This window comes from Leucoraja erinacea, chromosome 4 (genome assembly GCF_028641065.1).
Source record: "Leucoraja erinacea ecotype New England chromosome 4, Leri_hhj_1, whole genome shotgun sequence".
Lineage (NCBI taxonomy): Eukaryota > Metazoa > Chordata > Chondrichthyes > Rajiformes > Rajidae > Leucoraja > Leucoraja erinaceus.
In genome coordinates, this window is record NC_073380.1 from 79094251 (window position 1) to 79238429 (window position 144179).

Below are 144179 nucleotides of genomic sequence, written 5' to 3' on the forward strand. Positions count from 1 at the left end.
ATAATATATCTTCCTTTAAACTGTCAGAACAATTTTTCTGTTGTCTTAATGGACAAACAAGAACTTTTTGTTAGAATATGGTCTCCATTCATTGACTATTTGAAGGGGTAGATCGGATCAGCACGGGAACCCAACTGAAGCTTGAACTCAGAATTAGATGAAAAGTTATACTTTATAATCCACGAACCTATCTCCAAAGATGTATTATTAGTAAATCATTCCATTCTTTTTTTATCTTGACATTTGTGTTTTTTTTTCTCTTTCTCTCTTACTTCCTGTCTTTTAAAAAAAAACTAGACGCAGAACCAATCCACAATTGATAATATTAATAATATAAGACTGATATACATGAAATGTTTATAATATGTGTTTGCTTCTAATAAAAATATATATTTTTAAAAAGAACAATTTTCTGGATATCAGTAGCAGTAACAAAAGGGTATTGGTCTTTCTTCGTTCTTATCAAGAAAGAGTAATGAATATAGACACAAAATGCTGGAGTAACTCAGCGGGACAGGCAGCATCTCTTGTGCAGTCGTAGAAGGGTCTCGACCTGGAACCCATTCCTCTCTCCAGGGATACTGCCTGTCCCGCTGAGTTACTCCAGCATTTTGTGTCTATCTTCGGTTTAAACCAGCATCCTACACACGAGAGGCAGGAACCATGTTCCCGATGTTGGGGGAGTCCAGAACCAGGGACCACAGTTTAAGAATAAGGGGTAAGCCATTTAGAACGGAGACGAGGAAAGACTTTTTCTCACAGAGAGTTGTGTCTGTGGAATTCTCTGCCTCAGAGGGCGGTGGAAGCCGGTTCTCTGGATACTTTCAGGAGAGAGATAGGGCTCTTAAAGATAGCAGAGTCAGGAGATATGGGGAGAAGGCAGGAACGGGGTACTGATTGGGGATGATGAGCCATGATCACATTGAATGGCTGTGCTGGCTCGAAGGGCCGAATGGCCTACTCCTGCACCTATTGTCTATTGTCTATTGTCTGTCTGCAGTTCCTTCCTACAACAACAGTAACAATTAGATTGATCTGAACCATGCCTGAGGTAAAATGAACAACGCCTTGTAACTTGAAGCTGCTTTGGAGAATATAATTCAGAAACAGTTCAAATATGAACAAAGTAGATGAGATTTATTGAAATAACAGCTGCAATCAGAAGCCAAAAATCAAAAGGAAATTAGGAATCAATTTGAGGAAAGTCAAATGGAGAAATTAAAAAATGGAGAAATGAGAAAATGAGCCAAGAAGGAAATAATTTAGTTCTGCAGTTTCTACTATGTCCACAAATAACTAGAACAAGGCATATTTTGTTGTTAGATTGCCTTTTTTTATTTGTGATGGATCCAGGTGTCTTGTACGCATCAATGAAAGTCACATGCAGGTGCAGTAAGGTAGTAGGAAAACAAATAACATTTGTGGTCAGGGTGGCACAGCGGCAGAGTTGCTGCCTTGCAGCGAATGCAGCGCCGGTGAACCGGGTTCGATCCTGACCACAGGAGCTGTCTGGACAGAGTTTGTACGTTCTCCCAGTGACCTGCGTGGGTTTTCTCCAAGATCTTCGCTTTCCTCCCACACTCCAAACACGTACAGGTTTGTAGGTTAATTGGCTTGGTAAATGTAAAAATTGTCCCTAGTGGGTGTAGGATAATGTTTTTTTTTATTTGTATATTTATTTTATTAGAAGCAATTGTACAAGGAAAAAGTAACAATTATACAATTTTCGTACAGCTTCAGTTTTAACATTTTATAAACTGATAAGTGAATCGGAAAAAAGTAAAAAGGAAAGAATGAAAATGAAGAAGAAAGATACGAAAAAGAAAGAAGAAAAAACCCTGAACTAACAAAGAAGTGAAAAAAAAGCGTAGATATATCCCACTACCCTTCCCTACGCCCGCTCACCCAACCCTAGCGTTGGTTTTGAATTTGTGTTTGACCATTCTGTTGTTGAAGAAATTCAATGAAAGGTGACCATATTTTGTAAAATTGATCTGATTTGTGAGATAGTTTCTAAATGTAGTGTCTCGGTCATTTCTGTGATCCACATCTTCACTGTGGGAACTGTTATCTTTTTCCAGAATTTAAGTATACGTTTTTAAAGTATAAGTGTAGGATAATGTTAACGCGCGTGGATCGCCGGTCGGCGTGGACCCGGTATGCCAAAGGGCCTGTTTCCGCGCTAAACTAAACTAAATATGCCTTGATTATAAGAAGATTTGTTACAGCAAAGATTTCCTACTACAGTTATATATCTTAGTGAGAAAAATAGGCAGTCCCTAAACATAGAAACATAGAAACATAGAAAATAGGTGCAGGAGTAGGCCATTCGGCCCTTCAAGCCTGCACCGCCATTCAATATGATCATGACTGATCATCCAACTCAGTATCCTTTACCTGCCTTCTCTCCATACCCCCTATCCCTTTAGCCACAAGGGCCACATCTAACTCCCTCTTAAATATAGCCAATGAACTGGCCTCAACTACCTTATGTGGCAGAGATACCTACCTGATCTCCCGGTTACCAAACACTTTAACTCCCCTTCCCATTCCCACACTGACCTTTCTGTCCTGGGCCTCCTCCATTGTCAAAGTGAGGCCTACAATGTATATTGGAAGAACAGCACCTCATATTTTGCTTGGGCAGCTTGCAACCCAGTGGTATGAATATTGACCTCCAACTGCAAGTAACCCTTGCTTCTCCCCTCTACCCATCCATCCCCTTTCCTAGATCTCCGACCAGTCTGACAGTCCGCCTGATTAACTTTTATATCTGTATGATTCATTGTCACCTTCCCCAAGCTTACAATTATCTATTCTACATTTCCCTTGAACCACATCGCTTTGATGTCTAATTTTCACACCTTAGACTCCCTTATCTCTGTGCCTCTCCCCTGGCTCTCAATCTGAAGAAGCGTCTTGACCCAAAATGTCACCCATTCCTTCTCTCCAGAGATGCTGCCTATCCCACTGAGATACTCCAGCATTTTGTGCCTATCAATGATAGAGTGAGATATAGAACAAATGAATGAAAGATACGCAAAAAAGTATTGATAAGGGGGGAGGTTTGGGTGAGAAGGGATGAGTTGACCAGGGAGTTGCAAAGGGAAGGGTCTCTGCAGAATGGGGGAAAGGGTGAAGGTGGGAAAATGTGACTAGTGGTGGGATTCTGTTGGAGGTGGCAAAACTGACAGAGGATTATTTGTTGTATGCAATGGCTGATGGGGTGAAAGGTAAGAACTAGGATGTTGCAACTGGGGGAAGGGGAGCAAGAGTGGAGCTGCGGGGTACCAAGGAGACCCTAGTGTGGGCCTCATCTATGATCGAAGGGAATCCCCATTCCCTAAAGAATGAGGACATCTCGGATGTTCTATTATGGAGCACCTCATCTTGGGCACAGATGCGGCGTAGATGGAGGAATTGGGAGTAGGAGATAGAGTCCTTGCAGGAAGCAGGGTGGGATGAAGTGTAGTCGAGATAGTAGTGCGAGTCAGTAGGTTTGTAGTAAACGTCAGTCGATAGTCTATCTCCTGAAATGGAGACGGTGAGATCAAGAAAAGGGAGGGAGGTGTCGGAGATGGTCCGTGAATTTTTAGGATGGAAATTGGTAGTGAAGTTAATGAAGTTCATGACAATAGACAATAGACAATAGACAATAGACAATAGGTGCAGGGGTAGACCATTCGAGCCAGCAGCGCCATTCAACGTGCCATTGGCTGGTCATCCACAATCAGTACCCCGTTCCTGCCTTTTCCCCATATCCCCTGCGCTATCTTTAAGAGCTCTGTCTTGCTCGCTCTTGAAAGCATCCATAGAACCAGCCCCCACCACCCTCTGAGGCAGAGAATTCCACAGACTCACAACTCTCTGTCAGAAAAAGTGTTTCCTCATCTCCGTTCTAAATGGCTTACACCTTATTCTTAAACTGTGGCCCCTGGTTTTGGACTCCCCCAACATCGGGAACATGATTCCTGCCTCTAGCGTGTCCAAACCTTTAATAATCTTATATGTTTCAATAAGATCCCCACCATCCCGGGAGTTCTACATGGGTGCAGGAGTTAGCACCGATGCTGTGGTCAATGTAGTGGAGATGGAGTTCGGGGATCAGGCCGGAGTACGCCTGGAACGTGGAATGTTTAACATACCCTGCAAAGAGGCAGGTATTGCTGGGGCCCATGCGGGTGTCCATGGCTACGCCTTGGACTTAGAGGAAGTGGGAGGAGTCAAAGGGGAAATTGTTGAGAGTGAGGACCAGTGTTAGTAGAGGGAAATTGGCTGGCTCTGCGGTCGAGGAAGAAATGAACGGCTTTAAGTCTTCTTAGTGGGGGATGGAGGTGCAGAGTGGCTGAACGTGCATATTAAAGATGAGGGAGTGGGGCCTAGAAAACAGAAGTAATTGAAGGTTGACAAAAGTGCTGGAGAAACTCAGCGGGTGAGGCAGCATCTATGGAGCGAAGGAATATAGGCACCGTTTCAGGTCGAGACCCTTCTTCAGAGTCGAAGGGCGTGTGAGGTGTCTTGAGCATAGGTCAGGAGGGATTTGACTACGGGAATAGGATGGAATCGGGGTTTGTGGAAATGATTTCAGTGGGGCAGGGGCAAGCAGAAACAATGGCAGACCGCCGGAAGTGATAAAAACAGGATATATATATATATATATATATACACACATCCATACATATCTATATATTACTAAAAGTCTGATCTTGACCACTTCCTGTTGTTTTGTATATCGATTTTAGAAAAACGCTGCCACTTACGGCCGAGATATTTGGCCATCTTACTCGGAGTCCCCCTGCCCTGCGCTGGACAAGAGGATTTTTCCCATCGATGAAAAATAAAAGCGTTATTGATGTTTTAAAAATGTTGAGATTCTCTCTCCTGTCAATCACGCCATGAAGGCCACCCCCTTTCTGGTTGGAGGGGGGAGGGACTATAAAACCCAGAAGTGTGGTCGTGGGTCAGTCTCTGCAAGATGGGGGAGGGAGAGGTCACGATTCGCTGTCTTTAGTGGCCTTGCACCCTGCTTGAAATGGTAGGAAAATGCACTTGAATTTGGTGCCCCTGCACCCTGCTTGAAATGGAATTTCAAGGAATAGCCGTGAGTCAACTGCGAGCCCACCAGCCATGAATGAATGAGCTGCCAGCACAACAAGATTGAGTGACTGAGCCGCCAGCCCAATAATCCATTCGGCCCACAATGTCCATACTAGTCCTCTTGAAACCAGTCCCTTCAGCGCACAACACCCATACTAGCACTCCAGAAAGTCCGTTCCCCCCCCCCCCCTCCAACTGGCCACCAATATTGGAATTGGTGGAGAGGTGGAATATTGAGTTGGGGGACCGTGTGATGCTGGGACCCAACGGGTCCCACATATACATGTGCATATATATATAAATATATATATATGTATAAAACAATAAGAGTACCAATTGTGGCTTCTTGGGGCCACAGTCTTAGAATAAAGGGGAGGCCATTTAAGACTGAGGTGAGAAAAAACGTTTTCACCCAGAGAGTTGTGAATTTGTGGAATTCCCTGCCACAGAGGGCAATGGAGGCCAAGTCACTGGATGGATTTAAGGGAGAGTTAGATAGAGCTCTAGAGGCTAGTGGAATCAAGAGATATGGGGAGAAGGCAGGCACGGGTTATTTTTATTGGGGACGATCATCCATGATCACAATGTATGGCTGTGCTGGCTCGAAGGGCCGAATGGCCGCCTCCTGCACCTATTTTCTATGTTTCTATGTTTCTTGGTTATAAGACTGTGACAATAGAGGTCCATTAATGCCAATGGCTTGAGTTGAGACCTTTTGCTGTTTACCCTTTAACTAAACAATGCATTGTGGGATTGAAGCCCTGTTTTGCATTATTGTTCTGTGATGACCAAAATACCTATCATTAAAACCATTTGTTAGTCTATTAAATAGTTTGTGATCTTTCGAAAAAGTTAAAATGTTGACGGTCAATGACCTTTCATTAAAATCAGGAAATGTTATAGCATATTTTAAGTTGTTGAGAAATGAAAAAGTGTAAAGGAATGAAGGTCAGGTAAAGTGGCCTGGTCAGGATGGATTGATTCCTGTTGCAAACGTAAAGGTGGAAGTAAAAGCAACTTGGGAGAGTAGTTTGGGTCGAGACCATTCTTTAGATCTGTAATATCACCCGTTCCTTCAACTCCACCTGTCCCGCTGAGCTACTCCACCATTTTGTGTCTCTCTTCATTGTAAACTAGCAGCTGCAGTTCCTTCCTGTACAAATCTACCAAAACTGATGGAAGCATTTTGTGGCGCTGAAGGGTGCAGTGTGTGGTTGAAAACTAAGGTGCTGTCCTCGAGCTTATGTTCAGCTTCATCAGTCGGGGTGAGGTCGATGTGTTAGGTCAGGTGGAGAAGCCAGGAGGGATAATGGTGTCTTTAACACAGCAGTGAATTTACTGTCAGGTCAAGGCGCAGCCTTGCAACTGGTACCATGTAGTCCAGTGCAACCTGTGGGACATCTCATCCTCCATGGAAAGTCTGCTTTGGCGGACCATGCGGAAGAGATCTTTATGAACCAACGGCTGGAAAGGTGACGCAGCAATGCACTGTGGAATGCGAAGGGCTAGTCTGAGCACTAAAGACGACCTGGCCATCCACAGCAGCCAAGCGGTCTCAAGCCCTGATGATTTTTTTCTACCACTGGACTCTGACTTCTGCGGATTTGTAGCTTTTGCAACTTTTGTAAGTTGTCCCCAGTGTCAATGCAAAAGTGGGATAACATAGAACTAGTGTGAATGGGTGATCGATGGTCAGTGTGGACCCTATGGGCCACAGGCCCTGTTTCCCTGCTGATTCACAGGCAGCAGACCAGACTGTTATTTTCTGTACCACTTGCTATACAACAGCATTCATCCATCAAGTCCTTGCACAAGACAGCTGAGTGACAGCAATAACCATGAAGAAACACTCCAAAGAAAAACAAAGCCACCGTGTGATTCAGACAAATGTTACCACATCTGAAGCTCAGTTGATAGTCATAGATGGTATAAGAGTCATATCCAATGGATGCAATGTCTGAGCAATAATGGATTGCACTTTATCCCGACAACGGGGGAACAAAGAGGAAGATGACTGAACTTTATTGCATTCCACCACAGTGTGAAATGTTGATTCCACTGTGGTGGATGTTTATGTTAAGCTCTATTGTGTATTGTGTTATTTTTATTTGTATGGCTGTATTGTAACTCAAATATCACTGTACCAATTGGTGCATGTGACAATAAATGTGAACTTCAACTTGAACTAGAACGTGAATCATTGCACAGATATGCCTGATGTCTGTCTGGATAGATGCAATGAGTGAACGCAGGTCTCCACTTATTTTAGAATCAGACAAGAGAATTGGTTCAAGCCCAAGATATTGATATTGCTGTTGTTTAAGGAGGGAGGGAGAGGTGGAGTGATAGAGGAATCGATTGCAATGTGGCATTGAAGTGAGTGCTGTCTGACTAATTGGTTCGGACAAGAGCTTTGCATTAATGATTCAAGAAAGAACATTTAGAGATAAAACATAGAACATAGGACAGCACAGGAGAGGAACACAATGTTTATACCTAACATTCAGCCAAGATAAGCTAATCTCATCTGTCTGCACATGGTTCTTATCCCACCATTCTCTGCAAATCCATATGCCTATCTGAAATGTTAAATTTAATTAGATATTGAAGAATGAGGAAGGCAAAACATACTGTAACCGATTTAAAGGAGTTAAATGTCCGTTATTCTATCTTGCACTGATATCTTATATTTATGGTGTTACTTTGTAATAATTCATGCTGAATACATTGTGATCTGTCTTTCTCCTGGTTGAATTAGTATATTTCATTTCTGTGTTGGCTATTATCCTGAACATAAATGTCAACAGATTTTTTTTGCCAATCTGCCAATTGACATTGCCAATTGACATTGGCAGAAATATAGACATCCTGCATTTTCAAACTGTCCCGATGAAACAGTTAAGGACCTGTCCCACTTTCACAACCTAATTCACGACCTTTTTTACTCGTGGACATTTTTCATCAGGCTAGAAAAACGCCCCGACCTACTTGATGCCACGAGTACCCACGACTAACATCACGGCCTGCTACGACCTATCTACGACCTCGTGACGACGATGCTGCGAGTATGAGTCAAGGGGAAACTTGGCAGAGGTCGTGTACTAGGTCATGAAAGTGGGACGGGCCCTTTAACTAGTTTCTGCTAAATGGTATTATATTTATGAACATAATAATCAATTTACTGAAGAAAAGCTGTGTGTATTGTAAGATGATGTTAACCATATGCTCCATTGTTTCTAATGCTGTTGAAGGCATCTGCTATATGACTAAAACAAGACGACTGTGACCATGCAGCTTTTCACATATCTTCGCATTTCCTATGTCTATGTGTTGTTCCAACACCAATCCCCCACCTTTTGCAAAGGTAGACTGATGAAAACTATCATAGAGTTATAGAGTGATACAGTGCGGAAACAGGCCCTTCAGCAAAACCTTTCCCACACCTGCCAACATGTCCCAGCTACACTAGTCCCACCTGCCTATCTTTGGCCCGTATCCCTCCAAACCTGTCCTATCCATGTACCTGTCTAACTGTTTCTTAAATGTTAGGATAGTCCCTGCCTCAACTACCTCCTCTGGCAGCTTGCTACATTCACCCACCACCCTTTGTGTGAAAAGGTTACCCGTCAGATTCCTATTAAACCTTTTCCTCTTCACCTTAAACCTATGTTCTCTGGTCCTCGATCACCTTCTCTGGGCAAGAGACTCTGTGCATCTTCCCGATCTATTCCCTTCATGATTTAACTGAACCCAAGAAATAAAGTCCATCAAATGTGTCTGAAAATAAAAGCCATGACACAATTTGAGACGCTATCGGCTGCACTCCAAAGCTGATTAATTTGCAGAAATCAACCGTCTTTGTGAAATGGGAAAGGATGGAGAGGGAAGCTCGGAAATGTATTTCCCTTAAATACATTCAACCAAACTATTTAAATTGCAGACATCTCATGCAGTCTGGCCACAATGAACACAAAACAAATAATCCCAAATTTAAAACACAAAACAGGAACAACTGAAAGTATTGAAGTGGCAATATAATGAAGTAACATTGAGGTTCCGCATTTAGTTCATGCAGCATACGTATTTTCTACAAAGCCCTTGTGTGTCACCACTTCCATTTGGCTAATGAATAAAAGAAAAGTAAATCTTCTGATTCATGTTGACTCAGCATTAATGTTTTCCAGTCTTTGTTTGAATCTGAAGAAGGTTCTTGACCCGAAACGTCACCCATTCCTTCTCTCCAGAGATGTTGCCTGTCCCGCTGATTTACTCCAGCTCTTTGTGTCTATCTTTTGTTTACAATTAAGCAGAAATGGAAATATATAGAAAGTCAAGAGTGACATTGATAGTCAGCAGCCCAGTTTGACAGCACTGGATCTGTACTTGCAGGAATTTAGAAGGATTAAGGGACCCCTCATTAAAACTTACCGAATAGTGAAAGGCTTGCATAGAGTGGATGTGGAGAGGATGTTTCCAATAGTGGGAGAGTTTAGGACTAGAGGTCATAGTCTCAGAATTAAAGGACATTCCTTTAAGAAAGAGATGCTGAGAAATGGATTGTCATAGGGTGATGAATCTGTGGAATTATTTGCTACAGAAGACAGTAGAGGCCAAGTCAATGGATATTATTTTTAAGGCAGCGATAGATAGATTCTTGATTAGTACAGGTGCCAGTGGTTATGGGGAGGAGGCAGGAGGATAGGGTTGGGAGGGAGAGATAGATCAGCCATGATTGAATGGCAGAGTAAACTTGAAGGGCCGAATGGCCTCAATCTGCTCCTATCATTTGTCACCTTATGACTCATCAGTGCCCCCTTTATTATACAATTTTGGCAGAAGGTCGAGGATAAAAACACAGACTTTCCACCATATCCTGATACCATATTTAGCAGGAGGACGTTTGACTTACCAGATCCTGGCCATGGACAGAACATTTCCAGATGGGAATGGGATGCAGAGCTCTATGACCCCTGAAATGTACTTACACATCGGAACCCAGCACGGGATTACAAGATTACAAAAAATGATGAGATAAGAAACAATACTCCCACTCTCAGCTTCACCAGCAGCAACTGTAAATCTGAAGAAAAATAAAAAATGCTGGAAAAACTCAGCATGTCGGACAGCATCTATGGTAAGAGAAATAATTAGCGTTTGGGATTTGCGATCCTTTGAAAGATGTTCAGAGGAAAATGGAAAGTTGGCTCTTTATATGAAGGCCCAAGTAAATTTGAAGTCTGAAGAAGGGTCTCGACCCGAAACGTCACCCATTCCTTCTATCCAGAGATGCTGCCTGTCGTGCTGAGTTACACCATCATTTTGTGTCTATCTTCAAAGTTAGTGACCAGCTGGCTGAAGTGTGAAGTGGGACAAAGGTTCTACCCTGCACCATCTCCAAGTGCACCTCAGGCCTCAACAGAGGAGAGAGGAATCGCTTGTTATCATCATGGCAATGATAACAGGAACTCAGGCGAACATCAGAAATACCCAAGAGATGAGGCCTGGCCTAGAGACCACTGGATCCAGAAGAGATGGAAGGAAATCTCCACATTTATGGTTCCTTTTAATCCAAAAAATATAATGTGGGAGGAGCTAATACAAAAAAAACTTACTCTTAGATTTATAGTAACTGAATGAATCTGAGTTTGTCGATTAATAAACAGCATCATTTATTTCAATTTACATTGGAAAAAAAACAAAAGCAATTTCTGAATTTAAACTCTAATTAGTCATGTGTATTGACACCAGAGCATTGAAATTCTTAAGAGGCTGTCCCACTTGGGCGACCTAATCCGCAAGTTCTGGCAAGTTTGCCCTCGACTCATACTCGCAGCATGGTCGACACGAGGTTGTGGGAGGTCTTCGTAACTCTCCTTCATGCTCAAGAGTGGTCTCCACGTACTCGAGGCCTCAGGTAGGTGGCGGCGTTTTTTTTAATATGTTAAAAAACGCCCGCAAGCCATAAAAGGCCACGATGGAAAAAATCTATAATTTTTTTACTCGTAGGTTTAGTCGTAGTAGGTCGTAGTAGGTCGGCATGTTAGTTGTAGGTAATCGAGGGTAGTTGAGGGTAGTCGCAGATAGTCTTCAACATAGTCGAAGGGAGGTCGAAGGAGATCGAAGGAGGTCGTCTTCACTCTCCACTATTCGGTGTCCTATTTTTCCAAAGTTAGTCGTAGCTAGTCGTAGCTAGTCGTAGCTAGTCGAAGCTGGTCTTCAACATAGTCGAAGGAGGTCGAAGGAGGTCTTCTACATAGTCGAAGGAGGCCTTCAACATGTCATTTTTTCAAACTCTTCTAAACTCACCAATTAAGTCGCCCGTGGGACAGGCCCTTTACTTACAGCAGTATAAGCAGCCTATAAATGCAATAAATAAAGAGGATAAACAAAAGCATTCAATGAATTAATAACCACAATACTCGTAAAACTACAGCAAGTCTTTTGTGCAACCAAAGACAGTTCATAGACGTTCACAGTTGATGTTAGCATTGTGTAGGGTTCAGGAGCCTGATGACTTTGTATACATGAAACTGTTATTCAGCATGTGCAGACTTCCATACCTGTTCCCTGATGGCAGGATTGTAATGAGAGCAGGTAGATGTGGGTCCTTGATGATATTGGCTGCGTTTATGAAGCAGCAAAGATAGACACAAAACGGTGGAGTAAATCAACGGGACAGGCAGCATCTCTGGACAGAAGGAATGGGTGCAGCATCTCCTTTTGATCCCTTCAATGGTGGAGAGGCTTTCCTTTTAAAAAAAAAACATGAATTACTACTAGGGAAGGCATGGTGGCACAGTGGTAGAGTTTACAGCGCTAGAGACCCAGGTTCGATCCTGACTGCGGTTGCTGTCTCTATGGAGTTTTACATTCTCCCTGTGACCACGTGGGTTTTTCCCGGGTGCTCCGGTTTCCACCCACATATCCAAAGACATACTGATTTGTAGGTTAATTGCCTCGGTAAAGATTGTAAATTGTTCCTAGTGTGTAGGATAGAGCAAGTATACGGGATGATCGCTGGTCAGCGCAGACATAGTGGGCAGAAGGGCCTGTATCCATGCTGTATCACTAAACTAAACTAAACTACTTAGAACCAGACACTGAAGCTAAGTTTTGATTTCTAAGCTGCATGTTATTGCTAATTGCCCATGGTGATAAAAAATAATTGTTCAAAGTCAATCAGGCAACGTCAGCATTTAACATTTTAATCTTTATTCTTTGATTCAAAATTCCTTCTAAATTAATTTACAAACCTGGAGAAATCAATTTATCAACAAACAAGACTGTAGGAATTGAACAGCTCCCAGCTTGCAGCATATACGACTGTCCCACTTGGCCGTCATTTACGCAACAGGCTGGTAGAGACTGACGTGCGACAGTCGCGCACGTCATCATGCGTCCGCACAGCCGTCTGGAGCGCGTGACGTCATTTGAAGATAGACACAAAATGCTGGAGTAACTCAGCGGGACCAGCAGCATCTCTGGAGAGAAGGAATGGATGATGTTTCCGGTCGAGATTCTTCTTCAGTCTGAAGAAGGGTCTCGACCCGAAACGTCACCCATTGCTTCTCTCCAGAGATGCTGCCAGTCCCGCTGAGTTGCTCCTGCATTTTGTGTCTATCTCCAATCGTCTTGGCCTCGCTCTGGGAGTAGGAGTGGGGTCGGATCCGGATCCGCAACGGCCGTGAGCCCCAGGCCGAGCTCGGCGATTGCTTGCCTGCTTCTGCTGCTGTTGGAGGTGAGACGTTGCGCCGAGCCAGGGTCGCAACGTTACACTTGGCTGTCGTTTACGCCGGTGGCACGCGAAGATCTTGTGATACCGCGCGCAACTCCACACTCCTCCACGCCACTCCATGCGCCCGTCCGCGCTACCCACACGCTAGCAGGTTGCGTAAATGGCGCGCAAATGACAGCCAAGTGGGACAGGCCCTTGACTCTGAGCACAAATTGCACAGGCATGCTCTCACACCAAAGAATTCACCAGGCAGTTTAAGAACCTATAGCCCTCATGAGAATATATCTCTCCAAGGACCTCTGCTCAAGATAAACATTGGAAAAATGGCCAAGCAGTATTGCATCCAAGATAGACACAAAATGCTGGAGTAACTCAGCGGGACAGGCAGCATCTCTGGATAGATGGAATGGGTGACGTTTTCAGTTGAGACCCTTCTGGATTGCATCCTGCAGATCACCTTGAGAATGGCTGGTGAGGCGGCGAAGTTCGACAGATCCATGGGCTGCACTACGTCAGGACGGGTGAGGCATGGCCGGACGCGGTGCTCTGACCCGACAGTCCTTTCAACCGAAAGTAGTAGCAGTCAAATACGGGGCAAGGGTGGTCCCATATGAGACAAACCAATTTAGCCCAATATATGGGATGTCCCGACTAATTTGGGACAGTTGGCAACCCTACTAGGGAGGGTTTTTTTGAGTGAACCAAGGAGTTATGGAGGGAGTGGTCTCTATGGCAGGAGGAAAGGGCTGAGGATGGAAGATGTGACTGGTGATGGGATCATGCTGGACGTGGTGTAAATACCAGAGAATTATATTATTGATGCAAAGACTGGTGGGTGAAACATTAGGACCAGGTGAACTCTATCCTTGTTCCATCTGGGTGGAGGGGGAGTGAGGGCAGAACTACAGGTCACAGAGGAGACATGGGTGAGGGATCCATCTATCACACCAGGGGTGAAACCACGTTCACTAAAGAAAGAGGAGAAAGTGGGTCAGATATATCCAATGACACTGTGGGAAGCTACGAAGTGATTTATGAGTGATCGTTAAATACAGGAGAGGTGCCGGAAGACAGGAGGGAGGCAAATGTTGGGTCTCTATTCAAGAAGGGCTTCCGGGAAAAGACTGGGAACTATCTGCAGGCCAGTGAGCTGAACATCTGTGGTCAGAAAGTTAAGGGGTTGTCCAACTTGGGCGACCTAATTGGCGAGTTTAGAAGAGTTGAAAAAATGACATATTGAAAACCTCCTTCGACTATGTAGAAGACCAGTTTCGACTAGCTATGACTAGCTACGACTAACTTTGGGAAAATTGGAGACCGAATAGTGGAGAGTGAAGACGACCTCCTTCGATCTTCTTCGACCTCCGTTCGACTATGATGAAAACTTGGACTACCTTCGACTACCCTCAATTACCTACGACTAACATGCCGACCTACTACGACCTACTACGACTAAACCTACAAGTTAAAAAAGTAGCGATTTATTCCATGGCGACTTTTTTTTACTAGCGGGCATTATTTAACATATTAAAAAAAACGCCACGACCTAGCTGAGGCCTCAAGTACGTGGAGACCACTCTCGAGCATGAAGGAGAGTTACGAAGACCTCCTACAACCTTGTGTTGATCATGCTGCGAATATGAGTCGAGGGCAAACTCACCAGAACTCGCGGATTAGGTCGCCCAAGTGGGACAGGCCCTTTATTAGACAGTATTCTGAGGGATAGGTTATACAGGCATTTGGATGGGCAAGGGCTGATTAGGGATAGTCAGCATGGTTTTGTACTTGGGAGGTCATGTTTCACAAATCTGATCGAGTTTTTGAAGGTGTGACCAAAAAGGTCGATCAGGGCAGAGCTGTAGATGTTGTATACATGGATTTTGGTAAAGCATTTGACAAAGTTCTGCATGGTAGGCTGATCTGGAATGTTAGATTGCATGGGATCTGAGGAGAGATAGCTGAATGGATAGCAAATTGGCTCCATGGAAGGAAGCAGAGGGTAGTGGTTGAAGGTGGCTTCTCGGAATGGAGGCCTGTGACTAGTGGTGTGCCTCAGGGTTCGGTGCTGGTCCCATTGCTGTTTGTCTTCTATATCAATGATTTGGATGAGACCATACAAGTTTGCAGATTATACAAAGTGGGTGGTAATGTACACAGTGAAGATGGTTGTCAAAAATTGCAGCAGGATCTTGATCGGTTGGCCAGGTGGGCTGAGGAATGGTCGATGCAATTTTTATACAGGGAAATGTGAGGTGTTGCATTTTGGAAGCACTAACATGGGTAGAACCCACAGAGTGAACGGTGGGGCTCTGGGGAGTGTTGTAGAGCAGAGAGATCTAGGAGTATGGGCACATAGTTCATTGAAATTGGCATCACAAGTAGATCGGGTCGTCAAAAAGGCTTTCGGCACATTGGCCATCATCAGTCAAAATATTATGTATAGAAGTTGGGAGGTCATGTTGCAATTGTATAAGACGTTGGTGAGACCGCGTTTAGAATATTGTGTTCAGGATTCTGGGCACCATGTTACAGGAAAGATGTTGACAAACTGGAAAAGATGCAGGGAAAATGTACGAGGATGTTAACAGGACTAGAAGGTCTGAGTTATAGGGAGAATTTGAGCAGGGTAGGACTTTATTCCCTTTGAGGGCAGGAGGATGAAGGGTGATCATATAGAGGTGTACAAAATGATGAGAGGAATAGATCGGGTAGATGCAAAGAGTCTCTTGCCCAGAGTAGTGGGAATCGAGAACCAGAGGACATAGGTTTAAGGTGAGGGGGGAAAAATTTAACAGGAACCTGAGGGGTAACTTTTTCACACAAAGGGTGGTAGGTGTATGGAACGAGATGCCGGAGGAGGTAGTTGAGGCAGGTACTGTCGCAACATTTAAGAAACATTTATTTATTTATTTTAAAATATTTGTATTTGAAGCATATACGTATCATAACCAAAACACGATTTGTTTACCAGTTACATATTAACACAGCTTCTGTTTATTTGTTATAGATTTTTTTGAAAGATAGACTATAGAGAGAAGGGAGGGAGAAAAAATAAATAAATAAACAGATTACCAATAACGCAATTTTGGCGATAGGTCTGTAGATTATAAAGTGTAATTATTCATCCAGACCTGGGTTCAAGTTTCAATCAGTGCTGAACCAATTTACCCTTTCAGAAAATCATTAAATAGAGACCATATTCTAGCAAATAGTTCTGATTTGTCAATTAAGACAAGTCTAATTTTTTCCAAATGTAAGGTCTCAGACATTTCCATAATCCACATTCTAATGGGGGTTGTTTGGTTTTTCCAAAATTTTAATATTAATTTTTTCCCAATTATTATACTATAATCAAGGAAATTTATTTGGTATATTGTAAGTTTTATGCTTTGTTCTGATATCCCTAATATTATTAGTTTTGGATCAGGATCCAATTGGATATTAACAATTGGATATTAACAACTTTAGAAATAATTTTTAAAATATCCATCCAGAAATTTTTAATTTTTGTACAGTTTACAAAAGTATGTTAAATTAACTTCTAAATATTGACATTTGTCACAGATAGGGGAGATATTTGGAAAAAATCTGTTTAATTTTGTTTTAGAATAGTGCAGTCTATGGAGTATTTTAAATTGTATTAAATAGTGTCTGGCATTTAACGAGCATTGTGTATATGTTGTAAAATTTCATCCCATATATCTTTCATTATGGGTTGAGCTAATTCATTTTCCCATGTTTGTCTATGTAGTTCCGTCGACGGGACCTAAAAGAATATTATAAATGTGAGATATTAATTTATCTGTGTTAGGATGTTTATTCAAACATTCGTCAAGGAGTTCTGGCTCCCTAGTTCTATATTATTGTGTATGTGTTTTAACATAATCTCTAAGTTGTAAATATCTAAAAAAAATATTTGAGTGTAGGCCATAATCCTGTGGTTTTAAAGACATAATTTCGCTTTTATTCCAATACTGCCATTCTACCTGATCAAATGCCTTCTCTGCATCCAGTGTAACAACTGAAATATCTTCATTGTCCTCATTGTGGGAGTACATTATATTGAAAAGCCTTCTCGATTTATTAAATGATTGTCTTTTGGGTATAAATCCCGTTTGATCCGTATTTATTAAATTGTTAATATAATTATTTAGTCTTCTAGCTAGAATCTTTGCTAAAATTTTCTGATCCGTATTTAGAAGTGAAATAGCTCTATAAGAACCGGGTTCATCTAAATCTTTATCTTTTTTTGGTATTGTTATTGTTGCTTCTGCTAGGGTTTTCTGGTAGTTTATTTTTTTTTATAAGCCTGCATGTATAAATTGAATAATCTTGGTACAATTGACTCCTGAAATCTTCTATAAAATTAATTACTAAAACCATCTGGTCCTGGGGTCTTCCCATTTTTCAGTGAGTTTATTATTTGTTTTATTTCTTCACTAATAATCCGTGCTCCTAATTGCTCTTGTTCTAAACTATCCAATTTTGGGAGATTGCAATTATCTAAAAAAATTGTAATTTTACTAACATCTGTATTTATTTTAGATGTATATAAATTATGATAAAATTGGGCAAACCTCTTATTAATATCCTTTGGCAGTGTTAGAAACTCACCCTTATCCGATTTAATTTTAGTGATAGTTTTTTCCTTTTCTTGTTGTTTCAGTTGCCTCGCAAGTAATTTATGTGGCTTATCCCCAAATTCGAAGTGTGCTTGTTTTGTAATTTGGAATAATCTTATTACTCTTGCCGATAGTATTCTATGATTTTATATTTCAATAAAGTTATCTTATTATGTTTATCTATGGTTGGGTCAGTTGCATTGTCCAATTCTAGTAATTTTATTTCCTGTTCTATCCGCTGAAGTTCTCTTTTATTTTCCTTATTTTGAAAACTTTGGTAAGAGATTATGACGCCGCGAATATGTGCCTTGAAGGTTTCCCATAATAGCGGTGCAGAAATACCCGGCATGTCATTTATTTCGAAAAAAAATGTTGTTTGTTCTTTTATATACTCATAGCCCTGCGGGTTATTTAATATGTGTGCGTTGAATCTCCAAAAAGGTTTTATACCCGGCATTCCCTCAATTTTAAGTATAAAAGTCAATGGTGAATGATCAGAAATAATACTATTATGATATGATGGTTTATTCGTATATGGGATTAATTTTGTGTCCAATAAGAAATAGTCAATTCGTGAATAGGTTTTGTGAACTGATGAGTAAAATGAATATTCCCTACCACTTGGATTTTCTATTCTCCAAACATCAACTATGTTGTTATTTTTTATATAAGTATTTAAAAATTCACAGGTCTTAGTTTTAACAAGACGCTTCCCTACCTTTATTGATTTATCTAAGTATGGGTCTATAACTGTTAAAATCTCCCCCCATTATTATATTTTGATAATTATGCTCTGCGATCAAATCTATTATTTTCTTAAAAAATTGTGGGTTATCAAAATTAGGCGCGTAAATATTTATCATAGTTAATGGTGTATTGTAAATTTCTCCCGTGACTATAACGTATCTTCCCTCTTTATCAGATATGGATTTCTTTAATTTAAAAGGTATACCCTTCCGAATTATAATGGCCATGCCTCTTGCTTTAGAGGTGAATGAGGAGTAATAGATTTGACCTATCCAGTTTGCCCTTAATCTGATCTGAGTTTGTTGTTTCAAATGTGTCTCTTGTAGGAAAGCAATATCCATATTTAATGATTTTAATTGTGCCATAATTTTACCCCTCTTAATTGGCTCGTTCGCACCTCTGATGTTCCAACTACAGAAAGTGAGACCTCCGATATTTATTCGACTATTATCTTGCATTGGCTATTATTACCAGACTGTATGATTCATGTGATGCAGCCAAGTACCTCGGGATCCCGATTCCAGAGTTGTCCTTCATAATTTCTGCAGTAGTTTTACATCTCCTGACACTATTAAACATAATTAAGGGAAAGAGAAAAACATAACATAAAGTGTACATAAAAATTGTTAAGTCATACAACACATAATTGTGAATAAACAAAAAAAGTGAGTGTAAGTTATCAAAAAAGCGATATCTTACAAAAAAGCCACCAATGGTAGCTAGGATTGTTTTTAAATTGACCTCCGTCGATGAGATTATGCACTGGGCCTTACCCCCCTATTAAAGTGTGACCCAACGTTAGTCGGTTCCCTCTAGTTGTAACCAAAATTATCATATCAGGTCAATTAATAGCTGAACAGTTTAAAATAGAATAAAAGAGAAGCTAGAAGATTTGGACTAAAATAAAAGTAATTATGGGTTAAATTACCTCGTCAATAATTACACTTTTCATTAACCTGTATGTTAGTTAATTTATAATTAGTATTTAAAATATATGTCTAACCTCCCCCATCCTTCTTGCTATATAGTTAGTCGTGTTAGTATAGTACATTACGCCTTTAACGTTAGTTGAGTTTATTGCGCATAAGTAGTTAATTAGTTAGTTAGTTATATGTTATATGTGTAAATAATAGGTCATATAGTGTGGGAGCATTCTCTATATCTAATTGCCTTATTTCCATTTCTAATACATGTTGTTTAGCTCGATTATTTTTATTATGGATGGCTTGAGAGGAGGTTAACGCTCCTCCTACAAATGCTTTGAATGTTTCCCAAAGAAGAGGTGAGACAGATGTTTCAGGGCGGTCATTTGTCTTGAAAAACATATTAATCTGTGTAATAAGAAATTCGTAGCATGCTTTATCATTTAAAATTTGAGGATTAAGTATCCATTGGGCCTGCTTCTCGGTCATTCAATTTAGTTTAATCATGCATGTTAAAGGTGCATGATCCGAGATTATAATATTATGATATTTCAAACTAAAAGTAAATGGGATAAGTTTAAAGCCCACACATTTAAGAAACATTTAGACAGGTACATGGATAGGACAGGTTTAGAGGGGCATGGGACAAATGCAGGCAGGTGGGACTGGTGTACATGGGACATGTGTGGACAAGTTGGGCTGAAGGGCCTGTTTCCATGCTGTAAGACTCTATGACCCTATCTCAGGTGTTCTGGAATGCAAAGCCTCATCATACAAGTAGATGTGGCGTAGATGAAGACATTGAGAGCAGGGGATAGCATCTTTGCAAGAGGCAGGATGAGAGAGGGTGCTGCATGCTTGCCACTTTAAAATTGCTCCGTTATTTCCAATGTCAGCTAATTGTTTTTATGTCATTTCTCTACAAATATTTTCCAACTTTGCGCTCCTATCAGCAATGTTGCCATAAATTATCTCAGCCCAAAATTAACAGCTTATTAATATCAAAATGTAAACTGCCGCTTTCATAACGATAATAGTTCTTATTATAGTTGTATTCAAACCGTTCAATGCATGGGAAATGACAGCAAAGAAAGGTCATTAACACAGAGTGTAGAAGACAAATCAATGATTCTGACAGAATCGAGATAAGTTCATGGTAACATCGTGTGCTCCCAGGACAGTAGGCCAGGCTCCAGTCAGAAAACCACTTTTAATGTTCAAATTACGTCTACTTCAGTTCTTTATTTATAAATATCAGATATGATTGATGAGTGGGAAGGAACTGCAGATGCTGGTTTACACCCAAGGTAGACACAAAATGCTGGGGTAACTCAGCGGCACAGGCTGCATCCCAGGGCTGGTGTTCATCAGAAAGACAAGCTGGGTTTGAGGGAATGGCTGAGAGGCTCAGGGGAATGTGTTGGCAGTCAGTAATCAGCAGAACTACAGTGGCTCTGGGAGGTCAGAGGTTCACAAGTTCACAAGTGAGAGGAGTAGAATTAGGCCATTCGGCCCATCGAGTCAACTCCGCCATTCAATCATGGCTGATCTCTATTCCCATTTCCTGCCTTCTCCCCATAACCCTTGACACCTGTTCTAATCAACAATTTGTCCATCTCTGCCTTAAAAAGTATCCACTGACTTGGCCTCCACAGCCCTCTGTGGCAATGAGTTGGAAGAGGACTGTGGACCTCTTCAAAATAGCTTCAAATTCCTTGGCGTGCATATTTCTGAAGATCCTTCCTGGACCTAGCACACTGATGTAATGATAAAGAAATCTCATAAACGCCTCCACTTGTTGAGAAGATTGTGGAGATTTGGTATGTCAGAGAGGACTCTCTTGGATTTCTACAGGTGTGTAGAGAGCATGTTGACTGATTGCATCACAGCCTGGTTCGGCAACTTGAATGTCCAGGAGCGAAGAAGACAGCAAAAAGTGGTGAACAATGCCCAGTCCATCACAGGTTGTGCCCTCCCCACCATTGAGGAGTCACTGCCTCAAATATAGTGTGTGTAAGTGTGCGGGAATCGCTGGTCAGTGAGGACTCACTTGGCTGAATGGCCTGTTTCCGTGCTGTATCTCTAAAACTAAAACTACAAACAAATGCACAATAAGGACTGGATTTGCCCGGTCAAATTTCCAGAATTGTGTGATTTTCTTTTCAATTTGCATATAAGCATTGAACTAATTCCCTGAAACCTTACAGTCCGGCAGACCCTACTGAGTACTAAGTGCGGTTTTCTTTTGGCCCTGGGACTTATTGACCCCTGATTCAGACCTACTTTAAAGAATTGTAAAAGTGGCTAAAAGTAAGTTTGAAGTGGTGGTTTGGACATTTAACAAAAGGCTTTGAAAGATGCCCTGTGGTTGTGCACAAACCACACTCCGTTCAGTATGAATGTTGATGTTTGACTGCACATTCGCCCGATAGGAACATAACAGCAGCAGCTGACATAAGAGAGAGTGAGTTGTAGGCAAGAGAAAAAAAGCTCTCGCATTCATATAGGGGCACACAGAAATCTTTGTGTACGTATGCCAAAAGGAAGCTCCTGTGTGCACAGTCCATCAAGCCCATCTGGTTTGATGTGGCTCCAATATATGCTCTGAGGATAAGAGTTACATAGAAACATAGAAACATAGAAAATATGTGCAGGAGGAGACCATTCGGCCCCGAGCCAGCACCGCCATTCATTGTGATCATGGCTGATCGTCCCCAATCAATAACCCATGCCTACCTTCTCCCCATATCTCTTGATTCCACTAGCCCCTAGAGCTCTATCTAACTCTTTCATAAATCCATCCAGTGACTTGGCCTCCACTGCCCTCTGTGGCAGGGAATTCCACAAATTCACAATTCTATGGGTGTAAACTTTTTTTTTCACCTCAGTCTTAAATGGCCTACCCTTTATTCTAAGACTGTGGCCCCTGGTTCTGGACTCGCCCAACATTGGGAACATTTTTCCTGCATCTAGCTTGTCCAGTCCTTTTATAATTTTATATGTTGCTATAAGATTCCCCCTCATCCTTCTAAACTCCAGTGAATACAAGCCTAGCCTTTTCAATCTTTACTCATATGACAGTCCCGCCATCCCAGGGATCAATCTTATGAACCTACACTGCACTGCATCAGTCCTAAGGATGTCCATCCTCAAATTAGTTGCCGCATATGGAGCGATTTGGGGAGATATATGATGATTTCACATGGAGAGCTGCACACCAGTGAGACACACACTCCCACGCACCTCTCATAGAAACATAGAAACATAGAAATTAGGTGCAGGAGTAGGCCATTCGGCCCTTCGAGCCTGCACCGCCATTCAATATGATCATGGCTGATCATCTAACTCAGTATCCCGTACCTGCCTTCTCTTCATACCCCCTGATCCCCTTAGCCACAAGGGCCACATCTAACTCCCTCTTAAATATAGCCAATGAACTGGCCTCAACTACCCTCTGTGGCAGAGAGTTCCAGAGATTCACCACTCTCTGTGTGAAAAAAGTTCTTCTCATCTCGGTTTTAAAGGATTTCCCCCTTATCCTTAAGCTGTGACCCCTTGTACTGGACTTCCCTAACATCGGGAACAATCTTCCTGCATCTAGCCTGTCCAAACCCTTAAGAATTTTGTAAGTTTCTATAAGATCCCCTCTCAATTTCCTAAATTCTAGAGAGTATAAACCAAGTCTATCCAGTCTTTCTTCATAAGACAGTTCTGACATCCCAGGAATTAGTCTGGTGAACCGTCTCTGCACTCCCTCTATGGCAATAATGTCCTTCCTCAGATTTGGAGACCAAAACTGTACACAATACTCCAGGTGTGGTCTCACCAAGACCCTGTACAACTGCAGTAGAACTTCCCTGCTCCTATACTCAAATCCTTTTGCAATGAAAGCTAACATACCATTCGCTTTCTTTACTGCCTGCTGCACCTGCATGCCTACCTTCAATGACTGGTGTACCATGACACCCCAGGTCTCGCTGCATCTCCCCCTTTCCCAATCGGCCACCATTTAGATAATAGTCTGCTTTCCCGTTTTTGCCACCAAAATGGATAACCTCACATTTATCCACATTATACTGCATCTGCCAAACATTTGCCCACTCACCCAGCCTATCCAAGTCACCTTGCAGTCTCCTAGCATCCTCCTCACAGCTAACACTGCCCCCCAGCTTAGTGTCATCCGCAAACTTGGAGATATTGCCTTCAATTCCCTCATCCAGATCATTAATATATATTGTAAAGATTGTAAATTACTTTTCTCCTAACCCACCTGCACTCAGGTGGTGCAGCGGTAGAGTTGCTGCAGCACCGGCAACCCAGGTTCGATCCCGACTACTGGTGCTGTTTGTATGGAGTTTGTACATTCTCCCCGTGACCTCGTGGGTTGTCTCCGAGATCTTTGGTTTCCTCCCACACTCCAAAGATGTACAGGTTTGTAGGTTAATTGGCTTGGTGTATGTGTAAATTGGTGTGGGATAGTGTTAGTGTGCGGGGATCGCTGGTCGGTGCAGACTCGGCGGTCAGAGTGAGGCCCAGCGCAAATTGGAGGAATATTTCCCTTGGGCAGCTTACAATCCAGCAGTATGAACATTGACTTCTCCAACTTCAAGCAACCCTTGCTCTCTCTCCATCCTAACATTCCTGATTTAGTAGGTCACGTCAAAGGGCAATTGAGACACCCAGAGTGATGGGCCTGGAATCACATGGCGATGATGCTATATTTATTTAATTACTTAAATTTAAATTTTCCATTTCGTCATGGTGGACTTTTAGCTTCTGCCTCGGATCAGTTGTACAAGCATCTACATGGTTATTCAGTAACTCAACCACTGGGCGTAGTGGTAGAGTTGCTGCATTACAGCGCCAGAGACCTGGGTTCAAACCCGACTACGGGTGCTGTCTGTACGGAGTTTGTACGTTCTCCCCGTGACTGTGAGGGTTTTCTCCGGTTTCCTCCCACACTCCAAAGACATACAGGTTTGTAAATTACTTGGCGTGATATAAATGTAAATTGTCCCTAGCGCGTGTAGGAGAGTGTTAGTGTGCGGAGATTTGGCGCGGACTCAGTGGGCCAAAGCGCCTGTTTCTGTACTGTATCTCTAAACTAAACTAAACACTGAGCCTTCATATCCATAATCACTGACCTTGACCTTTTGTGCAAGAGTATTGAATATTTTGCAGCCATGGATAGAGATGCTATACCTTCCAACCAACCACAGATATAGTGTATCTCACCTTCTCTACCCTTCTCCCCCCACAACCTCCCACACAAATGTTCTCGAGTCTACACCCTCCCTTGCTGCAATCCTCTTTACTGTTTCCAGATCAACTTCACTTTTAACACATCTGACAGTGCATGCTGGAACCACATGCCAAGGTATGGGCGACTTTTAAGTATCGCAGATCTACAATTATGGATTGTAGCCACTCACAGTCTTTTTTAAAAATCAAAATAAACTTTGTTCAAAGTAATAAATCAACACAATACAGGACAAAATGCTTCCGACATTCTCAGAGGCTACACATTCATTCAATGCATCCTTGCACTGTTTTCACAATATTACCTACCATCCTCGACAGTCATGTGGCCCACTGGCATGGAATCCCTTTCCTTATTTGAGGGGTGACTCCACCACACCCTGCCCTCCATGTCCAGCAGTGGAAGGACCCTAGACTGTGGTCCTCCCCCACCGAGCCTTGGCGTTGGCTGCACCGACTTCAGCGCGTCCCTCAGCACGCACTCCTGCAGTCTGCAGCGGGCCAGTCGGAAACATTTCCCGACGGACATCTCGCTCAGCTGGGAGGTCAACAAAGCTGGCACCGACCAAAGAGCATCTTTCACCGAGATGATGACCTTCCAGCAGTATTCGATGCCCGTCTCCGAATGTGTCCCTGGGAAAAGTAGGTAAATTCGGGAGTCGTCTGTTGCGGAGCTGTTCGAAATGAACTGTGACAGGGACCCTTGCAAACCTCTACAGACTCTCTTTGCAAATCCACACTCTGCGTAGAGATGGCCAACCGTCTTGTCTCCATAGCAGCTGTCCCAAGGGCAGCGTGCGCTGGTAGCGAGGTTCCGATGGTGCAGGAAGCATCTGACTGGGAGGCCTCCCCTCACCGCCAGCCAAGCCAGGCCTTGAGCCATTCACAGTCCTTCATGCTGCGTACTGAGCTCTGGCAGAACAGTGCAGATATATAATGAGCATGCGGCACTAATAGACATGCTTCTGGATTACACTGAGCAGAGGTCAAGCATTCATCATATTCCCACGTTTGTTTTTTTTGCAGACTGTTGAATGACCCTCATGGAGCAACGCTTTAATTTAATTTTTAAGCACTGCATTCTTTCCCTGATAGTTTTTTTTCAAATTAATGCAATCAAACGTAATCCTTTAAATAGAAAGACTGTGCCTGCAATGTATACCATTGGCTGAATACTGAAACCTATTCTATGATAAACAAATGTCAACAAATGTCAACAGTGAGAGAATGTCAAAGGCTAACAAAACTCTCTGGGAAAGAAGGGATCTGGATGGGGCACCATTTGTAAAGTACAGATAATTTCCTCCATTTTATTCTATTGCTGCGAGAGGTAAGCTGTATATTTTTGTTAAAGAACGGGCAAATCTTCTGCTTTGTAAGAAACTTTAGGCTGTGCTTATTCTTTATCGTGCAGTTTGATATATTTGACGGGATCTCGGACTAACAGAATGCAATGAATAGAGAGTGACTCATATGTTCCATAGTTTTAATGTTCAGGGAATTTAAATGAAGAATAGATCACATAACGGACTTTGGGGCAAAACTTTAATACCTTTCTGTTTTTAAAATGATATTTATATATAAGTAGTTTCTCTTCATTAATTTCACGGAATTACTCTTTGCTTTTACTTTAGCAGTTTTATGTGGTATTTAATTTTTTGTGAATCTTGTAGAAGTAGTTGTCAAAGCAGGGGGAATGAGTTTGTCAAGCATTCTCATGCAACGTCAAAGCTGCTTCAAATGAAACAGCTGCATCTTTCACTGGGCCCCAAAGGGGATAATCCTAGTTCACCGACTAGTTAAATCACAACAATGTCCTGCTGTGTGAGATCGCAAGCACAGACAGAAAATCCGATCATGCGCTGAACCAAAATTAATGCTATATGGTGGCAAAAGACAATAGACAATAGGTGCAGGAGTAGGACATTCGGCCCCTCGAGCCAGCACTGCCATTCAATGTGATCATGGCTGATCATCCCCAATCAGTACCCCGTTCCTGCCTTCTCCCTATATCCCCTGACTCCGCTATCTTTAAGAGCCCTATCTAGCTCTCTCTTGAAGGTATCCAGAGAACTGGCCTCCACCACCCTCTGAGGCAGATAATTCCACAGACTCACCACTCTCTGTGTGAAAAAGTGTTCCCTCATCTCCATTCTAAATGGCTTACACCTTATTCTTAATCTGTGGCCCCTGGTTCTGGACTCCCCAAACATCGGGAACATGTTTCCTGCATCCAGCATGACCAAACACTTAATAATCTTATATGTTCCAAAAAGATCACATTTCATCCTTCTAAATTCCAGAGTGTACAAGCCCAGCCGTTCCATTCTCCCAGCATATGACAGTCCCGCCATCCCGGGAATTAACTTTGTAAACCTACGCTGCACTCCCTCAATAGCAAGAATGTCCTTCCTCAAATTTGTAGACCAAAACTGCACACAATAGTCCAGGTGTGGTCTCACTAGGCCCCTTTACAACTGCAGAAGGACCTCTTTGCTCCTATATTCAACACCTCTTGTTATGAGGTGTTGAATAGAGCTTTCTTCACTGCCTGCTGTACCTGCATGCTTACTTTCATTGACTGATGAACAAGGGCACCCAGATCCCGTTGTACTTCCCCTTTTCCCAACTTGACACCATTTAGATAATAAACTGCCTTCATGTTTTTGCCACCAAAGTGGATAACCCCATATTTATCCACATTAATCTGCCATGCATCTGCCCACTCACCCAACCTGTCCAAGTCACCCTGCATTCTTATAGCATTCTCCTCAGTTCACACTGCCACCCAGCTTTGTGTCATCTGCAAATTTACTAATGTTACTTGTAATCCCTTCCTCTAATTATTAATATATGTTGTAAATAGCTGTGGTCCCAGCACCGAGCCTTGCGGTACCCCACTAGTCACAGTGTGCCATTCTGAAAGGGACCTGTTAATCCCTACTCTTTGTTTCCTGTCGGCAAACCAATTTTCTATCCATGTCAGCACTCTACCCCCAAAACCCTGTGCCTTAATTTTGCCCACTAATCTCCAATGTGGGACCTTATCAAATGCTTTCTGAAAGTCCAGGTACACTATACCCACTGGCTCTCCCTTGTCCATTTTCCTAGTTATATCCCCAAAAAATTCCAGAAGGTTAGTCAAACATGATTTCCCCTTCGTAAATCCATACTGACTTGGACCGATCCTGTTACTGCTATCCAAATGTGCGGCTACCTCATCTTTTATAATTGTCTCCAGTACCTTCCCCACCACCGATGTCAGGCTAAATGGTCTATAATTCCCTGTTTTCTCTCTCCCGCCTTTCTTAAAAAGTGGGATAACATTAGCTACACTCCAATCCACAGGAACTGATCCTGAATCGATAAAACATTGGAAAATTATCACCAACGCGTCCACAATTTCTAGAGCCTCTTCCTTAAGTACCCTGGGATACAGACCATCAGGCCCTGGGGATTTATCAGCCTTCAGTCTCATCAGTCTACCCAACACCATTTCCTACTAGTTGCAGCCAAGAGTTGCTGCCTTGCAGCGCTTGCATCACCTGAGACCCAGGTTTGATCCCGACTATGGTGCTGTCTGTACGGACTTTGTACATTCTTCCAGTGGAATTACTCTGAGATCTTCGGTTTTCTCCCACACTCCAAAGACGTACAGGGTTGTAGATTAATTGGCTTGTTATATGTGTAAATTGTCCCTTGTATGTATCGGTAAGATAGTATTAATGTGCGGGGATTCGCTGGTCGGTGCGGACTCGGTGGATCGAAGGGCCTGTTTCCGCGCTATAACTGTAAACTAAACTAAACAAAACTAAAAATGTCAGAAACCCAATGTGTCATCAAAATAATGAGTCGAGACCCTTCTTCAGCATTTGACTTTCTGCGGGTTCTGTTAATAACAATTTAGCTTAGGGTATAACTTTGAGGTTAGAGGGGCAAAGAGTAAACGACATTTACCGGCCAAGTTAGTGGCATTTAAGAGGCTTTTGGACAAGCATGTGGATATACAGGGAATGGAGGGATATAGGTTATGTGCAGGTGGATAAGTGATTCTCTTGGAATCATGTTCGGCACTGACATTGTGGGCTGAAGGGCCTGTTCTTGTGCTGTACAGTTCTATGTTCTATGTTTCACTTTAATTCCCCGTCCCATTCCCACACTGACCTTTCTGTCCTGGGCCTGTTCCACTGCCAGAGTGAGGCCCAACGCACATTGGAGGAACAGCACCGCATGTTTCGCTTGAGTAGCTTACACCCCAGCGGTATAAACATTGACTTCTCTAACTTCAAGTAACCCTTGCTTTCCCTCTCTCTCCATCCCTCCCCCGTCCCAGTTCTCCCACCAGTCTGATGGTCCTCCCGATTAAATGTTACCTTTGTATGCCTCGTTATCTGCATCCCCTGGCTAACAATGATCTTTCTACATTTCCCTTGACCTTCACCCCCTTTGTTCTCTTGTTTTCACACCTTACACTTTCATATCTCTGTTTCCCCCCTCCCTCCCACCCTCCCTCCTTCCATGATCTATGACTTTTTTATACATCAGTGCCCCAAAATGCAATCACTGCTGATATCAAACATCAAAAATATACGGTGATCCCCTATTACTAACATCATGTCAAAAGGTGTAGATAAATCTTTTTTGGATGTTCAGCCAAGGTCATAATTAATCTTTATGAATAATATTTTCCATAAATAAACATTAAAAGTCCCAATATTCATTTTTACATTTGTAATCACATGGGATTGCGTGGAATTACTTTTTCTAAAGCAGTCCTTTGTGGTCCAAAATAGTAAGATTAAACGAGAATTTACCAGTTTGAAGTTTGATCTATATTTTATGAGGCGTTATGATGAGGGATTACGTGAAGAACCCGTCCAGCACGCATGCGCGACATTCTTCAAAGCAGAGGTGTAGAATCCACAGGAAACACAATAATTGAAATAAACATAGTAAAGAAAAGGAGAACTAAAAATAGCAGTTGATCTCTATAATTGAGGGTGGGAGTGGAGGGCACGTAATCCCTCATCGTAACTCCTCATCAAATAAAGATCAAACTTCAAACTGGTAAGTTCTCGTTTAATCTTACTATTTTACTTCGGAGTCACGTGAGTGACTACGTGAAGATTTTAAAGCTCTGTGATTTCAAACCGTGTAACAGTTCACACTTCACTCGCTGCTGAAGTCATTCGAGGGAGGAAGTATGTTATTGTAATCAACCATGAATCTGTTTGTAAAACAATAATGGTGTTATTAACAATAACAAGACCAAAAAGCTCCCCCAGGCTTAAATTATATATTTGCAGATTCTAATACTTTTTCTGCAAACGATACAGGTTCTGCCAGCGGCTTGTTATAAAAGTTTGGAACGTATACTCCCTAGACCACCCCGCTGTAGCCAGGATGTGGTCCATAGGCACGTCCATCCTCTTAGTCACCGATGTGGATGCTGCCCTGGTGGAGTTAGATTTATACACGTTAGTATTTACTCCAGCAACTCCCAGTACCTGCTTGAGCCACTTGGGATAGTTTGGCTCGTCACCCGACCATGAGGTTTTTTGTGGCTGACCCATAAGGCTTTTTCTCTCCCTCGGGGATTTCTTATTGTGTCGATGTAATTCAATAAGTGGGTCATGACACATAACAGTGGTTCAGGTGGGTGTTCCCGGAATTCCATGACTGGACCTGATGTTCCTGGTCTGCTCTGTTTGACCAGCCCCTGAATGGTAAATGTGACACGGTCTGGTGTTACAACCATATTGTCCAATCGTAGTAGATGGAGGAACTGGACTCTTTGTCCTCAGACAAGGCCAACAGCATGACCGTCTTCAGGGTAGGCTGTTCCAGGGTGAGGGACCTGGCTGGTGACCATCCCCTAAGGTACGTCAGAACCACACTGACATCCCAGATTTGGGTGTACCTAGGTCTGGGGATTATAGTTGAATATGCCTCTCCTGAATTTGATCACCAGTGGGTGGTACCCTATGGCCTGTCGTCCTGGTGCCTGAGTAGGCTGACAGAGCACTTCTGGCTGTATTGATGGTGCAGTAGCTGAGTCCTTCATTGTGGTGAAGACCTGCCAGGAACTCCAGTACAGGTTTTGTTGTAGTTGAATATTTAGTTCCTGTATTTGAACAGTATCTTCCCACTTCTTGATGTTCGCCAAGTATGTTCCCTTGTGGATATGCGATGAGATGCTGTCATCGTATCGATAGTGCTGTCTGACAATCCAAACCCAGCAGTTGTCTTCCCAATTCTGCAACCCAGGCCCAGCAGTGGTCTTTTCAAATCTGCAACCCAGTAGTTTAATTTATCGTGGCATGGGTGGCTTATGCCTGAAACTGGTTGAGTTGATAAGTCTGGGCTACTGGGAAAATCATTAGGGTTTTAATGACCATGTCGAAGACCACTGGGAACCATGACTGTGGGTTTAGTCGGGTACTATCAAAATATCTGTATTTTGCGTAGTACCCGACTGATGAGGCCGTAGTACCTGACTGATGAGGTAGAAAAGGGGAGAACATAGAGATTAGATTCCCTCCCCAGTTCAACGGGAATGTATCCATTGCCGCTGCCTCAGAGTCTGGTTTCATGCGACATACATTGGTACGTGGTGATTCAATTGAAACACAAGGAAATCGATATCTGGTGTTCCATATTGCTTTGTATTTTCAGCAAATATTTTGGTTTAATATGTCTGTTTACAGTATTTAGCTCACCTGGTAGGTAAGTTGCTGATGGTCAAATATGTTTGACGACATATGGTTACCAATTGTTAAATAAATTGTCACATGATACCGATTTTATTCCGCCCAAGTGGTTTGGTGTATGCCACTACTGTGATGTTGTTAATTTATAAACGAACATGCAAAATGGTGCACTACTGAACAATATGCTTTTACCCATAGAACGTACTCAATATTTCCAACTAGGTTTTATGCCCAGTGTCTATAGTGATGATGACTCCAGATTAGTCCATTTGCCACCACGTTCTGGATATGGGTTATTTTGTTTAAACACTAGCACCTTAGCTCTAATGGAAAGGTTCAAGTTAAGTAGCTGGTATTGCTGCTACTAATTCCCAATTACTCTTGCCACTTTGTTGAATGGTTGGTTGATTGTTACCATTAATTGTTACAGGTTGTGCCATACGCTGACTCTCCTTATGGCAATGTTATAGATGAGTGGATTGAGTTAATTGAATACCAGATAGTCAATAGTTGTGGATGGTGTCAACGTAGATTTATCTGGATTGTATGACAGAACCCAGGCTAAATACGTTTTAGTAGCTAATGCTGCTGATTTAGCTATTTCCATGGATTTGTCTGTCGTTAATATCATAGAGACATGCCATGACGATATGTTCCTTAATAATGTCAGGGCTGGTTTGAATATATGGAAACAGTTTTGGCTCATATTAGCCATTGTCAATAATTTATACTGCCATAGTTACCCCATCCAGATAAATTGTGGTATCTCCGAAAATCTTTTATGAATGGGTACTGAATAGTATGCGTCTTTTAAGTCGATGTCTACCATAAAAGTATCCTAGGAAATCCACGGTTAGCAGTTACAAGTTTCCATAAAGAAAATACTCAAGTGGTTAAGTCAATGATGGTGCGACATTCACCGTCTTTGGGTTTTTTGGTATCAAAGGTTCGTATTAGACTTCTTTATGACCCCTTTGTATATCTTCGCCAGTTAGCTAGTCCCTCATGTTCTTTTTTAGTGGGAGGGTAGATCCCTTTGGGGTGCATGCTGAACTGGTGGCAGGTTTCTTAATTCAATTTTTATCCTTGAATATTTTTGGTATATAACTACCAAGTGTGATAGATCTTTATGCTTCCAACCCAGGTGTGATTCCCCCCCCCCCCCCCCCCCCGTTAGTACAAACCCTTCACCTTTTATGTGATGGTAGGAACCATACTTATCTGTCTTCACTGTTGTTTAGTGGTGTGTTCATTTCTTCGGTTTCTGGTTCCTTGTCTGTAGGGATGGTGTTGTTGGGGGGTGGCGCATTTTCCATGGGGCTCGCTCTGGACCCTGGCCTGAAAAGGCTTATGGAGGCTGGCATGCGGGCCCCGAGCTTTCACCAGCACCATTAAGTAGACGCCTACTGGTGGACGCGTGGAGGTACTGCTGTCTGGTTTTGTGTGGTTTGCTCATTCCAGGCCCTGCCCCCTTGATGATGAATATCTTGGACACTTCGTCCAATTTTTAGGCTTGGTTTGGTAACTTTGCCAGATAGCAGGATCTGTGGTTGTGAGGTCGGCGTTCTCACAGTCCTGTGAATTTTTTAGGTTGAGGGCAGGTTTTATGACTTCCTTCAAGAAGTTGCGGAGCATACTGTGTTGAACAGTAGGGTCAGGTGTTTTGCCATACTACCCTGCCCCTCTGGAATGAGCATGCGAAAATGATAGCCGGAGTCAGGGGTATCAAATGCAATTTAAGATATTTGGGTTTTTAAATGCCCTGCTCAATATACCCTCAATAATGTTAGGCACTTTGAGTAAATGCAATTTTGGGGAGGCGTGATGAAATCCAACACCTCATGATCAAAGCAGTGGCTGACAAGGGAATATAGAATGGTTCATTGTTAGCTGAGGGGAAGATGACAACAAGGCATACAATAAGTATGATTTCGACCCGAAAAGTCGCCCATTCCTTCTCTTCAGAGAAGCTACCTATCCCGCTGAGTTACTCCAGCATTTTGTGTCTATCTTTGGTGTAAAACAGCATCTGCAGTTCCTTCCTGCACACTGTTGAAAGTTTGGACATGTGGTAGCGTGCGACCTGGGCTTGGCAAAAGTACAGTTGTAAAATCTGCCTCATGTTTTGAAACATGAGACATGAGAAATTACACAAGAATTAGTTTTGGTTTAAGTGATTGTTTCAGTGTTGAATATGGAGACAGTGATTCACTACTAAAACCATTAAGACGACAGGACTATAAAAACAGTAAACATTAAAAGACATTAAAGGCACTAAAACAGGAACAAACTCAGCCAGTGTCGAAAGCCAGTGAATAAAAGTGAACTGAACCATTCTATATTCCCTTGTCAGCCACTGCTTTGATCTGTCATTTTCACACCTTACCCTACCATATCTCTAGACACCCTCTCCCCTGATTCACAGTCTGAAGAAGGAGCTCGACCCAAAACGTCATCCATTCCTTCTCTCCAGAGATGTTGCCTGTCCCGCTGAGTTACTCCAGCATTTTGTGTCTGTCTAACTTTTGCAATACTTACCTCAAAAATTCCAAATTGTTGACACTCCAAATGCATGTTCTTGTATTCCAGAACAAATTTGGATAGCCTCCATAACTAGGAATCTATGACCCTCAAAAACTAACAATAATGAATATAGGAAGGGCATACAGTGCATTCAGAAAGTATTCAGACCCCTTCACTTTTTCCACATTTTGTTACGTTACAGCCTTATTTTAAAATGGCGTCATTAAAATGGATTAAAATAAAATTCATTATTTTTATCAACAATCTACACACAATACCCCAGAATGAAGAAGCTAAAACAGATGTTTAAAAATGTTTGCAAAGTAATTAAAAAGAAATAACTGAAATATTACATTTACATAAGTATTCAGACCCTTTGCTATGACACTCAAATATGATCTTGGATTCATCCTGTTTCCATTGATTATCCTTGAGATGTTTCTACAACTTGAGTGGAGTCCACCAGTGGTAAAGTAAATTGATTGGACATGATTTGGAAAGGCACACACCTGTCTATATGAAAGCCCCACAGTTGACAGTGCATGTCAGAGCAAAAACCAAGCCATGAGGATGAAAGAATTGTCCGTAGACCTCCAAGACAGGATTGTGTCAAGACACAGATCTGAGGAAGGGTATAAAACAATTTCTGCAGCATTTCAGGTCCCAAAGAGCACGGTGGCCTCTGTCATTCTGAAATGGAAGAACTTTGGAACCACCAGGACTCTTCATTAGAGCTGGCTGCCCGGCTGAGCAACCGGGGGAGAAGGGCCTTGGTCAGGGAGGTGACCAAGAACCCGATGGTCACTCTGACAGAGTTCCAGAGTTACTCTGTGGAGATGGGAGAACTTTCCAGAAGGCCAACTATATCTGCAGCACTCCACCAATCAGGCCTTTTTGGTAGTGGCCAAACGGAAGCCACGCCTCAGTAAAAGGCACAATGACAGCCCGCTTGGAGTTTACCAAAAGCCACCTAAAGGACTCTCAGATCATGAGAAGATTCTCTGGTCTGATAAAACCAAGATTGAATTCTTTGGCCTGAATGCCAAGCATCACGTCTGGAGGAAACCAGGCACCGCTCATCACCTGGCCAATACCATACCTACGGTGAAGCACAGTGGTGGCAGCATCATGCTGTGGGGATGTTTTTCAGTGGCAGGTACTGGAAGACTGGTCAGGATCGAGGGAAAGATGAACGGAGCAAAGTACAGAGAGATCCTTGGTGAAAACCTGCTCCAGAGCGTTCTGGACCTCAGACTGGGGCTGAGGTTCACCTTCCAACAGGCCAACAACCCTAAACACACAGCCAAGACAATGCAGGAGTGGCTTCATGACAAGTCTGTGAATATCCTTGAGTGGCCCAGCCAGAGCCCGGACTTGAACCCGATCGAACATCTCTGGAGAGACCTGAAAATAGCCGTGCATCGACGTTCCCCATCCAACCTGACAGAGCTTGAGAGGATTTGCAGAGAAGAATGGGATAAATTACCCAAATACAGGTGTGCCCAGCTTGTAGAATCATACCCAAGAAGACTTGAGGCTGTAATCGCTGCCAAAGGTGCCTCAACAAAATACTGAGTAAAGGGTCTGAATACTTATGTAAATGTGATATTTCAGTTATATCTATTTAATTTATTTGCAAAAATGTCTAAACAGCCGTTTTTGTTTTTTTTTATTATGGGGTATTGTGTGTAGATTGATGATTTAAAAAAAAATAATTTAATCCATTTTAGAATAAGGCTGTAAAGTAACAAAATGTGGAAAACGTGAAGGGGTCTAAATACTTTCTGAATGCATTGTAAGCTGTGGGCCTGATAAAATTACAATAATGAATAGAGGGAGGGCATGTGTGATAGGAATATTCAAAATATGATTTATGGCTTAAAATGTTCAACAGCCGGAAAATATTGTTGATATCAAATATGTTCCTTTGTGCATTCAGATATCAATAGCGTTGCTTGCAGCAGGAGTCAGATGTTCATTATATAGCAAATTTTACCCTCAGGAACTTCTATAATTTCCACATTGTGAATTGAAGTAAAAAGCAGAAATAAATCTCTGCTGTTCTCAAAAGAGATTATTTTTCACAGGCCGTTTTGCGAAAAATATAAAAGCAAAGCACATACATAAAAAAACATAGAGTCATGACTGCTGACAGGATATAGTAAGTTATCATGAGTTCTTTGCTCATTTGACTGAAGATTTAATCATGAGATCTGGCGAGACGTCGGGAGATGACTACAATACATGCCCAAAGAGATGGCCCAAGCATCACACAAAATATATTGTTGGCTTCTGCCGTCAGACCACTGGGGGTGTGGTAGTTCACCAATCTGACTGTCAACCCAAAGACAGACACAAAACGCTGGAGTAACTCAGGCAGCATCTCTGGAGAGAAGGAACGGGTCGAGACCCTTCTTCAGACTGAGAGTCAGGGGAGAAGGAGTCTAGAGTCTACAGAGAAAGGTAAGGTGTGAAAATGACAGATCAAAGCCGATGATGATAAGGAAATATAGAATGGTTCATTGTTAGCTGAGGGGAAAGTGACATTGCAGCATACAATCAATAATATTTAATCAGGAGGTCAATAGAACTAGTCAGAGAACTAGAATGGGGAGGGACAGAGAGAGAGGGGGGGAAAGCAAGGGTTGCTATATGTTAACGAAATCAATGTTCATATCGCTGGGGTGTAAGCCGCCCAGCGAAATATGAGGTGCCATTCCTGTTATTTGCATTGGGCCTCACTCTGACAATGGAGGAGGCCCAAGATAGAAAGGTCAGTATGGGAATGGGAGGGGGAGTTAAAGTGTTTGGCAAATGGGAGATCATGTAGGCCTAGACGGACTGAGTGGAGGTGTTCAGCTAAACGATCTCCGAGCCTGCGTTTGGTCACGCTAATACATAGAGGTCCACACCAAGAACAGCAGATACAGCAGATGAGGTTGGTGGAAGTGCATGTGAACCTCTGCCTCACCTGAAAAGACTGTCGGGGTCCTTGGACAGGGAGGAGGTACAGGAACAGGTATTACACAACCCAGCTGCTTTGAATAATGATTTCAAATTACAAGTTCAAATTGCATGGCAACTTTAAAAAGTTAAATTAGGTCAATTGAATAAATCTGGAATGAAAGAGGCATCATCAGCAAAGACGACCACAACATTACTGCCTTAAAACCAACCTGGTTCCCCAGCATCCCTTTGTAAAGGCTTGGTCTGGATACGACACGACACAAAGTACTTGACTCTTCACCTTCGAAAACAACACTCGTTTTGAAGATGATTCAAGTCAAGTCAAGTCAAAAGTTTATTGTCATGTGTCCCAGATAGGACAAAGAAATTCTGGCTTGCTGCAGCACAACAGAATATTGTAACATAAATACAGAGCAGTTCACTGTGTTTATATAGCATAGACCACACATATACACGTAAATAAACAGCTGTTACAGTTCAGAGTCTGTTTGTTGGCTGATGGCTGTGGGGAAGCTGCTTTTCCTGAACCTGGATGTACCAGATTTCAGGCCTCCTGTACCTTCTACCCGATGGCAGCGGAGAGATGAGCGCGTGGCCAGGATAGTGTGGGTCCTTGATGATGTTGGCAGCCTTTTTGAGGCAACTACGATAGATCCCTTCGATGGTGGGGAGGTCAGAGCCGATGATGGGCTGGGCAGTGGTCACAACTTTCGGCATTCTTTTCCGCTCCTGGGCGCTCAAGTTGCCGAACCAGGCCACGATGTAACCGGTCAGCATGCTCTCTCCTGTGTGCCGGTAGAAGTTCGAGAGAGTCCTCCTCGACATACCAACTCGCAGTAACCTTCTCAGAAAGTAAAGATGCTGATGTGCTTTCTTTATAATTGCATCAGTGTGCTGGGACCAGGAAAGGTCTTCGGAAATATGCACGCCCAGGAATTTGAAGCTCCAGTCCCTTTCCACCATTGATATAAACGGGACTGTGGGTCCCTATCCTCAACACCACATTATCAGTATGATTTAAGATGGCATTTTAAAACATTGTCTCATTATTACTGACGTTACTTAAGATTCTGTTTTTGCACTGTGTGAGTGTCGATTTTGACCCACACAAATGAAAATGCACATTTTTAATCCTTATGTTTTTTGCCTCTTACCAATACTAGGCAGGCTGTATTTCTGTGCTGCCAGCAAAAAGGCAATAACACTCTTATCCAAATATTTAACTCTGAAAAATTACATGGGACAAACATGTTCAAGGATAGTAAATTAAACTGACAAACCACACGCAGAGCTATTGAAGAAGGGTCTCGACCCGAAACGTCACCCACTCTCCAGAGATGCTGCCTATCCCACTGAGTTACTCCAGCATTTTGTGTCTACCTTCAGGTTTGTAAGTTAATTGGTTTGGTGTAAAATGTAAAATAGTCCCTAGTGTGCGTAGAGTGGGGATCGCTGGTCGGAACGAACTTGGTTGGCCGAAGGGCTTGTTTCTGCGCGGTATCTCTATATCTGTGACAGTAGAAGGACAGATAGATATGGTGATTAATAAGGCACCGGAAATACTTGCTTTTTATTAGCCAGGGTATGGAATATAAAGTAGGTATATATAAGATCATGCATATTAGAATTAGAATTAGAATGCCTTTATTGTCATTCAAATTTCGTTCCCTGCAGTAAAAAAACACACAATTAACACAGTTTCACACAAACATCTATCACAGTGAATCTCCAAACACCTCCTCACTGGGATGAAAGGCAAAAGTCTTATCTCTTCCCTGTTTTTCTCCCGCGGTCGGGCAGTCAAACTGCTGCGTCAAGGCGATCAAGGCTCTTGATGTTAAAGCCCCCAGCGGGTGACGGTAAGTCCTGCAGCCGATTAAGCCGCGCCGGGCGATGTAAGGCCCTGCGCCAGGCCAATTCAAACCCTGTGATTCGGGGCGGGCGAAGTTGCCGTTGCGGGAGTTCTCCTACCAGGGACCTGCGAGCTCTCGATTTTACCGTCCACAGGGCCTGCGGCCGAAGCCTCCGAAGCTCCGGTCGGGTCACAGCCGCTCCGCTATATATAGGTTGATATCAACTATATCAAACTATAGTCAGGCCATGCCAGGAGATTCATCTATTGTTCTGTTCACTTTGCTACTGAAGGACTTGATAGCACTCGTGAGAGTGCCAAAGAAGGTTTACCATGATTGAAGAATTATATTTTTGAGAAGTAACTGACAAGATTTGGTTTGTTTTCTACGGGATGAATGTCTAATTAAGGTGCTCACAATCATGAAAAGCATCAATAAAGTTAACAAGAGGTTCCTATTTCCAGTGGCATGGGTGGCAGAGATTTAAGGAGGTGAAGAAGAATTAGAGGGAGTTGAGAAAATGTTTTTACCCAAAGAACAAGGTGATGTTGGTGTTCATGATCTGAAACCCTAATCAAATTACATCGTATCTAGATTAGAAACATAGAAACATGGAAATTAGGTGCAGGAGTAGGCCATTCGCCCTTCGAGCCTGCACCGCCATTCAATATGATGGCTGATCATCCAACTCAGTATCCCATACCTGCCTTCTCTCCATACCCTCTGATCCTCTTAGCCACAAGGGCCACAGAAGATTGTCTGAGGATAGTCTGAAGAAAGGTCTCATCCCGAAGCGTCACCCCTTAATTCTGTCCAGAGATGCTGCCTGTCCCGCTGAGTTACTCCAGCATTTTGTGTCTATCCTTAGCATTTAATAAGCCAGAAACTACAAGGCTATGGAGCGAGAGTGTGAATCTGAATGGACCATCCCAGAACTATACTCAAAGTCAAGAGTTATCTCAGAAGGAAGCTCAAAGCCTGGTGTGTTTGGTTCTTTTTCAGGTTCAAAACAACTCAAAGAATGGACGTTGAGTGGGTGACGAAGTTTTTGCTCTTGCACTTATTTCTACATTCGTGCACTCTGTCAACCCATCGCACTGCCTCCGACAGTTGCACAACCCACATCATCTTGCCAGGGCCTGAAGGTATTGAAAATATATATATATATTATCTCATTGAGGACCCTCGGACTATCTTTGATCGGAACTTGCACTAAACGTTATTCCCTGATCATGTATCTACACACTGTGATTGTAATCATATATTGTTTTTCCGCTGACTAGATAGCACGCAACAAAAGCTTTTCACTGATAATCTGAACTATACTAACTAAACTAAACTAATATTTCAGATTAGTATTTCTCAACAGATCACCAAATTGTTATTGTCGTAATGATAATGCATACATTAAACAGATCTCTCTGTGATGTGATCTCGATTTGGTTTCATGCAGCTAATTTTCTGAATAATTCCCTATCCTACCTTCAACAAATGGATCGAGTACCAATAAACTGACCATCCAGGCAAAACACCCCGTCCCGGCAGCATCCCTGGAGAACATGGACAGGTGATGTTTCTGGTCGGAGCCCTTCTTCATACTGACTGCAGGGATGGTGGGGAGGGGTGGGGGAGGCAGGACAAAGCATGACAGGTGACCGCATGCAAGGAAGTTTCTTGATAGACGATAGTTGGACAAAGGCCAGAGATGAACACGCACAAGGTGTGAAACAAAAGGATTAGAGAGTTGCAAACTAGCTAGAGGATTGATGAGACAATCAGAGGATTGATGAGATCAGTCTGAAGAAGGGTCTCGACACGAAATGTTGCCTATTTCCTTCGCTCCATAGATGCTGCCTCACCCGCTGGCTTTCTCCAACATTTTTTGTCTACCTTAGAGGACTGATGAGATGCAAATTGTTTAGGAATGTAGGTGGAGGGGAGCAGAGGGGAGGGATAGGTGGGAAAGGAAATGGCTGTTCGGTTTGAGGGGGAGAAAGGAGAGGGGGGTTTGTAGAGGTCACCTAAAGTTGAAGCACCTCATCCACTTATTTCTCACTTCCTCTCTCCGTCCACTAACATTCCCAAACAATTTGCACCTTGTCTACTCCGCTATTCCATCATGGCTGATCTATTTGTCTCTCTCAACCCCATTCACCCGCCTTTTCCATGTAACCTTTAAAGCCCTTTCTAATCAAGAACCTATCAATCTCCACCTTAAAAAACACCCAATGACGGCTCCACAGCTGTCTGTGGCAATGAATCTCACAGATCACCACACTCTATTTAAATAAATTCCTCCTTATCTCCATTCTAAAGACTTTTTTATTCTGAGACTGTGCCTCCTGGTTCTTGACTCTCCCATTACTGGAAGTATCCTTTCCACGTCCATTCTATCCTGCCCTTTCATTATCCACTCGGATTCAATGAGATCCCCCCTCACTCTTCTAATCCAGCGAGTACATTTCCAGAGCCATCCAACACTCCTCATATGTTAACCCACTTATTCCCGGCTTCATTCTAATAAAGCTCCTCTGGACACTCTAGGCCCCAAAACTGCTCACAATATTCCAAATGTGGCCTCCCCAGCACCTAATAAAGGCTCAGCATTACATCCTTGCTTTTATAATCAAGTCCCCTCAAGGTGAACACAAGCTTTGCATTTGCCTTCCTTGTCCCAACTCAACCTGCACACTAACCTTCACGCAGTTCCTGAACCAGTACTGCCAAGTCCCTTTGCACACCCGATTTCCGAATCCTCACCCCATTTACAAAATAGCCTACACCATTATTCTTTCTCACAAAGTGTATGAATCAACACTTTGCTACGATGAATTCCATTTGCCCACTCTCCCAACCTGTCCGAGTCCTTCTGCAGGTTCCCTGTATCTACTGCTGCTGCATTACTGTGCCTCTAATAACATGGGCTCCTATCTTGTTTAGCAGCCTCACATGCGGCACCTTATCAAAGGCCTTCTGAAATTCCAAGTAAACGACATCCACTGACTATCCTGCTTGTTACTTTCTCAAAAATACCTTCCTTTGCTTTTCTTGGTTAATCGGTCTCTTCCTTGGCCAATCAGAAACCTGCTTCTTTACATTTCATGTCTGTTAATAAAAAAGATTCATTTGCTGTATTTTCCTGCCAATGTTTAAAAGTTGATTCTTCAGCTTTGCAAATGGCTGCATACTCGTTCTCTGCTCGATATTTTGCTTGAGTATCTTGCATTGAATTCTCCAACTGTAGGTAACCTCCTTAATCCCCCACCCCCTTTCTCCCCATAACGCCCCCCCCCCCCCCCCTCCTCCCCTGAGCCCTGAGCCCTAGCTGACCTTGTACCTTCCTCTCCCTCTCCCCCCACTCCCCCTCTTGCCCCTCCACCTATATTCCCAAACAATTCGCAGCTCAACAATCCTCAAAGTACACAATTCATAACCCTCTAATGTGCAGGAAGGAACTGCAGATGCTGGTTTACACCAAAGATAGACACAAAATGCTGGGAAAAACCTCAGCGGGACAGGCAGCATTTCTGGAGAGAAGGAATGGGTGACGGTTCCGATCGAGACCCTTTTTCAGAGGGCGAGGGAGACACACGGAGATATGGAAGTATAAGGTGTGAAAACAAGACATCAAAAGAGCTCAAGGAAAATGTAGAATAGCTCATTGTTAGCTGGGAGAAGAAGCTAACAATGAAGCAAACAGAGATAACATTTAATCAGCGGTCAGTCAGACTGGTCAGAGAACTATGATGGGCGAGGGATGGAGAGAAAGCGATAGCACGGGTTAACTTGAAGTTAGAGAAGTCAATGTTCATACTGTTGAGGTGTAAGCTGCCCAAGCAAAATATGAGGTGCTGTTCCTCCAATATGTGCCGGGCCTCAGTCTGAAAATGGAGGAGGCCCAGGACAGAAAGGTCAGTGTGGGAATGGGAGGGGGTAAAGTGTGATCGGGTAGGTTTAGGTGGACTGAGGAGAGGTGTTCAACTCTGTAATTTGAAAGTAAAGTTTACTCCACTGTTCAATTCTCTAATCCTTTTGTCTCACATCCTTGTGCGTGTTCATCTGTGACCTTTATCCAACCATCTTTCCATCAACTACTCCCCCATAACCCCCCTCCCCTCGTGCATGTTCACTGTTATGCTTTGTCCTGCCCCTCTACTCTTCCTATGACCTGCCCTGCTTTTTCGGTCCACGATGTTTGCACCAAACATGATGCCTTATATAATCTGCCTGTCCATGATCCACATCCCTCTATTCCCTGCACTTCCACGTACCTATCTGAAAACCTCCTAAACCTCACCATAGTATGTCAACACCACCACCCGTGGCAGTGCATTCCAGGCCACCAGAACTCTGTGTAAAAAAACTTGCCCCGCATATCTTCATTTAACTTTTCCCCTCTCATCTCATGCCCTCTAGTGATGGACATTCCTATCCTGGGAAAAAAGTTCTGACTGTCTACCCTATCTATGCCTCTCATAAAGGTATATACTTCTATCCTTTCCCCTCTTCCTCTGACATTCCAGTGAAAATGATCCAAGTCTATCCAACCTCTCCCTGCAGCTGTAATTCAAGCAGTTTTTTGGGAAGCCTCCTGTGCACCCTCAACAAAGCCTCCACATCTTCCTGTAATGGGGCGACCGGAACTTCACGATAAAGGTGAATGCATTTTAATAGTGAACACATTGAGAAAATGGTCAAAGCCCCTGTCCCACTTACGAGACCTAAACAGCAACCTCTGGTGACCTTGCCCGCCACCCAAAAAAAAGGTTGAGGTGACCTGCAACCTCCTACCACCTCCCACGCATATGTTGAAAACCTTCCTCGACTCTGAAGAAAACCGGCTTTGACTAGACCTGCGACTAAATAATTATCGATTTTTAAAACAGCAACCTATTTTTAGTCGAGGCCGGTTTTAAACATGATGAAAAAATAGCAGCAACCTTGATGAAGCCTGGACCAAGCGGAAACCACTTTCGACCATTAGGGAGAGTGACCAAAACCTCCGGTGACCTCATGGAAACCTTGGGTGGTGGGCAAGGTCACCAGAGGTTGCTGTTTAGGTCTCCTTAGAGAAGCACCTCTATATTTGATTCTGGCATCCATGGATTAGAAAAGTGGAATTAGACGCAGGGATTTATGTTCTCCTAATACTGCAGCGATGAGCAATATTCTTTATTAGAAAGACACGGGGAAAGTGCACTAATATCATTCCTCATGATTCATGAAAATTACATTTAAATATGACCGAATATTGGATACTTTGTCCAGGGATCAAGCCACAACCCCACACTGCACAGCCAAATGTTCAGACATTTATGTTTAGAGAATGTGTGCAGCCACGGTGGTGCAGCGGTAGAGTTGCTGCCTTACAGCGCTTGCAGCGCCAGAGACCCAGGTTTGATCCCGAACACGAATGCCGTCTGTATGTTCTCCCCGTGGCAGCTTAGGTTTTCTCCAAGATCTTCAGTTTCCTCCCACAATCCAAAGACGTACAGGTATGTAGGTTAATTGGCTTGGTGCATGTGTAAATTGTCCCAAGTGTGCAAAATAGTATTGATGTGCGGGTATCGCTGGTTGGCGTGGACTAACTGGGCTGAAGTGCCTGTTTCTGCGCTATAACTCTAAACTAAAGAAGCTAATGTCAGTACTCGGGCACCTGCCATCCACATAATCTACATGGGAAACCTGAGAAGCAAAGAATGGATTATTTGTACCACTTGAAAGCACTAATCCTGACTTCTTTCATCAGTTTCAATTGAGAGTAGATCGATTTGGAAGTAATTAGATGAATTGGATATGTGCCCAATACTTCTTCTCAGAAAAAGGCCAGGCCAGGCAGTACTGACTTGGACCTGATGATGTGGAAAATGCCAGAACGTGTTAAGTCATGAAAAAACAGTAAAAATCGAATCCTTAGATTCAGCACATAAACAGTCCACTCATGATTACTCAAACCAATTCTCAGCCAAGTTTCTGCACCCTATCTCCCCCAGATTGATTAACATTGTTAGCGTGTTGAAAGATAGCGTGCAACTGCAGATGCTGGTTTCTACGGATGGTAAATAACTCTGCGGGGCAGACAGCATCTCTGGAGTAGTTCTCTTCCTCCAACTCTCATCCAGTTTCCCTTCAGATTTAGTCACGGAGTCACTGAGTCACAGAGACGGAGTCACTGAGTCACAGAGACACAGTCACAGAGACACAGTCACAGAGACACAGAGTCACAGTCACAGAGACACAGAGTCACAGTCACAGAGACACAGAGTCACAGTCACAGAGACACAGTCACAGAGTCACAGAGTCACAGAGTCACAGTCACAGAGACACAGAGGCACAGTCAGTCACAGAGTCACAGTCACAGAGACACAGTCACAGAGACACAGTCACACATTCACAGAGACACAGTCACAGAGTCACAGAGTCACAGTCACAGAGACACAGAGACAGTCACAGAGACACAGTCACACAGTCACAGAGTCACAGTCACAGTCACACAGTCACAGAGTCACAGAGTCACAGTCACAGAGACACAGTCACAGAGACACAGTCACAGAGTCACAGTCACAGAGACACAGAGAGACACAGAGACACAGAGTCACAGACAGAGACACAGAGAGAGACACAGTCACAGAGACACAGAGACACAGTCACAGAGACACAGAGTCACAGTCACAGAGACACAGTCACAGAGTCACAGAGACACAGTCACAGAGACACAGTCACAGAGACACAGTCACAGAGTCACAGTCACAGAGACACAGTCACAGAGACACAGTCACAGAGTCACAGTCACAGAGACACAGTCACAGAGACACAGTCACACAGTCACAGAGACACAGTCACAGTCACAGAGTCACAGAGACACAGTCACAGAGACACAGTCACAGAGTCACAGAGTCACAGAGACACAGTCACAGAGACACAGTCACAGAGTCACAGTCACAGAGTCACAGAGACACAGTCACAGAGACACAGTCACAGAGACACAGTCACAGAGACACAGTCACACAGTCACAGAGACACAGTCACAGTCACAGAGTCACAGAGACACAGTCACAGAGACACAGTCACAGAGTCACAGTCACAGAGTCACAGAGACACAGTCACAGAGACACAGTCACAGAGTCACAGAGACACAGTCACAGAGTCACAGTCACAGAGTCACAGTCACAGAGTCACAGAGACACAGTCACAGAGACACAGTCACAGAGACACAGTCACAGAGACAGTCACAGAGACACAGAGTCACAGAGTCACAGAGACACAGTCACAGAGACACAGTCACAGTCACAGAGACACAGTCACACAGTCACAGAGACACAGTCACAGTCACAGAGTCACAGTCACAGTCACAGTCACAGTCACAGAGACACAGAGACACAGTCACAGAGACACAGTCACACAGACACAGTCACAGTCACAGAGTCACAGTCACAGAGACACAGTCACACAGTCACAGAGACAGTCACAGAGACACAGAGTCACAGTCACACAGACACAGTCACAGACACAGAGTCACAGAGTCACAGTCACAGAGACAGTCACAGTCACAGAGACACAGTCACAGAGACACAGTCACAGAGACACACAGACACAGTCACAGAGTCACAGTCACAGAGACAGTCACAGTCACAGAGACAGACACAGTCACAGAGTCACAGAGACACACACAGTCACAGAGACACAGTCACAGAGACACACAGTCACACAGACACAGTCACAGAGTCACAGTCACAGTCACAGTCACAGAGACACAGTCACAGAGACAGTCACACAGTCACAGAGACAGTCACAGAGTCACAGTCAGTCACAGAGACACAGTCAGAGACATAGTCACAGTCAGTCACAGAGACACAGTCAGAGACATAGTCACAGTCACAGAGACAGTCACAGAGACACAGTCACAGTCACAGAGACACAGTCACAGAGACACAGTCACAGAGACACAGTCACAGAGTCACAGTCACAGAGACAGCCATAGTAACAGTCACAGATTCACAGTCACAGAGACACAGTCACACAGTCACAGAGACACAGTCACAGAGACAGTCACATTTATAGAGTCATAGTCACAGTCACAGAGACACAGTCACAGAGTCACAGTCACAGAGACACAGTCACACAGTCACAGACACAGTCACACAGTCACAGAGACAGTCACAGAGTCACAGTCAGTCACAGAGACACAGTCAGAGACATAGTCACAGTCACAGAGTCAGAGTCACAGAGACAGAGTCACAGTCACAGTCACAGTCACAGTCACAGAGACACAGAGACACAGAGGCACACAGTCACACAGCCACAGAGCCACAGAGACACAGTCACGGATTATAAAGCTGGTGGGAGGAAGATAGCAGGGTGTGGGTTAGTAGAGGAGGTGGGGTACTGGGAAGGAAAGGGGGGGAGGGGGCAGGAAGAGAGGGGGGAGGGGGGGGGTTGTGAGAAGTTACCTTAAATTGGAGGGTTGAATGTTCATGCTGCTGGGTTGTACGCTACTCAAGCAAAATACGAGGTGCTGTGCCTCTAGTTTGTGTGTAGCAATGGAGGAGGCCCTGGGCAGAAAGGTCAGTGTGGGAGTTTAAATGGTTTGATATTTATTTCTCTTCAACCTCCATTCAAAAGCAAGTGAGAAATATACTTCAGTTTTATTAATGGGAGCTTAAATTAAAACAGACATGATTTATGAAATTGACTTGCACGTGAGACTTCAGACCCGAAATGAATGTTAATAACCACAATGTATTACTTCCAATCATTTACAGGATCTATGTAAGCTTTAGTTGAATATAAGTAAATGTTTCATTGTAAACTTTTATCTTGAGGAGGATGGCAGAGTGTTAATTATCTGAATGGGACCATCCTTAACAAAATCCTGCTCTCTTGCTTCTCAAATAACACAAACTGAGAATTCCCCAGCAATGATATCAGTCGTCCGGCACAATCTAATCATCAACACAATCGGTGCCAACCCTATGGGTTACCATGGCATTGGAGAGCATTTAATTTTGAATGAGATACATGGTCCACTTGAGCAGCTTGCTGGGAGGTGAAGGGATAAAGCAGGTGTATCCCCTTAAGTGGTACTGTCTCAAAAGCAAGCAGGAAAGTTGGCCAATGGCTTTGGATAATATTTACAGTACCCCATAATCATCATCACCAAAGCAGACTGAAGTCTGTAGAAGGGTCTCGACCTGAAATGTCACCCACCCCTTCCCTCCAGAGATGCTGCCTATCCCACTCGAGTTACTCCAGCATTTTGCGTCTATTTTCGGTGTGGTTCTGCAGTTCCTTCCTGCACAAAAGCACGCATAGTATGGGAGTATCTCAGCAGGTTAGCAGCAGCTTTGGAGAACGTGGCTAGGAGACATTCCAGGTTGAGACCCTTCTCCATCATGGGCGGAAATCGCTTTTAAAACATGGGGGGGACACAATGAGGCCTAACATCCAGGACAGGGGTCGGCAACCTCCGGCCCGTAACCCACTCATCCGGCCCGCTATCTGGATGCTGGGCGTTACAGCCAGACCTGGGGCAGGCAAGCCGACCTGGGAACTGCAGCCAGTCCCGGGGTAAACGAGCCGACCTGGGACTGGCTGTAGCGTCCAGGTCACAAAACATGGGGGGGGGGGGGGGGGGGGGAACAGCCCCCCCCCCCGTGGACCCCCGCCCCCACCCACCAGGATTTCCGGCCATGTTGTAAGGGTGGAGTAGAATGCTGGAATAGTGGAGAGGCAGAAGAGTGCACGGCAGGTAGCCAAAAGCAAGGGGGTTTCGACAAGCAGATGGTTGGAATGAAGGTCAGAGATAAGAACAGAAGGTGTGAGACTGTTTTAAGGAGTTGTGGATTGTGAGGTCAGGGGAAGAGAGGAGCAGGAAGAGGGGGAGGGGGGGTTGTGAAGGGGGAAACAGTTGGGAGTCCATGTGTAGCACGGGGGGGGGGGGGGGGGCAAGAGAGGGGGGAAGAAAGGGTGGGAGAGAAAAAGGGAGGGAGTGGGTTTGAGAGTGGGGGGGGTAAGGGGGTAAGGGGGGGAAGGGGGGGGGGGGGGGGGGGGGGGGGGAGGGGGGGGGGGGGGGGGGGGGGGGGGGGTTGTTAGAGATTACCTAAAATTGGAGAACTCAATATTGATACCATTGGGTTGTAAGTTACCCAAGCTGAATCTCCTCAGTCACGCAAGAAGTTGTAGCGTTTTTCTGGTCGCCGCTAAATTTTCAACATGTTTGATGCCAATGAGCGTAGTTTGACTTCTCCTGACGTAGGTGCTGTCGTAGGTTGTCGCCAGGATGACGTAGGTTGTCGCCGGTTTCACGGCGACCTGCTACGAAGATGAAAGTCGCCGGCAGTTGCCTAAAAAAAATCGGCAAGTGGGACAGGCCCATTACTGTGAAGCTACATCTTTACTTTGTGTCCTTTTGTCCATTAACCAGCATCTGTAGCTCTCTGTTTCAACGAAGCAGGCCATCTGTTAATTGGCATATTGCTATTTGTGATTGTACTTCAAAAGAGTTTCAGAGGCGGCCATGTCACCTGAGGGGATCTGAACGTTTTTATTTCATTGTTCCCAATTCCCATTGCTTTGAGGAACCCGAGATGTGGAAGTTAACCTTCTGTCAAAGACTGTAATTTATGCGTTTTCCTCTAACGCAACCAGTTTATTTTTCTTTGAAATGGAGCCATCACTGCAGAATTGCAAAAGTTATCTTAGGGAAACTACCAAGACATACTGTTTGTGTAGAAAGGAACAACAGATGCTGGTTCATACCGAAGACAGACACAGAGAGCTGGAGTCAGGCAGCATTTCTGGAGAAAAAACGATGGGTGACGTTTTGGGTCGAGTCCCTTCTTCAGACTGAAAGTGTAAAACTTTGAAAGTGTAAAACATTCAGTTTTACAGTTTTCTAGATTAGTCAAGGGTCATGTGGAGAAGGCAGGTGAATGGGGTTAAAGGGGCGAGATAGATCAGCCATGATTGAATGGTGGAGCAGGCTTGATGGGCCGAATGGCCTATTTATGCACCTATGACTTATGACCTTATGAAACGCCACCCATCCTTTTTCTCCAGAGATACTGCCTGACCTGTTGAGTTACTCCAACACTTTGTGTCTATCTTCAAGACATGCTGATCTTGAGTCTTCTCAGAGCTGGATGAGGGGAAACATCAGAGAGCTTTGATATTCATCCTCTGCCACACAATCCTGGCTGCTGCAATGTAAAAGAACCAAGTGGAGTCCAGAGCTTAGTTTTAGTTTAGAGATTCAGCGTTGAAACCAGCCCTTCACGCTGACCAGTTACAATTTACATTTATACCAAGCCAATTACCAACCTACAAGCCTGTACATCTTTGGAGTGTGGGAGGAAACTGAAGATCTTAGAGGAAACCCACATGGTCACAAGGTGAACGTACATATTCCATACAGACAGCATCCGTAGTTAGGATCGAACCTGGGTCTCTGACGCTGTAAGGCGGCAACTCTGCGCTGCGCCATTGTGCAGCCCAAGGGACGTGGAGGTAAAATGCGATGTAAAAGAGCCACATGCTGTCCAGAGCTGTGGATGCAAAATGTCTTTAATCTGTTTTTAATTTGGATGGAATCTTCTCTCCTTGGAAAAACTCAATACTTGTTTAGGTGATTGTCCTTGAAGTTTCTCCAGGAGAGAGCACTTTGAGTATTTATAGTTTTAAGAATAAAGATAACAGCAAGTGATGGAGTATAAGTTCAATAGTTACAATTGCATATTTTGCTTCACTACTTTGTGCAAATGGTTGCATCAACTTACATATTTACAATGGGAGCATGTCTTTACTGACAAGATTAAGAAAACAAAGATAGACACAAAAAGTTGGAGTAGGCAGCATCTCCAGTGGGCTGGGCAGTATCGCTGTGCTGGCAGAACTCAATAGGTCAGTCGGCAAGGGAATCTGTGGAGGGAAATACCTAGGCAACATTTTGGGTCAGGACCCTTCTTCAGACTGATGGAGAGGGAAGAGAGCTGGTGAAGAGATGTGGGGGGAGGGCAACCATTGAAAAGCAATAGGTGGATACAACTAATGAGGTATGATTGGCGTTATAGGTGGAGAGTTACAAGGGTTCAAGATGAAATGAAGGCAAAGGGTGCCTGATAAATAAGGAAGGGTAATGGGCCTGCCCCACTCAGGCGATTTTTCAGGTGACTGTCAAGTCGTAGCAGGACGCTGAAAAACCGACGACTGGAACGGCGACTGTCAGAGTGGAACATACACACACATACACACACACATACACACATCGCTTCCTTCACCAGCCCGTTATGCAGGCGGGGGACAGGGCAAGTGGGGGAGCGCTGTGTGAGTGAAATTCACGCGGTGCAAAGCCAATGTGATACAGACAGACAGACACCACGATGAACAGGAAGGTAGGCGCTGTAATTAAGACGGAGAAAGCACAGTGTACGAGAAGGGTCACTTAAGTTCTTTAAAAGAGGGGGGGGGAGATGGGGGGGGGGGGGGAGGGTGGTGGGGGGAAACGGGGTGGGGGAAGGAATGGAGACAACTTTTAAGAAGCCAGAGATACACAGCAGTGAAGCTCGCCGGACATTTAACATTACCGGTCGGTTATCCTTGGTTCTGAAAACTAATGTTCACGTTTTTTTCCCCAATGAGCCAATGAAATTCACCGGTCAGCACCAGTGACAACCTATGAGAACCTACGACAACCTACGACCTCCTGGCGACCCACTACCACTGCACCAACGGCAAGAGGGTTCTCCAAGGCATCAAAATTCTGGTTGCCGCAAATTTTTCAACATGTTGATAAATTAGCGGCGACCAGAAGGAAGCCGCGACTAGTTACGAGAATGCGGGAACTACTCAACACCATGCAGGCGACAGCCCGTCAACCTCTAGCGAACATGTGGCGACTTTGTGGCCACCTCATAGTCTCCTGTAGTTGCCTAAAAAGTCGCGTAAGTGACCCGTAAGAGTGAAATATAAAACTGGAGGGAGGATATGGATGGAAGGGATTATGCAGGAGGAAAGAGGAGGAATGCAAGGAAAATTGGGGTGGAGTAGTATAGTTGGGAGATGAATGGAAGGAAAAGGGGAAAGGAATAGGTTTAAGGGGATGAGTGGGAGAAAGGAGGATGTATAGAGGTGGGGATGGGGAGACAAGGGTCAATTCCAAGGGGGATCGGGTGGGGGGAGGGGTTGCTTAAATTGTACAATACAAAGTTCATTCCGAAGATAGACACAAAGTGCTGGAGCAACTCAACGGGTCGGACAGCATCCCTGGATGAAAAAAGATGGGTGACGTTTCAGGCTGGAATCCTTCTGGGTTACTCTGAATTACTCCAGCACTTTATGTCTAACAATGTTGTGCCATCCCCAGCTCGCACCACCTCCCCCAACGCTTACAGTGCTGGTCACCTATGCCACCCCAAGGTAATGCTGTGAGAACTGACTCTCTAGGTCAGCGTTTCTCAACCTTTTTACCCTTGCGGAACCTTGAAATAATTTGCATGTCTCAGGGAACCCCTGAATTGGGGGTTGCCGGGCCCGCCGCCATTTTGAGATCATCAGCCGCGCCTGCGCAGTTGGCCCGCTGACATTTTGAGATCGCCATTTTGACCCGCGTCACAATGGCGATCTCTGGCATCACAACAGGGGGGGACTCGTCAGCCGCGCCTGCGCCGTTGGGGGAGGATTGCCGGGCCGGGATCGCCATTTTAACATCCAGCGTTGTGTATACGTGAGTGCTACTGGGGGTATATTGCGTTGGGGGAAGGGGGACCTAACGGGTCCACGCTTGGTCTAGTGTCCTAGGGGAACCACGGTTGAGAAACGCTGCTCTAAGTAACCAAATAGCTCAACATTATTGGCTTAGCTGAGGATGCCTGAGGCTTCGTTCGAAGCAGACCAATTAACAAAGCCCCATTGTCTGCGTGTTTGGCCAATGCACGCAAGACTACTGAAGAAGGATCTCAACCTGAAACGTCACCTATTCCTATCCAGAGATGCTGCCCAAAGATCCTATAGCAAGCAAGATAGATCAGTCCACAAAAAAGACGTAGTACGGTCATGGGCAGATCCATGGGTAATTTTCGGCCCCATTTCCGTAACCGGCTTCCGTCTCTGCACCAAAGATCCCATAGCGAAGCAAAGATACTAATGCGGAGACAGAAGCCGGTTACGGAAACATCCTCGTAAAAATAAAAGTTATTTGGTAAAAATCTTCTCCTCATTTTCAGAGTTATAATTTATTAACACAAACTGTTCCCCCGCAACGTTGATTACACTGCGAGTCGGGTGGGGTTACTGAAATTGATGAAAAAAGGCCCACGTTCTGCTCCGTTGTGTACTACACGTCAGCCCATTGCATTTAGCAGGAGTGGTCTATCTTGCTCCGCCAAAGGATCTTTGATGCTGCCTGTCCCGCTGAGTTACTCCAGCATTTTGTGTCAATCTCATGGCTATATCAGTTTATAAACCTTATTTCCTGAGCAGCTTTCTTCTATGAACCAGCCGTAGTACTCATTCATGTATTTTTAATTTAATTTTTTTATTTTTCCGAAGCTTATTTTTCTCCCTACACCCGTCTCCACCGGTCCCCCTTCTCTTGGACTCTCCCGGAGAGCCTTTTACCCTCTTTAGACCTTTTCATTTCTTACTGGCGACATGACATCAACCGTTTCAACTTTTCCACTCATCTTACCTACTCCAACCTCTCCCCCTCTGAACGTACAGCCCTCCGCTCACTGCAGCAACCATGACATTATCATCAAACCTGCCGACAAGGGAGATGCCATGATAGTCTGGCGCTCTGACTTCTACTGGGCTGAGGCCAGACGACAACTCTCAGACACCTCGTCCTACTTATCCTTGGACCACGATCCCACAGATGAGCACCAAGCCATCATCTGACAGACCATTCCTGATGTTATCACTTCAAGTTGTCTGCCTTCCACACCCTCCAACCTCATCATTGCCCAGCCCCGCACGGCTTGGTTTCACCTTCTCCCCAAAATCCATAAACAGAATTGCCCCGGCAGACCCATTGTTTCTGCTTGCTCATGCCCCACTAAATTCATTTCCACAAACCTCGACTCCCTCCTATTCCCCCTGGTCCAATCCCTCCAGCCCAAGTAGAAAATACCTCTCACGCCCTTTGTCTCTTTAATGACCTCTGTTTTCCAGAGCCCCCATTCTTTCATCTTCACTATGGATGTTCAGTCACTAAACTTCCCCCCCCCACCAGGAAGGCCTTAATCCCCTCCGTTTCTACCTCGACCACAGAACCAGCCAATCTCCGTCTACCAACTCTGCTCCGCCTAGCGGAGCTGGTCCTCACCCTCAACAACTTCTCTTTCGACTCCTCCCACTTCTTCCAAATCCAAGGCATAGCCATGGCCACTCATACGGGCCCCAGCTGTGCCTGCCTCTTTGTAGGATATGTTGAACAAACACTGTTCCAGGCGTACACTGGCCCTATCCCCGAACTCTACCTCGGCTACATTGACAACTGCATCAGTGCTACCTCCAGCACCTATACACAACTCACTGACTTCATTAACTTTACTACTATTTTCCATCCTGCACTCAAATTCACTTGGACCATCTCCGCCAACTCCCTGCCCTTTCTTGATCTCACCATCTCCATCACAGGAGATAGACTATTGACTGATGTCTAGTATAAACCTATTGGCTCCCACAGCTATCAAGGCTACACTTCTTCCACCCTGCCACCTGCAAACTCTATCCCCTACTCCAAATTCCTCCGTCTACACCTCATCAGTGGCCAAGATGAGGTGTTCCATACCAGGATATCTGAGATGTCCTCATTCTGTATAGAGACCAGAGGTTCCCCTGTTCCATCATAGATGAGGTCCACATACAGGTCTCCTCAGTATCCCATAGCTCCGCTCTTGCTCCCCCTCACCCCAGTTGCAACAGGGACAGTTTCCCCTAGTCCTCACCTTTCACTCCATCAGCCGTCACATACAACACATAATCCTCCGACATTTTCGCAACCTCCAACGGGATCTCACCACTAGCCACATCTTCCCATCTCCCCTTTTCCGCTTTCCACAGCGACCGTTCCCTCCGCAACTCCCTGGGTAACTCATCCCTTCCCACCCAAACTACCCCCACCCCAGGTACCTTCACCTGCAACCGCAGAAGATGCAACACCTGTCGCTATAGCACCTCCTTTGACTCTGTCCAAGGACCCTGATAGTCCTTTCAGGTGAGGCATATGTTCACTTGCACCTCCTCCAACCTCATCTACTGTATCCGCTGTTCCAGGTGTGGACTTATATATCAGCGAGACCAAGCACAGACTGGGTGATTGTTTCACTGAGCACCTCCGCTCAGTCCGCCTCGACCTATGTGATCTCCTGTTTTAATTCCCCTTCCCATTCCAACACTGCCTTTCTGTCCTGGACCATCCTATTGAGTTCCTCTGTCTGTATACTCATTGTCACCTATCCCACAGTTAACAATGGCCTATTGTTTGCCCCACATTTCCTTGCTTATCAATGTTTGCATATCTTCCATTCATTTCCTCTAAGTACTGTCTATATCTCTCATTCCCCTTTCCCCTGATTCTCAGTCTGAACAAGGGTCTCAACCTGAAACGTTACCTATTCCTTTTCTCCAGAGATGCTGCCTGACCAGCTGAGTTATGGGCCTGTCCCACTTAGGCGACATTTTAGGCAACTGCAAGAGACGATGCAGTCGCCACATGGTCGCCACATGTTTGCAGGTGGTTACTGGGGAGTCGCCTTCATGGTCGTGAGGAGTTCCCGCATTCTGGGAACTAGTCGCGTCCTCGTTATGGTCACCACTAATTTTTCGACATGGTGAATAATTAGCGGGGACTAGAATGAAGACGTCATGGAGAGTAGCGAGAATTCTCATGCCGTAGATGGGTCGCCAGGAGGTCCTAGTGCGTTGCCAGGAAGTCAAAGGTTCTCGTAGATTGTAGCCGGTGCTGACCGGTGAATTTCATTGGCTCATTGGGGAAAAAAACGTAAGCAGTAGTTTTCAGAACCAAGGATAACCGACCGGTAATGTTAAATGTCCACCGAGCTTCACCGCCGTGTATCTCTGGCTTATTAAAAATTGTCTCCACTACTTCTCCCCCCCCTCTCCCCCCCCCCCCCCCCCCCCCCCTCCCTCCCCTCTTTTAAGGACCTACCATACACTGTGCTTTATTCATCATTTTACAGCGCCAACCTTCCTGTTCATCGCGGTGTGTGTGTGTATCACCTTGGCTTTGCACAGTGTGAATTTTTTAGACAGCGCTCCCGCCGCTTGCCCTGTCCCCCACCTGCATAACGGGCTGGTGAAGGAAGTGATGTGTGTGTGTTCCACTCTGACAGTCGCTGTTCCACTTGCCGGTTTTTAAGGCGACTGCCGCCAACTTGACCGTCGCTGGCAGTCCGCTGAAAAATCGCCTTAGTGGGACAGGCCCATTACTACAGATTTTTATGTCTGTCTTCGGTTTAAACCAGCATCTGCAGTTCTTCCCAACATCAGCTATTTTTAATTGCAGTTTTTAATTTCTAAACGTATTGTGGTATGTTTTTTGGAATAGTTCCAAAACGAAATATTTAATATTTTTACTTTAACTACTGCTGTGTCACCATAACCAGTCTGAAGAAGGGTCTCGACCCGGATCGTCAACCACTCTCCTAGCCAGAGTTGCTGCCAGTCCCACTGAGTTACTCCAGCATTTCGTGTCTCTCTTCTGTTGGCCCCTGGACAGAAACCTCTGCCAGGAAGGGCAAACTCTGGGTTTTCTGAATAACAAGGCCGGAAATTCCTCCAAAATCCCAACTACAAAAGCTGGTCCCAGTGTGAGTCTACATCTTCAATCTCTGTCGTTAACTATTTACATTTTGGGGAAATAATTCAAATCCCACGTTGACGGAAGTAATATGTTGTTCCAGGTGGTTGACGACATCCCATTCTGGGAGATTTCCTGAATATGTTTCTTCCGCTTAGTGATTTCAGGGACTAGTTTATACCTGCCTAAAATGGCTTTATTATTCATAGTATTTAGCAACCTATTTCCTTGCTGATCCATTGCAGCACAGTTCCTACCTTCTTCCTAGTTACCCTCATATTTTTAATAAAGGTGTACAAATCTTTGGGATTTTCTTTAATCCAACTCACCAGGCCATTTCATGGTCCCTTCTAATCGCTTGCTTGAGTTATTTTCTCCTTTCTTTATATTCTTCAAACGCACTGTCTGAGTCCATTCTCTTAAACCTTGCAAGTGATTCCATTTACTTTTTGACCACATTTACAACCTCTTTGATCATCCAAGATTCCCTTACTTTGCTCACATTATCCCACCTCTGTACAGAGTTTGTACGTTCTCCCCGTGACCGCATGGGTTTTCTCCAAGGTCTTCGGTTTCCTCCCACTCTCCAAAGACGTACAGGTATGTGTGTAGGATATTGTTAATGTGTGGGGATTGCTGTTCGGCGCAGACACGGTGGGCCAAAACTCTAAACTCTAAAACTCTAAACTGGAACAGGCCGGTTCTGAACTATGATCTTTAAATAACTCTCATGTGTCTGATGTAAACTTAAGGGCCTGTCCCACTGCACGAGGTAATTCAAGAGTTCTCCCGAGTTTCCCCTCATTCGAACTCGGGGAATTACGGTAATAGCCGCTCGTAGATACTCGGGGCTCTCTTGACCATTTTTCAACATATTGAACAAACTTCACGAACTTACCGCGTTTCCTGAGTACCTGCCATTAGCGTTACGAGTTGCAACAAGACATCCTGAGCTCCGACGTACCCACTACGTATATTCTACGTACTTACCACAAGTTTGATTTTTTTTTTAACTCGGGAGTGCTCTTGGGTCAACTCGTATAGTGGGACAGGCCCTTTACCCAATAATACTCAGTGCTCCTCCCCACTATCCGAGCCCCTAGTGAATAATAAATCATAGTCCCAGCTACTGAACCAGGCTCTAAGTTCACCTGTTTTCTCCACAATACTCCTTGCATTGAAATAAACACGCTTCAGCCCATCCACATCACCGTATTCCTTCATTCCTGCTTGTCCTTTCTGTGAGACTTATTGATCCTAACCTGTATCTCCCCATCACTCTATCAAATTCTGACTCTGGTTCCCATTCCACTTCCTCTCTAGTTTAAACCCTTCCAATTAGCACTATTTTTAATAGGAATCTAGGGCGGTGGATGTTTGGAACACGTGGAGGTTGTTGTGGCTGGAACAATACCAATGTTTAAGAAACAGTTAGGTAGGTACATGGATAGGGCAGGTTTGGAGGGATATGGACCAAACACAGGCAGGTGGGACTAGTGTAGCTGTGGCTTGGTAAATGTAAAATTTGTCCCTAGTGGGTGCAGGATGGTGTTAATGTGCAGGGATCACTGGTCGGCACGGACCCAGTCAGCCAAAGGGCCTGTTTCCGAGCTGATTCTCTAAAGTAAACTAAACTAAACTAACGGTTAAACAGTTATCGAAAGATCTTACAGTACAATAATCCAACTGCAAGGAAAAAAAATAAACCTAAGAGTTGAAAACAAATGAATGCTGGAAGTTATTAGTCATGTGGCAGCACGGTGGGTGGTGCAGCTGGTAGTGCTGCTGGCTCACAGCGCCAGAGGCTCTCGTTTTATCCTGACCTCGGCTGCTCTCTGTGTTGAGTTTGTACATTTTCTCCCTGTGACAGCAAAGGTTTCCTTCAGGCGCTCCAGTTTCCCAAAGGTGCAGGTTTGTGGGTTAATTGCCACTAGTGTTTAGGGAGTGGATGTAAAAGTGGAATAATGGGAAGCTAGTGTGGACGGGTACTCAGTCGTCATTGTCTAATTGGTGGGCCAAAGGGCCTGTTTCCATGCTGTGACTTTCAGTCAATGTGCAATCAAACATTTAAATATCCCCACACAAGCAGGCTCTGCAGAGACTAGTGCGTTCGGGACTATGGGACGCATAGTCCCATAAACGCACTATGGGAACTTCACTTGCCCCCCTGCAGGAACTATACATCAGGAGGTGCAACTCCAGAGCCAACAATATCATGAGAGACCCCTTCCACCCCTGCAACGGACTGTTCCAGCTGCTATGGTCAGGCAAACGCCTCCGTTGCCATACGGTGAGAACGGAGAGGTTGATAAGGAGTTTCTTTCCAGAGGCCATTCGGACTGTAAACGCCTATCTCACCAGGGACTAACTCTACTGAACGTTTTTCCTTCCATTATTTATTATGTAAAATAATATGTGTGTTATGATTGTGTTTATAGTTTGTTTGGTTGTTTGGTTGTTTGTCTTTTGCACAAAAGTCCACGAGCATTGCCACTTTCATTTCACTGCACAACTCGTATGTGTATGTGACAAATAAACTTGACTTGACTTGACATACCTTGAGCATTCCCAGCATTCCTGCCCTGCATTGTGCAACCTTGAGTATTCCTTACAGACAATATTTCTGTTCCTCATTGCCCATGACAAGTACAATAAGGACTTTTTAAATGACTTTTCTGTTTTCCTGGCTGAAATCATGCCTAAATATGACCGTGTTCTTATTGTTGGGGATTTTAATGTTCATGTGTGTTGTCCTGATAAGCCAATGGCAAAGGACTTTTTAAACCTCATTGATTCTTTTAATCTTGTGCGATCTGTGTCTGGACCCACACAAGAGCACGGTCACACACTCGATCTTGTCCTATCATATGGTTTGCCCATTTCTAATCTAGAGATATGTGACGCAGTGTTTTCAGACCATATGCCTGTGTTATTTGAGGCTGTTCTTGCCTGTAATAAAGTTAAACCTCGCGCTGCTGCTCGGCGCTGTCACGTTATTAACCCTTCCACTGCTGTTCAGTTCTCGGCTGCTTTCAATCGGAACTCCATCATTCCTGAGTCTGTGTGCAATACAGAGAAGCTTAGCTCATGGTTTCACTCCTGCCACCTGCCAAACTGTTTTGGACACTGTGGCTCCATTAAAATCCAGGCAGCCTAAAACTAAATTTGAGCCCTGGCTGAATGACACGACCCATGCTGTCAGACGTGAGTGCCGTAGAGCTGAGCGCAAGTGGAAGAAGGACAAACTGCAGGTGTCTCTTCAAATGTTAAGGGAGTGTTGGCGTCATTATCAGAAAACTGTGAAAGATGCTAAAAGAAAACATTTCTCGGATATTATCCTGTCAAACTGTCACAAGCCTCGTGTTTTGTTTAACACCATTGACACTGTTCTTAATGCCCCGCAGACTATCTGTATGGAGGCGTCCCCTGCTGTGTGTGAAAACTTCCTTCACTTTTTTATTGATAAGGTCACTTCTATTAGAGCTCTAATTCCACCATCTGCTTATGACCCCTCAATCTCTGTCCCCTGCTCGGCTGTATTTGACTAGTTTAAGCCTGTGACTCTTTCCTTTTTACAGGAGATTGTTGGTCATTTGAAGCCCTCAGGTTCTCCAAACGATGCTGTCCCTCCTCGACTATTTAAAGAGGTTTTCCCCACTGTAGGACCATCTGTTATTGCAGTCATTAATAGCAGTCTGTCCTCAGGTGTTGTCCCTGAAAATTTTAAACATGCTGTAGTACAACCCCTGATTAAAAAACCTGCTCTTGACCCTGCAGTTCTTGGTAATTTCAGGCCTATCTCCAAACTGCCCTTTCTATCAAAAATCCTGGAGAAGATCTTGCACAGTCAATTAATGGCCTTTCTGGAAGAACATAATATTTTAGAAGTTTTCCAATCCGGTTTTAAATCCATGCACAGCACCGAATCAGCCCTTTTAAGAGTGTTTAATGATATTGTTTTAGCTACTGACCATGGTGACTGTGTTACCCTTGTGCTTTTATTTTAGATTTGACTGCTGCTTTTGACACAGTGGATCATGAAATATTGATCTCACGTTTGAAGCAGTGGGTGGGTATCAGGGGCATAGCACTGGAGTGGTTCAGGTCGTACCTGGCTGATCGAACTTTCTGTGTCAGCCTTGGGGACTCTGTATCCTCCTCTGCTCCTCTCTCGTGTGGGGTCCCACAGGGCTCAGTTCTTGGCCCTCTCCTCTTTTCTCTCTATTTGCTCCCACTTGGTTCCATACTTAGGAAACATGGAATTTCATTCCACTTTTATGCAGACGACAGTCAGATTTATGTGCCTCTTAAAAAGAAGGATGAACACTCTGTCGGACTGTTACTTGAGTGTCTCAACGACATAAAGGCCTGGATGGCTCTGAACTTTTTAAAATTTAATGATAAAAAGATAGAAGTAATGGTTTTTGGTGGCACCACTGCCCCCCCCCCCCCTGTAGATCTGGGCTCCCTGGCCCAGTATATTAAACCAAGCATTACAAACCTGGGGGTTAAAGTGGACCCTGAGCTAAAATTTGACAGTCAGATCAAGGCTGTTGTTAAATCAAGTTTTTTCCATTTGAGGCAGCTGGCCAAAATAAAGCCAATTCTGTCAAGGCAGCACTTTGAGACGGTAATCCACGCCTTTGTTACCACTCGGCTGGATTACTGCAATGCACTGTATGTGGGGGTTAGTGGGTCCTCCATCGCCCATCTCCAGATGGTACAGAATGCAGCTGTACGTCTTTTAACTGGCACATGTAAATATGATCACATTTCGCATATTTTAGCCTCACTTCACTGGTTGCCTATTTGGTTTAGGATCCATTTTAAAATTATTTTATTTGCTTTTAAATCCCTAAATGGTCTTGCCCCACCCTACCTATCTGAGCTTCTACATCCTTATACACCCGCCCGCTCTCTCAGGTCAGATAAACAGCTGCTCCTGAGTGGGCCTAAAACTAAGCGGAAGCTCAGAGGGGACCGTGCCTTTGCTTTGTCGGCACCAAAATTATGGAACGATCTGCCTCTCCACATTAAACAGGCTTCTTCACTCTCTGTTTTTAAGTCACTTCTAAAAACCCATCTCAGATTCAGATTCAGATTCAGATTCAATGTTAATTGTCATTGTCAGTGTACAGTACAGAGACAACGAAATGCATTTAGCATCTCCCTTGAAGAGCGACATAGCAAACGATTTGAATAAAAAAAAATATAAGTGTACTCATGGGGGGGGGGGGGGGGGGGGGGGGGGGGGGGGGGGGGGGTGATTGGCAGTCATCGAGGTACGTTGTTTAGTAGAGTGACAGCCGCCGGAAAGAAGCTGTTCCTCGACCTGCTGGTTCGGCAACGGAGAGACCTGTAGCGCCTCCCGGATGGTAGGAGGGTAAACAGTCCATGGTTGGGGTGAGAGCAGTCCTTGGCGATGCTGAGCGCCCTCCGCAGACAGCGCTTGCTTTGGACAGACTCAATGGAGGGGAGCGAGGAACCGGTGATGCGTTGGGCAATTTTCACCACCCTCTGCAATGCCTTCCGGTCGGAGACAGAGCAGTTGCCATACCATACTGTGATGCAGTTGGTAAGGATGCTCTCGATGGTGCAGCGGCAGAAGTTCACCAGGATCTGAGGAGACAGATGGACCTTCTTCAGCCTCCTCAGGAAGAAGAGACGCTAGTGAGCCTTCTTGATCAGAGTTGAGGTATTGTGGGTCCAAGAGAGGTCATCGGAGATGTTGACTCCCAGGAACCTGAAGCTAGAAACACGTTCCACCTCCGTCCCGTTAATGTGGATGGGGGTGTGCGTGCCGCCTCTGGACTTCCTGAAGTCTACAATGAGCTCCTTGGTCTTCTTGGAGTTAAGGGCCAGGTTGTTGTCAGCGCACCATGCTGCTAAGTGCTGGACCTCCTCCCTGTAGGCCAGCTCATCGTAGTTGCTGATGAGGCCAATCACCGTTGTATCATCTGCATACTTGATGATGGTGTTAGTACCATGTACAGGTGTGCAGTCATGGGTGAAGAGGGAGTAGAGGAGGGGGCTCAGCACACAGCCCTGAGGAACGCCGGTGTTCAGGGTGAGGGTTGAAGAGGTGTGCTTGTCTAACCTCACAGACTGGGGTCTGTTGGTTAGAAAGTCCAGTATCCAGTTGCAGAGGGAGGGGTCGATGCCCAGGTTACCGAGTTTGGTGATCAGTTTTGATGGAATAATGGTGTTGAATGCTGAGCTGTAATCGATGAACAGCATTCTTACATTAGTGTCTCTTTTGTTAAGGTGGGAGAGGGCGGAGTGAAGTGCCGTTGAGATGGCATCCTCCGTACTCCTGTTCTTGCGGTAGGCAAACTGATAGGGATCCAGTGTGGGGGGTAGGCAGCTTTTGAGGTGTGCCAGGACCAGCCTCTCGAAGCACTTGGTGATGATGGGGGTAAGTGCAACTGGGCGGAAGTCGTTGAGGCTTGCCGCAGTGGAGTGTTTTGGCACTGGCACGATGGAGGTGGCTTTAAGGCAAGTGGGGACAACTGCTTGGGCAAGTGACAGGTTGAAGATGTCAGTCCAGACGTCTGTCAGCTGCGCAGCACAGGCACTGAGCACGCGCCCGGGGATGCCGTCAGGGCCAGCAGCCTTGCGTGCATTAGTCCTACTCAGTGCCACGTACACATCTCTTCTCCGTGGCCTTTGATACACAGTAAGATGTCGACTTTATTTACTTGATTTAATTTCTTTTTTGATTGCTTTATTGCGTGGTTATTATTTTTACTCATGTTTTATGTCTTTTAATTTATTGTTGTATTTATGCGCTTTATGTGAGCTGTTATGTTATGTTCTGTTATGTTGTCTGTTTATGATGTCTTGTTTATTCCACTGTACAAGATTCAAGATTCAATTTATTTGTCATTTGGACCCCTTGAGGTCCAAACGAAATGCCGTTTCTGCAGCCATACATTACAAACAAATAGACTCAAGACACAAAATAATTTACATAAACATCCATCACATCGCTGTGATGGAAGGCCAAAAAAAAAGTCTCCACTGCACTACCCCCGCCCCCCCCCCCCCCCCCCCCCCCCCCCCCCCCCCCCCCCCCCCCGATGTCAGAGTCAAAGTCAAAGCCCCCGGCTGGCGATGGCGATTGTCCCGCGGCCATTAAAGCCACGCCGGGTGATGCAAGGTCACACACCGGTCTTGATGCAGGCTCGAAGGGCCGAATGGCTTACTCCTGCACCTAATTTCTATTTGATGTTGGAGCCCCCGGCGTACGCTCGCAGAGTCCCGCGGCCATTCCAAGCCGCACGGGGCGGTGATGTAAGGCCCCGCTCCAGGAGCTCTTCAACCCCGCAACTCGGGCGGAAGAAGTCGCCGTTGCGAGAGCCCTGAAAAGCGGTCTCCCTCCAGGGACCCGCGCGCTCCCGGTGCCGCCGTCCGCCAGACCCACAGTTGCAGCCTCCGAATCTCCGGAGGTCGGGTGGCAGCAGCGCTCCACCACCGCTCCACCCGCTCCGGACTCGGCCAGCTCCGCGACGGTGAGGTGAGTAGTCGGCACCAGAGCCCCCGGTCTTCCTGTTGGAGGCCACTCCTCGTTGCAGCCCCAACGACAACGGAGACCCGACAAGAAAAGGTTGGGTCTCCCGTGCAGGGAGAGATTTAAAAGTTAGACATCATCCGCAAATCCAGAGCCATAATGTCCCACGTATTCCTCAGGCATTCGGTTTTCACCAAATCAGGGGAGTGTTTGATGGATGTCAATCATCTTCAAACTTATGTCAAAACTCTGCCTCTCGCAAACAAGATTAAGCGAGCACAACTCAGAGGGAATGCTCTGTTTCTCCCTGAGGGTGAAACCTCCCTAAGGCTTTATCATGAGTGTGAGTAGCTGCCTGGGGTCATCAGAGCCTGCCTTTGCCTGGTCTCCATTGTTGCTATCCCAAGAGGCGGTGCTGGGCTTAACCAGTCTGAAGAAGGGACTCGACCCGAAACGTCACCCACTCCTTCTCTCCAGAGATGCTGCCTGTCCCGCTGAGTTACTCCACCTTTTTGTGTCTATGCTGGGCTTCCAACTTCTCCGATCAGCTTTTCTCTTTGGCCGTTCACAATGTTACTACCTAGTGAGTGCCAATCTTCTGAGTCTCAGTCTGCCCATGTCCCTGATTCATCCTTCCATTGTTCCAATCCCACTGTCAGCTTCTCATCCATGTCTTTCCTTGTGTATCTTCATTGGGTTGTGAGCCACCCAAGTTGTAAACTGCTGGGTTGTGAGCCAAGCCTAGCACAGCCCAAGCCATGCTGAAATCAATCATTTCATCACAACGTACCAATATGACAAGGTCTTGAGAGACTTCGGGCGACCACAGTGGCGCAGTGTTAGAGTTGCTGCCTTACAGCGAATGCAGCGCCGGAGGTCCGGGTTCGATCCCGACTATGGGTACTGTATGTACGGAGTTTGTACGTTCTTCCCGTGACCACGTGGGTTTTCACTGAGATCTTCGGTTTCCTCTCACACTCCAAAGACGCACAGGTTTGTAGGTTAATTGGCTTGGTATAAGTGTAAATTGTCCCCAGTGTGTGTAGGATAGTGTTAATGTGTGGGGATCGCTGGTCAATGCGGATTCAGTGGATCGAAATGCCTGTTTCCGCGCTGTATCTCTAAACTAAACTAAACTAAACCAAACTAAACTAAACTAGGGTTAAGTAGTTGGCCTTCCCTGGGCAGGCACTAATGACAAGAGGATATATTCTTCAAGGTTAACATGGCTGCAGAAGTATCAGCACCTCATATTTCCACATTATATATCGTTCCAGGCACCAAGGGTGAGTCAAAGCTGAGAATAGTTATTTAAATTACTTTTTGTGATTTATTACCTGTTGAACAAGGAAATGTTAAAGTTATATCAATACAGTGACTCGATTTTTCAGTGTGGGTGTAGGTTCCTTTCCGTACTTTATTGCAGCATAATTTCATTTATTTTCATGTACACAATTTCCTTCACAATACTACCATCATCTTCCAATAATTTCTAAAATACAATTATTACTCTTAAACAATTTTCAGACCAAGTTTTCTATTCAGGGTTTACATGAAATATTAACAGCAATGTACTGATACAAGTACAGGACATCATTCTTCACTACTGAGATGAGCAACAACTGTTTAACTTTAGAAAAACATGCAGGTATGTCATGTAAAGATTGTGTATTGTTTGATCAAATTTCATAAGTTGGTTATTAAATTGGGGCGAAGGTTCAGGTTTAAGTTTATTATTATCATATTATCATATGTACCAAGGTACAGTAAAAAACCTTTGCTTTGTATGCTATCCAAACAGTTCTGATACAATCAGTTCAAACTCAAGCACAATCGACAGAGAAAAGGGAAAGATACTAAATGGAGAATACAGTTCTCGCCGTTGTAGCAGCATATTATAAGCGCATCAATTCCTTTGACAAAGATAAAGAGGATAATGTTTAACGTTTGACTTGCATCAAAGACATTCTTCATCCATTTGCACCTGAAAACTATTCACAGATCTCAACCTGCACACAGAATTGGTTGGGGATCTGGGCCTCATAGCTTGGGTAGATTACAACCCAGTGGTATGAATATGAATTCTCCAATTTTAGATAACTAATCAACAACACCCCACCCCCACCCAAACCCCCCTCCCCACTTCCCTGTGTCCAACCTGGAAACGCACCCATTTCTTCCACTATCCTGCTCCTCTTTCCCCAGCCATTGTCGGCTACCACCTATATCTCATCTTGTGGCTTCACATTTCACGTCTCTTCTCTTCTTATCTCACAGCTTTTTGTCTTCTTCCCATCTCTGGCCTTTTCCTGCCCATCTGCCACTCCAAACTCCTGTCACCGTATCCACCTATCACTTGCCTGGGTTTGTCCCGTCCCAACCTCCCTCCCAGCTTTCTCCCCTCTACTACAATCAGGCTGAAAAATGGACCCAACCTGAAACGCCACCTATCAATGTTCTTCGGAGATGCTGCTGAATAGCTGAGTTACTCCACCACTTTGTGTCCTTTTTGTAAACCAATATTTGCAGTTGCTTGTGCCTACTTTGGACACTGAAGAAGGGTTTCGGCCCGAAACGTCGCCTATTTCCTTCGCTCCATAGATGCTGCTGCACCCGCTGAGTTTCTCCAGCACTTTTGTCTATCTTCTACATTGGACACGTTACCTGCTCCTTTTGGAGTTGAATTTGGCACAGTGGAGCACTGGAGAAGGATTACCGTATGGTTACATTGTACCTAGTGTACTGTGTATAATATATACAGTAGTACACATATAATACATTGTTGTCGGAAGGAACAGCAGGTGCTGATTTAAACCAAAGATAGACACAACATGCTGGAGTAACTCAGCGGGACAGGTCACAAACATCATGCAGACGATCAATAAACAGTCGGCATTCCAGTTCTTTATTGTTCAAGGCATGTAGGAAATAAGGAGAACTGCTCCTATTTTTGTTTGCACTGAAGGAAATACAAAAGATAGCAGATACGATCAATTGAGGATATTACCCAACCTGTTCAGTCAGGGGGTTTTACTCCATTGCTGTGTCATCCAGGAAAACAAAGCAACCTTAGTGTAAGAATAACAATGAACAGTAGACATGAAAATCGTCCCAGAAATAGCAGAGATTCACGTGTCTTGAGTGGGGAGCTGGGAGAGATTAGCATGAGTAAACAAATGGAAAAATGAAGATAGACACAAATTGCTGAAGTAACTCAGCGGGACAGGCAACATATCTGGAGAGAAGGAATTGGTGACGTTTCGAGTCGAGACCCTTCTTCAGACTGATGTCAGGGGAGAGGGAGACACATAGATAAGGAAGTGTAAGGTGTGAAAACATGACAAATGGGATGGAGATCAAGATAAATGTAGAAGAGATCATTATTAGCTGGGAGAACGTAACAACAAAGCAAACAGAGATAAAATGTAAGCGAGGACAGTCTAGTCAGAGAACTGGGAAGGGGGGAGAGGATGGGGAGAGAGAAGGAAAGCAAGGGTTACTTGAAATTAGAGAAGTCAATAGTCATATCGTTGGGGTGTAAGCGAAATATGAGGTCCTTTTCCTCCAATTTGCATTTTGCCTCACTCTGACAATGGACGAGGACCAGGATAGAATGGTCAGATTGGGAATGGGAGGGGGAGTTAAAGTGTTTAGCAACCGGGAGATCAGGTAGGTTTAGGCAGACTGAACGAAGGGATTCAGTAAAACGATTGCCGAGCCAATGTACATTGCCCTGTACATCTGGGATATTGAATAGAATCCTATTTGCTTGCTACACAGCTGACATTTGCAACATGATTCATATGTTTAAACTAGTACACTGAACCATCAGGCAGTTTGCAACACCCATAACACCACACACTCACCCCACTTGGGCAAAAGACAATAAATTATAACCAGCTAAATTCGGGGAATGAAAGTTGATCTTCTTTAAGCAGTAGCAGATGTCTCAAATCTCTCTTGCTCCAGTCTGGAATAATTCCAATACATTACGCAGAGTGTAGTTAATCTGTGGAATTCTTTGCCACAGGGGCTGTGGAGGCCAAGTCAGTGGATATTTTTAAGGCAGAGATAGACGAATTCTTGATTAGGACGGGTATCAGGGGAAGGCAGGAAAATGGGATCAGCCCGATTGAATGGCGGAGTAGACTCGATGGGCTGAATGGCCTAATTCTACTTTTACAACTTGCGAATGTGATATTCATGGCAACAATGATCTGAGGCACTGGGAATGAAAGTAGCACCCTGCTGTGTGGTTTCGGGGATGAGTGGAGGATTTTTTTAGAGATACTGCGCACAGGCCCAACGAGTCCACGCCGACCACCATATACTAGTTCTATCCTCCACACTGAGGACAATTTACAGAAGCCAATCAATCTACAAAACCTAAGATAGACACACAAAGCTGGAGTAACTCAGCGGGGACAGGCAGCATCTCTGGAGAGAAAGAACGGGTGACGTTTCGGGTCGAGACCCTTCTTCAGACCGAAGTCTTTTTGTGTCCATCTTCGGTTTAATCTAGCATCTGCAGTTCCTTCCTGCACATTTAATCTACAAACCTGTGCGTCTTTGCAATGGGTGCGGAATCCGCAGTACCCTGAAACATTCCCACACGATCACGGGGTAAACTGACAAACTCCATACAGACAGCATGTGCAGTCAGGATCGAATCCAGGTCTCTGGCGCTTTTATGCGGCACCCTACTGCTGCACCACTGTGGCGTATGAATATTTTCAGAGAAATTTTGCTTCCTGAATACCCAGTGCGTCTGTATATACATGGTTTCAACCTTCTCCCTATCGGCTTTATCATTTCTCCAGCAGTTAATCTTTCCTCGTACATTCGCCACACATTGTATTTAATGATTACCTAACTGCCAGGTGATGCTATAGTGATGGGGATCAAACAGCATTGCCCAGAAAGGCTATGGAAAGACGTTAATCGGATAATGCGTGGGTCATAGTGGGATGTGTGGTGGCCAATAAATATTTTGAAGTTAAATTCACCTCAGTAAAATGTTGTATCACCCAAGGCCAGAGTAGACGGGGGCCAGTGTACGGGTTAAGATTGACAATGGGGGAGGAAGGCACTGCAGGTCAGGCCACTGACTTGTGGTGGGGGTAGATGTCCGGTAATAGTTGGTGATAGTGTCGGTCAGGTACAAGAATGTAGAGTGTGACCAGGCAGCATATGGGTGGGGAGGTGTTGAGGGTTGTTTCTATCACTTCCTGTTCTTGCTTCAGATTCCCAGCATCTGCACATCTTTTGTTTTGTTTGGCTTGTTCCTAAACTATTTAGTTTTTTTCTTTCCACCAATGCTGCCCTGCCTGCTGGGCGTTGTCGGAATTATCCCTTATTTCAGATTTCCAGTAACATGGCATTTCTTGGCATTGGCATTGGGTTCGGCCTTTCTCAAATCTACCCTGTTTCATCCTCCCTTTCTGCTGCCGTCCATGAGAGAGATCAGCTGCCATCCACTAGCTTGCAGCAAGCTTTCTCCAAGTCGATGACAACCCATGTTTTCTATTTCCTCCGCAAATATAGGAGCGGCACGGTGGCGCAGCAGTAGAGTTGCCGCCTTACAGCGCCGGTGACCCGGGTTCGATCCTAGCTACGGGAGCTGTCAGTCTGGAGTTTGTACGCTCTCTCCCTGTGACCTGCGTGTGTTTTCTCCGGGTGCTCCTGGTTTCTCCCACACTCCAAAGATGTACAGGTTTGTAGGTTAATTGGCTTCGGTAAAGATTGTAAATTGTCACTAGTGTGTAGTGTGTGCTTGTATAATGGGGTTCGCTGGGAATCGCAGACTCAGTCAGCCAAATAGCCTGTTTCCACACTGGGGAGAGGTCAGGGACTTGAAATTCTACTTCTGTTTTCTCCTCCCCCAGATGCTGCTTGAGCTGCTGAGTGTTTTTAGCATTTTCTATTTTTAATTTCAGATTTCAGGCAGTTTTAGATTTTGACTTTGCGTCAGCTGTTTGAACAGTGGAAACCTGGAGAGGAAGGGAAAGGAAAACTATCAAAGTTTATCAAAAATAACATTTGATGATTGTTTTCTGTTTTCTCAGGTGAACATGGTGAAAAGGGTGATCTTGGTGAACCTGGAAAAACAGGAAAACAGGGACCTGCTGGATCAAAAGGTATGATGTGCAATGCAACCATGATATTATAAAATTTCCAGGGTCATCTGACTGCAAATTAGATGGATCTAACTGCAAATCCAACTGCAAACTGTCCCTGAGCAGTGGCAGCCCAGGCTTACAGCCAGCGGGGAGAAAAAGCACTAACTTCACCGCTCCGGGCCGGTGACCCGTCAGTCCAAGGGTCACTCCGGACATCTCCGGCCGCCACCGAACAGGGATGGGACACTCGGGAAGGGATGGGGACTGTCCAGTAGCAATTCAACAGCTCTTGCAGCGCCGGAGTCCCGGGTTCGATCCTGACTGCGGATGAAACGCAGGTCTGTACACACGCAGCAGTTCAGCTGCCGAGAATGTTTATCGCGAGGGACCTATGACCTGGGCATGCGCAGTCGGAATACCAAACCTGCTTACTGGACTCTTGAGGAACTAATTGAATTTGACTTTCATTATTCACTGCTCACACTGACTGCCCTCTCCAGTACTACGTTAAGGATATGAGGTGGTGGAGGATAGGTTTCCATGGATATCGCCTTGCCAAGACCTTGCTACTTACCTCTGCTGATTAAAGCAAATGACTGCACAAGGATTTGTGTTTCTCAGAACAGTACTGGTAAAAACAACAAGATGAATAACTACCTAATACTATTGCAAACTTCAGTGAATCCCCCTATGTTTTATTCATTCTATCGTTTCTATTTCCTTTTAAAGACTGGTTTCTAAACTCTGCTGTCGTAAACACACAAAGTGTGTATTTTCGAGTGTTATTTGGAAGAAATCCACTGAATGTGAAAGTAAAAGGATATTAGTTTTGAAAATAAAAACGTGCCATGAATGAGTAAGATTGTCGGTTTAGACAAGCAGCCAGTGTTTAGGCTTCAAGTTAAGTGATCTTTCTCTTTCATCATTAATAGCAATGGGTAAGCTAATAGCACCATATGAGACATGGCTTGCAGAACGCTTCAGGCGGAGGAGCGATAAATTAGGCTATCACTCCAGTAGAGCTCCGATGGGGCTTTCCGATACGAGTATGAAACAGTAATGGGCCTTGACTCCTGTACCTGTCGCCGGTTGATGTAGCTTGACATAGGTAGTCGCCAATGGAATTCACCAAAATCAGCACCGGTGACAATAATGTTTTTGTCACCTGGCGACAACCTGCGTCATCCTGGCGACAACCTACGACAGCACCTACGACAGGAGAAGACAAGCTACGTCAAGCCCACAGTCACCGAAAGGTTTTGAACATTTCAAAATCCAGCGGCAACCAGAAAAACGTTACGACTCTAGGTGACTTGAGGAGACTGCTCATGACCATATAGGTGTCACCCCGCGACCTAGTCGCCGAAAAGAATCGCCTAGATGGGATAAGGGCATAACTCTATTACTTGCTGGGGGTGAAAGTACTCTGCCCCATGCACCCAACATCCAAAACAAAAGTTTATTTTATAGACACAAAATGCTGGAGTAACTCAGCGGGACAGGCAACTTCTCTGGAGAGAAGGAATGGGTGATGTTTCGGGCGAGACCCTTCTTCAGACTGAGAGTCAGGGGAGAGGGAGGAGGGAGGAGAGAGGAGAGATATCGAAGGATTTAAGGTGTGAAAATGACAGATCAAAGCATAGAGCTGGAGAGCAGGAGGAATCACAGAGGGGTAGCAACGAGAGAGGGTGTTGCTTTTACCTGATTGCTGTTTGTGGACATTGCTGTGCACAAGTTGGCAATAATGGGGTTTTTTTTTTACATTACGTGACAAAGTACAGTCCAACAAGTTCTCCATTGGATGGAATGCACTTTGAAACACCCTGACATCACGAGAAGTACTGAGAGAACACTTTCTTTGTCACTTTGTTGTGATCTATTGTGAGCGACTGAGCTACCACAATAACATTTCCCATGCTTCTGCTCTCGCTCCCCTCCCCCACTCTGACGGAACAAGGATAGAGTTCCCAGGGTCCTCACCTCACCAGCCCCCACATTCAACATATTCTCCGAGGTGTCACCTCCAACGTGATCCCACCACCAGTCACATCTTCATATCCGTACCTATTTCAACCTTCCACAGAGACCACTCCCTTGGTTCACTCATCCCATCCAACTCAAGCCACCCCATCCCCAGGTATTATCCCATGCAAATGCAGCAAGTGTAACACCTGTCATTGTACCTCCTCCCTCCCCTCCATCTGGGGCCACCAACAGTCCTTCCAGGTGACAATAGACAATAAATAGGTGCAGTAGTAGGCCATTCGGCTCTTCGTGCCAGCACCGCCATTCAATGTGATCATGGCTGATCATCCCCAATCAGTACCCCGTTCCTGCCTTCTCCCCATGTCCCCTGACTCCGCTATCTTTAAGAGCCCTATCTAGCTCTCCTGAAACTATCCAGAGAACCGACCTCCACCACCCTCTGAGGCAGGGAATTCCACAGATTCACAACTCTCTGTGAGAAAAAGCGTTTCCTCATCTCCGTTCTAAATGGTTTACCCCTTATTCTTAAACTGTTGCCCCTGGTTTCTGGACTCCCACAACATCGGGAACACGTTTCCTGCCTCTAGCATGTCCAAACCCTTAATAATCTTATATGTTTCAATAAGAGCCCCTCTCATCCTTCTAAATTCCAGCGTATACAAGCCCAGCCGCTCCATTCTTTCAGCATATGACAGTCCAGCCATCCCGGGAATTAACCTGGTGAACCTACACTGCACTCCCTCGATAGCAAGAATGTCCTTCCTCAAATTTGGAGACCAAAACTGCCCACAATACTCCAGGTGTGGTCTCACTAGGGCTCTGTACAACTGTAGAAGGTTCATGTGCACCTCCTCTAACCTTCCCTACTGAATCTAGTGTTCCAATGTGGACTCCTGTACATCGGTGAGACGAAGCACAGACTTGGCAAGCATTTCGCCGAACACTTACGTTTGGTCTGCCAAGGTCGACGTGATCTCCCGCTTGTGAGCCATTCAACTCATCTTTCCATTCCCACACTGACCTTTCTGTCCTGGGCCTCCTCCAGTGCTCGACTGAGGCCACGAGCAAACTGGAGGAACAGCACCTCATATTCAGCTTGGGTAGCGTACAACCCAACGGCACAAAACATTGAATCCGCAAGTTTTAGGGGACCATCAAACATTCCCCCTCCATTCTTTCCTCCCCCTCCCCCCCCCCCCCCCCCCCCCCTCCCTGCCTAGTGCCCCACCAGGACTCACACCTACTTTGCCTTCCCCCTTTCACCACCATTCCTCCTCTAGCTTCACAACTCTTCAATCCTTTTGTCTCACACCTTCTTTCTTTTTTATCTCTGGCCTTTTTCCAACCATCTGCCTATCAGACATCACCTCACCTGTATCCACCTAAGTCTTACCATGTTTGACCTGCCCCTTTTTGCTTCCAGCTTTCTTCCTCCCCTCGCAACAATAAAAGTCTGAAGAAGGGTCCCGTCCAAAAACGCCACCTATCCATGTTCTCCTGAGATGCTGCTGACCCATTGAGTTACTCCAGCACTTTGTGTCTTTTTGTTTACCAGTAATAGTTTATGTTAATGTGTGTTTAATGCCTATTATGCCTCCTGGCAAGTAGGGCAGCAACGAAGGTCCTCCACTCCTCTCTGTTCTGGGCTAGTTTCTGGACACTACCCCCGGTCAGGTCCATTGTTGTCGATAGCCCTGGAAGTCCATCACGCCCAGTAGTGTTGATTCCTTCGGTTGCTGTTTCCGTAACATATTTGTTTTACGAGACAGGGTTATTAGCCCTGTGCCCGACCTCCAACCTGGAGGGCCAGTGGATCGCTCTTTGTCTCGCCTCTACCCTTCGACCTGTCCAGCATGGGAGACCCTAACAGGAGACGAATCTTCCGGTGGCGAGGCGAGCAGATGGCTGCTTAATATCCAGTTTAAAACTAGCCTCCCTTAATTCACTAATTGCCACATAATTCACAGTTTTCTGTATTGGAATGAGTGGGGGAGTGACAACTAGAAGTCAAAAGGAACGTGACGGATGAGAAAGAAAGAATTCACTGGAGATGGACAAAGCTCAAAGCTCAAAAGATGACTCGGCAGAAACCGTGCACTCAATGCTCAACAATATCAGTAAGGAAATACGTGACTTCAGGGCTGAATATAATGTGCTTACATAAATTTAAAGAATGACTCAAAGAAGACATGATAGCTGAACTCAAAGATCTGAAGCAAGAAATAACTTTCTGCTAACTCCAAACAAATCCACACCCACGAAACTATACTAAACAAAGCAGAGGCATGAATCGAAGAGGCAGAGACAATCATCATGGCTATGAAAAATGTGCTGTTTAAATCTATGAAAAAACAGTCATGCAAGAAAAACTGACTGATTTGGAAGGATGGTCTAGACGAAATAACATTCGCATCTACGGCGTACCCGAAGAGGAAGAAGGCAAATTCATGTCTGAATTTGTGGAGCAACTTTTGAAAACTGAACTCGCAATAACAATGGACACCAACCTACGGATCCAGCGCATGCAGAGAGCTTTGGCTTGCAAACCGGAACGTAGTCCACCACCTAGGTCTATAGTGGTAAATTTCCTTGCGTTTAATACCAAAGAAATGGTAATCAAAAAGGCCTGGGGAAAGAAGGTAATGATTGGCGGGCAACGTCTATCATTTGACCACGACTATGCAACGGATGTTGTCCAGAAGCGCAAGGCATATAAGGGAATAAAGAGGGCCCTGAAGGAGAGAGGTGTCCGCTTCCAGACCCCGCTGGACAAGATGCGTATTCACTGGGACTCAGGAACATGCACATATCATAGTGCACAAGACGCAGCGCAGGAGCTGAGGAGGAGAGGCTATTCCGTGGCGACACCTGATTACAGCGCTGAGGAGCCGGCGGACCCATAAATGGAGCGTCTTCTCCAGGCTTTGACATGGCAGAGAGTTGGAAAGAAGAGCGAAGGCGGGAGTGAGACAGCAAGACAGCGACTACAGGAGTCTGAGCAGACCCCATCCAACTAGCTTTTATTGTGTCACGATTTCTTTTGGACTAGAAAATAAGTGCTATTGGATGACGTTGGACGATACTAGGATGCGTGAAATGGAGTGTTTTACCTCTAGTGAGGGACCCTCTGGGAGGAGGTTTTCCCCTCTACTCGCCAAAGGGGACTCAGGGTGGAACGGAATCACCCTTACTTGGAAGTCAACTGTTTTCTCTTTTATTTTATTTTGTTTATTTGGCACATGTTATCCAGATGTTCAGACCTGCACAGTTCCAAGTTATCTGAAGATTTATGAATGCAATACAGGATTAGGTAAATTAAATGTCACGTAATACTATTAAATTGGTGTCACTCAACGTAAGTGGGATGAATAATCCAGTTAAAAGGAGCAAGGTCCTGGCTAAATTGAAAAAAGAAGAGGCTCGGGTACTATTTTTACAAGAAACCCACGTGCCTCTACAAGGACATGAGAAACTAAAACGCTTTGGCTTTAGAAATGCATTTTATAGTTCCTATAAAACTAGCCAAAAGAGGGGAGTGGCTATCCTTATTACAAATGCAGTCCAATTTGAATGCTATAAAGAAGTCAGGGACAAAGAGGGAAGGTATGTACTAGTTAAAGGAAAGATGGAAAACAAAGTAGTGACACTGATCAATGTATATAACCCCCCCCCCCCCCCCCCCCCCCCCAAGAGTAACAAATGTGTTTTCAGAAAACTCTGTTTGACATTATTGCTTTAGAGACTGAAGGTATTTTGATATGTAGAGGGGACTTCGATGTGGTTATGAATCATAATTTGGATACAACAATCCTAAAAAAACCCAAGATGCTTCTGACCAAGTTTATTAACACATCAATGCAGGAAATGGGCCTAATTGATGTTTGGAGAGAACTTCACCCTTTAGAGAGGGACTACACACACTATTCAGTACCTCACTCAGTCTACTCCAGGATTGACTACTTTTTAATGAATACGGGTGAAAGCCACAGGATCACAGAGTGTAAAACCGGGGCTCCAGTGTATCTGATCACAGTGGATCAGCTTGACAGTACACCTGTAAGTAGAAAAATGAATATTGTTTGGAGGCTCAATGTGGGTAATTTGGGTAAATCAGATAAAGGTAAAAAGAACAAATAAGGGAAGAGATAAAAAGGTACATATCTTCAGTATGATAATGGGGATGGGATCCTGTAATATTGTGGGATGCTATGAAGGCAGTTATACGTGGAAAGCAGATCGCCCTGCCTTCACACAAAAAAAGGATCGGCTAGCTACGTATGAACCCATAACTTTCTAGAAAAATTGAAAGAATTGAAAAAAAACATCAAAACATACAGATCAGTTGGTACTAAAACAATTAAGGAAATAAGGGGGGAGATAGATGAGATCCACAGGGGAGATGGAAAAAAGGGCAAGATTTGTAAAGCAGCCCTATTATGAAGCAGGTCCAAAAGCAACTCAACTCCTGGCCAGACACCTGCGTAAACAGCAGGCCTCCAATACAATCCATAAAATAAGAGATCCTAAAACCAATCAATTATCACATGAGCCAGATGAGATAGAAAGAATATTTGAAGAGTACTATAAGAAACTTTATTCTAAACCACCATCAGCTGACGAAAGGACAATGAGAAGGTTTCTTAACTCACTTGACCTGCCATCCATTGGTGAGACACAAAATAATACCATTACGTCACAATTTATGGTTAAGAAGCTGGAAGCTGCAATCAGTAGACCTAAGGCTGGTAAATCACCAGGCAGCGATGGGTTTTCCCCAGAATGGTACAAGGCCTTTAAGAAAGAGCTAACACCTTTGCTCCTGTCTTGCTTTAACTGGACCCTTAAAGTAGCAATGTAACAAAATTTTGAGATTTTAAAAATCAAGTCTGTAATTTATCCCATCAGATAAAGCATAAAAAGAAGTTTAATTTGACACCTAATTCACTTTCATATCTTCAGTATTAAAAAAGTTATGGCCATTTTCATACTCGGAAATTAGCATCTTGTTCCCTATTGCTTTTCCATTGACTTAACACAAAAGCTGTGATCAGAACAGTCGAAAGCCCATAACTTTCTTAAAAATTAAGAGAACTGAAAGAAATGTTCAGTTATTATAGATTGAAGCATTCTGAAACAAATATGAAACAATCTTACTTAGATAACTTGAAATTAAAGCATATAATTAGTTAGTTACCTAATTGTAGCTTATTCCAAAATGCAATTACTAGATCTAAACATCTATCCATTTCTTAAGAATATATTAACATTTTTAAATAGCCTAAGTGTCCAAATAACATTCACACAAGAATTCACAATATAACATAATTTTTATATCTCATTGTCATGGGTTTATAGGCCAAATGGAATGAATTTAATGTTTAATACCTGTAAATTAATGGCCATTTAAATCAGCTTGCGAGTGGGATTTTATGGAACGCTATCAATTGGAATGTTAAGGTTGCAGTGGATTTAAACCCGTATCTGCAGCAAATACACTGCCGGTTCGTTCGGGGGAAAGAATCACCGTTTCGCTACTTAAGAAACACTTTTATACATAAAAAGAAACTACTTTCTTTCACCTGTCCCTTACGTAAAATCCGGCCCCGTTGTCGGCGTTGACGGTTTCACAAGCTGATTGTAAAATTACTCCAGCGATTAATTTGTCAGGCAAATTTTTTTTAAAACCCCAAAAAACGGCCGTCGGAACGATTCCTCAGCCAAAACCTGCACCCCACCAAAAAATAACACAGGACCAGGTAGTGAAACCCGCGTTTTAACCCCGCCCCCCCCCCCCCCCCCCCTCAAACGCGCCACAATCGCGCACACGGCCAGTGGCAGAATTGCAGCGCCGCTGAAGGTAAGTATTGTAACATACCTATTTAAAGAGGGCAGGGCTCCCCATCATGGAAGGAAGCAATTATTACCATTTTACCTAAGGAAGGCAAAGACAAAGAGCAATGTAAAAATGTCAGGCCAATCTCAATTTTAAATGTAGACTACAAACTATTTACCTCAATCATTTGCAAAAGACTCGAGACTTTTGTACCAGATCTGATTAATGAAGACCAAACTGGAGTTATTAGGGGGCGTCAAACACAGGACAATATTAGAAGGACCCTCCACATTGTGGATAGTGCTCAAAAGAAGGATACAAATATGGTCCTGGTCAGTTTAGATGCAGAAAAAGCCTTTGATAGTGTTAGTTGGGTATTTTTATATGAAGTACTGAGGAGATTTGGTCTCAATGAAGATGCAATTCGGTGTATTAAAACAATATATCAGGAGCCTACAGCTAGGATTAAGGTAAATGGAAACCAATCAAAAATGATCCAATTAGAGAGGGGCCCAAGACAAGGATGCTGTCTTTCTCCCACTCTCTTTGTTTTGTATATTGAACCCTTAGCGCAAGCAATAAGGCAGAGAGAAGACCTGCAGAGTGTCAAAATAGGGGGGAACGAACATATCATTGTTCTTTTCGCTGATTATGTCATTATTTTTCTTGAACGACCAGATACATGTCTCCCAAATCTAATGAACCTATTTGAAACATATGGATACTACTCAGGGTATAAACTGAATATAACAAAAACACAAATTATTTCATTCAATTATTCTCCATCCCAACAAATCAGAGATGCATATAATCTGAAATGGAATTCCAAAACGATGCAGTATCTTGGTGTAACTATAACCAAAACACTTTCCAACATGTTTGAAACGAATTATAACAAAATTGAAGAAAACATCAAAAAGGATGTTGAAAGGTGGTCGACCCTTCCTCTAGACTTCAGTGACAGAATACAAATGGTAAAAATGAATATCCTACCTAAACTACTATATTTATTCCAATCTCTCCCAATTAATGTTCCCCGAGATAAATTCATAGCCTGGGATAAAATGATCCCTCGATTCATTTGGAATAGGAAAAAAACAAGAATAAAACGAACAACACTTCAACTGCCGAAAAGCAAGGGCGGAATGGCTTTACCAAATCTGAGGAAATACTTTTATGCAGCTCAACTCAGACCTCTGGCTTGTTGGTGTAGACCTGATTATGAATCTCGATGGAAAGAAATGGAAAGGGAGATACAGGGTTACCAGACCCAGATTTTGGTGGGAGACAAATATCTGAGAGGGGCTTTGAGACATGCTATGGATCCAATAGTATCATTTACGTTAGAAATATGGAATGTTATAGTGGAAAAAAACAAATTAAAAAGAGGGGTTCACCCATTGAAGTGGTTCGCATATGACTCAAAGTTTAAGCCAGGGGTGTATGATTCAAAATTCAAAGAATGGGCACAAAAAGGCATAACGGCGATGTATACAGTTTCAGAAAATGGCGAGTTTATGAGCTTCCAAGATTTATAGTCAAAGTATGGTCTCGAAAACAAAGATTTTTTTAGATACTTGCAATTAAGAGACTACTTTACAAAAGAGATAAGGCCGGAACTAAATGAAACTTCAAATAATGTGATGAAGGTGATTGTGGATACATACAAACGGAAGGGGTCTCGGGTCATCTCTGCTTTCTACCAAGCTCTGGTGGGAAGCGGGGGAGAATCAACGCTCTACATAAAACAAAACGGGAAGCTGAATTAAAGATTCAAATAACAGAAGAAGAATGGTATCAAATGTGTGAAACACAATGTTCATCCACAAGCTCACTAGTATGGAGAGAATTTTGCTGGAAGAATCTATCTCGCTTTTTTACAACACCCAAAATAAAAAGCAGACAACTTGCTGTCCAACAACACTGTTGGAGGCAGTGTGGGAGTACGGAGGCAGACCACTCGCATATTTTCTGGAACTGTGTAAAGATAAGACCATACTGGGAAAATGTTAATGCAGTTGTAAATAATATCTTGGGTTATAAAATCCCAAATACCTGCCCTGTGATGTATCTGGGGCGTATTAAAGATATTGTAAAAATAGAAGATACATATTTGATTAAAGTTGTGCTTGCTGCAAGTAAGAAGACCATTACCAGGCAGTGGCTCAATGAAAAAAAGTCCAAAACAGGAACAGTGGTTAGAAATTGTGCGAGACATCTTTAATATGGAGAAATTGACATATTCCTTGGGAGTCAAGGAGAATTCATTTGAGAAGATCTGGGACAAATGGACTGTTTATTTGAGACATGACACCAATTAGATAAATGCCGAGCTATGGGAAGATTGTGTTATATAGAACTAGATGGTATGTTTGTATGAATATTGAATTATCTCCAGATAACTAATCAATGTAACGATTTTTCTTTTTAATTTGGTAAGTGAACTACACGGTCTTATTCCAATTTTTTATTTATTCACTTTTTTTGTTCCCCCTATCTACTTATTTTTTTATTTTGACTTGTTTTTCTTATTTTGTTTTATTTATGGTGATGGTGTTGCACTGTTTTGTATATATATCTCTGAAAAATCAATAAAAATTTAAGTGAAAAAAAAAAAATCTCACGCTGGCATAGCTCTAGGGGTCACTGAGACACACAAGCTCCCCGACCAAGACAAGGTTGCAATCCAATGGGGAGACCAGTAATAGACATGTCAGTAAAACCTATGATAGAAGAATGGGGCTTGAAATCTAGCAATACATACATGTGAGGAGAGATTCATTGAAAACTTCCACGAATCAACTCCACTGAACAAAGAGGATCCATTAATATATATTTTTACAGTTATTCTCAGTTTATTATAAGCGACTAGTGTAGCTGGGACATGTTAGCCAGTGTGGGCAAGTTGGGCCGAAGGGCCTGTTTCCATACTGTATCGCTCTATGACTCTATGACTGCAAACTGCAGATGCTGGTTTAGACCGAAGATGGACACAAAAAGCTGGAGTAACTCAGCGGGGCAGACGGCATCTCTGGAGAAATGGAACAGGTGACATTTCGGGTCGAGACCCTTCTTCAGACTGAGAAACAGGGGAAAGGGAAACGAGATATATAGATGGTAATATAGAGAGATATAGAACAAATGAATGAAAGATATGAATACACTAGGCCTCTACTAGAAGAATAGGAGATTACTTCATTAAACCATACCAAGTTTAGTTTAGAGATACAGCGCGGAAACAGGCCTTCCGTCCCATCCAGTCTAGACCTACCAGTGGTCCCCGCACATTAACACTGAGGCAATTTACAATTCCTACTGAAGCCAATTAACCTATAAACTTGTTCGTCTTTGGAATGTGGGAGGAAACCAGAGCACCCGGAAAAAACCCACGCGGTCACGGAGAGAACATACCAACTCCGTAAAGACAACACCCGTGGTCAGGATCGAACTTGGGTCTCTGGCACTGCAAGGCACCAACTCTACTGCTGCGCCAGCGTGTGGCCCAAGTTTGTATAGGATGACTGAAAGGTGGATGATTCCCCTGGAAGAGAGTCTAACACTGAGGGCCACAGTCTCAGAATAAAGGGCAGAAATGTATCCACTCAGTGTGCACTGAATTATTGGAATTCTCAAACCCAGAGGAATCTGGAAACTCAGTCATTGATATGCAATGAATATCAATAGATTTCTGTATATAAGAAGAATCATAAATTTGGAATAATGGCAGAAGTATGGAGATGAGATAGAACATCAGCCAAAATGTTAGAGCAGGCTCAAGACACCAAATTACTAACTCCGATTGCTATTTCTTGTATTCTTATACATTGTCTTACTTGCTGTTATAGTCAAACAGGTCTTTTGATATTTCCAAATATCTTAATAATTCTAGCTTGAGCTTAGTCCATAAATACTAAACTCACTGTTCAAGTAGATTCATCATAGAGTATCCCACTGGCACTCAATCTTTTATTAAAATTACATTTTGTAACCTTCTCATAATTTTGATTTTAGACCAAATATTTCTGAAATACGATCATTTAAAAGCACGTAAAATTGACCATGTTGTCATTATAATCATGGTGTGCGAAGGTTATCCACTAGTGCTCTGTTATATTTATTTTGGTCCCAAGTAGATGAGCTCTTACTTGCTCCCACTGAAACTCATTTTCCATACAGTTGTTTAATCTGTTTAAAAATATTTTTTCATTCATCTAACCACACTGCTTACATTACCGTCTTGGTTTGTGACATTTGCAATGTTTGATAAACAACACTTCAGTGTTTTCAATATGATGAACAGCCATGCACTTGATGGCCCCACTGGCTGCCTCCAGCCAATGTGAGTACCTGCCTCCTGTATCCACTCCTGGTGTACAGCCAATACCTTCTCTTTGCTTATGTCTTAGCTTTAGTAATTAATGCCTTAAATTGGATGTTATCAAGTGGGCTTGTGAACCATATTAATAACATCTGTTATGGACTACGTCAATGAACTTACGAAAATAAATTCCATCAGGTTCATTATCCATGACTAATACTTTCAAATCTTAAAGCACTGCTTTTTAACCGTAAATGTTAGTAATTTCCTGGCAATTGATGTCCGACTATGTACAACGAAATAAAACCATGTTTAGTTTAGTTTAGCTTAGAGATATAGTGTGGAACAGGCCCTTCAGCCCACTGAGTCTGCACCGACCGGCAATCCCTGCACTCTAACACGATCCTATACACACCAGGGACAATTTACACATACACCAAGACAATTAACCAACAATCCTGTATGTCTTTGGAGTGTGGGAGGAAACCCAAGATCTTGGAGAAAACCATCGTGGTCACGGGGAGAATGTACAAACTCCGTACAGACAGCACCCGAGATCGAGATGAAACCCGGGTCTCTAGCGCTGCAAGGCAGTAACTCTACCACTGCGCCACCGTGCCTACCATGTATAAATAATCTCAATTTGATTACGCACAAAGAAAGCAGTGTTTTGCAGGAAGCACGGTTTTCCTGGGTAACCTGCAATTATTGGAGTCACAGCAATGCTACAACATGGCAGGTTAATCATCTAACGTGAACTTTTCATTTTATTCAGGATTGATTGGCGAGCCTGGACAGAAAGGAGAAATTGGACAAAGAGGTAAAATTGGTCCAATTGGCGCAAAGGGTAAGTCTAAAGACTGAACGCAATGTAAACATTTCAAAGAACACAGTGTTGGAGTAACTCAGAAGGGTAAGACAGCATCTCTGGAATCGTGGATAGGCAGAGTTTCAGGTTGGGACCCTTCTTCAGAGGAAGGGTGATGGCCCGAACCATCTACAGAAGAAGTTGTCCCGACTTATACTTGCGGAGTAGACTCGATGGGCCGAACGGCCTAATTCTACTACTATGACTTGTGAACCTGTGAATATTATTCCAATCATGCTCAGTCACAGACAGACTTGCAAGCTGGCAGGCACGTTGTGTAATTAATTTGCTGGTGTCAGGGCGCAATCATCTGCCCTCCTGTGCACCACACACCCAGAGCGAGAGGTTGAGCCATCCTTCCAAGTGTAGCTACCTCCTGACTCACCAAAGTCACATCCACATGCACTGCGGGCCTGCAAACAACCAGAAAACTGATTCATTCACCAGCACTTGATATCATTTGTCTTGGATACCACAAATGGTACCTTCTCACTCTGGATCCTATAAATATATTAATTTTCTTCCGCAAGACACACAGACGTTTTTTGGAACAATTAGAGGCTTGCACAGATTATCTCTGAATTTGTTTGTCCAATGGCAGGGTAGGCAGTTTAACGTCAAATTGATAATTATGCCCCTGTCCCACTTAGGAAACCTGAACGGAAACCTCTGGAGACGTTGCGCCCCACCCAAGGTTTCCGTGCGGTTCCCGGAGGTTGCAGGTGGTTGCCAGAGGTTGTAGGTAGTGCAAGCAGGTAGGGAGACTGACAAAAACCTCCAGGAACCGCACAGAAACCTTGGGTGGGGCGCAAAGTCTCCAGAGGTTTCCGTTCAGGTTTCCTAAGTGGGACAGGGGCATAAGGGAGTGGTCCAGATTCTTGTTTGAATAGTCCTCCACTGAGTTATCGGATAACCCACTGATACCTAAAGGGCAGATAGCTTTGTGCAGTTAATTGTTCTCATTTATTTCCATATTAAGTATGTTGAAGGGACTGATACCTACAGCCTTGGACTTATTGACATTCCAAATAATTAATAAATAGGCATTGACATCAATGTATCCTCTGTGTGAGGATGAATGGAGGCAAGTATATTAACAACATTGGAACAACATTTGGCCTGTACGTGGATGGGAAAGGTTTAGAGGGAATATGATCCAAACACAGACTTGTGGGACTAGCATAAATGGGGCATCTTGGTCGGCATGGATGAGAAGGGCCAAAGGGCCTGTTTCCATGTGTAGGAAGGAACTGCAGATGCTGGTTTACACCGAAGATAAGCACAAAATGCTGGAGTAACTCAACTGAAGGGGCAGCATCTCTGGATAGAAGGAATGGGTGACATCTCGGGTCGAGACCCTTCATCAGACTGAGAGTCAGGGGAGAGTGAGACACTGAGATAAGGAAGGGTAAGCTGTGAAAGTGAGAGATCAAAGGAGAAGAGAATCAAGGAAAATGTAGAATAGATCATTGTTAGCCAGGAGAAGGTGACAACAAAGCATACTGAGATACAATATAATCAGGAGGACAGTCAGACTGGTCGGAGAACTAGGAAGGGAGAGGGGGAAGGGTGGTTTCCATGTTCTATGACTAAGATAAGCGCCTGGTGAAAATCCCCCAACCTCCTGGTCCTGGGGTCAGACAGTGGTCTGAAACACAACTTCTACCAAACTATGTAGGAGGAAACAACTGCAGATGCTGGTTAATATCGAAGATAGACACAAAATGCTGGAGTAACTCAGCAGGACAAGCAGCATCTCTGGAGAAAAGGAATGGGTGAGGTTACGGGATGAAAAAAGGGTCTTGACCCGAAACGTCACCTATTCCTTCACTCCAGAGATGCTGCCCCTCCCGATGAGTTTCTCCAGCATTTTGTGTCTATCTTCTACAAAACGATAACTGATCTCTTCTATCTTGGAATGACCAGATATTGATGTTAAAAATCTTATCTACCAATTATCCGCTCAAGACTAACAATAGTGTAATCTGGCAACAACAAATCCATCTTTTTCACACACAGAGTTGTAAGTCTGTGGAATTCTCTGCCTCGGAGGGCAGTGGTGGCCGGTTCTCTGGATACTTTCAAGAGAGAGCTAGATAGCGCTCTTAAAGATAGTGGAGTCGGGGGATATGGGGAGAAGGCAGGAACAGGGTACTGATTGGGGATGATCAGCCATGATCACATTGAATGGCGGTGCTGCCTCGAAGGACCGAATGGCCTACTCCTGCACCTATTGTCTATTATCTTCAAAGGTTGCCTGAGAGATGCCAATTAATTGTATCTGAAATGCCAAATGATTATACAAATTAGAAAGTGCAACATTCAGAAACTGCATTTTAAAATAGAATACAATTGTTGGACATAAAGAGATTAGTTAAAACAAATGTAGGTCCCTTGCAGTCAGAAACAGGTGAGTTGATCATGGGGAACAAGGATATGGCGGACCAATTGAATAACTACTTTGGTTCCGTCTTCACTAAGGAAGACATAAATAATTTGCCGGAAATAGCAGGGGACCGCGGGTCAAAGGAGCTGGAGGAATTGAGTGAAATCCAGGTTAGCCGGGAAGTGGTGTTGGGTAAATTGAATGGATTAAAGGCCGATAAATCCCCAGGGCCAGATAGGCTGCATCCCAGAGTACTTAAGGAAGTAGCTCCAGAAATAGTGGATGCATTAGTAATAATCTTTCAAAACTCTTTAGATTCTGGAGTAGTTCCTGAAGATTGGCGGGTAGCAAACGTAACCCCACTTTTTAAGAAGGGAGGGAGAGAGAAAATGGGGAATTACAGACCAGTTAGTCTAACATCGGTAGTGGGGAAACTGCTAGAGTCAGTTATTAAAGATGGGATAGCAGCACATTTGGAAAGTGGTGAAATCATTGGACAAAGTCAGCATGGATTTACGAAAGGTAAATCATGTCTGACGAATCTTATAGAATTTTTCGAGGATGTAACTAGTAGCGTGGATAGGGAAGAACCAGTGGATGTGGTGTATCTGGACTTCCAGAAGGCTTTCGACAAGGTCTCACATAAGAGATTAGTATACAAACTTAAAGCACAAGGCATTGGGGGTTCAGTATTGATGTGGATAGAGAACTGGCTGGCAAACAGGAAGCTAAGAGTAGGAGTAAACGGGTCCTTTTCACAATGGCAGGCAGTGACTAGTGGGGTACCCCAAGGCTCAGTACTGGGACCCCAGCTATTTACAATATATATTAATGATCTGGATGAGGGAATTGAAGGCAATATCTCCAAGTTTGCGGATGACACTAAGCTGGGGGGCAGTGTTAGCTGTGAGGAGGATGCTAGAAGACTGCAGGGTGACTTGGATAGGCTGGGTGAGTGGGAAAATGTTTGGCAGATGCAGTATAATGTGGATAAATGTGAGGTTATCCATTTTGGTGGCAAAAACAGGAAAGCAGACTATTATCTAAATGGTGGCCGATTGGGAAAGGGGGAGATGCAGCGAGACCTGGGTGTCATGGTACACCAGTCATTGAAGGTAGGCATGCAGGTGCAGCAGGCAGTAAAGAAAGCGAATGGTATGTTAGCTTTCATTGCAAAAGGATTTGAGTATAGGAGCAGAGAGGTTCTACTGCAGTTGTACAGGGTCTTGGTGAGACCACACCTGGAGTATTGCGTACAGTTTTGGTCTCCAAATCTGAGGAAGGACATTATTGCCATAGAGGGAGTGCAGAGACGGTTCACCAGACTGATTCCTGGGATGTCAGGACTGTCTTATGAAGAAAGACTGGATAGATAGACTTGGTTTATACTCTCTAGAATTTAGAAGATTGAGAGGGGATCTTATAGAAACTTACAAAATTCTTAAGGGGTTGGACAGGCTAGATGCAGGAAGATTGTTCCCGATGTTAGGGAAGTCCAGGACAAGGGGTCACAGCTTAAGGATAAAGGGGAAATCCTTTAAAACCGAGATGAGAAGAACTTTTTTCACGCAGAGAGTGGTGAATCTCTGGAACTCTCTGCCACAGAGGGTAGTTGAGGCCAGTTCATTGGCTATATTTAAGAGGGAGTTAGATGTGGCCCTTGTGGCTAAGGGGATCAGGGGGTATGGAGAGAAGGCAGGTACGGGATACTGAGTTGGATGATCAGCCATGATCATATTGAATGGCGGTGCAGGCTCGAAGGGCCGAATGGCCTACTCCTGCACCTAATTTCTATGTTTTTTCTATGTTTCTATAAATTCCTCCAATGCTCCATTTTATTGCATTTCTCACATAATTATTAGAGGTATACATTCTCCTTTGATCCTAATTGACCATTTGAATTCTATTTTTGGTCTCCATTTCATCCTCCTCTACTTTTTTACCAACTAGAGCTAAAGCGATCATTAGGAATGTCTGCGCCTGGATGGCTCACTTGAGTCCTATGACCCTTCAATGCAGTGAACCTTGCAAATAATTGAGCTATTTTTGATACATAACCTTAACTGGAAATTCATGATGCATAACCACAAATGACGGCATGCTAGCGACCTCACACATACTCCTCACATTCTGTGGCATTCCAGTATCAGGCTGAAAGTTATCACCCTGTACAAACTATCCTTCAGTTTTTAGGTGATCTCATTAAAATATCAGCCTGGAGACCTTTGCACATTTCATTTCCTTTATTCTGACGTGTCAGGTAGTGGAGAAGTTCGCAAATGCAGTTTAGTTTCAATTTTTAGTTTAGTTTAGAGATACAGTGTGGAAACAGGCCCCTTTGGCCCACCGAGTCCGCACCGACCAGCGACCCCCGCACATTAACACCACCCTACACACACTAGGAACAATGTTACATTTACCCCAAGCCAATTAACCTACAAACCTGTGCGGCTTTGGAGTGTGGGAGGAAACGGAAAATCTCGGAGAAAACCTACGCAGGTCACGGGAAGAACATACAAACTCCATACAGACAAGCACCCATAATCAGGATCAAACCCGGGTCTCTGGTGCTTTAAGGCAGTAGTTCTACCGCTACGACACCTTGCCACCCAGTCTCTTAAAAAGGAATACTCAAGGGCAAGCACACACCATTTCAAAAATAAAGTGGATTATTAATATTTCTTAGGTACACAAAATTGCTGGAGAAACTCAGCGGGTGCAGCAGCATCTATGGAGCGAAGGAAATAGGCGACGTTTCGGGCCGAAACCCTTCTTCAGACTGATGGGGGGTGAGGGGGAGAAGGAAGGAAAAAGGGAGGAGGAGGAGCCCGAGGGCGGGGACAGCTTGAGGGTTAAGGAAGGGGAGGAGACAGCAAGGGCTAGCAAAATTGGGAGAATTCAACGTTCATGCCTTCAGGACGCAAGCTACCCAGGCGGAATATGAGGTGCTGTTCCTCCAATTTCCGGTGTTGCTCACTCTGGCAATGGAGGAGACCCAGGACAGAGAGGTTGGATTGGGAATGGGAGGGGGAGTTGAAGTGCTGAGCCACCGGGAGTTCAGGTAGGTTATTGCGGACTGAGCGGAGGTGTTCGGCGAAACGATCGCCCAACCTCCGCTTGGTCTCCCCGATGTAAATCAGCTGACACCTAGAGCAGCGGATGCAGTAGATGAGGTTGGAGGAGATGCAGGTGAACCTTTGTCGCACCTGGAACGACTGCTTGGGTCCTTGAATGGAGTCGAGGGGGGAGGTGAAAGGACAGGTGTTGCATTTCTTGCGGTTGCAACGGAAAGTGCCCGGGGAGGGGGTGGTACGGGAGGGAAGGGAAGAATTGACAAGGGAGTTGCGGAGGGAGCGGTCTTTGCGGAAGGCAGACATGGGGGGAGATGGGAAGATGTGGCGAGTGGTGGGGTCACGTTGGAGGTGGCAGAAATGGCGGAGGATTATGTGTTATATTTGCCGGCTGGTGGGGTGAAAGGTGAGGACCAGGGGGACTTTGCCCTTGTTGCGAGTGCGGGGATGGGGAGAGAGAGCAGTGTTGCGTGGTATGGATGAGACCCTGGTGTGAGCCTCATCTATGGTGGCGGAGGGGAATCCCCGTTCCTTGAAGAACGAGGACATTTCCGATGCCCTGGTATGGAACGTCTCATCCTGGGAACAGATGCGGCGTAGGCGGAGGAATTGGGAGTAGGGGATGGAGTCTTTACAGGGGGCAGGGTGGGAAGACGTGTAGTCCAGATAGCCATGTGAGTCAGTTGGTTTGTAGTGTATGTCGGTCAGAAGTCTGTCCCCTGCGATGGAGATGGTGAGGTCAAGGAATGGTAGGGAAGTGTCGGAAATGGTCCAGGTGTATTGGAGTGCCGGATGGAAGTTGGTGGTGAAGTGGATGAAGTCAGTCAGTTGTGTGTAGGTGCAGGAGGTGGCACCAAAGCAGTCGTCAATGTAACGGAGGTAGAGGTCGGGGATGGGGCCCTGGTACGTATTGAACAAGGATTGTTCAACGTGCCCGACAAGGCAGGCGTAGCTGGGGCCCATGCGTGTGCCCATAGCTACACCTTGTGTTTGGAGGAAATGGGAGGAGTCAAACGTAAAGTTGTTGACGGTGAGGACCAACTCCGCTAGACAGAGGAGAGTGTCAGTGGCTGGGTATAGGTTGCTCCTCTGGTCGAGGAAGAACCGGAGGGCTTTGAGGCCATCCTGGTGGGGGATGGAGGTGTAAAGTGACTGGACATCCATGGTGAAGATGAGGGGGTGAGGGCCTAGAGAGTGGAATGTGTGGAGGCGGCGTATAGTGTCTGAGGTGTCTAGAACATAGGTAGGAAGGGATTTGACCAAGGGGGATAGTATGGAGTCAAGGTATGTGGAGATGAGTTCGGTGGGGCACGAACATACAGAGACAATGGATCTGCCGGGAGAGCCGGGTTTGTGGATTTTGGGGAGAAGGTAAAAACGGGCCGTGCGGGGCTGGGGAACGATGAGGTTGGAAGCTTGGTCGGGCAGGGCGTGGGAATTGATGAAGTCGGTGATGGTGCTAGATATGATGGTGCTATATATTAAAAAATAGGAATAGTAATTTTTCTTCCCTGTCGTTATTTAGAATGTACTCGAGTGTGCACTTAGATCACTTGACGGTGATCATAGATCCCACGTGTAATTTTATCCTCACTTATACTAGATATAATTTCTCAAGAATCCTGGAAAAACATTTATTTCTTTTACAATATTCTCATGCACCATGTTCCAAATAATAAATTCAAAGCTACATCCTGTGAATTGTTCTACCTCTCTGCAACTATTTGCGGCAAGCACATTACATTCATAAAGCCTCCCGGTGGGCCGCGAGGTCAGTGAGACTGGAGCCCTCACAGGTTGGAGCTCCGCAAGCACGGCGAATCAACGGAGCCAACAGCCGATGGAGCCTGTGGGTCGGCAGAGCCCGTGGCTGGGGCTCGGGGTCGGTGCCACGGAGGCGTCCGGAGAGGATCCGGCGGAGATAGTGGAGAGGTCGGTACGGCGGTCAATGACGGCGCCGACCGACGGATGAGGACGGACCACGTGCCGGGGGGAGGGACAAAGGAGGACCCGGCGTGCGGGGATCGCCGTGAGGGTGGGGGGAGGGGAGAGAACAACCGGATACTCTGTAACTTTGTATGCGCCCTTTATGGGCAACTATTTGCATACCTTGGTTATGCAAGCAAAGAATTTCACTGTGACTTGTCACATGTGACAATAAAGTATTCATTCATTCGTACATCAAGTTATAGACACTCTGTACACACCTCTTGGTCTAGCCCAGACCATTCCAGCTTCATGCAGTGCACGTGTAGCAAATGCAGAACACCATTCTGCAGCATGCAGGGCACAATCTTGCAAATATAATGTAGGGACAAGGAGACCCAGGGCATCACCGCCTATATCTCTAGTTACCCTCTCCGCTGACCCTCAGTCTGACGAAGGGTCTCAACCTGAAACATCACCTATTCCTTTTCCCCAGAGATGCTGTCTGACCCGCTGACTTACTCCAGCTTTGTGTGTCTATCTCCTGTTTCTATCTACAGTATATATTTTCAAATGTAAGCTACCCCAACACTGATTCAAGTATCTTTTTTGGCCAATTTGGTTCTCGATTGAAACACAACCATGGGCACTAAAATGGGTGTGGTATGAAGTAGAACATGTGATTCTAACTATCTTTACATGCTAAGCACATCTTTGCAGTAGACTGCATTACCTATAAACAGACAGCTGGATTCAAGATTCATTTGTGAACAATGGGCAACATTGAACCATGCATGTAGCATACCTTTCATAATACTAGTTAATTATCAATATCATGTCAGACTTTATAATGTTGGCTAGCCAGTGCTTTCTACCACAATCAAGTTCACAGCTGCATTGATATTAACAGGGGCTATATTTGGGAAGCCAGTGATCTCAGTAATTTGGATTCCTACACAAACCTCTGTGCATCAGTAGCCCAGTTACAAAGTGTTTAAACGTACAGATAAGTGCCATTAAAGATGCAATGTAATCCTGAATCATTCAAATTTTGAGCATTATATAAACAGAAATTCATATATATTAAAAAATAGGAATAGCAATTTTTAATCAGATGTTTATACAACATATTGTTAAGCTGGAAAGGGTGCAGAGAAGATTTACGAGGACGTTGTCTGGACTCAAGGGCCTGACCTACAAGGAGAGGTTGAGCAGTCTAGGACTTTACTCCCTGGAGCACAGGAGAATGAGAGGCGATCTATGTAGAGTGATATAAGACCATGAGAGGAATAGATAGGGTAAATGCACAGTCATTTACCCAGAACAGGGAATCAAGAAACAAAGAACATAGGTTTAAGGTGGAAAGATTTAATAGGAACATGAGGGGCAACTATTTTACATAAAGGGTAGTAGGTATATGGAATGAGCTACCAGAGGAGGTAGTTGAGGCAGGTATAATCACAATATTTAAAAAGACCATTTGAACAGGTACTAGGACGGAAAGGTTTAGAGGAATCTGGGCTAAACACTGGCAGGTGGGACCAGTGCAGATGGGACATGTTGGTCGGTGTGGGCAAGTTGGGGCGAAGGGCCTGTTTTGACTATATTGTAAAAAGGAGCACTGTCCTCAATGGAAGCTATTGTTTGTTAACAGGCAGATTTTTCAATTATTGTATCATGGAATCATGTTGAAGCATTATTACAGTAATTATATACATATGTCTGACATTAATATGACTAAAACCCCTACTTAATTGCTTCCTGTGTAAAAGCATTCCTTCATTAATATAGTGCAAGTAAAATGATACTGGTAATAATCAGTCATTTGTGTGATGAGATTGTAACTCACTGTTGATTATTATTTAGGTGACAAAGGATATAGAGGGTTGCCAGGATCTCCAGGAATGAAAGGACAACCAGGTATTATATCTGATTCCCGAATGTACAGACTCATGCAGTAACCTCCTGATGTTCCAAAAAGCTACACTCCTTGGGCATTTGGTTACTTAACATGGGAAATGTTGCTGCTGGCCATTTGGTCACTTGTTTTGACATGCTTTAGGAACTTCAGGGCACTCACGTTTGGTTTAGTTTAATTTAGAGATACAGCATGGAAAGAGGCCCTTCCGCGCTGACCAGCGATCACCTCTAGCCTATCCTACACTTGGGACAATTTACAGAAGCCAATTAACCTACATGCCAGCATGTCTTTGGAATGTGGGAGGAGACCGGAGCACCCAGTGGAAACCTCTGTGGTCACAGGGAGAAACTGTACAAACTCTGTACAGGCAGCACCCAAGGTCAGGATGGAACCCGGGTCTCTGGCGCTGTAGGGCAGCAACTGTACTGCTGTGCCACTCATATCGTACATGATGTGACAAACAGCATTCAGTTCCAATTATTGTGAGCTAGCTCCTTCCACCAAATAAGTTTGAAGAACCATGTTTTCTTTCCCAAGATAGAGACCAAATTAGTTTTGTTTAATTTACTTTAGAAATATATCGTGGAAACAGGCCTTGCAGCCCACTGAGTCCACACCGACCAATGATCACCCGGACACTTGTTCTATCCTATACAACTAGGGAACATTTTACAGAAGCCAATAAACCTGCTTGTCTGTGGAATCTGGGATGAAACCAGAGCATCTGGAGAAAACCCACGTGGTCACAGGGAGAAAGTTCAAACTCTGTAGAGACTGCACCCATAGTCAGGATCGAACCCGGGTCGCCGGTGCTGTAAAGCAGCATCTCTACAGCTGCGCCACTGTGCCGCCCAATTTGTTCAGCTTACTCCCATTCCCCTTGCCTAATGAACAAACACCCTCCCCAGATCGAACCTGGCAGCTTGCCCCTTCAATCCCATTCCAGACGTCCTTGCTTGCAGTTTTACCCTCACCATATGTAACTGTACATCCCAAGGCACTATAGTGGCATAATGGCTGTGCTCCCAACGGCCTATTCCAACAATCGAAAGGCATGGGCTAAAATTTTACTGTGGTATTTGAGAATTTTAATTTAATTAGCAAAATGGAACAAAGCCAACTCATCACTGACCCGTGTGGCATATCCAACGTACCTTTTCCAATTAGTCAATATTGACGTTCTACCAAAAACCATCCCGATCCTGCATAGAGCAGTGCTTTACATAACATAATGCTGTCATAAAGGTGTTATAGAATAAGCTGCAGCCTCCAAATGGCCAAAAAACAACTGCGTTTTTTAATGTTTCTGAATGTCCTGTGCTTTTAAAAAAAAATCTATTTAAAACATTTAAAACAATTCAGATACAACTGAAAATAATGTTAATTTTAAAATATATATATATTAGCATATTTTGCACAAAACAAAATAGTTAAAATATATTTAAGCAATTGAAAACATTTATATAAACATATTTAATCATTTAATTAACTAATATTTATTGTCTCGCCTGACAACCTAGCCAAATAAAGGTTTCTGGAAAAATTGGTCAAAGCTTTTATAAATGCCTTGGAGGAAGAAAAATGTGCACATAGGCAGAGAAATTGACACGAACTCCAGAGTTTTGATAAATAAAGATATGCTTATCAATAGTGCAGTGGTTACATTTATCATAATCGTAATTCATAATCATAATCGTAATGTATTAGCCAAGTATGTTTTGCAACATACGAGGAATTTGGTTTGCCATACAGTCATGCCAAAAAAGCACCAAGACACACGACTACATCAAAATTGATATTAACATCCACCACAGCGGCTCCTCCACATTCCCCACTGTGATGGAAGGCAATAAAGTCTTATCTTCTTTCCTCCTTTTCTCCCGTGGTCGGGAGAAGTCGAACCATCCGCAGCCAGCGATCGAAGCTCCCGCGGCTTGGAGCTACCGAAGCCCATCCCTAACCAGGGATAATTTAGGGATAATTACACAGTCAGGAAGGAATGAGTGTGGATATGTTGGAGGTTGGAGAGTTGTGGAGCCAGAGGAGGATGGAGAGAGAGAGGAATGGTCAGTGTTGTGGAGGAATGTGTATAGACGTATGCAATTTTACTTTCAAGCACAGGCATCACTAACTAAGAACCAATGCAAGTCAGAAAAGCACCAGGATAATGGGTGAACAAGACCTGATGAGTTCTACACTCATATGAGGAAAGTCTGTAATAAGAGGAAAGTCATATGAGGCATATCAACTGTCATATGAGGAAAGATTGAAAAGACTAGGCTTGTATTCACTGGAGTTTAGAAGGATGAGGGGGCATCTTATAGAAACATATAAAATCATAAAAAGGACTGGACAAGCTAGATGCAGGAAAAATGTTCCCAATGTTGGGCGAGTCCAGAACCAGGGGCCACAGTCTTAGAATAAAGGGGAGGTCATTTAAGACTGAAGTGACAAAAACCGTTTTCACCCAGAGAGTTGTGAATTTGTGGAATTCCCTGCCACAGAGGGCAGTGGAGGACAAATCACTGGATGGATTTAAGAGAGAGTTAGATAGAGCTCTAGGGGCTAGTGGAATCAAGGTAAATGTGGAGAAGGTGGGCACGGGTTATTGATAGGGGACGATCAGCCATGATCACAATGAATGGTAGTGCTGGCTCGAAGGGCCGAATGGCCTCCTCCTGCACCTATTTTCTATGTTTCTATGTTACACGAACTCCAATTTACAGAGAGTAAAACAAAAGGAGAAGGGAGACACACCAGCAGTGTTTTCAACAAAGATCATAGATTGGTTTTGAAATGGTCCAGTTGGTGAATAACAAAGGAAAGTGTGAGTGTTTCAGTAGGGTTGAGATCAAAAGGCATTATTACTCGAGAAATTGACTATGTGATTGAAAGACACACTGAGCTGGACATAAGCAGGGAGAGCGTGGTGGTCTCCAGAGAAAAATAATTGTCCCAAACTAAAGCGCCAGTTCAATTCTCTAATCTTACAATCTAGCCATCTATTTTGCCATTTCAAACAATAGGCAATAGACAAAATAGATAATAGGTGCAGGAGTAGGCCATTTGGTCCTTCGAGCCAGCACCACCATTCAATGGGATCATGTCTGATCATCCCCAATCAGTACCCCGTTCCTGCCTTCTCCCCATATCCCTGACTCCGCTATCTTTAAGAGCCCTATCCAGCTCTCTTTTGAAGGCATCCAGAGAACCTGCCTCCACTGCCCTCTGAGGCAGAGAATTCCACGGACTCACCACTCTCTGTGAGAAAAAGTGTTTCCTCGTCTCAGTTCTAAATGACTTATTCCTTATTCTTAATCTGTGGCCCCTGGTTCTGGACTCCCCCAACATCGGGAACATGTTTCCTGCCTCTCGCGTGTCCAAGCCCTTAACAATCTTATATGTTTCAATGAGATCCCCTCTCATCTAAACGCCAGAGTGTACAAGCCCAGCTGCTCCATTCTCTCAACATATGACAGTCCCGCTATCCCAGGAATTAATCTTGTAAACCTACGCTGCATTCCCTCAATAGCAAGAATGCCCTTCCTCAAATTAGGGGACCAAAACTGCACACAATATTCCAGCTGTGGTCTCACTAGGGCTCTGTACAACTGCAGAAGGACCTCTTTGCTCCTATATTCAATTCCTCTTGTTATAAAGGCCAACATGCCATTCGCTTTCTTCACTGCCTGCTGTACCTGCATGCTTACTTTCAGAGACTGATGTACAAGGACCCCCAGATCCCGTTGTACTTCCCCTTTTCCCAACTTGACGCCATTTAGATAGTAATCTGCCTTCCTGTTTTTGCTACCAAAGTGGATAACCTCACATTTATCCGCATTAAACTTCATCTGCCATGCATCTGCCCATTCCCCCAACCTGTCCAAGTCACCCTGCATTCTCATAGCATCCTCCTCACAGTTCACACTGCCACCCAGCTTTGTGTCATCTGCAAATTTGCTAATGTTACTTTGAATCCAAATCATTGATGTATATTGTAAATAGCTGCGGTCCCAGCACCGAGCCTTGCAGTACCCCACTAGTCACTGCCTGCCATTCTGAAAGGGACCCATTAATCCCTACTCTTTGTTTCCTGTCTGCCAACCACTTCTCTATCCATGTCAGCACTCTACCCCCAATACTATGTGCCCTAATTTTGCCCACTAATCTCCTATGTGGGACCTTATCAAATGCTTTCTGAAAGTCCAGGTACACTACATCCACTGGCTCTCCCTTGTCCATTTTTCTAGTTACATCTTCAAACCCAGCCATACTTATAGTTTTGCCCTCGAAATACTATAAGATGTGGCAATTTTGCAATTTCCTGCAAATTTATAAGGTGCAAATGTTGAACTGAAACTGCTTTTTTTATCAGCAAAATCTGAATGGTTTATGCTTCTGATTCAGTTTCATAATACCATATGATTCCACACACCATGTTGGTTAGAATTGACATGGATAGCTATATCTTTAACCAATACTGAACTTCAACAAGAAACAATGAGTGGGCCTTCACAATGCAATGTCTGATGTTAATTTCTATCTGTATTTCATCAATACCAATATCATTGCTTTAGCACATTTAGAAGTGGAAATATGATAAACATTTGTACTGTATCCATTTGAAGCTCATTCTAATCAGTTTCTGCAGAAATTTTAAAAATGACCCAGGCCAGTAATGAATGAGGAATAAGCATAAAAGCCATATAAGAAATAACTAGATACCTCAATGGATGAAGTGCAGATTTCCTACTGATGGGCGAACTAACATTAATCTAACATTTCTAATCATTTGGTCATTGTATCCATCTTGTGGTCTGGACCTAACAACATTTAAATCTCAATTATGCAATATGCAATAGAGGTAATTTAACCCTGATAGTTTTAGTTTTAGTTATTTTTATTTGAGAGGGAGTTTTGAGGCCTATGATTATGCATGACAACTAATATTTAGTCTGATGTAGAAACTTGGAAAGTACCTTTGATGGTTGATATAAAATGTCTCAAATAAGAGGTTTAGTCAATGGAAGGGAATACTTTATTGTCGCATGTGACTAGGCAGAGTGAGATTATTTGCTTGTATACCCAATGTATACAAATAGCAGCCACATACGGCACTGACAAAGTTATGTCTGGCAGCTACATCTTTTGGTTCCCCCCCCAACCCCCGCCCCACCCCCACAGCAGTTGCCTCACCGCCGGGTCCCCATTGTACTTTGTTCTCCCACCCCCCCCAATTGTTGATGCTTCAGCCACAAGTTGTTGGTCACTGAGCAAAGGCCATGGTTATCCTGCATATCAATCACATAAAATATTCTGATGAATTAACAGGACGCTTCTGTGATTGTGGACGATACCGCAAAGTAGTCGGACAAATGGATATCAACATAGCTCGTCTGAACAGCACAATGCGCTTTGTAAAGAATGGTAGGTAAGATAAGATAATAACTTGAAGCAATATTTCTCTGAATAATATAATTTCCATTGAAGACCAAACATAGACTGGGCGATCGTTTCGCTGAACACCTTCGCTCAGTCCACTTGGGCCTGCCTGATCTCCCGGTTGTCAAATACTTTAATTCCGCTTCCCATTCCCACACTGACCTTTCTGTCCTTGGCCTCCTCCATTGTCAGAGTGAGGCCAAACGCAAATTGGAGGAACAGTACCTCATATTTCGCTTGGCAGCTTGCAACCCAGTGGTTTCTCTAACTTCAAGTAACCCTTGCATCCCCTCTCTCTCCGTCACTCCCCCACCCAGGTCGTTGTACTAATTACAAAGTTGTCTTAGACACAAAGAGCTGGAACAACTCAGTGGGTCAGACAGCATCTCTGGAGAAAAGAAATAGATGACGTTTCGGGTCGAGACCCTCCTTCAGACTGAGAGTCAGGGGAAAGTGACTTGTTGAGTCTCATTGTCTGTAACTCATTTTCACCTAGCCCACAGCTAACAATGGCCTGGTTCCTTTATCATCATTATTTGTTGCATATCTTTCATTAATTTGTTCTATATCTCTCTATATCTCGTTTATATCTCTCGTTTCCCTTTCCCCTGACGCTCAGTCTGAAGAAGGGTCTTGACCCGAAACTTCTCCTATTCCTTTTCTCCAGTGATGCTGCCTGACCCGCTGAGTTACTCCAGGTTTTTCTGTCTATCTTCCATTTAAAAAGATATTAATTTCATCCACAATTGATATTTTGCAATGAGTGCACATTTTATACTTACTATCACAAAATTCTTAATGCCATTGATCCAAAATTTATATAAGTTTGTTTTTGCAAAATAATGAAGAAAAAATTGGTCTGGAATGGTCTGCGTGAGTATATAATTTACATTTATACACTAATTAAATATTTACAAAGCCATAAGATAAAAGAGAGAAAGAAAAAAGAAAAAAAAAAGAAAAAAAACCCTCCATTTTTAATAACCAACCCTTTGTAAATAAATCATACTTCCTACCATGCGGGAGAGGCAGTACCCTGGATAGAGGAATGGGTGACGTTTTGGGTCGAGACCCTTCTTCAGACTGAGAGTCAGGGGAAAGAGAGAGACACAGATATGGAAGGGTAAGGTGTGAAAACGAGACATCAAAGGGAACAAAGTTCAAGGAAAATGTTGAAATTGGTAGCTAGGGGAAGGTGAGAAAGTAGCATACAAAGATAAAATTGAATCAGGAGGGCAGTCTGACTGGTTGGAGAACTGGGAAGGGGGAGGGATGGAGATAGAGGGGAAACCAAGGGTTACTTGAAGTTATATGTCAAAATTCATACCACTGGGGTGTAAGCTGCTCAAACGAAATATGAGGTGCTGTTCCTCCAATTTTCGTTGGGCCTCACTCTGACAATGGAGGAGGCCCGGGACGGAAAGGTCAGTGTGAGAATGGGAAGGGGAGTTAAAGTGCTAAACAACCAGGAGATCAGGTAAGTTTAGCCGGCCTGAGAGGAGGTGTTCAACGAAATGATCGGTGAGCCTGTACTTGGTCTCGCCAATTTATAGGAGTTCACACCTGGAACAGCGGATACAGTAGATGAGGTTGGAGGAGGTGCAAGTGAACCTCTGCCTCATCTGAAAATACTGTTGGGGTGTTTTTCTCGGGTGTAAACCAGCATCTGCGCCATGCTTCCTACATACTCCCCACCATGCTTTTTTCAGTGTAAAACCCCTTAGAATATCTCAAGGCCAGTGGATACCTAAAGTATGATGTGCTGTTTATTTATCGGCAAGCATATAGACTGCAGCCATTATATTATTTTGCTGCTTAAACGTGTAACATTTCTGAATACAATAAAATCTTATTGCTGTGTACTTAGCTGGGTTACCTAAAGTCGCTGAAGTTATTATTAGCTGGATTGTCAGGTCAATTAGAGATGTTTTAATATTTTTTTAAGTATGTTTACTGAAACCATGCAGCATATTGTTGTCTATCAAATTCCTGCAGGCATTCCCAGGACAGCTTGGTTGAATCTTTCCAGTCTGGTTTCTAATCAACAGTGTCAGAACAGTCCTGATCAAAAAGATAAATTGAATTACATGTAATTGTTACAAAGGTAGTTTACCCCTCCTATCCTATTCTATCTTTGACACGGCTGGCCATATTGACACTGGACCCCTCCCCCACCACTCCCTCACCATCTCATTAGCAAAGATCCTATAGCAAGCAAGATAGCCCACTCGACAAAAAAGACCTAGTATGGTCATGGGCGGATTCATGTGTAATATTCGGCCCCATTTCCGTAACCGGAGCAAAGATACTAGTGCGGAGACAGAAGCCGGTTACGAAAACATCCTCGTAAAAATAAAAGTCCTTCTCCTCATTTTCAGAATTATAATTTATTAACACAAACTGTTGCCCCGCAACGTTGATTACACGGTGAGTCGGGTCGGGTTGGGTTACTGAAATGGATGGAAAAAAGGCCAACGTTCCACTCCGTTGCGTACTACACGTCAGCCCATTGCATTTAGCAGGAGTGGTCTATCTTGCTACTATAGGATCTTTGCTCATTAGGTGTGATTGCATTTGTTGGCTTCCATTCTTCTCCTTCCTTTCACAGGCAAGGAGTCAAAGGAAAAGGAATTTCCTCCCAAGCACTACACCATTAGTTCTGGTGTCTGACGGTCCATTCTATTCCCCAGTTATAGGCTGTATTTTTGACAACAGCATTGAGAGGCATCAGTTTGTGCATGGATGTTTATAAAAAACAATTCCACACCATCATCATCTCCCTTGATGCCATCACTGTCTCTAACATATCACTCACCATGTGTAGGAAGGAACTGCAGATGCTGGTTTACACCGAAGATAGACACAAAATGCTGGAGTAACTCAGCGGGACAGGCAGCATCTCTGTGTAGAAGGAATGGGTGACTTTTTGGGTCCAGACCCTTCTTCAGACTCTCCTGGGCTGGATGAGTCGAGATTTTCCGGATTCAGGAAAGAATCTGCAATTCAAGAAAGAATCTTCGCTCCACAATACAAATTCAATTTCAAAGCTCTTGGCTCAACCTGCATATAATTGGACTTGACTGGTATGTCTGACCCAAGATAAACTTTGGACCAGATAGTAATGTCATTAATAGTAGCCTATTTCCACTTCCACATCATGTCTTGACATCACCAGCTCAGCGCATCTGCAAATGAAACCTCATCTTCGCTTTACCTGACTATTCAAATCCATTGCAGCGCCCACTCGCTCCACCATTCATAAGTTAGAGGTTATCTAAAATTCAGTTCCTGGACACAAACTCTCACACCATTGCCTTTGCTCTTGGTGACTTGGACTGGCACTGATCTGTTTAAGCAAGAATTCAATTAACACACTTTCATGTGTAGGAAACGGTCTGAAGAAGGGTCTCGACACTTAGACAATAGGTGCAGGATTAGGCCATTTGGCCCTTCGAACCAGCACCGCCATTCAAAACGATCATGGCTGATCATCCACAATCAGTACCCCGTTTTTGCCTTCTCCCCATATCAATCGACCCATAATGTTACCTATTCCTTTTCTCCAGAGATGCTGTCTGATCCGCTGAGTTACTGTAGCGTTTTGTGTCTAAAATATTTTGATCCTACATTTCATCTCTCTTCAAGTTATTTTCTCTCTTTATCACTTGAAAGGCAACCCTTAAACTCCCTGCGATTTCATGGTTCATCCAGTTCCAGTTCTTTGTTCTTCCAGCCAATTCATCGCGCTATTGGCAATAGCGGTATCCAAGCCCTGAAATCTGCTCCCCAACAGCTAGATTTTCTCCTTCTCCTTCCTCCCTTAAGAGGCTGCTTCAAACTCTTTTTTTTTCCAGCTTTTAGATGACTTTCTGATACCCTCAAGTAATTCAGTGACAAATGTTCAGTGACAAAGACAAAATAGATTCCTCCCTCAGGATGTTTAAGAAGGAACTGCAGATGCTGGAAAATCGATGGTAGACAAAAATGCTGGAGAAACTTAGCGGGTGAGGCAGCATTTATGGAGCGAAGGGAATAGGCAATGTTTCGGGACAAAACCCTTCTTCAGACTGGTAAATAACATGAAGTCTGAAGAAGGGTTTCGACCCGAAACGTTGCCTATTTCCTTTGCTCCCTAGATGCTGCCTCACCCGCTGAGTTTCTCCAGCATTTTTATCTTCCTGCATCAGGAATTGCTTTGAATTATTGAGCTGGCTTCTGCTACATTGTGAATCTGAAACATTTTCTTTTAAATTACTTTTGTGGCGGTCCCAAGGGTCGGGCCATCCTAACTGTCGAACCCCTCGGCACGGGAGTGGTTCAGTCCGGAGGCGGCCCTTAACAAGAGGGTTTAAAGGCAGGGGTTTGGGTGCCATCTTTCTCTCATGTGGACTTCCCTACAACCGGGAGGAACACAAATAAAGGTGCCTCTCGAAATACCTGACTCCTTTCTATCGTTTCGAGACCTACGCACCACATTGGTGACCCCGACGCTCCATTGTCGTCATGATGGAGAAAGCAGAAAGCTCTACCACCCTATGTGAAATGTGAAAAGTCAATTTTTAATTTAAATAAGAAAAAAAAAGAAAACCAGCAATAGAGTTACTGCCTTACGGCGCCAGAGACCCGGGTTCGATCCTGACTATGGGTGCTGTCTTTACGGAGTTTGTATGTTCTCCCCGCGACCTGCGTGGGTTTTCTCCGAGATCTTCGGTTTCCTCCCACACTCCAAAGAAGTAGAGGTTTGTAGGTTAATTGGCTTAGTATAAATGTAAATTGTCCCTAGTGTGTGTAGGGTAGTGTTAATGTGCTGGGATCGTTGGTCGGTGCAGACTCGGTGGGCCGAAGGGCCTGTTTCCGCACTGCATCTCTAAACTAAACTAAACTTAAAAAATACTATTTAATATGACTCTTGTGAAATGCTTGTAAAATGCAAGAGTTCATATTCTGCTCACAGTTTATTGAGCTGGGGGTTAAAAGCAACCTAAATCCTTCACCGATAACCTGCAGGGAAGGTTATAGATGGAGAAAATCTAACAACGAACAAGTTCAACAAATTTCCCAGTTCGGACCCAACCCGGACTAAAGATACCGACTGGCTATCTGCCGCCATACACGGCAATTCTCCTTCCGCGCTCTGAGACCTACTCTGGCTGCGATGCGCCGGCACCAGCAGGACCTCGCTTTGACTCTCCCGAAACTTCGGGCCTCACTCACCCAGACCTGTAACGGACCCCAACTCTACTTCATCCTCCGGAAGATCCACGCCTTCAACAAACGATTCCTGGCCCACATGGACTCCACCAGCATTTTTTCAACCTTCGATTTTCCAGCATCTGCAGTTCCTTCTAAACTATTGTAGGATGCAGCCAAGAGGAAATGAGTAGGATAAAACATTAAACTTGGTTGCGATAGTTCCAAGAATCAAATCAGTTCTCAGTATTCACTGTGCAAACTCTCTTCTGTGGAAATCATTTAAATAATAATTGAATGGTTGGGATAATTGACTTTTGAAATATGATTTAACTGTTGCAGTAGATTGAAAAAGGAAAGAATTACAGGAAAATGTTCTGCTAGATAACAGATGCTAATTGCACCTGTTATCTAGCACCACCAATCTCTTACCTTACCGGAGATGCTATTGTTTTCCGGATCGTATCTCCGGTCGCTCTGCGGGCTAACATCATGGATCTAGAGACCTTGCTCGGGACTGACTTTGAGCCCCACAGTGGAGCCTGTGATCCCTTGCCTGGGATCGACACTCCAACCGCGGCCTACGGATTTCAACATCGAGGAGCTCTCGCAGTCTTGGGTAGAGACCGATGTTGAGTAGTTCCAAACGACGCAGAAGGTTCGACCAGCCCCGACCCGGGGTTGATCACCCGGCGCAGGGAGCTGACATCCCCTCGAAACAGGAGCTTGACTGCCTCGACGCGGAAGGCCTGACCGCCGCTGACTACGGGAGCCAAGAACGTCCTGTCAATGGAAGGTTCGAGGCCCCTGACTGCGGGAGAACAAAGAGGGGAAGAGATTTAACTTTTATTCGCCTTCCATCACAGTGAGGAATGTGGAGGAGTCACTGTGGTGGATGATCATGTTAAAATATATTTTGTGTGTTTTGTTGCTTTTTAAAGGTATGACTGCATGGCAAATCAAAATCCCCGTATGTTGGAAAACATACTTGGCCAATAAAGTATGATTATGATATTGATGAATATGATTGTTCTAGATACAGCCTGCATAAATAACATGCTTTTCAACTTTTGTTTCAATGATAAAGTGAATTGTTCTCAGTCACAATGTAATTCGTTGAATATGTAACCTCTCCCAACGTTCAGTTAAAAATAATTAAAACAATTCTTGAAAACAGTTTTCTATGGACTTCAGAAAAGACAGAAAGTAAATTATATTTGTATAGGAAGGAACTGCGGATGCGGGTTTAAACCGAAGATAGACACAAAAAAATGGATTAACTCAGCATGCCTGGAGAGAAGAATTTGGGTGATGTTTTGGGTCTGAAGAAGGGTCTCGACCTGAAATGTCACCTATTCCTTCTCTCCAGAGGTGCTGCCTGTCCCAATGATTTACTTCAGTAAATTATATTTTCCACACGCTGACGTCTGGTTGTGGCGTGATGTTCGTCATGCTTCCTTTCCTCGGGTCCAGTGTCAGCGTTTTTAAATGACCCTTTTAAATGACCTGGCCCACTGGAAAATTACTCTTAAAAATGTTGAACTTCCAACAAAGAGGTTTGAATATTGTGTTGGGATATTAATAAAAATTACATCCAAAAGCCTGAGTATTCTGCCACTCTGACACTGAACCATCGAAGTAGTTGGAGTTCTCATGTACCGAATGTCCATCCATCACCACCACCAAGTCTAATACCCACCCCTCCCCCCCAACCTCTCCCCCATCATTCCCCTGGGCAAACCCCCTCTTTGATATTTGTTCTGTTATTTCTGCAATCTTCCACCCTCACTGCCTTCTCATCCCAATTCAAGGTTCAAGGTTCAAGTTTATTTGTCACATGCACCAATTAAGGAACAGTGAAATGAGTTACCATGCAGCCATACAATCAAAAAGAGCACAACACACAATAGAATTGAACATGAACATCCACCACAGCGGAATCAACATTCTTCACTGTGTTGGAAGGCAATAACTTTCAGTCATTCTTCCTCCTTCGTTCACCGTGTTCGGGGCCATCATCCCTCTACAGTCCCCGCTATGGACAGCCTGATTTATAAGCCTTCTCATAGGGATGATCAAAACTCCAACGTCGGTTATCCATTTTGGTGGCAAAAACGGGAAAGCAGACTATTATCTAAATGGTGGCCGATTCGGAAAGGGGGAGATGCAGCGAGACCTGGGTGTCATGGTACACCAGTCATTGAAGGTAGGCATGCAGGTGCAGCAGGCAGTAAAGAAAGCGAATGGTATGTTAGCTTTCATTGCAAAAGGATTTGAGTATAGGAGCAGAGAGGTTCTACTGCAGTTGTACAGGGTCTTGATGAGACCACACCTGGAGTATTGCGTACAGTTTTGGTCTCCAAATCTGAGGAAGGACATTATTGCCATAGAGGGAGTGCAGAGAAGGTTCACCAGACTGATTCCTGGGATGTCAGGACTGTCTTATGAAGAAAGACTGGATAGACTTGGTTTATACTCTCTAGAATTTAGAAGATTGAGAGGGGATCTTATAGAAACTTACAACATTCTTAAGGGGTTGGACAGGCTAGATGCAGGAAGATTGTTCCCGATGTTGGGAAGTCCAGGACAAGGGGTCACAGCTTAAGGATAAGGGGGAAATCCTTTAAAACCGAGATGAGAAGAACTTTTTTCACACAGAGAGTGGTGAATCTCTGGAACTCTCTGCCACAGAGGGTAGTTGAGGCCAGTTCATTGGCTATATTTAAGAGGGAGTTAGATGTGGCCCTTGTGGCTAAGGGGATCAGGGGGTATGGAGAGAAGGCAGGTACGGGATACTGAGTTGGATGATCAGCCATGATCATATTGAATGGCGGTGCAGGCTCGAAGGGCCGAATGGCCTACTCCTGCACCTGATTTCTATGTTTCTATGTTTCTATGTAAAAAGCTCAAGTAACTCAGCGGGCAGACAGCATCTCTGGAGAACAGGAACACGTGACATTTTGAGTTAAGACCCTTCTTCAGGCACACAGAATATTTGAGTTTCATTCACAAGGAAAGCGGATCTGTTATTCCTTATACATATTTTGTGGTGCATTATATTGCCCACGAGGGTGTTGGAGGCAAACTTTCACACTGCATTTAAGTAGTAACTAGATGAGTATATAAGTCAAGAACGTGTAGGAAGCTATGGACCAAGTGATGGTAAATGGGATTAGTACAGATGGGTACTTGAGGGCCAGCATTGGCAGGGTGGGGCAGAGTACCAGCATTTCTAGGAACTATGGGATAGGCCCAACAGCTAGTTAATACAAACAAGAACAAGTTTTCACAGAAATAAAACTGTTCATATGTAATTCTCCAGCAGTAATCAAACATCATTGTCCTATTGAAATAAGGTTAAGGAAGACATTAAGTGGCCTACTGCTGTAATAACTCATAGTTAAAAACATATCTTTGCCAGTTCACATATAGTTCAAGGTACATTTGTTCTATTAATTAATATTCCGGTTGTTTGTATATCCAGGGAGCCATTTCTCAACACTATAATAAAATCATTTAAGTTGGCTAGGCTGTTGTACTAAGAACCCATCAGATTGTAAATCATTGTAAATGTGCAGTTCTATAAAATTATTGATGCGCACACCCAAATGGATCTTATACTTTAGCATAAACACATGCCCTCTAATTACAGATTCCTCAGCCACCGGGAAAAGCTCCTACTATCCACCCAGCTATGTTCTTTTTCATTCACTGCATGTGGCTCCATACAAAGAGAGTCACCTTAGTTCCTAATGGACCGCACTCCAGCCCTGGCTCTTATTCTTATTAGGTAATAAAATATTATAGATATACTTGCAACTAGCTGCACCCATTTCTGTTCCTGCATCACAGAACTCATCTCCAAATACCTTGATTCCATCCTATTACCCATATCCAGTCTCTGCCATCTTACATCCGAGACACCTCATATGCCCTTTAACTGCCCTTTAACTCCTCAATAGTGTTCAATTTCTAGATCACCCCCCCCCCCCCCACTGTCTCATGGCCCCATCTCCATCACCTCCCAGTTCATTTTAGTTTAATGTCACGTGTACAGTGGCACAGTGAAAAGCTTTTGTTGCCAGGAAGGTCTCATGGCTCTCCGGTTCTACGTCGAACAAAGACTCAATCAATTTCCATCTACTAACACTCTCCTCTGCCTGGCAGAACTTGGCCTCATCCTCAACAACTTGCTCTACATGTTAAAGGTGTAGCCTTAGGCACTTGCATGGGGCCCAAGTATGCCTGCCTTTACTTCGGTTACAGTCCTTGTTCCAAACATACACTGGCACCATCCCCTAACTCTTTCTCTGCTACATTGACAACTGCATTGGAGCTTCCTCCTGCACCTGTGCAGAATCCGTTGATTTCATTAACCTTACAACTAACTTCCACCCTGCCCTCAAATTAACATAGACTATCTTTGACAACTCTCTCCTCTTTCTTGATCTCCCTATCGCCATCATAGGGGACAGACTATCGACATACATCTTCAACAAACCTATCGACCCCCACAGCTATCTGGACTGCACTCCCTCCCCATGTTACCCGGCCTCTTGCAAAGAAACTATCCCCTACTCTCAATATCTCCATCTCCACTGCATCTGTTCCAAAGATGAGGCTTTCCATTCAAGAACATCCGAGATTTCCATCAACTCCTCCAGTTACATCTTCCCATTCCCACTCCTTTCCACAGTAGAGACTGCCCCCAGTGCAACTCCAACTTGCACTCCTCCCGCCCGACCCCCTCCATAGGTATTTTCCCCAGCAACCGCGGAGATGTAACACTGGCCCCTCACCTCCATCCAAGGACCTCAGCAGTCCTTTTAAGTGAGACAAATGTTCATGTGCACCTCCTCCAACCTCATCTACTATATTTGGTGTACCCAATGTGGCCTCCTGTACATTGGCGAGACCAAATGTAGACTTGATAACCGTTTTGCCGCGCATTTGCACTTGGACCGACTAGGTCTACTGGATCGCCCGGTTGCAAACCATTTTAACTCCTCTTCCCATTCCCACACTGACCTTTCTGTACTGCATTTCGTTGTCTCTGAGTGCATTTCGTTGTTTCTGTACTGTACACTGACAATGACAATTAAAATTGAATCTGAAATTGAATCTGAGGTACTGGGCCTCCTCCATTGACAGAATGAGGCCACGTGCAAACTGGAGGAACAGCACCTCATAGTTCCGCTTGGCTATCTTAAAGTCCAATGGTATGAACATTGAATACTGCAATTTTATGTAACTACATCCGTCCCCACCCCCCCCCCCCCCCCCCCTTCCTTCTCCTCCCCCTGCCCCCACTCACCCCTGTGCCTCACCTAAACACACACCTATCTCTCCCCTCTCTCTTCCTTTCTCCCACATCCCTCACCTGTTATGATATGATAAAACTTTATTTATCCCAGGAGAGAAATTGATGTGCCATCAGGCACAAAAAAACAAAATACATGAAACATGAAATTAAAGTGATGAGTGGAAAAAATTGGGGATGTGCAAAGATTGGGGAGGATTGGGGTGGGGAGGGGAGTCACTCAGTCTACCCCACGACGGAACGGGGAGGAGTTGTACAGTTTGATAGGCACAGAGAAGAAGGATCTCCTGTGGCGTTCAGTCCTGCATCTTGGTGGAGCCAGTCTGTTGCTGAAGGTACTCCTGAGGTTAACCAGTGTGTCATGGAGGGGGCAAGCTGTATTGTCCAAGATGCTCCGCAGTTTGAGGAGCATCCTCCCCTTCAAGACCACCTCCCATGAATCCAACTCCGCCCCAAGATGGAGCCAGCCTTCCTGAGGAGTTTGTTAATCTCATTGTTACTTGCCAGGCATTCCTTTCCTTATGTCTATAGTTTCCCTCTTGACCACCCCTGCTCTGGCCTGGTCTGCCCACTAACATCTGGATGCCAGGCTCATCAGTTCAATCAGCTGTTCCTACCAACTAAACTAATTACTTCTCCAGATTTTAAAATTAACGCTTTTAACGCTGTTAAAAAGACAGCACGGTGACACAGCGTTAGAGTTGCTACCTTACAGCACCAGAGTCCCAGGTTCGATCCCGACTACGGGTGCTTGCCTGTACGGAGTTTGCACGTTCTTCCCGTGAACTGCGTGGGTTTTCTCCAAGATCCTCAGTTTCCTCCCACACTCCAAGGCCGTACAGGTTTGTCGATTAATTAGCTTGGTTATAAAAAATGTAAAATTGTCGCTTGTGAGTGTAGGAATGTGCGGGGATCGCTGGTCGGTGTGGACTCAGTGGGCCGAAGGGCCTGTTTCCGCTCTGTATCTCTAAACTAAACTGAAATAAATTAAAAAAAAACACGTTTAATGATAATTTGAGTCTAACTTGTTTCCACACAAAGAAACATATGCCTTTTAAATTCCATGAATCACTCATCATTGTTTTTCCTCACTTCAGCTGGTGTTTTTGTATGTAGAATCTGTCTTTGATCTGGCCAAATCTAAATCACATTAACTTAGCCGCGGGCAATAGCTTGTAAGGAAAGATATGCATCAATTCTACTGAAACGAGCCAGCATAACGGGTCCTTAAAAGTAGACACGAACCAGCTTGAGGCAAAACAATTGAACTGCTCTTAAAGGCCCAGTCCCACTTTCCCGAGTTACTCACGAACTCTCCTAAGTTTTCCCCTTAATTTGAACTCGGAGAAATATGGTAATAGCCATTCGTAGGTACTTGGGGCTATTTTTTTTACTTGTAGACATTTTTCAACATGTTGAAAAAGCGTCCCAACTTACCTGATGCCCCGAGTTCTTACGGCTGGCATGACGAGCCGCTATGAAACATCTACGGACTCCTATATAACCATATAACAATGACAGCATGGAAACAGGCCAACTCGGCCCTTCTAGTCCGTGCCGAGTACTTATTCTCCCCTAGTCCCATCTACCTGCACTCAGACCATAACCCTCCATTCCTTTCCCATCCATATACCTATCCAATCTATTTTTAAATGATAAAATCGAACCTGCCTCCACCACTTCAACTGGAAGCTCATTCCACACAGGCTCACTCCTATGGCCTCTTACGAGCTCGCTACCGACATTCCCCGACATTCTCCGAGTTCGAATCAAGGGGAAAACTCGGGAGAGTTTGTGAGTAACTCAGGAAAGTGGGACAGGGCCTTAAATATCAAGGAGTGCTGATAACACCCTAAAGGAAATTATAATTGTTTGCAAATACTTTTGAAAAGAGAGAAAAAAAGACTTCAAATTACACAATTCAGTTCATTCCAAAGTTCCTCATTGCCAGCGTTTAAGTGTAGGTTCAGTTACGATGAAGTCCAGCAGCTATGACGATGTGAGCAAGCTATCCCAAACACCACGTCCATGAACAAGTAATCTTTTAATGACACTGCTTAAAGCGTAAATAATCATGGAGAATACCAGAATAAAATCCTCTGCTCTTCTTTAAAAGTTGCATCACAAAGTTTAATGTGCATCTAAAAACAGCACCATCCACAATGCAGATCTACCACAGTATTGCTCCTTTACTGTGTCAGACATCATGTTAATTTGTGTTGTTTTCAAACTTCTTTCGTGCTGGGTTTGGGATGATTGACCACTCAGAACCACAATTTGATGTACAAGGTATGATGTGCCATTGTAGTGGTCGCCCCCTTGATGTCCTTTGACCTTAGTGCATCAGGGACCCTGGATGCCAGACTGGGTCAAATGCCGTCTTTAGTAGTAGATAGTGGTTCAGGAGTGCTCTCTGGATGCAGTAGTATGGTTCGGTTGTCTGACAAGCTGGGAAGAAACTGTCCCTGCGTTTTCACACTTCTATAACTTTTGCCTGATGGGTGAGGGGAGAAGAGGGAGTGGCCAAGGTGCGACTCGTCTTTGATTATGCTGCTGGCCTTGCCGAGGCAAGTCGAGTTATAAATGAGTTAATGGAAGGGAGGTTGGTTTGTGTGATGGTCTGGGCTGCGTCCACAATTCGCTGCAGGAGGGCCCTCATTTTGGGATCTGGCATTACACAGTTTATCACCCATTACTGCAACTGAACATCCTGGGTGAAGGTCACAGATGAAGAAAATACACAAGATTCTCCCTGGCCTTGTCCTCCTCGTGGCAACAAATATTATATCATAGAATGCAAATCAGTAGACCACAGGAACTGGCACTTCGACCCACTATGCCTGCACCCATCATGATGCCAATGTGCCTAATTCTATCTCCCATTCTATCCAAATAGGTGTGCACGATACACTGACCATACCATTCTGCTTCGATTGAAACACAGACAGAGGTCAGACAAAGTCCTCGTGAACTTCTAGTCAACTCCAATTAGAGCTCTGCTTAATGCTACCTGAGAGGAGACTGTTGTCATCAGAAACAGACTGTTCCCATCTGGGAGTTGATCATATTCAGTGGTACATATCCAAATCTAGTAGCAAATGAGTCGCACTTTCAAAGATCCCGTTGGAAGACCAGTGATTTTGTGGAGCAAGAAACTGCAAGTCTTCTTTGAGATGTTAGAACAACTTGTCATCTTAGATGTTGCAGACACTGGCTGACATTTATAGGACATAACTTGTAGTAGTAAAACAAACATGCCTCCAGCACTGTGGTTGCAGATCTGGTTAATAGGTAGCAGGGCCAGGAAGCCTCGCTGAAATGCAGCATATCCAGAATAACCTTTCACTTGACACCATCTGTTGAGACCCTACTTCGTCCTCCTTCTCCACAACCGTCACGCTGTGAGACTATTTTTTCAATCAATTTTCAAGACATATATATCCCTGGCAAGGCTACCATTTATTGTTCATTTTAAATTGCCGTTCAGAATTGATTTATGGAAAGATTTAGCATGGAAACAGGCTCTGCAAATTTTACAGTGCCTTTCCAAGTATATGGTTTGAGTCAGTACCGTTAAATTTGTTTCCAAAATTATTTCTCGCACTCCAGATCAAATCTGCAAACAGTCTTTTTACTGCAGAGGTTCTTTTGCCAATTTGCTCATCTCGAGAGAATAAGAATGTCGACCTCCCCTTAGAATAAAGGAGAGGTCATTTAAGACTGAGGTGAGAAAAAACTTTTTCACCCAGAGAGTTGTGAATTTGTGGAATTCCCTGCCACAGAGAGCAGTGGAGGCCAAGTCACTGGATGGATTTAAGAGAGAGTTAGATAGAGCTCTAGGGGCTAGTGCAGTCAAGGGATATGGGGAGAAGGCAGGCACGGGTTATTGATAGGGGATGATCAGCCATGATCACAATGAATGGCGGTGCTGGCTGAAAGGGCCGAATGGCCTCCTCCTGCACCTATTTTCTATGTTTCTATGAGAGACATGGATCACCAAGCGAACACACTACTGGCGACTGGTTGAAAAGTAACATAAACCTTTTGCTTTCTCCCTCTACAGTAATTGCAGGCATCAAAGAGACTGAAGAGAGATTCTACCTGATTGTAAAGGAAGGGAAGAATTACAATGCTGCACTTGTGCACTGCAAAGTCAGAGGAGGGTCACTAGCAATGCCAAAGGACGAAGAAACAAACTCATTGATTGCTGCCTACGTGAATAAGACTGGCTTATCACGAGTGTTTATTGGTGTGAATGATTTGGAAAAGGAAAGGCAGTTCATGTACACTGACTCCACCCCCCTGCAGAATTACAGCCATTGGAGACCTGGAGAACCCAACAATGCCTTTGGTGGTGAAGATTGTGTAGAGCTGGTGAGTGATGGAGGATGGAATGACGTGGAGTGCCATCTCACCATATATTTTGTCTGTGAATTTTTAAAGAAAAATTCATGATCTAATCTACCTATCACCGACTATAATTGTCATTGCTGATGTCAGATGTTCTCTGCGTCTGTTCATATCTTGTAGTGGGTTCATAGTTCAGAACAATTATTTAGCTCTACTGATTGTATATCAACTCATAAAACTGTGTACAATAATCTTCAATTTAAAAGTCAAATATTGGTAGAAAACATTGATGAGAAAAGTACACTCTGATCTATAATGTTGTTGTTTTGGGCATTTTGTAAAAGTATGCTTTGTAACGTAATAAAGAATAATCCAGTATTCAATTCTTGCAGCGATCCCTGTGATCTGATCTATTCCATCACTACTTCTTACAAGCTTATAATTTTTAGTACTATCAGTCGGTCTCTATCACTGTATAACAACATGTAATGGGTACATTAGTGATGCTGTGGTTAAGTTTTTGAACTAGGTATTTCAGAATCCCAAATCCAAGTTCCACCATGGGAACTGTGAAATTTGAATTCAGAAATAATCTAGATTTAAAAGAAGTTAGTATTTGTAAAAAAAATTACCACAAATTAAACCGGATTGCCATAATCAAAAATGTCTGGTTCATTAGTGTCCTTTCAGTAGTCAATCTGTCCTTACCCAACTGTTTAAGAAGGAACTGCAGATGCTAGAAAATCGAAGGTAGACAAAAGTGCTGGAGAAAGTCAGCGGGTGTAGCTGCATCTGTGGAGCGAAGGAAATAGGCAACGTTTCAGGCCGAAACCCTTCAGAAGGGTTTTGGCCCGAAACTTTGCCTATTTCCTTCGCTCCATAGATGCTGCTGCACACGCTGAGTTTCTCCAGCACTTTTGTCTGTCCTTACCCAACTGTTCTACATGTGAATCCCCCAATGTAAGTCTGAAGAAGGGTCTCAACTAGAAATGTCACCCATTCCTTCCATCCAGAGATGCTGCCTGACCCGCTGAGTTAAGCCCGTCCCACTGTACGAGGTTATTCAAGAATTCTCCCGAGTTTTCCCCTGCTTCGAACTCGGAGAATATCCGTAGTGGGTCCGTAGGAGTTCGTGGATGTCTCATAGCGGCTCGTACAAGTAAAAAGTAACCATTTTTTTCATCATGAGTATTTTTTTACACGTGGACATTTTTTGCAGGGATGAAAAAACGTCACGTGTTTACCGGATGTCCCGAGTACCTACCGTTAGCATTACGAGCTGCTACGAGACATCCATGAACTCCTACGGACCCGCTACGGAGATTCTCCGAGTTCGGATCAGGGGAAAACTCGGAAGAACTCTTGAATTACCTCGTACAGTAGGACAGGGGCTTCACCAGGGGCTTCACTCCAGCATTTTGTTTCTATCTTCGGTGTAAACCAGCATCTGCAGCTCCTTTCTACACATTGTGGTTTTCCCAGCAAGATACTCAGTTTATAGGCAATTAGAAATGAGCAACAAAACCAGAGTTGCCTTGTTACTGGAATTTGAGTAAATTAAGAAATTGAAGAATATCACATTAGCTAATATTTTTACAGTGAAGAACTGAACCACTCCTCGTGCAGTTCAACAGCACCGTGAGAATCACCAAGATTTTTCCAGAAAATACTGTCTCTTCTGCTTCACCCTCATGCTGAAATTTCCCAACATTCCCAACATGGAGGAACCTGTTTGCAGCTTTACAGTTTACAGTTTAGTTTATTTACACGTGTACTGAGGTACAGTGAAAAGCTTTTTATGCGTGTTATCCAGTCAGTGGAAAGACAATACATGATTACAATCAAGCCATTTACAGTGTACAGATACACGATAAGTGAATAACCTTTAGTGTGAGTTAAAGCCAGCAAAGTCCAATCAAGGATAGTCCGAAGGTCACCCATGAGGTAGATAGTAGTTCAGGACTGCTCTCTAGTTGTGGTAGGGTGATTCAGTTGCCTGATTACAGCTGGGAAGAAACTGTCCCTGAATCTGGAGGTGTGCGTTTCCACACTTCCATACCTGATGGGTTTGAAGCAGGAATTATCCCGTTCTTTGAAATAAATTTTAAGATGACAAGAAAACAGGATAAAGATTTACATTTTTAATTGCAGGTCTTCCCCAGGTTATGACCAGGTTCTGTTCCCATAACGCGAACAGTTCACATGTCAGGAAAGCAGCAACACAAGTTTTTTACACAATAGAAGATGCCTGAGAGGTGGGTTGCCAGATTAGAATAGAGAGTCTGCAGAAGCATTTTAAATCTCGTTAATAATAAAGCTGATATGGAATAATTTAGCCCAAGCCTAATAATCATATTCTCTTCTTAGGTTTTACTGCAGATTATGTTTAAATGCTACTAGACCAAGTGCTCCCTGAGGCAATATTCCACCACTCACCCGTTCCCCCAATGAAATATTGCACCACTCACGCATAGCCCCAACTGCGCAGGCACGGCTTATTTCTCCTCATCCCCCAGCACTCCTTCCCCCTCCTCTTCACCCTCCCTCTTCAATCCCTAGAGCGGGAGGGGGTAGAGAGGGAGGAGTGGTAGAGAGGGAGGGGTGTAGAGAGGGAGGGGGATAGAGAGGGAGGGGGAGGGGGGTTGAGAGGGAGAGGGACGGGAGTGGAATGGAGAGGGACAGTAGAGGGAGGGTGCAGAGAGGGAGAGGGCAGAGAGGGAGGGAGAAGATGGAAAAAGAGGGAGGGGTAGAGAGAGGGAGAGGCAGGAGGTCGAGTGGGAGGGAGGGAGGGTAGAGAGGAGGGAGAGAGCAAGGGCTGGAGAGGGAGGAGGGTAGAGATGGAGGGGGGGTAAAGAGGGAGGGGGTAGAGGGGGTGGGAGTGAGGCTAGATAGGAAGGGGGCATCTCCCCCTCCACATTTCCCTCCTCCACACCCCCCCCCCCCCACCACATCTCCCTCTACCACCCCACTCCCCACCCCATCTCCCTTCTCCTCATTTCCCTCCTCCTCCTCCAATTCCCTGTCCCAGGACCAACCCAGGTCGTAGAGCATCTCCAGGGCCAGGAGCTCGGCCTGGTTCTCATACTCGGCCTGGCTGTAGACTACAGCCGTCAGCTCGGCTGCTCCCTGGGCTCCAGCGCTGACCCCGACTTCATCTCTGACCCCGTCTCTGACCCCGGACCCAGGTTCGTCCCCGGTCACGGCCCCATCCAAAGCCCCGGGCTCGGCCCTCACTCAAGCTCCAGCACCACCCTACCCACTGGGTGTCGGGCACCGGCAGCCGCCTCCACTCCTCGTTCACCGCGAGCGCTGGAGTGCCCCTCCCTCCCAGAGTGTCCCTTCCTTCCTTGCGAGGGCATTGCAACATCAGTTCAGTTTATTGTCCGAAATGGGTGAGTTTTTGGTCTGTTTTTAAAACTTTAAATGATTAATAACTTCGGAAATATAGGTGGGAATGCAATGGGAAGATGTTTCTCGTCTTGACGGGAAAAATGTCAGTAGGATGTGTGAAAATGGGAAGGCTGTGGCCTAGTGTTTGGAAGAAAATAGGAATTTACCATCATTAACCAGATTGACACACACACACACAGCCACAAACAAGACAAAGACTTCTCGTGTTATAGAGATTATTGACTAAAAAGCGCACTGAAGTTGGCCTGGATGGAGTCTCAAGAAGGGTCTCGACCCGAAATGTCACCTGTTCCTTTTCTCCGGAGATGCTGTCTGACCCGCTAAGTTACTCCAGCTTTTTGTGTCTATCTTTGGAGTATCACTAGACAGGACTCACAAAATGGACATCAACATGCTAACCAGAGTGTATTCTTCTTGGGTTCAATGTCGCAAAATGCCATCCAGTGTCAAGAACAATGGCCTGTGGCCCTGCAGCATCTGACTAGTCCTTAAGTGCTCGTTGATGTGTGCAGGCGGTACATAAATCGGGCATTTGTAAACACGCCTCAAATATCCTGTGTCCGAACTCATGAGTAAACCATTACCCCACGAGGATTGATTGATCAGCACCAATTTATGAGAAAATGACATTAATTAATATTTCGGGTACAGAATGCAGAGAAGGTCAATTGTAAGATAAATTGGTTTCTTGGAATCTGATTCAATAAACAATCGCCGTTTTATTGAGCTCATCTAATATCCAAGCCCATTTAGCAGTGCATTCTCCTGAAATATTACTCAGCAAGAATTTTAAAAACTAATTCACATAATGCGAGGTTAATTGTGCTTCTTAAATTAGAAAAAAAATCCCCAGTATTTGAATAAAGAGTACATTCTGTTTTATAATGAGGCATCTCTAATTTTATTTCTGGGAAACCTTTAGTGTTCAGTTTCCCACTGGCAGTCTGGATTTTAAGGCAGAACATGCTCTCTTTATTCTGAAGAGTGGCAGTTAGCTCCCTCTGTTGACTGAGGGAGCTAACATTTTTAATTGCAAGTTGTCAAGTTAGGAGAAGGGGAAGTACAGAGAGCAGGTACAGCAGGCAGGGAAGAAAGCGAATGGCATGTTGGCCTTCATAACAAGAGGAGTTGAGTATAGGAGCAAAGAGGTCCTTCTGCCGTTGTACAGGGCCCACGTGAGACCACACCTGGAGTATTGTGTGCAGTTTTGGTCCCCTAATTTGAGGAAGGACATTCTTGCTATTGAGGGAGTGCAACGTAGGCTTACAAGGTTAAATCCCGGGATGGCGGGACTGTCATATGTTGATAGAATGGAGCGGCTGGGCTTGTATAATCGGGAATTTAGAAGGATGAGCAGGGATCTAATTGAAACATATAAGATTAGTAAGAGTTTGGACACGCTAGAGGCAGGAAACATGTTCCCGATCTTGGGGGAGTCCAAAACCAGGGGTCATAGTTTAAGAATAAGGGGTAAGCCATTTAGAACAGAGATGAGGAAAACCTTTTTCACCCAGAGAGTTGTGAATCTGTGGAATTCTCTGCCTCAGAGGGCGGTGGAGTCCAATTGTCTGTAGGCTTTCAAGACAGAGCTGGACAGATCTCTGAAAGATAGAGGAGTCAGGGGATATGGGGGAAAGGCAGGAATGGGGTACTGATTGTGGATGATCAGCCATGATCACAGTGAATGGTGATGCTGGCTTAAATGACCAAATGGCCTACTCCTGCACCTAATGTCTATTGAAGATATTTTATTCAATTTGTATACTGAAACAGCATAAAAGATCAAAATCGATTTAAAGAAGAAAATATCTGTCATAGATCATAAGATCATAAGGTCTGTCATGTGATAGGAGCAGAATTAGGCCATTTGGCCCATCAAGTCTACTCCACCATGGCTGATCTATCTCTCCCCCTAACCCAATTCTCCTGCCTTCTCCCCATAATCTCTGAACCGTACTAATCAAGAATCTATCTCTACTTTTAAAATATCGATTGACGGCCTCCAGAGCCTTCTGTTGCAAAGTAATCCACAGATTCACCACTCTCTCATTAAAGAAATTCCATCTCATTTCCTTCCTAAAGGAACGTCCTTTAATGCTGAGGCCTCTAATCCTAGATTCGCCCACTAGTGGAAACATCCTCTCCACATCCACTCTATCCAGGCCTTTCACTATCGGTACGTTTCAATGAGGTTCCCCCTAATTCTACTAAATTCCAGCGAGTACAGGCCCAGTGCCGACAAACGCTCATCATCAGTTAACCTACTAATTCCTGAGATCATTCTTGTAAACCTCCTCTGGACCCTCTCCAGAGGCAGCACATCCTTCCTCAGATATGATGCCCAATTTTTTCACACAACAACTTTACCAACCTAATCCAATCCCTAATTACAAAAGGTGAAAGCTAAGTGGCTTGAAGACTTATGTCTTTCAATTAAATCTTCCAAGCTTTTTTTTCAACCAGCAAACCCTCTTAACGGTGTACAGTGGCAACCTGAGAACATCATGAAATGATAATGTTCTAACACTGAACACACAATTGTTGAATTTCTTTAACATTTCTTTGAATGGAAGTAATGAAACATTTAAAATAAACAACAGGAATTTAATGTGTAGGAAGGAACTGCAGATGTGGTTTTCCACCATAGACACAAAACGCTGGAGTAACTCAGCGGGACAGGCAGCATCACTGGATAGAAGGAATGGGTGACATTTTGGGTCTAGACCTTTCTTCACACTGAGAGGCAGGGGAGAAGGAGACACAAAAATATGGAAGGGTAAGGGTATATATTTATTCAACTAGGATTTTTAAAAGTCCTAGCTATTCTATGCTATTGAAAATAGGCCAAGCATCCTCATTCCTAGATGCTATTTTTGTTATATCTTTAATTTATAAAATAAATAACTGCAAACAATATTAGCAGTAAAATAACAATGTCCTCAACCATGATCCTACAACTTCACCCAAGTGGAATTACTTTCATCTTCTTCTTGCGTTTGAATCAGCAAAAGTCTGCAGCAGGGAGATTCCATCCGGTTCGACATGATATGATATGCCATTTATTGTCACTATACATGTACAGTGAAATTGAAAGCTGCTCGTACTCAGTGCATACATATAATTTAGTACAAAAAACAAGAAACAGAAAAACAAAAACACAAAAACAGAAGGGGGGAAGGGGGGGGGGGGGGGGGGGGGGCGCTATTCTGTGTTCTGTGGCGCTATATACATATATACATATATACAGATGGAAGTCCGGGTGTTGGGCTGTGAAGTCAGTGCATGTGTGAATTTGAATTAAGAGTAGTTATAATTTTCGGAAAGCAACTATTTCTGAGTCTATTTGTCCTGGATTTGATGCACCTATAGCGCCTTCCAGAGGGCAGCAGGTCGAACAGTCCAAACGCAGGATGGGAGCTCCTGCGTTTGTACATCCGTAGGTGCCCGCCCTAAAAAGGGCGCATGCTCCGGGTTGGCACTGAGCTGCGGCGCTGCTGCTGTCTCTGTTTGTTGTCGTTCACCTGACTGAAGTCAGTTGACATGGCTCACCACGGGGAGGTCGACAACATGAGCCCATTACTTTCATCCAGATCCAATGATAGATAATATGTCCTAGCTGATCAATTTGTTACTGTCCATTCATTTGTCGATTCATTTTCTATCCAGCTAGTTAGCAAACTCCAGCTTCTCATCACAAACATCCAATAGTTTAAACAACTATCCACTAATGCTTCACCCATTCCTTCTCTCCAGAGATGCTGCCTGTTCCTCTGAGTTACCGCAGCATTTTGTGTCTAATTTCCTTGTTGAGTATATTGTTCTGTCACGCAGACAGTCTGCCCTCTAGTGGTCGTCCTCCCACCCTCATTCAAATTAGCCAAAAGTCAAGAGTGTTTCTTTGTCATACATACCAACAACAGAACAATGAAATTCCTACTTGCGGCAGCATAATAGGCCTGTAATTAAAAACACACAGATAATATAATTATCAAAAGTCAATAAAGTAAAAATGCCAATACGAGTGCAAAAAGAGTCCGATGTTCTCAGTACAACGCAAGACAGTCCACAATTCATTAGTAAGACACAAAATGTTGGAGTAACTCAGCGGGTCAGAAAGCATCTCTGGAGAACAGGACTAGGGAACGTTTCGGGTTGAGATCCTTCTTCATTAATTAGTGTTGTGTAGTGTTCAGGGGCCAGATGATTGTTGAGAAGAAACAGGAAGTAGACTATTTTCTGAATGGCGGCCGATGAGGAAAAGGGGAGATGCAACGAGACCTGGGTGTCATGGTACACCAGTCATTGAAAGTAGGAATGCAGGTGCAGCAGGCAATGAAGAAAGCAAATGGTATGTTAGCATTCACAGCAAAAGGATTTGAGTATAAGAGCAGGGAGGTTCTACTGCAGTTGTACAGGGTCTTGGTGAGATCACACCTGGAGTATTGCGTACAGTTTTGGTCTCCCAATCTGAGGAAAGACATTCTTGCCATAGAGGGAGCACAGAGAAGGTTCACCAGACTGATTCCTGGGATGGCAGGACTTTCATATGAAGAAAGACTGGATAGACTCGGCTTGTACACGCTAGAATTCAGAAGATTGAGGGGGGATCTTATAGAAACGTACAAAATTCTTAAGGGGTTGGACAGGCTAGATGCAGGAAGATTATTCCCGATGTTGAGGAAGTCCAGAACTAGGGTTCACAGTTTAAGGATAAGAGGGAAGTCTTTTAGGACCGAGATGAGAAAATCATTTTTTACACAGAGTGGTGAATCTGTGGAATTCTCTGCCACAGAAGGTAGTTGAGGCCAGTTCATTGGCTATATTTAAGAGGGAGTTTGATGTGGCCCTTGTGGCTAAAGGGATCAGGGGGTATGGAGAGAAGGCAGGGATGGGATACTGAGTTGGATGATCAGCCATGATCATATCGAATGGCGGTGCAGGCTTGAATGGCCGAATGGCCTACTCCTGCACCTATTTTCTATGTTTCTATGTAAACAATTTTTAATCCTGGAATTTTGATGCTTTGTTGTAAGAGAGACTGTAGTTCACCATAGTTTTTGTTCGTGCAACAGTTTGTGGGTTTATGAATTTCCTCTAGTCCATATAGCATCCACTTCTCCACTGCAGCGCAGCATCTCAAGCGGGGAGTTGCAAGAACGTTTCACTTGAGAATGATTCAGTAACCCGGTATACCTTCCACCACCAGTCTCTGGAAGTAGCTGAGACTTTGCAGAACGCAAACTTGCTCTTCCCCCTCAGGATGACGGCATTAGTAATCGCACTCCAGCTACTTGTCCAGAGTTGAGGTCGCCCATCACCCAGCTGACTCAGTTTGCTGCTGCCCAAACAGCTGACTGACGTTAGGATTTCTGGGCCCAGAAATGATCTTCCCCTCCTCCCACCATCAGAAGCATACAGATATAAGATACAAGATACATTTATTTGTCACATGTGCCAGTTGGCACAGTGAAATGTGATCACATAACAGCCATACAATAAAAATAAAGAAAACAACACACGATAGAGTTCAACATAAAACATCCCCACACAGCAGAATCAAAGTTTCCCACTGTGAGGGAAGGCACCAAAGTCAGCCAGTCTGAAGAAGGGTTTCGGCCCGAAACGTTGCCTATTTCCTTCGCTCCATAGATGCTGCTGCACCCGCTGAGTTTCTCCAGCTTTTTTGTGTAACCTTCGATTCTCCAGCATCTGCAGTTCCCTCTTAAACACCAAAGTCAGTCATCTTCCTCTAATGTTCCTGATGTTCACCCGTGGTCGGGGCCTCCCCGAGCCCTCCGTAGTTGCCGCTACAGGTGGCCCGATGTTCAGGCCCCGCTCGCCGGGGTGCTGAAAGTCCGACGTCGGGACTGGAGGACCTCCTCAGCGGCCTGGACATCCGAGTCGGGCACCTCCTACCGGAGTCCGCGGCTCCCAAAGTCCGCAGGCCGCACTGGGCGGAGATGCAACGCTGGCGGCCCTCGGCAAAGGGCCCCAGGACTCCGCGATGACGGTCAGCACCGCCCGCGCTGGAAGCTCTCCCAAACCGCAGCTCTACGATGTTGGAGCAGCGGCCCAACTCTCCGGAGCTCCAAACAACGATCCAGGTAGGCATTGCCCGCTCCGCGGTGAATCCAGCGCTGCGCCGCCGCTGTTGTTGCTCTGGTCCGGTTCCCGGTCCCCAGCAGGAAAAGTCGCTCAGTGTAACAGTGCTGTGCAAAGAGGCACACCATTGGCCCCAGTCCTGTTTCAATACTCTTCCTGTAACATTTTAACTTCCACATGGACTTAATCATACTGTGCCATTCAGCTTGACCTTGGCCTTTGCAGAAAAATTCCTTCAGAAAAACACCTCAGGATGGTCTCCTGAGCTCTCTGTACGGAGTTTGTACGTTCTCCCCGTGACCGCATGGGTTTTCTCTAGATCTTCGGTTTCCTCCCATGCTCCAAAAACGTACAGGTTTGTAGGTTAATTGGCTTGGTATCAATGTAAAATTGTCCCCAGTGTGTGTAGGATAATGTTCATGTGCAGGGATCACTGGTCGATGTGGACTCGATGGGCTGAAGGGCCCGTTTCCACTCTGTATCCTTAAACTAAACTAAAAGTACTGTTGGAAGTCAATCATCTCAGTGAAAGACTTATTTTGATTTACCCACAACTTGTTGGTCTTCCATTACAATGAGATGTCCATAAGTGAATGCAGCCAACTGACACAGTGCAGACTGCAGGGACACATGCTAAGGACTGCCATGACCCTCACTGCAGCCAACAACAGCTTTATGGGTCACTGACATTGCACCCGATGGAACAGCTCTGCAAACACTTTAATTGTGTACTGTCCAAAGATAGGATCCGAATGGCATTTTTTAAATATCAAAAAATGTATTAAATTATTAAAAATAATATTTACAATACAATGAAACAAACCAGAACCCACAACCATAATATAATATAAACAAATATCCTAAATAAACTACTATACAACTATGTTACAATCCTTATTGAGGATACATTCAACCCCCTGCGCTGCACAGCGGTCCCGGAACTCCCCCATGGACAGGGCGTAGTCCCTCTCTAACCCCACCCGGGCACGGACATAACCCCGGAAAAGGGGCAGGCAGCCGGCTCGGGCCGAGCCCTCTTCTGACTGGCGCTGTGACTCGCGGATGGCCAGCTTGGCTAGGCCCAGGAGCAACCCAACCAGGACATCTTCAGCCCTACCCTCTCCGCTACACACAGAGTGTCCAAAGATGAGGATGATGGGTGAGAAATTGAGCCCGATGGCAAGGAGCAGCCCCTTTAGGTATTGAAACAGTGGCTACAGCCTCTCGCACTCCATGTACACGTGGTACACAGACTCTTCCAGCTGGCAAAAGTGGCAGGCGGCCGGCGAGTCTGTGAACCGCGAGAGAAAATAGGTTGCAGGGAACTCCTCGGTGCAATACCCTCCACCCCAGGTCCCCAATGTAGAGGGGGAGAATCCCTGCGTAGAGCGACACCTCGCGACCGGAAGGCAACACCGACCGCCACTTGGTGTCCGGACGGTGGACCAGGGCGAGGAAGTGCAGGGTGTGGAGGAGGAGCCCGTACAGGACACGCCTCCCTGCATCTCAGGGGGAGATCAAGGGTGTCGAGGAAAGGCGGCTCAAATTGTGTGGGACCGGCTCTCGGGAAGGATTACGGCGCCTGGGTCCGATGAATACTTCCGGCTAAGCGGGGGTTTGCTCAACCGCACGTTCTCCACACATTTGAGCCCCCCCCCTCCACCCGGTCCAGGGCGTGTAAGGGGGGTTTCTGGGTTACGAGCTTTCGCCTGGTCTAAGGCTCCCTGTGGTTGTGCTCCGCGGACCCGGTCGACCAGGGGGTTCACCTCGCACACTGGTTTCCCTTTTCTTTCCAGTGGCTCCACCCACTCACCCGTGTACTTTTTAAGCGCTTCTAGACACTGAACTTAGTTGCAGGCGGTTGATAGTGCAGAAAATTCAACCAGACCCGGATTTGAAGACCAGGGTTTAAACAGGAAAAAACTTTTATTTTTTTTTGCGTTTTTATGGGACTACGGTACATGAGTTCACTTTGGTGACACAGTTCTATAAGTCCTATGCATAATTACAGTTCTTGTTTTGGCATTGGTTTCCTGGATCATCGACCGGAGCTACAATACAATACTCGAGTGCGGGATGGGGAACGTACGGCACATCGTAAAATTTGCCAGGACATCTACACTTACACCCACTGTTAATATAACCCCTCCCCCTCCCCTCTACACTAAACTGTGTCCAGGATGTGCAGGATCGGGGTACATGGCAGCTCACCATGGGGCGATTACTGAGGTTACTGGCTGGGGTCGTGCTGCTTCCTCCGCCCGGCGTGTGGGCTGTGGAAGGGGGCGGCGACTGCGGCGGTCGGCCCGGCCTTTCGGGTGGTCCCGGAGGGGAGGCTGGCCTCGCACAGGGCCGTCCCACTGGGTGCCATTTCCTTTTTGTCTTTCTGTACGTGGCGGGGAATCCAATTTCAATTTTATTTTTAATGTGTGTCACATTATTTTACACCGTGTACTTTTTTTTTTTAGCGCTGTCCTGTGTCCTCTCAAATCAATCTCCAATACAATACAAAAAAAAAGTCTCCAGATTCGTTCAGTGACTCCTTCTGTGTCTCCCTCCTTTTTTCCTTTTTTAAACCCCAAAAATCGTGGCCAGTTATTCTAATCACTGTGGTGGATGTTAAATTTGTGTTGACTATGTGTTTTGTCATTTTTTTTAATTATATGTATGACTGCAGGGAAACAGAATTTCGTTCAGACCGAAAGGTCTGAATGACAATAAACGAATCTAATCTAATCTAATCTAATCTAATCCTGACCCGTCCTATCTCCCGCCAGATCTCGGGATCTCTTTGCTTACAAGATGGGTTTCGAGCTCTCTCTTTGTTCTGCGTTATGTCCGGGAGTACCGGTGATGGCTAGACGGTCTGTTAATTCGTTTCTCGATAAGAGGTGATGGGTTTAACTGGTTTTCCCATCACCGGCCAGGTAGGTTTCTATGGGCTATTGTGCTCCCTTAACGAGATTAACTATGTAGGTCGGCTTGGGGCATTGTGATGCCTGCTGATGTCAGCGCCCCAGTGTCTGGACTTCGACCTGGTTTCGGGGGTTTCTGCACGGCCAATATCCATCTATTGTTCAGGCCGTGACTTTGCAGAAACCCAGAGACTGGGCTGTGGGGTTTCGCTTTTGTGGCTGGTCACGAGGTCCCGCAGCCATCTTGGGCCCCACTGATTGTGACATCCCTTGTTAAAACTGACCGCAGCTTTTCTCTCTCTCAGTCCCAGTCCCGTATAAAAAATGTCCAAAATGCAGCTCTTTGGTTTTGTTGATTGTAGCATGAGGGAAAACTTCTCAAATCTTACAGGCGGGACACGGACCGGCTGCTCTCATGCCTGGGCCATCGCCTTCCACGGTCGCATACCTCCTTGAAGGCAGCGGCCCCGTTGGAAAAAGTGCGTTGCCACCTGGGAGAACACCCTGAATACAGGTATCTCTGCAAGGTCCTGAGGCGGAGAGCCGCCAACTTGGTGCGAATGCACACCAGCGTCTGACCGCCCTCCTCGATCGGGAGATTCAGGATCGCTGCAGAGACCCAGTGCTTTCCGTTGCCACGGAAGAAGTCCACCAACTTCTTCTGGATAATCCCAGCAAAGGTGGCTGATGGGCCTAATGGGGTCAATCTGTGCCAAAGCAAGGAGGCCACGAGTTGGTTAATGACCAACACCCTTCCCCAGTAGGAAAGCACTCTGAGGAGACCCGCCCAGCGCCCCAGCCAGGTGACGACTTTCATCTCCAGCTCCTGCCAGTTCACCAGCCAGGTCTCCGCAACGGGACTCAGATAGGCTCCCAAATAGAGGAGGTGTGTGGTACTCCATGTGAAAGACCTTATCTCCTCCGGGAGGGAGTCCACCTGCCAGGGACCCAGCAAGAGTCCAGAACATTTCCCCCAGTTGATCCTGGCACGGGAGGCGGCCGAGAAGACTCGTTGGTACTCACGCATCCTCTGCAGGTCGACGGGGTCAGTGACCGTGAGGAGCATGTCATTGGCGTAGACCTAGAGGACCACCTCCATGTCCAGCAAGCGTAGAACCATGCCCGTCACCTTCCTCCAAAGCAGACTAGGGATCTGAATGGCATTGGCAGCATTACAAGTCACCCGCATAGGGTGGGCATACTTTTAACGACAAAGTGTATACCACAAAATATGACTTTGATACATTATTGCTATGCAATTAAAGACTTCAATAAAGGAGATTCTGCTCTGAGATAGACACAAAATGAAGAAGGGTCTAAAACTAAAACATCACCCATTCCTTCTCTCCAGAGATGTTGCCTGTCCCACTGAGTTACTCCAGCATTTTGTGTCTATCTTTGGTTTAAACCAGCATTTGCAGTTCCTTCCTACACATATTCTGCTCTTAGTTATGTCTCATCGGGCCAATAATAATGCTAAAGAACAGCGGCACGATAATGTACGGTAGAGCTACTGCCTTACAATGCCAGAGACCCAGGTTCGATCCTGACTACAGGTTCTGTTTGTTCAGAGTTTGTACGTTTTCCCCGTGACCTGCGTCGGTTTTCTACGAGATCTTCTGTTTCCTCCCGCACTCCAAAGACGTACAGGTTTGTAGGTTAATTGCCTTTGTATAAATGTAAATTATCCCTAGTGTGTGTAGGGTAGTGTTAGTGTGCGGGGATCGCTGGTCGGCGTGGACTCGGTGGACCGAAGAGCCTGTTTCCGTGTTTGAATCTCTAAACTAAACTCAACTAAACCCACAGCCATTACATTCACAACATTTAGGATGTTGCTGCTTATGGATCACCTTATTTAAAAAAGATACTTAGGAAATTAGGAAAGGAAAAATAGATTATGAAAGAAAACTGGCAGGGAACATAATGGTAACATTTTTACATATTCCGGTGGACATTTTCCCCGTGGAGTCTGAAATCGCCTTATCTGAAAATGTCATGCTTCATTTCTCGAGTTATTGCTGAAAATGTTCAAAAATCTGACAAAACTTTGAAATAAAAACCACTGTCTTTCGCTGATGTCACAATGGATCTGCGTGCAGTCTTCTTCGCACTGTGAGTGTTAACCGCCCCCCCTCTCTCCCCCCCCCCCCCCCCCGTTATTCAAAAGACACAGAAAGAATGAGCAAGTCGGGCTCTCGATTGAAGCCACCTAACTCGCAGTCCTTTGGTTGATGCCCACTGCCTTGCCGCCTGCCTTGCCCCTTCCTCCCCCCCCCCCCCCCCCCCCCCCCCCCCTCCTCCCCCCCCCCCCCCCTCCCCCTCCTCCTCTACTCCCCTCCTCCTCTTCTCCCTGGCCTCCGCTCACCCCCCTCCTCTACCCCCTCCTCCTCCTCTCCACTCCTCCTCTCCCCCCTCCTCTTCTCCCCTACTCTTTTCCCCCTCCTCTGCCCCCCCCCCCACCCCATTATTCAAAAGATGCAGAAAGAATGAGCAAGTTGGGCTCTGGATGGAAGCCACCAAAACTCGCAGTCCTTTCGTTGACACCCGCTGCCCGGCCCCCCGCCCCCCTCCCCTCCTCCTCCTCCTCCCCCCCCTCCTCCGCTACCCCCTCCTCCTCTCCCCCCCCCCTCCTCTCCCCCCTCCTCCTCTCTCCCCCCCCTCCTTCCCCTCCCCTGGCCTCTCCCCCCTCTCCCCCCTCCCTCCCTCTCTCACCCCCTCCCCCATATCTCCCCCCTCTCCAACCCCCTGTCCCACCCCTCTCTCTCCCCCCCCCTCCACACACCCTCCACCCCTCTCCCCCCACTTTCTCTCTATCTGCCTCTCTCTATCTGCCTCTCTCTCTCTGTCTCTGCCCCTCTCTCTCTGTCTAAACCCTTCTCTCTTTATCTCTGCCTCCCCCTCTCTGTCTCTGCCCCTCTCTCTCTCTCTGCCCCCTCTCTCTGCCCCTCTCCCTCTCTAGACGTGCCTGCGAGTTGGGGGCTATCGTGAGTGGATAGGGCAGGGATGGGGTTAAAGGAGCGAATTAATAATATTAATATAATATCAAGGGGGTGGTTAGTGTGTGTGTGGGGGGTGGTGCGGTTAGTGTGTGTGTGATGCTGCAGGCCGCCCCCGCCTCCCCCCCCCCCACCCCAAGCAACGGGACCCAACTGGTCCCACTTGGTCTAGTATATATTCAAAAGGAAAAAATAAATATTTGAAAGATTGCAGAACTGAGGGTATGGTAAGGAAGGGTAATGAAGGTAAACGCAATGCTAGCATTTATTTCAAGAGGGCTAGAATACAGGGATGTAATGCTGAGGCTCTATAAGGTGCTGGTCAGACCACATTTGGAGTATTGAGAGCAATTTTGGCCCCCACATCTGAGGAAGGATGTGCTGGCGCTGGAGAGGGTCCAGAGGAGGTTTTTGAGAATGATCCCAGGAATGAGTGGGTTAGCATATGATGAGCATTTGATGTCACTGGTCCTGTACTCGCTGAAGTTTAAAAGAATGAGGGGAGACCTCAATGAAATTTACCATATAGTGAAAGGCTTGGATAAAGTGGGTGTGGAGAGCATGTTTCCACTAGTGGGGGAGTCTAGGACCAGAGGTCATAGCCTCAGAATGAAATGATGTTCCTTTAGGAAGGAGATGAGGAGGATTTATTTTGGTCAGAGGGTGATGAATCTGTGGAATTCATTGTCATAGAAGAATGTGGAGGCCAAGTTAATAGATATTTTTGAGGCAGAGATAGATAGATTCTTGATTAGTATGGGTGTCAGGGGTAATGGGGAGATAGCAGGAGAATGAGGTTAGGGAGAGATAGATCAACCATGATTGAATGGCGGGATAGATTTGATGGGCCGAATGGCCTAATTCTGCTCCTAACACTTATTGGGAACTTGTGAACTAACTTCTTTGAGCAGGAGCACACACAGTTGGCGAGGAATGCAGCAGTGATGTATCAGACACATAGAAAGCTCAGAAACAACAAGCAGTCTCTGCCATTTGACGTCAATTGGATCAATGGAGTTGCTTTTTAAGATGAATGATGTTGTTGAGGTCTAGGAATTGGACAGCGAACCAAAGAATATGAAAAAATAGGAGAAAAAGGATGGTGATAATGTTGATGACATAAGAATCTGCTTGCGAACTATAGACAAAGTCACTGAAGAGAACATTGTAAAAAACCTTGAAGAAACATTTTAATTGAATGCAATTGGAAGTGAAGATAGTAAATATGGTAAATGCTAAAGTTTACGGGAGTAAATTGAGTGTTGTGCTATCAGTAGGGACCTGCCAGGAAGCTTCACATGTGTAATGATACAGAACCATAAACAAGGAACAGGTCACAGAGCTTCTAATGCCAGCATGGTTCTCTTCATCAGGGTCTAATCAACAGGATAACATGGATGAGTTCGCAGGGAAATGCACGTGCCTGAGTTTGAAAAGCTACTGATCACATGAATGCTAACTCTGGGAGGCTTTTTTAAAATTTAGTTTAGTTTAGAGATACAGCGCGGAAACAGGCCCTTCAGCCCACCGAGACCGCACTGACCAGCGATCCCCGCACATTAATACTACCCTACAATTATAGGGACAATTGTATATTTATGCCAAGCCGGTTAACCTACAAACCTGTATATCTTTGGAGAATGGGAGGAAAACGAAGATCTCGGAGGAAAACCCAGGCAGATCATGGGGAGAATGTGCAAACTATGTAGAGACAGCAGCCGCAGTGAGGATTGGACCCGGGTCCCTGGATCTGTAGGCAGTAGCTGTACCGCAATGCCACCGTGCGGCCCTTTTCCACAAATGCCAGTCAAGGTGAGCCAGTGTTATTGGTGACATACAACACAGCATATTGCACAGAGATGCAAGGCCTTCGAAAGGCTAGCATCTAATTGACACAACAGTTGCTTCAGATACAGGGAACCAAGTCTATGGAACGCAACCATGCTGGTCCAGGCACAAAATGGAGTCAAAAATGAAGAGGTGGAAACAGAAAAACTCAAAGGATTTTGGACAACAAAGGAATTCTCATCTGTTGTATTTGCACTGTTGAAAGAGTCAAGAGTCAAGTCAAGAGTGTTTTATTGTCAGATAGAACAATGATTTTTTTTCTTGCTGCAGCACAACAGAATATGTAAACATAGTACACTGTAAACAATATGATGATGATGGGTGGCGACATGGAGTGGGAAGCAGGCGCCCGCTTTAGCTACGCTACTGAAATGCACTAAAACGTGCTAAAAAGCCTGAAAGGAAAAACGGAACCAATTTAAAAATACTTTCCGACAGATACATGACGTCACGTAAGTGACGTCATCAGAAATCGGCGCACACCGACGGGATACCGGTATTTTTAAATGAAAAAACTGAATTTACCGGCTGTACCGCAGACAAGACCAAGAACCAAACTGCTGGCCCTTCAATAGTCAGAGAAAACAACCCGTGAATCTGAGGAGGAATCTGAAGGAGAAGGATTTATTGCTACTATGGAAGAAAATATAAAAGAACAAGAACAATCTTTAAGACAAGCTATGGCAAAGAACTTTGGTGAGATTCTGACTAAGCAGCTGACTACTCAGCTGGGAAAGTTAGAAACAAGAATGGATGTTGGGAACAAGGAAATTTGTGAAAAAAAATCGATATTCTACATGATCGCATTGAAGAAGTAAATACCGATTTGAAGACATATTCAGCAAAAAGTTGGAGCCAGTTCTCCTCACTTCAAAAAAACAAAAAAAGCTATTAAAAATCTGGTAGCTACAACTACGGACATGTCTGATACGATGCAAAGAACGAAGGATGACCTAGACCGTGTTTCTGGGCAACTGGCCAGAATGACCGACAAATGCCTAGACCTTGAAGCCCGGTCCAGATGCCAAAACCTAAGAATTATTGGAGTGAATGAAGGGAAGGAAACTGGAAAAAACCCTCGGGTTTTCACTGCCAACTTATTTCAATAGGTATTCAATCTGTCTGAGAGACCTAAAGTTGATGTAGCACATCGAGTTCAGAGAGCACGCTCAGGGATTGGAGCTCCACCAAGCCAGATTATCCAGAAATTTATCGACATAGCAGTTCTTGAAGACATCATGAGGAAAGTGACAATCGGAAAAAAACTGACATTTGAAGGAGAAAGCATAAGTTTCGTCAGAGATTATCCAGCAGAGGTGGTGAAGAAACCAGAGACTATGACATACCTCCCATCTTTGTCTGCAATGGTGTTTTTATGTTTAAATGGTATGCCCTTACGGATTATAATTGCAGTGCCTCTGGATTTGGTGAGATAGGAGGAGTGATATATTTGACCGATCCAATTGGCCTTCAGCCTGGTCTGATCTTGAGTTTTAAGCGTTTCCTTTAAAAATATTATGTCAGCATTAATTGACATTCCTATTTTAAATTACAAAACAGGAAAATTTTGAATTCGGCGACAAACCACACAAACTTTTAGCAAGCCAGTTGAGAAAAGTTGAAAAGGACCATACTATTCTAAAAATCAAATCAGATAAAGGTGAATTGTTAACGCTTCCAAAAGACATTAATGAAAGATTTGCCCAATTTTGTCAAAATTTATATACATCCAAAACATCAACAGAAAGGAGAAAAATTACAAACTTTCTTGTTAACTGTAAACTTCCAATACTTAATCTGCTGGAACAAGAGGAAATAGGAGCACAAATTTCAATTAAAGAAATAGAAGAGCCAATCAATTCATTGAAGTACGGCAAAACACCAGGACCAGATGGGTTTAGTAACGAATTTTATAAAATAATTTATGAGGTAATTTCCCCGCGTTTATACAACCTTTATAGATACGCATTTAAAGAACAGACATTACCACAAACACTAGCTGAATCAACTATCACACGTACCCAAAAAAGATAAAGATATAGAAGACCCGCGATCATACAGAGCAATCGCCCTGTTAAATACAGATCAGAAAATATTCGCGAAAAATTAGGCAAGAAGATTAAGTAAATACGTTAATAAATTAATACACTTGGATCAAACGAGGTTTATACCCAAGTGACATTCGTTTAATAATTTGAGACGCCTTTTTAACATAATGCACTCACACAGAACTAAAGAAGAAGACATTCATTATTTCATTAGATGCAGAAAAAGCATTTGACAAAGTAGAATGGAAGTATCTTTACTGCAAAGATTTCAGTTGGGAGAAACATTTATCTCATGGATAAAACTGTTATATGATAAGCAATCTGCCAGAATACTGACTAACCATATATTCTCTCCTAAATTCCAGTTATCCAGGGGCAATAGACAGGGATGTGCATTATCACCCCTGTTATTTGCCCTTGCGATTGAACCTCTAGCGGAAAGTATAAGAGTACATCCGAACATTCACGGTTATAACACTAAATACTCCAATAATAAAACATCATTATATGCAGATGATGTATTATTATATATCACCAATGCTCAAGTTAGTATTCCAAATATATTAAATCTTATAGAGGAATTCGGCTCCTTTTCAGGATATAGAATAAACTGGAACAAAAGTGAAATTATGTCAATAAAACCCGAAGAGCCGACACACCTTCTAAAATTCCCTTTCAGAATTGCTACGGAAAAATTCAAATATCTGGGTGTTCAGGGAACCAAAAAATATACCTCACTATTCAATGCAAACTTCCCGCCTTTAATTACTAAATTAAACGTTCTTATTCAATTCTGGAAAACACTCCCGTTGTCTCGAATGGGCAGAATAAATGCTACAAAGATGATTTTCTTCCCACAAATCCTGTATTTATTTCAATCAATACTGATATATCTTCCTAAACATTATTTCAAAAATCTTGATTTTCTGATTACAAACTTTATTTGGGATTATAAAACACATAGAATTCATAAACGGCATCTATGTAAACCCAAAGAAACGGGCGGATTGGCTCTCCCCAACTTCTTATACTATTACTGAGCAATGAATATTAAAAATGCAATTTACTGGCTGGACAACTCATGCCAACTGGTTAATAATGGAGAGAGAGAATTGCTCGCCTTTTAATATAGGCGCGATTCTTCTCTCTCTCCAACAAATTTGAAGGACAATCGAAATGATAAAATCCGATTATTCACAGCACTCTACGAATCTGGAGACAAGTAAAATTAACTTTTAAACTAAGAAATGTATCTCTCCTTTCACCAATAGCCAATAACCCTTTGTTCAAGCCATCTATTATAGATAAAACGTTTACATATTGGGAAAAACTAGGAATCAAAAAACTTGGAGATCTTTACGAGATGGGAACTCTTCTCTCATTTCAAGAATTACAGTCAAAACATCACCTGAAAGGTAATCAATATTTCAGATATCTTCAAATTCGAGACTCTGAAAACATATACCCAAGACTACCAAACTTTGCTGCCAGATATACTAGGCGAATGTATGAATAGAAATTCAGAATCAAACAACTTAACATCATATTTGTATAATACCCTTCTAAATATAGAAATCCCATCATCAGAAACTATTAGAAGAGACTGGGAAGAGGAACTAGGCCTAAACATTCTAAACGAAACAGATGGGAAGAAAACCTTTTATGTATACACAATTGTTCGATTAACATTAGACACACGTTAATTCAATTTAAAATACTGCATAGACTACTATTCAAAGTCTAAACTGAATAAGATCTTTCCAAATGTATCTCCTATTTGTGACAAATGTCTCCTTCAAGAAGCAACTATAACACATTCATTTGCCTCTTGCATAAAATTACATAACTTTTGGAGAGAAATTTTTGAAATTCTCTCAAAAACATTAAAAACAAAATTGGACCCCGACACAGAACTGATTATTCTAGGAACGTCAGAAGCCTGCTCTGAGCTATCAATATTTCAAAGACGTTTCTTCAATTATGGTCTGATAACGGCAAAAAAACGAATATTCAAAATTTGGAAACATACATCTGCCCCTACTCTTAAAATGTGGATTACAAACATGTCTGAGATGCTACATCTTGAAAATATTAGAATCGTCTTAGCAGAAAAACCCGAGCATTCTTCGAAGACATGTACACCATTCATTGATTTATTACAAGGATAATATGCTGCAACACAATTTTGGAGTTAAATCTAATTACGGGTTGGGTGTTGGGTGGGGAGGGATGCGAGGCAGGTATATCATCACCTTTTGTTTTTCTTTTTGTTTTTGTCTTTTTATTTCTCTACGTCTTTCTTATTTATTTTACTTACTCACTCTTTGGCTACACCAATTTGGTAGTCTATGGGTTCTATCCTTGCACATCACTTTTTCTCTCTCTTGCTTTTTCTCTCTTCTTTTTTCTTAACTATAGTTAAAAATAAAAATTGAAGCTGTACAATAACTGTATTATGTCATATGCTGCTGGTTATATTTTTATACATTGCTTCTAATAAATAAATAAATAAATAAATAAACGATATGATAAACGAGAGAAAAAAAAGTTCAGTGTGTGTATATGCACATACTCACAAGTACGCATATCTATATATATACAGTATTTATATATATTCACAGCATATATATATACACACACACATACATACTCAAAAACAAACAATAGTAGTGCAATAATAATAATAATAATAATAATAATAATAATAATAATAGTCTATTGTAGATATTGTAGTGTGGAAAAGAACAAGTTACAGTGATTTCAACAACCTGTCCACTGCTCCCAGTAAGCATGTGAAAACTGCCTCTCACACCAAAGGGCAGTCAGCACTGAAAACGTTTTGAAATACGTCTTGGCTCTAGATGAACAGCAGAAGGTCCACACCCCACAACATCATAAAAATGCCAAAAGAAAACAACAGTTTTAAAAAGGCTGTTAGCTGAAACTTGCAAAATTAGTATTTTTTCCCTAACATTTTTTTCCCCAAATGTGAATGTTGGTACAGTAAACCCTCACAGTAATGGACTTCTTTATAATATAACCATTGGATTTTATAAAATGGATTTTAATGGGTGAGAGCGGACTGAATCCATTGTAGATGGAGTTTGGTGATTCATGGAATGACCACTAGGTGGATAGAATGATTCTCATGGGGCGGTTCCACTGTACGAGCTAATTCAAGAGCTCTCCCGAGTTTAAAAGAAAATCAAACTCATGGAAGCACATAGAATGTACGTAGCGGGTACGTCGGAGCTCGCGGCATCTCTTAGCTGCTCGTAACACTAACGGCAGGCACTCAGGAAACGCGGTAAGCTCGGGAAGACTTGTGAAGATTTTTCAACATGTTGAAAAATGTCCATGACAGCCCCGAGTACCTACGAGCGGCTATTACTGTAATTTCTCCGAGTTCGAATCAGAGGAAACTCGGGAGAACTCTTGAATTAGCTCGTACAGTGGGACAGCACCATTAGTTCAGATACAAAAAGCTGGAGTAACTCAGCGGGACAGGCAGCCTCTCCGGAGAGAAGGAATGGGTGACGTTTCAGGTTAAGACCTTTCTTGGTTCAGTTTAGTTTTGGAGATTCAGATATAGTTCTGTACATTAATGTTGCTTCTACCGTCCTTACCACTCTACTAATAAAATTGGAGAATTGTTTTTTTGAATAGTGTTTTGGAACCATTTTGGCTTTGTTTAGTTAGAGATACAGTGTGAAAATGACAGAGTCTGTGCCGACCAGAGATCACACTGTATGCCAGTTCTACCCTACACAATAGGGACTAGATCCACTACAATAGTTTTGTGGGAGGAAAGAGAGGACCACTGCGGCAGCTCTATTTCACACACCCGAGACAATTCATATTGTGTAGGATAGAGCTACCACAGTGGTTCTATCTTTCCTCCCATATAACTACCTAGTGGTTCTATATTTCACATTGTTCACACTTTGTGACAGCTTGGGATTCCCCTGGTTGGGCCGTGCTGGCCTGCAGCCCAATTGGCCTCTGCGAACTGCTGCAGAGCCACTGTCAGAGCAGTGCCCTGCAATGTCAGAGAGCCAGAGGCCCAGACGCCCTAACCCCGGGTACCTCCCACCACCGCATCCCCTCCCCCACCCACCCCCCCCCCCCCCCCCCCCCCGCCACGGGCGTCCTGACACAACAGCTCCGCCCCTCACACTAGGAACAACTCATAGTGTGGAGCATAGAACCAGTGTACCAGAGCACCCAGAGGAAACCCAGGCGGCCACAGGGAGCACCTGGGGCCAGGATCGATCCCATGCCTGAGGCGCCATGAGGCAGTGGCTCCACCAGCGACCAATGCTCATGCACAACCTACGGAAACCAACCAAACCACAAACCCGCACATCTCCGCAATACGGGACGAAACCCGAGCACCCAGAGGAAAGCCACGCTGCCACATCGAGCATCCGAGGTGAGGATCGAACTCAGGTTTCTGGCGCTGTAAGGTAGCAACTCTACAGTGGTGCCACTGTGCCGTCCCAAGGTATTGTGTGTTTCGTGTCCTTTATTGTTTGTTATGCAGTGTATATGTATTGGCTGTTTATCCATTAGTGCTGTACATTGGGTCAGTTATAGCCGGCAATCGGCAATAACGGACGCCACATCCCTCCCCCCCCCCCCCCCCCCCCCCCCATGTGGCCCGTTATATTGTGGAATTATGTACTTGTTTTAATAAATATCCCCTATCCAAATAGACACCAAATTCTGGAGTAACAGCGGGACAGGCAGCATCTCTGGAGAGAAGGAATGAGTGACATTTCGGGTTGAGACCCTTCTTCAGGCTGAATGAAGAAAGGTCTCGACCCCAAATGTCACCCATTCCTTCTCTCCAGAGATGCTGCCTGTCGCGCTGAGTTACTCCAGCATTTTGTGTCCAGCATCAGTGTAAACCAACATCTGCAGTTTCTTTCACCACTTTTTTGACTCCTATGCAAATAATTATTTGAACTTCCACATATTCTCCAACAATATTACCTGCACATATTGTATCCACTAGATGGAGATTTATCTCTATAGACTGTATTGCATGATATAGTAACAATGTGAAGCATGCCTCAGGCTACTCCAACCAGGTGGAACTCTCAATCAAGATATAAGCTGTTATAATTATGATTTACATACGAATACATGAGATAATCCTGTGGATAGGAACTGTGAACTCCAGCACTTACTGCTGACAAAATGTGTAAGAAGGATCTGCAGATGCTGCTTTACACCAATGATAGACACAAAATGTTGGAGTAACTTAGGGGGACAGGCAGCATCTCTGGAGGGAAGGAATGGGTGACGTTTCGGGTTGAAATCCTTCTTCAGACATCTCGAATGCAAAACATCACCCAATAACATAACATACAGTACATAATACTACAATACAAATTACATATTCAGTTTTTGTTTTCTCAACACTCTGATCTAAAAAGACATGAATTTATCCTCCAGACTATATGCCTGTATATACAGTAAGAGCTATAAAGCTCTTAGTGAAATTTGAGCATGTTACCATAACGCTTTAATTAGTTTTGGATTGTAAGGAATCAAGGAATGGGGGGGGGGCACATAAGGAATGGGTGAGTGGTGGGATTGGGGAATGGGTTGCGTTGGGGGACCAGGCCTCCCGTGTGACAGGGTTGGTCTGGTTACTGATAAATGCAGCCAATACATTTAAACTGAGGAAATATTAGCAGCGGAAGACCAATAATCCCTTGAGCCATTCAGTGACATCAAGGCTGAACTGATCTTTGTCTTTAGCTTCACTTTTCTATACAGTCCTTCTAATCCTTGAGTCTTTACTATGTGAAACTAGTTGAAGCATTGTGGTGACATGCTCAAATTTCACTGATTCAAAGAGGCGTTTTTTGGATGGAAGCTACATATTTGCCTAGCTCCAAGCAGCATGTGTGTGCCCAGCTGCACTACTTTTATTGCAATGGAGTTATAGTCATTTTTAAGTAGTTATGAGAAAGGCCAGAGCTGGTGCACGTTACAGTTCTCAATTGGGACAAGAAGAATTATGATTGTATTAGAAAGGAGCATGAAACGTTGATTGGAGTTGGTAGTTTGTGGGCAATGGGACATCCAAAAAATTGAAGGTTTTTTAAAAGTGAGATAGCAAGTTTATGAACTGCAATTGCTGCTGATTTAAATGACTGATACTTAATTTTCACATGTTACAGGAAAATTCTTTGTTTTGCATACAATACACAAGTATGCAAAGAGTCACCACATATAAGGCACCGACAAAGTTACAAAAGTATTGAATTAGTTGGTTTAGATAGTTTTATTTATTGTCACGCGTACCAAGGTACAGTGAAAAGCTTTTGTTGCATGCTAACCAGCCAGCTGAAAGACAATACGATTACAACCAATCCATTTACAGTGTATTGATGAGGGATTAATGTTTAGTGCAAGGTAAAGCCAGCAAAGTCCAATCAAGGATAGTCTGAGGGTCACCAAATAGATAGTAGTTCAGCACTGCTCTCTGGTTGCGGTAGGATGTTTCAGTTGCCTGATAACAGCTGGGAAGAAACTGTCCCTGAATCTGGAGGTGTGCGTTTTCACACTTCTATACCATTTGCCTGATGGGAGAGGGGAGAAGAGGGAGTGGCCAGGGTGCAACTGATCCTTGATTTTGCTGCTGGCCTTGCCGAGACATCATGAAGTATAAATGGAGTTAATAGAAGAGAGATTGGTTTGCGTGATGGTCTGGGCTGCGTCCACAATTCGCTACAATTTCTGCCGATCTTGGATGGAGCTGCTGCCAAACCAAGCTGTGATGCATCCTGATAAAATGCTTTCTATGGTGCATCTGTAGAAGATAAAATGCTTTCTATTGTGCATCGGTAGATATATTCCCTATAGTCTCTCTTCCTTCTCCCCCCCCCCCCCCCCCTTCCCTTTGTTCTCTTGGCGCCTCCCCCATATCGGGTCCCTCTTTGTTCTCAGGGCTCCCACCACGCCGGGTCATCCTTCGTTCTTGGCAGCGCGTCCTTAGCTGACTGCCAGCACTCACATGTGCAAAGGCTCTCTGATGGTCCTCCACTCTCCCCGACGTCCCACTCCCCCTCCCCTCCCCTCAGTCCCCAACATCAATGCTCACTCGCTAGAGTGAAGGGATAGGCTGCTAGGAGGAGGGAACCCTGGATGACATAAGATATTGAGGATCTGCCAGAACAGACGAGGATGGCAGGCATGGATCAGGTGCAACCAGTTGGGATCAAGTGAATCCCTGGAGTATAGCGGATGCAGGGGCATACTTAAGACGGAAAATGTGGATAAAAGGGGTGTTGGTAGTGTTGGGGCAATGAGATAGATTTGGCAGAAAAGATTGAGAAGCTGAAGTCAGTGCTGCAGCTGCATGATGTGTGAACTGGTGGACCCTTTGATGAATCCTGGTGATCACATCTGCAGCAAATGCTGGTTGACTGAGGAACTCAGGCTCAAAGTTGACGACCTGGAATCTGAGCATCAAACGCAGAGGTACATCAGCAATGGGGAGAATTACATGGACGCTGTGTTTCTAGAGGTTGGTGTAACTGCTTCCAATGTGATCCGTGATCATGAGGAGGGTGTGAATGCTAGTGAGACAAGCGGGGGAACAGAGATGAGGACCATGTTCGAGGAGCCTCAGCCCTTGAGCTTGTCAGGCGGGTCTGAGATTCTTGCTCCCAGTGCAGACGGGTGTGGGGGCTGTAGGAAGGATGAGCAACTTGACCAGGGCACCGTGGTTCAGGGGACCATCCAACAGGGGAGAGGGAAGAAAATGTAGCTGTCATAGGGGATAATTGACACTGTTCTCTGTCGCAAGGATCAAGAGTCCTGAAGGCTGTGTTGCCTGCCTGGTGCCCGGGTTCAGGACATCTCGTCTGACCTGCAGAGGAACTTGGTGTGGGAGGAGAAAGATCCAGTCAGCATGGTCCATGTGGGTACCAATGTGGTAGGCAGAGTGAGGAAAGAGGGGCTGCTAAGGGCATTTGAACAGCTGGGCACCAAATTGAAAAGCAGAACCAAATAGCTAATAATCTCTGGGTTGCCACCAAACCACCAAATTGGAGGGTTGAGAAGATTAAAAAGTTGAGTGAGTGGCTCAGATTGATGTGGAAGAAGTGGGTTTGAATTTGTGGGACACTGGCACCAGTATTGGGGAAGGAAGGAGCTGTTCCATAAGGGTGGACTCCACTTGAACCCGGCTTGGACCAGGGTCCTGACAAACCGTATAACCAGAGCTGTAGATAGAAGTTTAAACTAAATAGTGGAGGGAGGGAGTCACCAAATTGTAAATGTACGAATGAAGTTAAAGGGAAGGAGAATTCTGCAGAAGTAATGGGATGGAAAGATTAAGAAGGGATAAGAGAGGAAGGTCAGTAAAATCAGGACTGATGAGAGAAGATGGGCGGTGAATACCGAATTAAAGGTGTTATATTTGAATGCATCTGGTATACAGAACAAAGTAGATGAGCTTTTAGCAGTTAGAAATTGGTAGTTATGACATTGTTGGAATTAGAGACATGGCTGAGAGAGGATCGGAGCTGGGAGCTGAATATTCAAGGTTACACGTCCTATCAGAAAGACAGATAGGTGGGCAGAGGATGGTGAGGAATTCAAGAAGTGACATAGGATCAGACGATGTAGAATCTTTGTGGGCAGAGCTAAGAAACTGCAAGGGTACAAAGACCCCGATGGGAGTTACTTGCAGGTCCTAAAAATAGCTAGGAAGTAGGGAGCAAATTACATCAGGAGACACAATGGAGATACAAAGGCAATGGAGGTCATGGAGGATTTCAATATGTAGGTGGAATGGGGAAATCCGATTGGTAATGGATTCCAAGAGAGGGAATTTATGAAGAGCCTATGAGATGGTTTCTTAATTGAGCCTACCAGGCAAAAGGCAATTCTGGATTTGGTGTTGTGTAATGAACTCCTTCTGGGAGCTTAATGCAAAGGAACCACTAGGAGGGAGCAACCATAATGTGATAAAATTCAATCAGCAATTTGAAAGGGAAAAGATTGCTGATTGGATGTGTCGGTATTACAGCTGAGCAAAGGGGACGACAGAGGCATGAGGGAGGAGCTGGCTAAAGTTGATTGGAAAGGGACCCTAGCAGGAATGACTGTGGAATAGCAATGACAGGAATTTCTGGGAACAATTCGGATGACGCAAGACTTTTCATTCCAAAGAGGAAAAAAGATTTGAACGGGAGAATGAGGCGACCATGGATGACAGAGAAAGTCAAAGACAACATAAAACTAAAAGAGATGGAGAAAAACATTCCAAAGATTAGTGGGAAGCCAGAGGATTTGGAGGCTTTTAAAAAAACAACAGAAGGTAACTAAAAAGGCAACACAGGGAGAAAAGATGAAATATGACAGTAAGCTACCCAAAAATATAAAAGACTAGATTAAGTGGGACCCGTTGGGTCCCAGCATCACACGGGAGGGTTGGTCCCCCAACGCAATATTCCACCTGTCCACCAATGCCAATATTGGTGGCCAGTGGGGGGAGGGGGGCTTTCTGGAGCTCTAATATGGGTGTTGTGGGCTGGAGGGACTGGTTTCCAGAGGGCTAGTATGGACATTGTGGGCTGAATGGATTCCTGGACTGGCAGCTGAGTCACTCAAGCCTGTTGTGCTGGCAGCTCACTCACTCACGGCTGGTAGGCTGGCAGTTGACTCACAGCTATTCCTTGAAATTCCATTTCAAACAGGGTGCAAGGCCACCAAATTCAAGTGCAGTTTCATACCATTTCAAGCAGGATGCAAGGCCACTAAAGACAGCGAGTTGTGACCTCTCCCTCCTCCATCGTTCGGAGACTGAGCCATGCCCACACTTCTGGGTTTGACAGGAGAGAATCTCAACACTTTTTAAACACTAATAACTCTTTTCATTTTTCATTGATGGGAAAAATCCTCTTGTCCTGAGCAGCGGAGGGGGACTCTGAGTAAGATGGCCAAAAATCACAGCTGTAAGTGGCAGTGTTTTTTCTAAAATATACAGAACAACAGGAAGTGGTCAAGATCAGACTTTTAGTAATATAGATAGCAAAAGTCTTCAGATATATAAAGCGTAAGAAAGTGACCAGAGTGGATGTTGGATCGCTGGAGAATGATGCAGGAGAACTGATGATGGGGAATAAAGAAATGGTGGAAGAATTGAATTACCTTTTTGCATCAGTCTTCACAGTGGAAGACACCAGCAACGTGCTGGAAATTCAAGAGTCGGAGGGTGGAAGTTAGTGGAGTGGCTATCACTGAGGAGAAGGTGCTTGGGAAGCTGAAAGGTCTGAAGGTGGATAGGTCACCTGGACCGGTTGGACTGCACCCCAGGGTTCTGAAAGAGGGGGGTTTAGAGATTGTGAAGGCATTGGGATCTTTTAAGAATCACTTGAGTCAGGGGTGGATCCAGATTGGAAAAATGCAAATATTCCATTGTTCAAGAAGGCAGTGAAACAGAAGAGTGGAAACTATTGGCCAGTTAGCCTGATTTCCGTGGTTGGTAAGAATTTACAGTCCATTATAAAGGATACTTCTGAGCACTTAGAAGCACATGATAAAATGGGCCCCAGTCAACATGGTTTTGTGAAAGGGAGATCTTGCCTGACGAATCTGTTGGATTTCGTTGAGGAATCAGAATCAGAAACACACTTTATTTGCCAAGTATGTTTTGCAATATACGAGGAATTTCATTGGCCAGTTTAGTCATAAAATTTAAAGTAACAGATCACTCAAAAACACATTTTAACATGAACATCCACCACAGTGACTCCTACACATTCCTCACTGTGATGGAAGGCGAAATAAAGTTATTTCTCAGTCGTGGGCCTCGAGCCCCCATTGACGGGATGATCTTGATTCCCGTAGCCGGCGGCGCTTGGGCCCTCCGCGTCGAGGCGATCAGCTCCCGCATCGCGGGGGGATGTCAGCTCCCCCGTGCCGGGCGATCGAACCTCGCGTTGGGGCTAGTGAACCTTCCGCGACGTTAGAGCTTCCCTACTAGCATCTCCCGAGTGCGAGCTTTTGATGGTAAGGTAAAGCAGGAAAGATAAAGGGGAGGCAGTGGATGTGGTTTACCTGGACTTTCAGAAGGCTTTCTGGCCAAGTATGCAGATTAAATGAAGATAGGTGGAGGGGCAGATAGTGTGGAGAAACCAGGGTCTCTGCAGAAGGACTTCAACAAGTTGGGAAAGTGGGCTGAGAAGTGACTGATAAAATACAGCTTTGCAAAGTGTGGAGTCATGCATTTTGGTAATAGGAATGAAGGCTAGACTATTTTCTAAATGGGGAGAGAATTCTGAAATTGAAGATGCAAATATTTCAACCCCGGAAAAACTCCTGACGATGATACCACACGGTGAGAGGCTTATATTCGAGGGAGAGTCCATGAGATTCTATAGGGACTAAGCTCGCGAAGTAACGGAGAAAAGGAATCAATTCAAAAAAGCAAGCAACACTTTGCAAGGACAACAAGGGATAAGATACGGTGTGGTCTATCCGGCCAAGATGTTTATTTCTTACAAAACAACTCAACGTTCATTCAGGGATCCGGAGAAGGCACTTAAGTACGCACAAGAGGTTGTACAGAAAATTGAGAAGGAGGATGATTAAAACTTTCAATAAAAGTCTGTACTACAATTAAGATGGCGGACCTGCTTCAGACACTAACCAGCCAGCCTTATCTCAATGGAATGTGTTTTCAATGACAGAGTTCAGATTTCACCTTGAACGAAAAGATAAACAACTGAAGAAAAAATGACAGGCTGAAGAAAAACAGCAGAACTGATATTATGGGCTGAATTTAAAGCTTCAACTATTATAATGAAGATTAAATAGTAAAGAACCAACTAATTATATGAAGCTTATTAAATTACTAGCAGTTAAATAATTCCAATAGATGAAATGTAAGGAAATATATCCTGGATGTATTCTAATACTCAATAACTAATGAAAATAGGTATAAGAAGATTATAATACTATAAACCTGTAGTAAAGGGGGGGGGTTAAGGATTTGGAATAGTTCCAAAGGTTCCGACAGGAAGATGGTTACTATTAAGATAAGGAAAATTAACCCTTGGAACAGGCTGGTAATTAGGTGCATCTCTGTATAAGGACAAGGCCTGTCCTTATGTCTTATGATTTCATGATTGTAAGTAAGGAATAAGAATTATAGAAGGTTTAAAGTTTGGGTATTTAAGAGATTACGTGGAAAAGTAATGATGATGATAATTTTTTATGATGACATTTTGGTTGTTGTTTTTTTTGGGCTTGACTGGTTACATTTTTTTTCTCTATGTAGGTTAAGATTTTTGGCTATATTAAGGGGAAATGGCATGACATTGTCTAGGACAGCTTAA

At 44.3% G+C, this 144179-nt stretch overlaps 1 protein-coding gene and 1 long non-coding RNA gene across 3 annotated transcripts; one reads left to right on the forward strand and one right to left on the reverse strand.

Annotated features, from left to right (window-relative positions):
• Nucleotides 1-10747: 10747 nt before the first annotated feature.
• Nucleotides 10748-23495, reverse strand: LOC129696570 (uncharacterized). Its single transcript, XR_008723354.1, has 3 exons — nt 18707-23495; nt 11658-11846; nt 10748-11454 (listed from the first exon to the last, which is right to left on the reverse strand). It is a non-coding gene; the product is annotated as an uncharacterized LOC129696570 (long non-coding RNA).
• Nucleotides 23496-25409: 1914 nt separating this feature from the next.
• LOC129696571 (collectin-10-like) lies at nt 25410-112877 on the forward strand. Of its 2 annotated transcripts, XM_055634605.1 has the most exons (7): nt 25410-25713; nt 39439-39581; nt 69830-69901; nt 82796-82867; nt 92138-92191; nt 97524-97619; nt 112208-112877. In XM_055634605.1, the coding sequence occupies exons 2-7, from the start codon at nt 39458-39460 to the stop codon at nt 112597-112599; spliced, it is 810 nt and encodes a 269-aa protein (XP_055490580.1). In that variant the 5' UTR covers nt 25410-25713; nt 39439-39457; the 3' UTR covers nt 112600-112877. The 2 variants fall into 2 exon arrangements, with proteins under 2 accessions (XP_055490580.1, XP_055490581.1); XM_055634606.1 differs by lacking the exon at nt 97524-97619.
• Nucleotides 112878-144179: the final 31302 nt, after the last annotated feature.

Excerpts from the sequence above, each read along its gene's own strand:
- LOC129696571 (XM_055634605.1), top strand. The coding sequence starts at position 39,458 with ATGGACGTTGAGTGGGTGACGAAGTTTTTGCTCTTGCACTTATTTCTA. Across the intron at positions 82,868-92,137 it reads TGGTCCAATTGGCGCAAAGG|GTGACAAAGGATATAGAGGG; the intron begins GTAAGTCTAAAG and ends ATTATTATTTAG. Across the intron at positions 92,192-97,523 it reads AGGAATGAAAGGACAACCAG|GACGCTTCTGTGATTGTGGA; the intron begins GTATTATATCTG and ends ATGAATTAACAG.